The 144,179-nt window shown below is 38.4% G+C and overlaps 1 protein-coding gene across 1 annotated transcript; it reads left to right on the top strand.

Annotated features, from left to right (window-relative positions):
- Nucleotides 1–33,912: 33,912 nt before the first annotated feature.
- Nucleotides 33,913–143,033, top strand: LOC124795717 (potassium voltage-gated channel subfamily H member 8-like). The gene is made up of 9 exons (XM_047259799.1): nucleotides 33,913–33,917; nucleotides 33,980–34,012; nucleotides 35,405–35,630; nucleotides 35,713–35,825; nucleotides 38,208–38,385; nucleotides 57,087–57,251; nucleotides 104,183–104,329; nucleotides 142,673–142,882; nucleotides 142,953–143,033. The coding sequence occupies exons 1-9, from the start codon at nucleotides 33,913–33,915 to the stop codon at nucleotides 143,031–143,033; spliced, it is 1,158 nt and encodes a 385-aa protein (XP_047115755.1).
- The last annotated feature ends 1,146 nt before the right edge of the window (nucleotides 143,034–144,179 follow it).

Here is a 144,179-nt window from a genome sequence, read left to right as displayed (position 1 = left end):
CTGGTCTAATTCCTTGCAGTCTGACGATATGCTCTAAAAACTTAAGCTCTTGCCTTGCAAAGTGTGACTTGGATAGTTTTACTGTAATACCTTTTTCATTAAATCTTCTCAGGGTTTTCATTAGAGTTATACAATGTTCTTCCCATGTAGTGGATATAATAAAGATATGGTCCACTAACTGCACGAAATAATTTTCGGAGAAAGCGTTTAGGACAATCTCGGAAGATGTTGTCCCTTAACAATTCCCTTCCTAACACCTCATCCAGCACGTGTATAAAAACGGATACCGAGATATTTAGTCCAAATGGTAACACATTAAAATGATATGAATTCCCATCAAATGGAAACACTGTATACTTCTTTGAATCAGGGTGTAACCAAATTTGCCAATACCCAGCAGTTAGGCCCATTGTGCTAAAATACTGTGCTTTTTCAAATTTGGACAGTAATTCCTCAATATTAATTGGTCTGTCTCATTCTGTCTCTATGTGTTTATTCAAAGCGCATGCATCTACCACTAAACACACACCCTGTAGCCATTTTTACCACTACTAAAGGGTTATTCATAACACTATTATTATATTCTATTATTTTGCTGTCAACCATCTTATCTATTTCCTCATTAACCATTTCTTTCAAGCTCACTGGTATTGAATAAGGTTTACAAAAAAAATATGGAGTATTATCTTTGATCTTTAATTTACATACGTAGTAACTAATACTACCTGGACTGTCAGAAAATACCATTTCATATTCCAATAGAATTTTAGCCAAATCCAATTTTTGGTTGTTGGTGAATATTTTGTATGTCAGCTCAGTGTGATACATGACTTAAGTTTTCAACCTCTGGTGACAATTGCGCTGTCACTGTTAGTCATAAATGCTGATTCTCAGTTGTTTGTTTACTATTGTAGGGGTCAGTCACAAACTTTACACAATATTTATTGTTTCCTAGTCCAAAATAAAGACAAGTGTCCTCAAAATTCAATGTGACGTTAAATTCTGATAGCCAGTCTAGATCCAATAACACATCTCTATTGATGTTTTCCACTACTAAAAGTGTCTGATGAAATGGGACATTCCCAATGTTGCAGTTCACCTGAGTCTCATGTTTCACAACTTTACGTTTGGTTCCAGTAATGCCTACTGCATGAACTCCTGTTACCAGTAATAGTGGTAATTTATGTTTAGTTTGCAATATATTAAAGAAACCACTAGAAATAATTGACACTTCACTACCAGAATCAATAAATATGTTGACTTCAAAATCTTCTACCCTTCCAACTATAATTGGTTGTGGATGAACTGTAGCTAAGTTAGGTTCTTCTAGTAACAACCATTCTTTGGTCAGTACTTTATTCATAAAGCTAACATATTTATTATAAGCTAGGCCTCCTAATGTATTTCTATGGCCTGGCTTCTGGCCCTGGATCCAGATCACATAACGTTTTCCTCATTGTTTGCAATTACTGGCTGGTTACGAAATCAGGATATCTTTCCTAGCATAGATAGGTAACCTACTTATTAAGATTCTAACTAATCCCTCTTCCTCCATGGGTTTATCCAAGTACTTTGTTTATGCCAAATGCCAGTCAAAGTACCTTCTCATTGTTCCCCATGTACTGCTGTAATACTTTGGGTCCCACAAATCAGATAACAATTTTTCTCGGGCACTTGTTGACCAATACTTCTCCTTAAACTTTTCTGGAAGTCGGCTCAAGATGAGAAATTCTCAATGTTCACAGTGCCCCATTCTGAAGCCTCTCCGAAAAGGTACCCTACCGCGAATTCTGTCTTTTTTGAGTCTTCCCAGTTTTTTTGGCAAGGCTTGGTTAAACTGTTTCAGAAAATGAGTTGGGTGTACTTCTCCATCTGGCTTAAATTTTGGAAAGTGCCTGGATAGTCCGGAATTTGCTCCCCATTGTAGGTCGGTTATTGCCTCACTGGTTTTTGTCTACCTTAATCTGGATAAGTTTGAATTCTTTCTTCGTATCATTAAGTTCCAAAGCTAAATCCGAAGAAACGGTGTTAGGGGCTACTCTTTCAGCCACTATTAACTCTTCTACTTGTTCCTCCAGATTGCTTATATTTAAGGTCTCTGATATCACTAGTTTCTCTTTAAAATGCCTCTCCATAGTATCGACTCAAGCGTTGTTGCCTGCAATTTGTGATTGGACAAAACAAATTAGCTTATCTTGTTTCTCAATACTATCCTTCAGGGTGTGCAACCTCTGATTTACAACATTGAAGGAACATTGCATACACTTTGAAATGATCCTAACTTTTTGACAAGTTCCGTTTCTACATTGGTCATTTAAAGAGTCAAATTCAGTCTTTAATAGAACTATATTCGTTGCTTGATTGTTCAAGGTTTCACTCTGAGCGTTTAAACTATAATGTACTTAACCTATTTCTCTCCTTAGAGCTTCATTCTGAGCATTTAATTTTTCACTTAGAGTGGCTGTATCATTCTTCTGGTCATCCAGCTTAGCACTTTGATCATCTAATCTAGCATTTAGTTCTTGTCTCTGGTTATCTAATTTAAGGCTTAGTGCTTTAATTAAATTTGCTACCTCAGTCCGGTCTGGCATTTCCTTTGTTACAGTCATTGCCATGGCTGGCTCTGAAGTTTGTTGCTATTCTTGATCCATAATTTTATGGATCTTGGACTTTGTAATCATCTAAAGAAAATTCACCACTGAATACAATAACTACACTAACAGTTTATCATGCACAGATCCTTCAACTTTACCAAACAATTATTGTTTCTTGCTCATTTTAGCATATAGTTCAAGCTGCGTTGGTGCACAGATATACACTGCTGGCCATCGTAAATGCAACACCAAGAAAGACAAGAGGTAACACAACAAAATTTATTTTGTAGATAACATGTTGACCAAGTATCAAATGATTACGTTTACAGACATCTGTGACATGTGGTTCCTGCCAGAATCAGTAGCCAGAGTAGCCGCCATTGTTAGAGATCACCGCTGCCACACGTCTCGGCATTGAGTCAAAGAGACGTTGGATGTGTTCCTGGGGTACAGCAGCCCAAGCAGCTTCCACACGTTGCCGCAGATCATCTGGTGTGGCAGCTGGGGATGTAATCTGGGTCATTCGTTGAGCAACCATGGACCACATGTTTTCTATCGGCGAAAGATCCGGAGAACGAGCCGGCCAGGGAAGCAATTCAATCTGGTTATTGACGAAGAACCTTTGGACAATGCGTGCCACGTGTGGTTGCGCATTATCATGTTGAAATATGGCTGTGGCCGAGCCCTGAAGGTAAGGAAGGACAACTGGCTCCAGCACCTCGGATATGTAGAGCCGGCTATTTAAAGTACCGGCAATGCGTACTAGAGGCGTGCGAGAGTAATATCCAATACCGCCCCATACCATAATACCCGGTGCAAGACCAGTGTGGTGGTGCATAATGCAGCTGTCCAGCATCCTCTCTACACGGTGTCTCCACACTCGAATCCGACCATCGTGGTGCTGCAGACAGAAGCGTGCCTCGTCAGTAAAGACAACGTCATTCCATTCTGCCATCCACATCCATCTGTCATCACACCATTGGCGACGGAGACGTCTGTGGTTCTGCGTCAATGGTAGACGAAACAATGGACGTCTTGTGGACAGACCACTCTGCTGTAAACGGCGTCGAATGGTACGCACAGACACTGGATGATACGAGGGCCATTCAGAAAGTAACCTCCGGTTGATTTAAAAAAATACACCAAGTTAAATAAAAATATTTTAATATATACATCTTACAACTACATCTTTGCACTATTTTTCTACATAGTCTCCATAGCGATTGAGGCACTTATCGTATCTCTTCACAAGCTTTGAAATTCCTTCTGCATAAAAATCACCCGCTTGTGCCTGGAGCCAGCCTGTGACTGCATCTTTGAGCTCTTCGTCGTCATCAAACCGCTGTTACCCGAGCCATTTCTTCAAATGCATGAAGAGGTGATAATCACTTGGCGCCAGGTCTGGGCTGTAAGGTGGATGGTTGATAACGTCCCACTTGAAGGACTCAAGAAGGGCCGTTGTTCTGCGAGCAGAGTGAGGACGGGCGTTATCGTGCAAAAAAACGATACCGGAAGTCAGCATACCACGGCGTTTGTTCTGTATTGCCCGTCGTAACTTTTTTATTGTTTCACAGTACACGTCTTGATTAATGGTCGTACCACGTTCCATGAATTCAACCAACAACACCCCTTTGGCATCCCAAAACACCGTTGCCATCAGTTTTCTGGCAGAAAAATCTTGCGAGGCTTTTCTTGGTTTGGTAGGCGAATTTGAATGTGCCCACATCTTTGATTGTTCTTTTGTCTCAGGGTTCATGTACTTAATCCAGGTTTCGTCACCGGTCACGATTCTGTTTAACAATGATTCTCCTTCGTCCTCATAACGTGACAGAAAGTCAAATGCAGAGGCCATTCTTTGAGTTTTGTGGTGGTCGGTAAGAATTTTGGGCACCCATCATGCACAGAACTTACGGTAACCCACTCTTGCTGTCACTATCTCGTACAAGAGAGTCTTAGAAATCTGTGGAAAACCAGTAGACAGCTCCGACATTGAGAAACGTCGATTTTCACGAACTTTTGCATCAACTGTCTGAACGAGTTCGTCAGTCACCAATGATGGTCTACCACTCCTCTCTTCATCATGAACGTTTTCTCGTCCACTTTTAAATAAACGTACCCATTCACGGACAACTCCTTCACTCATAACTCTTGGTCCGTACACAGCACAAAGCTCACGATGAATAGCTGCTGCAGAATATCCTTTGGCTGTAAAAAACCTTATGACAGCACGCACTTCACATTTGGCGGGGTTTTCTATTGCAGCACACATTTCAAACTGCCACAAAAACTAAACTAGCGCAGGTACGACGTTCACTCGACCATGGCTTGATGCAGACTGACCTGTTGAGTGCGTGAATGCACAGATGGCGTCACTACTCCCCCCACAACCCGCACTGTGACCAATCGGAGGTTACTTTCTGAACCGCCCTCGTACATTACAGACGCAATGTGCTGTGCTATGGTTCAGGATGTCACTGAGCGATCCGTCACTGCCATGCGCACAATTTGCCTATCAACACGTGCAGTGGTGCACCGAGGTGAATGCAATCGACCACGTCGGTCCATTGTACCCTCCTGCATCCAACGGTCACATATCCGCATTACAGTTGTTTGGTTTCGTCCAACATGACTAGCGATTTCTCTGTACGATAATCCACAATCTCGGTAAGCCACTATCCTTCCTCTGTCGAACTCGGATACTCGATCAAAAGATGTTCGCTGTTGTCTACGAGGCATAACTGATCGTCTTGTGAAACAACCACAAGGTAAACACACGTGCTGAACGTACACTCGTCGAAATCGCCAAGCCTTAAATGGCGCTATGAGGTGGCGCCACAGGCGCGTGTGATGTGCGTCTGCGCTGAAATTCTAATCAGTTGCATATCTCATTGCTGCAAACTCATGGTGTAAATTTCACTTGATTCGGATGCTTCCTTCAGGGTGTTGCATTTACGGTGGCCAGCAGTGTATAATCAGTGCCGGTGGACAGCACTGGCGCTGGCAGTGTCAGACGATGGTTTCAGCGCCATTGGCGGCGAGTGGACATGGAGTCAGCACTGGTGAGTAGCAGCTGGTGCAAGCGGCAGCAGTGGCTGGTTACGGCGTCAGAATCAGGGCGTTGTACATGTGTGAAGACTGCTTACTCTCAACACTCGACCTTCTTAGTCAAAAAGTTGAGGTCTTCTCTCCAGTTCTCTCTGTTATTACTTTCTCATGTCTTTTACAGCGTTGTACTCACAACTTTCTTCCATTTGTTCATTGGACTCAATATGATTACTGGAAACATTTCTCATATGTTGTTAGGCTTGGTTGCTATGGCAATGCCTAATATCTTATTTCTCTTTCTGTCTTTAAATTCCCATTTTCTTCGGGTCCTGTTATGTAGGTCGCCACATTCTATCAGTTTTGGATGACAGGAGAGACAGTGTGGTACTGGGATGCAAGACTCACACGTCTCTTGCAGTTGACTCATGTATTGTGTGCAGCTGATCTTCTTCTCGGGTCAGATGGCCATGTCGATCTTCACAAACTCTTCTTCTCTGAAGACTATAGCTGGTTTAGAGAATTTCAAAATAGACTTCTTTTCTACTCTTGAAATGATTCTGTTCTCCCAGGATACTTTTGTTCAACTCTCTTATATTTTCATCTCCACAATGAACAACTTCACAAGATTCACACAAGCTTTCAACTTTCATGAATCAACCCCATCTTAGATCAGTAGAAACTAACAGATACAATTATAATGTGTTTGGTTTAATAACCACTATAAAACCAGTTCTTGCTTCTCACAAGCCCAACATCTGAAAGTCAAATGTAAAAGTCCTTTATTCAATACATTCTCCCAATACATGTACATCCTGCACACACAGAAACCAGCGGCAAGGTAGACACATCTCCACTCTCTAACCCTTGTACTTAAAATATCGGGTGTTCAAGACGATGGAAAGCTGAGTGTCTTTAGAATTCACACCAAAATTCTTAAGGCACTACGACATGCAATGTTCATTAAAGGTTGAATGTTTGAGAGTTAAATTTCAGGCAAAGGAGCGTCACATCACATAGCTGAAATGTAGGTAAATTATTTTTCTGTTAAATTTAGTGATGTGGTGCAAGATCTTTAGTGACATAAGATACATTTCCTAATCAGAACATCAGATTTTCAGAACCTTAGGTTGTAGTGGGAAAGGAGTAAGCATAGACACACCAGACTGTGTAATTGTTACAGTTAATGGAAAGAGTCTGCTTTGCACGAAAATAATGATGACTGGACTCCATTAAAATTATAAACTCTGTAACATTCCAGGCTTATGGTTACCACCCCTACATTATGTACACTCCTGGAAATGGAAAAAAGAACACATTGACACCGGTGTGTCAGACCCACCATACTTGCTCCGGACTCTGCGAGAGGGCTGTACAAGCAATGATCACACGCACGGCACAGCGGACACACCAGGAACCGCGGTGTTGGCCGTCTAATGGCGCTAGCTGTGCAGAATTTGTGCACCGCCGTCGTCAGTGTCAGCCAGTTCGCCGTGGCATACGGAGCTCCATCGCAGTCTTTAACACTGGTAGCATGCCGCGACAGCGTGGACGTGAACCGTATGTGCAGTTGACGGACTTTGAGCGAGGGCGTATAGTGGGCATGCGGGAGGCCGGGTGGACGTACCGCCAAATTGCTCAACACGTGGGGCGTGAGGTCTCCACAGTACATCGATGTTGTCGCCAGTGGTCGGCGGAAGGTGCACGTGCCCGTCGACCTGGGACCGGACCGCAGCGACGCACGGATGCACGCCAAGACTGTAGGATCCTACGCAGTGCCGTAGGGGACCGCACCGCCACTTCCCAGCAAATTAGGGACACTGTTGCTCCTGGAGTATCGGCGAGGACCATTCGCAACCGTCTCCATGAAGCTGGGCTACGGTCCCGCACACCGTTAGGCCGTCTTCCGCTCACGCCCCAACATCGTGCAGCCCGCCTCCAGTGGTGTCGTGACAGGCGTGAATGGAGGGACGAATGGAGATGTGTCGTCGTCAGCGATGAAAGTCGCTTCTGCCTTGGTGCCAATGATGGTCGTATGCGTGTTTGGCGCCGTGCAGGTGAGCGCCACAATCAGGACTGCATATGACCGAGGCACACAGGGCCAACACTCGGCATCATGGTGTGGGGAGCGATCTCCTACACTGGCCGTACACCACTGGTGATCGTCGAGGGGACACTGAATAGTGCACGGTACATCCAAACCGTCATCGAACCCATCGTTCTACCATTCCTAGACCAGCAAGGGAACTTGCTGTTCCAACAGGACAATGCACGTCCGCATGTATCCCGTGCCAGCCAACGTGCTCTAGAAGGTGTAAGTCAACTACCCTGGCCAGCAAGATCTCCGGATCTGTCCCCCATTGAGCATGTTTGGGACTGGATGAAGCGTCGTCTCACGCGGTCTACACGTCCAGCACGAACGCTGGTCCAACTGAGGTGCCAGGTGGAAATGGCATGGCAAGCCGTTCCACAGGACTACATCCAGCATCTCTACGATCGTCTCCATGGGAGAATAGCAGCCTGCATTGCTGCGAAAGGTGGATATACACTGTACTAGTGCCAACATTGTGCATGCTCTGTTGCCTGTGTCTATGTGCCTGTGGTTCTGTCAGTGTGATCATGTGATGTATCTGACCCCAGGACTGTGTCAATAAAGAATGAGATTTTCACTCTGCAGCGGAGTGTGCGCTGATATGAAACTTCCTGGCAGATTAAAACTGTGTGCCCGACCGAGACTCGAACTCGGGACCTTTGCCTTTCGCAGGCAAGTGCTCTACCATCTGAGCTACCGAAGCACGACTCACGCCCGGTACTCACAGCTTTACTTCTGCCAGTACCTCGTCTCCTACCTTCCAAACTTTACAGAAGCTCTCCTGCGAACCTTGCAGAACTAGCACTCCTGAAAGAAAGGATATTGCAGAGACATGGCTTAGCCACAGCCTGGGGGATGTTTCCAGAATGAGATTTTCACTCTGCAGCGGAGTGTGCGCTGATATGAAACTTCCTGGCAGATTAAAACTGTGTGCCCGACCGAGACTCAAACTCGGGACCTTTGCCTTTCGCGGGCAAGTGCTCTACCATCTGAGCTACCGAAGCACGACTCACGCCCGGTACTCACAGCTTTACTTCTGCCAGTACCTCGTCTCCTACCTTCCAAACTTTACAGAAGCTCTCCTGCGAACCTTGCAGAACTAGCACTCCTGAAAGAAAGGATATTGCAGAGACATGGCTTAGCCACAGCCTGGGGGATGTTTCCAGAATGAGATTTTCACTCTGCAGCGGAGTGTGCGCTGATATGAAACTTCCTGGCAGATTAAAACTGTGTGCCCGACCGAGACTCGAACTCGGGACCTTTGCCTTTCGCGGGCAAGTGCTCTACCATCTGAGCTACCGAAGCACGACTCACGCCCGGTACTCACAGCTTTACTTCTGCCAGTACCTCGTCTCCTACCTTCCAAACTTTACAGAAGCTCTCCTGTGAACCTTGCAGAACTAGCACTCCTGAAAGAAAGGATATTGCAGAGACATGGCTTAGCCACAGCCTGGGGGATGTTTCCAGAATGAGATTTTCACTCTGCAGCGGAGTGTGCGCTGATATGAAACTTCCTGGCAGATTAAAACTGTGTGCCCGACCGAGACTCGAACTCGGGACCTTTGCCTTTCGCGGGCAAGTGCTCTACCATCTGAGCTACCGAAGCACGACTCACGCCCGGTACTCACAGCTTTACTTCTGCCAGTACCTCGTCTCCTACCTTCCAAACTTTACAGAAGCTCTCCTGCGAACCTTGCAGAACTAGCACTCCTGAAAGAAAGGATATTGCAGAGACATGGCTTAGCCACAGCCTGGGGGATGTTTCCAGAATGAGATTTTCACTCTGCAGCGGAGCGTGCGCTGATATGAAACTTCCTGGCAGATTAAAACTGTGTGCCCGACCGAGACTCGAACTCGGGACCTTTGCCTTTCGCGGGCAAGTGCTCTACCATCTGAGCTACCGAAGCACGACTCACGCCCGGTACTCACAGCTTTACTTCTGCCAGTACCTCGTCTCCTACCTTCCAAACTTTACAGAAGCTCTCCTGCGAACCTTGCAGAACTAGCACTCCTGAAAGAAAGGATATTGCAGAGACATGGCTTAGCCACAGCCTGGGGGATGTTTCCAGAATGAGATTTTCACTCTGCAGCGGAGCGTGCGCTGATATGAAACTTCCTGGCAGATTAAAACTGTGTGCCCGACCGAGACTCGAACTCGGGACCTTTGCCTTTCGCGGGCAAGTGCTCTACCATCTGAGCTACCGAAGCACGACTCACGCCCGGTACTCACAGCTTTACTTCTGCCAGTACCTCGTCTCCTACCTTCCAAACTTTACAGAAGCTCTCCTGCGAACCTTGCAGAACTAGCACTCCTGAAAGAAAGGATATTGCAGAGACATGGCTTAGCCACAGCCTGGGGGATGTTTCCAGAATGAGATTTTCACTCTGCAGCGGAGTGTGCGCTGATATGAAACTTCCTGGCAATAAAGTTTCCCCTTCCTGGGACAATGAATTCACGGTGTTCTTATTTCAATTTCCAGGAGTGTATTACTAGATCAATACTCTTATATCTCCAGCTGTAATTAAATTCAATTACTTTTTGATAATAGGAAAAAGGCTTTTAGAATAATAATAGTGATACCAAACAATAGCAGTTACAATACCCTTTGAACCATAAACAATCAAAATCAGATTCAGGAAATTAATATATGGAAAATGTTTAGATAAAAGAATAACATATTTTGTACTCATCATCTGTAAATGGTAGGAATTAAATCTCGAGCCTAATTAACAAAATATAGATAATTGATCGTTTAGCATTGTTAGAATGCTTATTTCTGCAATTTCAATATAAATGTGATTTTTATGTGTTTAGAAAATGTTTTAAACTTGTTCTAGCAAAGTAGGGAATATTATAGAATGTTTGCTAATGTTGTTAAACTATTTCATATTATAAATTATGTTTTGCATTATTGTAACCAGTAGTACATTGTAGGAAGAGTATAAATACCCAGCCTTGAGTATTGTTAGGGCAGGTGGTGTTGGACCCACTAGAGGACAGATCTGTGCGCACATTTGATATAAGTTCTTGGTGCATGATTCAGGTTTGGATTTACAACAGAGCAAATCGTGTGTTGGACATTGTCTAAAACAGCATATTAGAACTGTGCAATGACATATTATTTTGGAGTGTTAAACAGTTTGATTTAATATTGCAAATGGCAGACTGATACGTGACTTTATATTTGTACTTTGTTGAGTATTAGTGTTGAACAATGCAATGGACCTCACACACACATTTCTATCAAATTACTGTATCTGGACTATTTAATATCACCAATGTAGTATGTGCTACCATCAGTTAGCTGTAGTAGTAACAACAAGGTTTATTACACTGAAAATTGATATCATGAGCTCATAAGATACAGGTTTTGAAGTGAATAAATCTATGTACTTACTTTACTTCAGTTGTGGCCTACATCATTGTAGACAAATCCATTATGATATCCTGTATTTATTGAACAAGCGTATTTTAGCTCATGTATGCAGTCATCGAGGGACAACAAAGGCAAGATATTCACAGGTATTTAAACCATTTTTAACTACTCAATAACTGGTGGGACGTTACAACTGCAGGCTTGAATAATGTTCATTGTAATTTTGAAATGATAGTGCTTATGATGTGTAATCATTATGTCATCAAACCGACCACTTCCAACTAATTTAAGAGACAAAAAAATACATAAAAATGATATCACAGTTCCTGAGTTATTAAGAATAATGGTGCAATGTTCCTTTGGACAAGCATGCATGTCCAAAGGAACAGGCACAGTTGCATCTGAAGCCATTATGAAATCATGAAAAATATTTGCAGTTGTGAATATGGGCAGCCATCAGCTGTATAAGGCAATGAGGAGGACAATGAAAATTTGTAGTGGACTGGGAGGCAAACCCAGATTTCTTGCTTTATGGGAGCTCTTGCGATGCAGGACCAACAACATATGGAAGTTTGGGTCTGGCCATGAGCTGTTCATGGGTAATCAAAGTGTTAAGGTGATCTCTTAGGTAAAGAGGGAAATGTATTTCACAATGGCTGTAGTCACTGTAGTGCCTGTTCTTTCACTTCATCATTCTTGTTAATAACACAAGCACTGCAATATCACATTTATCCACTAGTACCAGACAGTGACTTTCAATTAAAACATCCTCCCAGTATGGGAATTACGTAAAGTGTTTACAAGTACAAGTTGTGACACAGGAATGATGACTTAAGAAAGTTTGGGTCTGATGGGAAATCCAGATTTCAGTCCCAGTCTGACACAGATTTTCATTGTTATCATTATATAGCTGATGGTTGTCCATATTCGCACTATGAATACATTTCATGAGCACTGATCAGCCAGAATATTATGACCACTGATCTACTATTGATATAAATCCATCCAGGCAGCAGCAGCATCACTTGATGAGAAGTGACTGTTAGTAAGACACACGAAAGGCACATGTACCAGTGTGAGTGCTGTCAGTGTGTAGAATGGGGAAGGTGCATGATCTATCTGAGTTTGCCCAAGGATGGATTGTGGTGGCCTGGAGGCTTGACACAAGCATTTCAGAAACTACATGACTTTTTGGGTGCTTGGTGAGTCCTGTGGTCAGTGTCTTAAACACATGGCAAAAACAAGGTGAAACCGTGACCATATGTTGTTGGGTTTGGTGGGCACCCTCATTACAGATTTCAGACATGGTAGGCTGGGCAGACTGGTAAAACAGGACAGGCAGCACACTGTGGCAGAACTAACATCAGACATTAATGCTCAGCATAGTGCAAGTGTGTCGGAACACACGGTGCACAAAACATTCGTAATGATGGACCTCCACAGCCAATGACCCAAGCATGTGCCAATGTGAACATCACAACAGCCACAACTACAGCTGAAATGGGCTCATGACCACTGTCACTGGACATTGGCGAAGTGGCAGAGTGTTTCCATGGTCTGATAATCCCAATATCTTCTTCATCATGCCAGTGGATGGATGCAAATCCATCATCCTTCAGAGGAACAGCTCCTTTACACCTGTACTGAAAGGATGGAGACAAGCTGATGGTGGCACCATTATGCTCTGGGGAATATTTGCATGAATATTCATGGGTTCAATGGAGCTCATGCAAAGCATGATGATAGCCAAGGAGTATTGTTCACTTGTTGTAGATCATATACACCACTTCGTGATGATAACGTCTCCTGACAGCAGTGGCAGTTTTCAACAAGATAATGCACCATGTTACAAGGCTAGGGGTGTGATGGAGTGGTTTGAGGAACACAGTGGCAAGTTTCAGTTGATGTGCTGGTCCACCAACTCGCCATATCTGAACCTAGTTGTATACATCTGGGATCTGATTGAATGTGGCATCAGAGCTCATCACACCCTTCCCTGGAATTTGTGGGAATTAGCTGAACTGTGTGTACAGATGTGGCGTCAACTCCCTCCAGCGACCTACCAAGGCCTTATTGCTTCCATGTCATGAAGTGTTACTGCAGTTATCCATGCCAGAGGTACACACACCGGCTGTTAGGTAGGTGGTTATAATGTTCTGTCTGATCAGTGTAAATATGTAAAAGAATTTTGATTAGTGGTGTGTGATACTGAATATATCTCTACTCAGTAAAACATAATGCATTTTAAGCATTGGAAGAGACCATATATAGTCACACGAGGCACTGCAGGGTAGTGTCTGGAAGCCAGAAGCACCTTCATGGAAGGGGTGATGCAGCCTGTTGCACAGATAAAGAGGCGGTGCTGCGTAGCCTGCAAGAAAGTTTAGTACACACAGCGGTGCAAGAGGTACATCTGTGTAGGTCAGGCCTGGTGTCTGGACTTGTAGTATTTGTTCTGGCCCTGCTCAAGCTCATAATTAGCTGTGTACCTCCCCTCCATGGGATTTTGTAATCAGGAGTAGGGTACTTTCATTCAAGTCATTTTCCAATTCTTGATCAGATGAGCAATTAAAGATGTATTTATTGAGGTCTTGTCTTATATATGATTATTTCCCTACTGAGTTCCATAACTCTTTCAGTCTTGCTGCTAACCATTTTATGGACCTTCTCCAGTCTCTAGTGTCATTGATGTTTAGATCACTCCTGGACTCAGCACAGTGATTATTTTTTCCTGGTGGCAAGTGTGGGGACTTAGGTCATGAAATTAGCATGCAGTTGTCTTGCTATGAGTTACAGAAACAGGTTGCTTCTCTTTGGAATACTGAACCTGCTCAGCCTGACATCAGAATGGTTTGGCTTTGAGAACACCTTTTGCATTACTTGAATACCCAGTACGCAGGCCAGTGGCAGAGTCAGCAGCCAGGACAGAAAAGAAAGAGGGTTACTCTCTCATTTTTGAGAAGATGAAGGTGCCCACTGAAAGAAGAAGAGGCCATGACTAGCCCAGCAACAGACTGTGCCTGGAGACAAGGATGACATCATGGAAGGTGGCCAGGGCAGTGCAGCTTCAGCAGCAGCAGATGGGCAGTGCCTGGAGTCAAGGAGGACATCCCAGAAAGTGGCTAGGGGTGGCCAAAGGCAGTATGATGATGCAGGCAGTGGAGAGGGCATCTTGCAGCAATAGTAGGCAGTGCAGGATCACTGGATGGCATGCAGAGACAGTACAGTGGCAATGACAGTTGCAGATAATGACGTAGGCCACAGATAGTGCTTTCTGATGTGCCTGAGTCATAAAGTAGGCAATTTGTTAGTTTGTCAGATGTGTTAAAATTAATACTGCAGTCATTTGATGGAACTGAAAACAATGTAAATGAGATCCTCGACAATTGTGAGTTTGTGCTGGCACTTATAGACTCGGCAGCATGATACCGTTTTGGAATTTGTTAAAATTAAAGTAGTGGGCTCAGTACATAGCAAAAGTTATTAGTCAGAGATCTGAGTACCACTTGGCGAGATGTTCATGCCATATTGTTAGGAAACTGTGCTAGCACAAGGATTCTTGATTTGTATGCACATCAGGTGCTTGCAAGTTGGCAAGAATGGCGGGAAAGTAAAGGTCAGTGGGACTCCTAAGTTGGATACCATGCAGCACCATTTCAGGGAAGCACTCAGAGATACCTTGTGAGAATTGGAGCTAGAAGGTAGCCTTCCTCTCATTTGACAATTAAGCCAAGCAGTGTTTATCCAAGCACTTTACGATGTTAGGATAAGGACAGTATTTGTGTGCACATGGTGGGCAGCTAATGTTGGCATAGGCTATGGAGATAGGTCTGACAGAGGAGAGTACAATAGCCTTAGCCCAAGAAAAGGCGGTCACCCAAGATGGTGGTTCAGTGCTGCAAACTGAGAAGAAAGCCACGAAGTGTTGCATGAGTGCAAAGCCAGGTTTTACGGTCTGAGAGTGTCAAGCAGATAAAAGAATAACGTATCAAGGAAAGGCAGGGAAACAGACCAATCACAAGTAGTGAGATGCTCACAATGTAATTTGCCAAGTCATAGAGGCCCATGTATGCATCTGAAGTCTGTAACATGTTTTAAATGGGGGAAAAAAAAAAGAAAATGGTCATTACGTAAGAGACTGTCCAAAAGGCATTTACCATCCATTCAATGCACATAGGAAAATTAAAAACTAAGTAATGATGTAAGAAAGCCTTGCCTGGAAATCTATTAACAGTTGAATCCGAAAGTAAAAATGAGTGTATACAATGGGAGTATGAGGATGGCATTACCTATTGCCTGAGATTTCTCATGAATAGTGGTGGTCAGATATGCCAGCTAGGTGTAGTAGTTTGAGAAGCGGCAGAAAGTATAATTGAGCTGAATGTATTAGGATTCGAGGAATTGCTAATATGGTTGCAAGGACAGAAGGAACTGTAACTCTTGAATTATAAATGAGAAACAGAATGCAAGTGAGGCATTGTTTCCACATAATCGAGGAAGATGTGGATCTTCCATTTGATGAGCTGGTGGTCTGAGACTTTTCCAAAGGACATACAGTCATAATCACTTATGCCACTGGAAGCCTGTGGATCCATGGGGAATGGATCAGAAAGAAGATGGAGAAAGAGTGTGAGCTCTGCCTAGTGCAGATTGATGTTAGAAGTTGGAAACTTGCTAATATGGTTGCGAGGATACAAGAAACAGAAGGCTCCTTTAGAGAAATCTCACACACAGAGCAAAAGACATGTTAGGAAATTGAGACAGGGTCACAGGATGAGCTCTGCATAGTACATTCAAAGAAAATAGAAGGCTCTTGCAAGAGATGCTCAATAACAAAGTGAGAAACACATGGAAAGATGGGAATGAATAGTGACAGAAACTCATTAACTGTCAGAATGCATTGAGGCAGGCCACAGGTAATGCTGGAGAGAAGCAAAAAGAGCACAAACAAATTGTTTCAGCATTGACAGTTGGACACCAAGAGGAATGAGTATGTTGAATAAAAATAGAGCCAATTGGAATAAGAGATGCTGTCATTCCAGAATAGAAATCACCAAGGACTTGTATTTGCTTGAGACATTAGTAAAAGTAGAATAAGGAGAATGCCTAACAAGTGTGGTGAACACCATAGATGAGAGAGTGTCAGTAGACTGTGAAATATGCTCACTATTTTTATTTACTTAAATTTGGCATATTTTGTGACAGTACCTTTTCTGTTAGATGTTTACAAGACGATATTGGTCTTGGCTTCAGTTGTCTAGTGGAAGTATGATTCCACAATGCATCTTTGTCGGCTGCAGAAATGACCTGGTTCAATGCGTTTGCCTCATTTTTGGTGCTTCAAATACCATTTCTTCGAATGTAGTTTCTTCTTAAAGTTTATATAAAAAAAATAGTAACATAATTCAAAATTATTTATGACGGCGACCTGCACATTGTTCTACCGTCAACACGTACCAATTACCAAGAGTTAACTGCCGAGTGCCGACTGACTACAGTCAAAGACGACTCCAGCGTCAAAGACATTTTACACAACACACAAGCTTCCACTTGTAACCAGTCTCTTTGATATTTTTCGTCACATCCACTAATAGTAATCAATATGCTGTCACTCTCAAAAATATAAGTAAATTAACATAAGTTAAGGCAAATTACAATAAAAAAATTCTGACAAAAATATAAGAAAACGTTTACAATTTGGTATCGACAAATCCGGTAGAAATTAACACATCTCCCAGATCCATTACAACTGCTCACAGGTGGTAGCTGTAGCATTTACAGACTAAAAGAGAACATTGACATGAGTCTTTTGAGTGTGGAAGAGAAGGCAGTAATCATAGAGTGATGCACCATATACAGCAGTGCTTTCCATTTGCCTGGAGACAGATTATCTTACATGGATAGTATCAGCCATGAAATGAAACTGCTACCACAAGCAGAAGGTAGCATGGTAATGTTCACACTCCAACAGAATACCACAAGCACAAAAGAAGGTATTCCAGCAGAAAAAAAAAAAAAAAAAATGTTAGAGGATGACATTATAATACCAAGTAAAAGTGGTTGGAGTTTTTCTTGAGTTAATTATGAAAAAGATGGATGCCAGTGGAAAGCAAAAGTGCTGTAGTCACAGACTGTAGGTGACTTAATGAGATGATCCTAAATTCAGTATATCCATTGCTAAGAGCAGACAAAATTCTTGATTGTCTAGTAAAGGCAAAGTATTTCTTGACCCTCGACTTAGCAAAGGGCTATTATCAAGTCTTATTAGACCAACAGGATCAAGAAAAGACAGCTTTCAGTATGATGTATGGGCATTTTGGGTACAAATGAATGTCCATGGGTATTAAAACAGCTTGTAGTACATTGCAGAAGTTAATGAACTCCATTTTGACAGGGCTACAAGATGAAAAATTGTTCATCTATTTGGATGACGTAATATTTGGCTCCTTCTTAGAGGTACATATTGTGCTGCGGACAGAGGTAATCCAAAGGCTTAGAGTCCACACTTTAAAACTACAAGTGGACAAGTGTGAGTTTCCATGAAAGGAAGTGTGCTATTTGGGTTATATTTTATTGGCCCAGTGCTTGAGCCAGATCCATTGAGTAAGAAATCAAACAATGGAAAATCCATCATGGAATGCAACAATATTATGAAAATGATAGTAGCTACTCACCATATAGATACATCCCACAGTACAAGTTATTAGGGTTTCTTCCCATTCCACTCACATATGGAGTGCAGGAAGAATGACTGTCTGAATGCCTCTGTGGATGTGTGCTTGCTCTAATCTTGTCCCCATTATCCCTGCATGCATGATACATAGGGAGTTGTAGTATACTTCTGGAGTCATCATTTCAAGTCAGTTCTTGAAATTTTGTTAATAGTCTTTCTTGGGATAGTTTACGTCTATCATCAAGAATCTTGCAGTTCAATTCCTTCAGTATCTCTGAGCCATTATCCCATGGATCAAAGAAATCTGTGACCATTCATGCTGTCCTTCTCTGTATACATTCAATATCTTTGTAAACTGATTGCACTTCTCCACTATTCCACCAATAAACTTGTTTACCACCTGCTTTGCCAACAAATGAGGCTATGTGATCATTACATCTCATAGCCCTACAAAGGGTTACATCCAGATATTTGTAAGAGTTGGCCGATTCCAACAGTGACTCATTAATATTATAGTCATAGGATACTATGGTTTTTTTCCCTTCTTTTCTCTCTCTCTCTACCTATCTATCTATCTATCTCTATCTCTATCTCTCTCTCTTGTGAAGTGTTCAATTTTACATTTCTGAACATTTAAGGTGAGTCACAAATCTATCCACCACTTTGAGATCTCATCAAGATCTGACTGAATATTTAGGCAGTCTCTTTTCAACAGCACTTCATTATAGATAATTTCATCATCTTCTGACAGTATAAGGTTACTATTAATATTGTCCAAAAGGTCATAAATGTAAAACATGAACAACAAAGCTCCTATCAGACTTCTCTGGGGCAAACACGAAGTTACTTCTGCATCTAATGATGGCTCTCCATCCAAGATAACAGGCTGCATCCTCCCTACCAAAATATTCTCAATCCAGTCACAAATTTTGTTTCATACTCCCTATGATCAAACTTTTGACAATAAGCATAGGATGTGGTAATGAGTCAAATGCTTTTCAGAAATCAGGAATACTGCATCTACCCAACTGCCTCAATCAAAAGCATTCAGTATGTTATGTGAGAAAAGTGCGAGTTGGGTTTCCCATAGTTGATGTTTTCAAAATCCATGGTGGTTGGCATTTCATTCTGTTCAAGATACACTATTATGTTTGAGCTCAGAATATGTTCTAAGATTCTACAACAAATTGATGTCAAAGATATCGGATGGTAATTTTGTGGATAACTTCTACTGCCTTCTAGTAGACAGATGTTACTTGTTGTCATGTCCAGCGAATGGTCTAGGTGCTTATTGACAACAGAGATTGGAGAAGGTCTGTCCAGTCAGCTAACATGGAGATGGCTAGCTGCAAGTTTGAAAGAGTTGTGGACCTTGGTCAAGCAATAATCAAACAAAGACAAGATTTGAATAACTACAATCTTTAATTCCTCACCTGGGCAATAATTGGATAATGACTTGAATGAAAGCACACTTCTCCTGATTGCAAAATCCCTTGGAGGGAGGTATGTGGCTAAGTATAAACATGGGCAGAGCCATAGTGAATACTACAAGTTCGGACCCCGGGCTTGACCTAAACAGACATCACTCTTGGACTGCTATCTGTATTAACCTCTCTAGCAGGCTATTCTGTGCTGCCTTTTATCTGTGCAGCAAGCTGTGACACCCCTTCCTTGTAGTGCTTCCGAACACTGCCCTGCATGGCCTCATGTGACCATATATGGCCAACGACAATGCACTGCTGAGCCTCGTGGCTTTCCACATGAGTCTACATAACATTTCTGAACAACGCCCAAACTGACACTCTTTCTGTGATGTCTCCTTTGTACTTTGAGTACTTTCTAGAAAAGTTAATTCACTCTGATTGTTATTCTGCTGCCTTTCAGATGTTGCATTTTTTTTTAAATATATGACATCTGCCCCCCCCCCCTCCCCCTTATGGAACAATTTGTTGGACATGTTGCCAGTGACTACAAATTTTTATAAAAGGTTTTTCACAAATTTTATTCCATTAATGGGGAAACACACATTTTCTTTACAATAACGTTCAAAAGACATGCATAACTGCCCTACAACTGTCCACAACATAAATGCTTATAAATCAATCATTTCCTGTAAGGGCAAGATTTATATTTTTATGTTTCACATTTAATATCATTGTTATATGTTCCAGTACCGGGAATAAAGGTACATTTTATTTTACAATCTGAGACATTTTGTACTTCCCCACTAATTCTCTTTTCTGGCAGGATGTGTGTATAGCTATTTTACAATCAACTTTGCAATAAATTACACTTGTTACACTGATGTACACTCCCTAAACAATTATAGTTTTAATGCTTGAAAGAGAAACTGCTTTACACAAATTTTTTACACTTTCTACCAGTGTTATCATTCTTCAGTATTTGTTCATTTTTGTCTTAACACTTTGATAAACATCACTTCTAACTTCACTTCTAACATGTCTAAGAGGCACTAGAGATCTGTTAAAAAGTCCCTCTTTAGTGTCTCTAGATGTGCTTCTCATAAGATGATACCTGACTATACCCCTATCTGGGCAATGATTTACAATAATATTTTTTTATAATAATATTTTTAACACATATTTTTCCACAACAATCATTACTCATTGTTTTGCACACAAATTTTAAACAGTCTTGGCAACATTTACAAAATGTGCATAGACAAAATAATATTACTATAATTACTACAACAGAGCCCATGGATCTCCAGAAAGAGAAATGACCTACCAAGAGGTTTCTGATGGCACTTCTCTCCTGGCATTCAGACTCACTTGATAGCTCATCCACCTTATGTTCTGTAAGTGTTAGGTCACCTAAGTGCCTAATTGCAGGTTGTATTGACAGTTCCAGCTGAAGTTCACTTATACTCTTCATCTCACTATTCACTATGCAGAAATCTATTTCCATGCTTAAGTTTGCCACAACATCACTATTTGGGACATTTGTTCAAATTATATTTTCAGACTGTATTACAATCTGAGCCATATACTCATGACATCTACCTAAAAATTTTATCTTCCCTGTACCTCAGAAAATGATATCTGTGGGACTTCCATCATGACAGTTGACGGTAATGCCCTCATCTGTCAGGACAACAAACAGCCATTCATTATTACTTAATGGTGTCCACAGACTTTCATTTAACTCTGTTAGCATCTGCATGCAATCTTCCAGAATTTCTCACACTGGTTGCAGCATCTTAGCTTCACACTTTTCATGATCATACATGAATAAAAGTATAAATACTTATTTGCATATTTTGAAGCTCTGGTCTACTGTCTCACATGGTAACTGCTCTTTATTTAACTTTTCATACTGACGTTTTGTGTGATAAACTAGCAGTAGCCCTTTCTCTGGGGCAACACCCATAAATAAATGTTTCATGCCGTCCACTTCTGATGTTAATGGTAATATTTTGTAGAGATTGTACACATCGTCCTCTACTAGTGGCACATTTAACGCATAACTTAAGATTTTTCCACCAATGAAAACATCAAGATCACTGATTAATTGTTATCCTCTGTCTACCACAAGATCAACAGGGAACTTCTTCTCTTTGATTTCATCTTTTATTAGTTCTAGATACTTTGCGATCTGAACTGGACCAATCAGGTGTGGCTCCAGAATGTCTTTCTGAGACTGGCAATGACTGATATTAACATACTATATTCCCAGTCTAGCTCATTGAAAATGTCCACCAGTTGTATCAGCTATTCATTAATGGTGATCAAAATTATGGCTCTCTGTCACCATTTGTAAGTACCATTCTCAAATGCTACTATGTGATGGCTTAATTGCTTCATTCCATGCATGATAATTTCTTCACTTTTCATTATGGAGCTCACCATCTGATTAAAACTAGTCAATGTTTAACTATTGTCACTTGCTACTTTGAAAGTCAGAGCAGCTCCTTCTGTTCTCCTTCGAAGACATCTATCTTCATCTTGAAGTATGTGACATCATCTTTGTCTAGTGTTACGAACACAACCTTACTAACCTTGCCCACAAAGTTGAAGGTTCCTCATTTCTTTATGTGGGATTCATGCTGTGCCTCTTTCCCAATAAGACCCAGTGCCTTTTCTGTTTTTCCTATGTTAAAGTGGCATGAATTTTCTCCACTGCATTCTGCTGCACTCACACTACATGGCTCCAACTAGGAAAACTCCTTAGCCTGTTGGCATGAACCATAATATTTTTATTTTGGTTGCAGACAGATTACAACATTAGACTCTTTTGTTCATACCACCATGTATGGACTCCAACATTGTATATCTAACTTAATTGATCTATCTCATCATAAGCTCTCATCAAACAACTGAACCTTATCCCCACAATGGAATTCCTTTGAATGCTGGGTCCAATTTTAATATTCCTTGTTTTTTATCTTACATTGCACATTCTGTGTTCCTGCACATTGGTGCATTTATTGCATGTGCTTCTTTAGCTATGCCACATACTCATCAAAATTATATCTCACACCAGCCACATCTTTCTGCAGTATCCCTAGAATGTTACATGTTCTTCCAAAGAACAATTCGTGTGCCATATAACAAGTCATACTATGCAGTGTTGTACTGTACAAAAAAACCACAAATGGCAATCAACTATCCCAGTTTGTCTGTGCACTATTTACATCTCTGTTAATGTTTGATGTAATCTCTCTAATGCTCTCTTTGGTTGAGGGTGGTAACTTGCTGTCTGTATCTTCTTGATACACAGTAGTTTGCATACTCTTTTCATAGTCTCACTTATGAAATTACTTCCCAGATCTCTTAACAATACTGCCAGCCCTCCATACCACCATACCACAGTATAATGTTCTCAATTAGCAACCTCGTTACTGTGACAGTCATCTACCTTTCAATGGGTTCAGCTACAAAAAACTTCATCAGCACATCCTGAAACGTAAGGATATACTTGTTCCCCCTGTCTGTCTAGTTTAGTGGAACTACTATGTTAAAGTCACACCTTTCAAGAACATGCTCAGGTGTCTTTGTAATCTCTAGAGGCATCTTTATCTGTTTCCTAGTGAGCCTATTCTTTTGACAACTTTCGTATTTCCAGATATAATCGTCTATATCTTTCTCCATACTAATCCATACTCAGTACTTCTTTATTCTCTCTTAGGTTCTTCCTATGCCATGGCATCTTCCAGTGGGTTAATCATGAAACTGTTTTAATATTGCAGCTTTTTCAGTTGCATTTATTTCTTGTGTCTTTCCTGACTCAGCTGTCCCTTGTTTCTGGAAATACTTTTTTATATCCTTGATGCAGAGTTTGCATTCCTGTATAGTATCTTTTTCTGTTCTCAGAACAGCTGTTTTATGTCTTGTGCCCTTGTCAGCTGCACATGCTGCCTGCTTGTGTGGGCCAAAAGCCCGCTTAGTCGCCTGCTGGTGGGTCCCTGACCTGCACAATGACTTCCATTTCCACTGTGTCTTGACCTAGGCTGCTGCCACCTTCACGTTGTGTTCCAGTCACCTTGACCCCTCTCACTTGTGAGAGTGTGTTGGCAACTTGATTTTGTTTCCCCCTCTTGTAAAGAATCTGGTAGTCATATTCCTCTAGCTTTAACCTACATTTCATCAATCTAGATGATGGATCTGATATACTACCTATCCATGTTGGGGTTTATGCTCAAGTACATATCAGGAACCTTCTTTCAAATACATAGGGTCTAAAATATTTCACAGTCCAAAAAACAACCAACATACCCTTCTCAATCATACTGTACAATCTATAACAACGTAGTGTCTGTTTTTGCAAAAGCAAGCAGCAATCTTCATTGTTGTGTACACTGAAACGCACATGGATTTGGATGTAGTGGAACTGAAAACTCAGTGAAAGAGGTGTAGAAATGAGTATTACAAGCAATCACATCATTATGCCCAAAGAGTTTAAGTGTAACACTTTCAAATATTGACAATTGAAAGTTTTATGGGAAATAGTTACGAATAGAAACAATTACTTAAATTTCCATCACCAGACATTACATTTTAATTAGTAATAGGAAGATAAATTTATTTTCAAGCCATATTGACCCTGGGACAACAGCAAGATCAAATGGTCCACAGTATTTTGGAAAAACTTTACTAGCCTCTCTCTTTACATTTGAATTATGATGATAACTCTTAACCAGAACTAATTAATCTGTATCAAATATGGGTATATTCACATGTTCATTCCAGTTCCTTAGTTAATTTCTTATATAATTTATTGGATTTTATCTTTTATATATGTGGTCATTTAAATAATTTTAATAATGATTCTTAGTACCATTTTTATTCATAAGTTAAACATGGATAACCCTGTAGACATGTATGATCACTCATTTGTTATCATCTGAAACTCAGGAATCATCTGAGGCCAAATACTCATAATATGTCTCTTAGAACAATATATTCTATGCAGTTGCCCTATCTTGTTCATACCACATCTACAAGGATTCGATTGAGGGTGGTACACTGGTGACCAAATTAAAGCAACAAACCACTATTTCCCAGTTCTGTGTCTAATTCATGATATAATCACAAAAACTGTGGACAGATGGCTGTATGATCATGTTCTGTATGAAAGAGGGCATTCTGGTCAATGGACAACCAAGCCAATGATGATGTCAGGGCACCTACCACATGGGGTAGTGTTTGCTGTATAGTCCCACATCCACAATCACTGTGTACACAGTCACAAGTGGTGCAGTGTGGCACAAATAAGACAGCTCCCAGGCTCTCTGCTGTGGTGGGCCAAATGAAGAATGGAAGCAGGACAGCTGCAAGCTGATGTTGCCTGTTGGCTTAATATGAATCATTCTGTTGTTTATCGGATGTGGCAAAAGTTTATAGAGACTGAAATTGAATCCCAAAGACCAGGGCAGGGCTGATCATGTGAGACATCAGAGAGAGAGAGAGAGGACTCTTATTTGGCTGTAAGGGCACAATGACACCACTTCAGTACTGCACGGTATGTGCTTTCAAAACATACAAAATGTAATGATCGTGGTGTGACCCTCAACTACGCACCCTCAGACTCAGGGATGAAAAATTAAAAGTTTTGGTTGGTTTCATTGTCTAGTGGCTGGGATACATAGTTGCCGCATTACAGGCCAAATACTGCTGAGTCTACAGTATATGATAAGAATAACACATGAATCGAACGGTCAAAGGTTTCTATCACTCGGCAATTGCGAATTATGAATGTAACATATAAATTTATAGATGAAAGATTGCAATTAAATAAATTCTGCAGGTACTATCTTAACAACTTTAAATGATGAGTACAATAGTAGAAGTACTTTTGAGAATGTGGTATATTTCTGCCAAACACTTATTGGTGTTGATAGTCCAGCAATTAAATAAAATATAAGTTGAATAACAGGGAAACAATAGATTCCTACTTCACGTAATTAGTTATGAACAACAATATAGCTCATGAGATATTCACTTCTAAATGCACACTACATCTTCAAAGCAGAAGTCATGGAAGTCTCACAAGTGCATAAGTTGGCACTCCGAAGTATTTCTATCTGTCATGACCATGTGCAAGCTGCTCCACACTCTCCAAGTTTCTGCTGTGACCAAGCGTGCGTCACGCTGTCGCTTCCCGTGTTCTGTGCCGTACTCCCAAGCACTTTCTGTGTCCTGTGTGATTGTCCCTTGTAGTGCACTGTTCCAAACTCCCTGTGTCCTCTCCAGAAACCATGCTCCTCCCCAACGTCCATACGTCTCTCTTAGTATCGAGTGCTGTGATTGGCTAGAGCGCTCCATCCGTGTCTCCAAGCCAACGTATTCAAACAAACATAATGAAACACATTTGAAATACTGGTTTTACATTTAAATAACTCGAAATTAAATACATATTCCTATGGATGGACCATAAACATGATCTAACACACATTATTAGATACATAAACAAATTAAATAAACATACATCAAGGAATAGAACAAAAGATAGGCCAGTAGCGTAATGTCTCTGTGCTTTCTAAAAAACAGTAAATATTTAACCAATTTCTTCATGAATAGTATGTATCAGATATAAACAAAAACATAGATGAATAAATATATTTACAAGCACGCTGCTAGCATTTTTTTTTTTTTCATGTAACTGTGGAGTACTTATGGCCTGACACGATTGATAGTAATCGGCCACTTTGACCTCCAGTGACTCATGTACTATTCAAGTTACATGCCTGTTATTTACACCAATTTAGGTTTACCCTAATAGCTTTCTAAAGACATGTTGATTAACAAAATCAGATGTAGCATTTAAATTTTGAAAATTCGTTGTTGGGTGTTAATTGTATAATTTACCATCAGATACTAAATTTTAAACCAATAAAGATATTGAAAATCTGATTACACCATCCGAATCATCGTGCAAATAACGGTAATGTATATGTTTCTTTTTGAGATATCACGATTTATCTGGCTACTATTAATTTCTATACAAACCATGAAATGTGTGCCATTAAGGTTTCACAAAGTCCCTCGTCTTTGGCACTCCCGGCATAGACATCTTCTTCATCGACACAAAGCACCATCCTCATCACAGAAGAATTCCCAGCTGCGTGGCTGGACCATGTGCTGGGGCTACCCCTTTCATCCAGCTATCATTTGGCACCACTTGTTTGCTGCCAGGCGCCGGCTGGCAGAGCAACCCATAGTGTTTACGAGATCTTTGTAGTGATGTGGGAGCAGCATGAATTTTGAAATAATTTAAACTAACACAAATTATGAACAAAATGGCATATTAATTAAATGCCTGCATTTCAGATGCATCATCAAGTTTCTGGACAAGAAATAAAATTTTTAAATGCACTTTCACTTATGTGCGATTTTGTAAGCACTTCTTGTGCCACTTCCTCAGTGCTAAGGCTCCTTCTTGCACAAATTTTTTTTCTGTTGCAGTACACATGCTCACATGGATTTTAGCATGGAGTATTTAACTCACGTTAGTCTTTTGACCAAGTGCCTCACAGAAATTGTGTCTGCCTCTGAATTCCGAGCTCCACCGTCTATCATGACAAATCTGTCTACAACAAAAACCGAAAGTAGAAACCTGTCAACAAACCATTTCCCAAAACCAACCGGGATCCTCGCTAACAATTCCCTCCAGTGGAGAGCGATACTTTAGGAACAAAGTCACAAGGCAAATGACTGAATCACAGGAAACTCAAATTCTCATAAGTTCTATTTAATTGACTTAAATCAATCCTTCCTACCTCCACACACCAAAAATTTTGTGCACATACAATACCCTTCAAATTGACCATTACATTCTTTGTCACACTTTTATACAAAGCATAAATCAACACATATTTTACTTAAATTCACGAGGTCACTGACCTCCACGCACCCTCAGTGTCTAAACTTCCCCCTTTTTCACATGTACAATGCCACAATAAAGTAATAAATTACTAATGAATCCCCAAGAAAAGCAAAAAAATTATCCCTCCAAAATTACTACCACTAATTACAGATTTGAACAGCTTTTCACTTCTGCCCTTTCTCTATATACCCTTAGCAATTTTAAACTTGTCTTGTTTCCACATATGCGCCAGCAACGACCGTAACGGTATACCATACCAACCCCAATCTGTCTCACTTGAATCACACTCCTCCTTCATATACCAATTTGTACGAACTTCATCACACAAACTATCCCCATCTACACTATTTACTTCAGCCCCCTCTAAATTTTCTGTTAGTTCTTCCACACATTTCGTCAATTCATTACCCACAGCATGCACAACTTTACTGTTTTTCCCCTCCAAAATATCGACACTTGCAGCTTCAACAAAATTACACATCAATTCACTGTTAAACACTTTATCTTCCTGAAATAATACATCAATGCCTAAGCAATCATCACCATAAATATTCATCTCAGCAACCTTATCTGCTGATATACGATTTAAATCACTACATAAATTCACATCAGAAACCTTACTTTCCTCCATTGAACAATCAACTTTACATGAATCGTACACAACTTTATCCTCCGCCGCTACATTACACAAATTGCTGCTACCTCATTGTACAATTTTGGGACTTCCAGACTTGCTACATTCTGCTGTGATCAGACAAAAATCAGCACACAGTGCTATTTCTACACACTTTTCATCCAGATTAACACCCAATCCTACTTTACATACATTCTCACATTTACACTCTGACAAATGTTTTAGATCCACATATTCATCAATAAGTTTCATTTTGCCTTCATTTGTAACTAGAAATGTGTAAATTTTTTCCTCCAAAGTACCAATACCAGTAGCTTTTACATCATTACATAAATTACCATTACTCTGTTCCTTTAAACAGATGTGTAATTTAAACAGAAATAATCTACCTCCGTTGATACATTTTTAACTGGTGAAACCAATGCTACGCCTCCCTTAGTAACATTGATGCTTTTCGCCGAAACACAGCCTTGCAGCTGGCGAGACCAAAGCTACACTACTTTCACAAACATTGACCTTTTTGCCAACTGACAAATACTTGTTACTACAACACCTTCCTTACTGCAATTGTTACTATTTCTTAATACCTCTCCAGAACTCTCCACATGATTTACTTTCACAAAATTCATCTCTTCTTTAACTTCTTTTTGAACCACTGAATCTTTCCATTCATCACCATTCACAAACACATTCATTACACATTCATAACTTACATCATTCCCCGCAAATTTATTCTCATTACTTTTACTTAAATCTCTCACAAATCTATGCTTGTGCCATTTGTGCCTGCTTTTATCGAAAGAGCCACCTATATAGTCTCCATTTTTAACATACTCCATATTTGTTTCCTTTCTCCAAACCTATCAACATTTCTACCATTACCATTATCTCCAGTCCTTTTCATTATCTGTTCATATTGCCATCCCCGGACCTGAGATGTGGTGAACATCAGTTTCCCGACCAGTTGTTATGCGAATGCACTTTGCATGAATTTCTCCCGTCAAATCTGCGTTCCTTACTCGGATCCCGTTCATGGAATTTATCACTCCTGTTTGTTCTTCGACCATTCTGCTCATTCCAGCTACTATCTCCCTGAGAGTTTCTTTGATTTCTCTCATGATTATTATTTTTGTGGGGGTTATTTGGACTCCCATTTTGATAACTACAACCTGGTTTGCTCTGAGGTTTGAACTTCTAATTTTTCTACAAATTCCAGAAATTTGTCCATGGAATCACATGGACTATGGACAAGATCCAACTGCAAATCTTCGGGTAATTGCCTTTCTAACAAACCCCCAACGGGTTTTTCACATGCATAACTTTGCCAAGTTCGTGCTTGCAGAACTCTCTCATCGTCCCATTACCGTAACTATAACTCGACCTGTTTAAGAATTTGCCTCACATAGTTGTAGCTGCTGCCGGATACAATGTATTCCAACTGTCTCCGATTCCACTGTCCGTTAAATGTGCTAACCGTTACTGTTCCCTCCACTCAACTTATTTAGACTCTGAGCCCCCACTCAAATTACCTTTAACATAATAGATTAGGACCTCTACTGATAGCATGTGTTCATTGTGAAAATTACTGTATAATTTCACTATTTCCAGAAATCTGATTACACCATCAGAATCGTAGTGCAAATAATGGTAATGTACATGTTTCTCTTTGAGATATCACGATTTATCTGGCTACTATTAATTTCTATACAAACCATGAAATGTGTGCCATTAAGGTTTCACAAAGTCCCCCGTCTTTGGCACTCCTGGCATAGACATCTCCTTTATCGACACAAAGCACCGTCCTCATCACAGCAGAATTCCCAGCCACGTGACTGGACCATGTGCTGGGGCTATCCCTCTCATCTGGCTATCATTTGGCACCACGTGTTTGCTGCCGGGTGCCGGCTGGCCGAGCAGCCCATGCAGCTTCCATGACTCTGAACATATAATATTTCCAGGGCATCACAACTCTCCCATTACCCCACAACAGCAACTGGCATCTGAGCACGCAGCATAAACTAGATGTTTTATATCAAGGCAAACAGTGTACAGCAGACTTCAGCAGAGAGGCTTTATTATTGGAGACCTGCTGTATGTTACCTCTGATGTGTTTTCACAGAAGGGAATGTCTAGATTGGAATCATCAACATACCATCTGGGCAATTGAACACATATTTACATATGTCTGCCTGTGTCTGTATATGTGCGAATGGATATGTTTGTGTGTGTGTGTGAGTGTATATCTGTCCTTTTTTCCCCCTAAGGTAAGTCTTTCCACTCCTGGGATTGGAATGACTCCTTACCCTCTCCCTTAAAACCCACATCCTTTCGTCTTTCCCTCTCCTTCCCTCTATCCTGATGAAGCAACCTTGGGTTGCGAAAGCTTGAAATTTGTGTGTTTGTTTGTGTGTTTTTTATTGTGTCTATCTACCAGCACTTTCTCATTTGGTCTGTCACAGCATCTTTGGTTTTTATATTTATTTTTCCCACATGGAATGTTTCCCTCTATTATATTCATTTAATGTAAACATTTCTCTTTGGTTATTGTCAGATGCAGTATGTATGTCTAACATGTAACAATAAAGGTACATCATCCCAAAATTCAGTTTGGAATGAGGAAGGTAACTGAAAACAAAACACAAATTGTCTAAATTATACTAAAAATTTTTCAAATTAAACTTTAGTATTCAAATTCTCTTTCAAATTCTGAATGTGTCAGGGGTAAACTACAGAGAGCGAAAGGCTATTTACAATTTGTACAGAAACCAGATGGCAGTCATAAGAGTTGAGTGACATGAACGGAAAGAAGTGGTTGGGAAGGGAGTTAGACAGGGTTGTAGCCTATCCCTGATGTTATTCAATCTGTATATTGAGCAAGCAGTAAAGGAAACAAAAGAAAAATTCGGAGTAGGAATTAACATCCATGGAGAAGAAATAAAAGCCTTGAGGTTCGTCAATGACATTGTAATTCTGTCAGAGACAGCAAAGGACCTGAAAGAGCAGTTGAACGGAATGGACAGTGTCTTGAAAGGAGGATATAAGATGAACATCAACAAAAGCAAAATGAGGATTATGGAATGTAGTTGAATTAAATCAGGTGATGCTGAGGGAATTAGATTAGGAAATGAGACACTTAAAGTAGTAGATGAATTTTGCTATTTGGGAAGCAAAGTAACTGATGATGGTCAAAGTAGAGAGGATGGAGAAAGTAGACTGACAGTGGCAAGGAAAGCGTTTCTGAAGAAGAGAAATTTGTTAACATCGAGTATAGATTTAAGTGCCAGGAAATCGTTTCTGAAAGTATTTGTATGGAGTGTAGCCATGTATGGGAGTCACACATGGATGATAATTAGTGCGGACAAGAAGAGAATTGAAGCTTAAAAATGTGGTGCTCCAGAAGAATGCTGAAGATTAGATGGGTAGATCACATAAATAATGAGGTGGTATTGAATAGAATTGGGGAGAAGAGAAATTTGTAGCACAACTCGACTACAAGAAGGGATCGGTTGGTAGGACATATTTTGAGACATCAAGGGATTACCAATTTAGTACTGTAGGGCAGCGTGGAGGGTAAAAATCGCAGAGGGAGACCAAGAATGAATACACTACGCAGATTCAGAAGGGTATAGGTTGCAGTACGTACTGGGAGATGAAGAAGCTTGCACAGGATAGTGTAGCATGGAGAGCTGCATCAAACCAGTCCCTGGGCTGAAGACCACAACAACAACAATAATAACATTCAGTTTTAGTTATCAGTCTCCTGACTGTAGCAGTGCAGTTAGTTTTTTAAAAACATTTTGTTTAAAGACAAAATTTAACATTACAATATTCACTAACCATGTTATGCATAAAATTTCTGCACAGAAAAAAGTTAATTGTATAAGCATTGATCAATCTCAATTGAAACAATCTGTTCTCCACTTTTGAAAGAATAATTTGCTTTGCCCAAAAATATTTTGTAATATTCTTGTTACCCTTATATCCAGGTTTCTAAACACACATAATTTTGACAAAATTAGTGTACTAATTAGAAAATTATTGTAATTAAAAATTTTATGTGTTTCAAACATTCTTGTAGAAAATGTGAGGATATAAATACAGGTGTTGCATGCCAACTTCAGTTTCACCTGTGTTTTGTTTCTGAGATATAAATGTATTCTCATTCATGGTCTGTGATTTGTTGTCATGCTGTACACATCCTATACCAATATTAATTTTAAAGATACTGTGACGCATTGAAATTTCTATTTCATCTGAAGATGTTTGTGACTTTGTTTCACTGCAGAAAGTTGTTTTGATGTAAGTAAATATTGAAAAAGAGAGAGAAAAATGTTTTAATCATCATATAACATACCTGATTTTGAACAGTGAGCTGATAATAAGTCAAAGATAGCTAAAAAGTAGTTTGTTTATAATTATTTGTTTTTTAAGATTGGTGAATATTAATATGTAAAACACACATTAATTTCTTTGATGTTTAATTTTGTTGTATACTAGTGTGGGAAGGAATATTGCTGGGTGATTACTACCAAGTTATCATCCAAACTGTTGTACCACTTAGCACGTCTTTTATTGGCTGAGCGAAGTGCTCATTGCTCAAAAATCACATATAGAAATCGACAACAACTGAACACAGAGCATTACTCACAGCCACACAGTCGATTTTTGCATAAAATTGACTCCTGTACTTGAAACAGGTTGTAGTGAGGTTCTCTACCAGACAAGTTGATAACTGAAACTTCCTGGCAGATTAAAACTGTGTGCTCGACCGAGACTCGAACTAGGGACCTTTGCCTTTCGCGGGCAAGTGCTCTACCAACTGAGCTACCAAAGCAACGACTTACGCCCGGTACTCTGCAAGGTTCGCAGGAGAGCTTCTGTAAAGTTTGGAAGGTAGGAGACAAGATACTGGCAGAAGTAAAGCTGTGAGTATCGGGCGTGAGTCATGCTTCGGTAGCTGAGTTGGTAGAGCACTTGCCCGCGAAAGGCAAAGGTCCCGAGTTCAAGTCTCGGTCGGGCACACAGTTTTAATCTGCCAGGAAGTTTCATATCAGCCCACAATCCGCTGCAGAGTGAAAATCTCATTCTGGAAGTTGATAACTGTCTGAGGATTGTCACTTTTAAAGTTTCTTATCTGTTCTTTTGTAAGCTATCAATCTTTCGCTTCTGTATGTTAGTTGTCACCTCTACACTGAGTTGCATTGTCCCGAATATTAGACTGCTGACATTATTCCAGTCACAACATTGCATTTCATGACGGACACATAAAAGGAGATTGATAGCTTACCACTACTTGGTGCCACTTCTTGCTACATTTGTTGGATCTGCTCTCATAACATTGCAAATCCATGCACATATAAACATGATGAACTAGTGCTGAATGAAAAAGCCACCTTACCATCAGAAATCTTGGAAGTTTGAAGTATCCAAGCAGCATTGCAGGAAAGTGGGTACACATTTTTTGAGGTTTCTTGTGCAGTCCACCCAGTTGGCAAATTAGTGTTGACACTTCCTCCATGTAGAGGTATTTAATCATACAATGGGAAAATGTTTACTCCAGTTAAAACATCAGGGCTCATAATCTTCGGTGGATATATAAAACATTTTTATGGTGTTTCATCTTTGACTGTGGAAGATAGTTTTAGAGGTAAGGACTTCCTGTATTTTGGTATTTTGGCATGTGACAATATTCAACATAACATGTGTGCTCATTTATTGGCTTTACTCCATTGACGACCAAATGGCAACTAGCTCTTTGCAAACACATTTTGACAGTTATCCTACTTCTTCTTCTTCTTCATTTCTTTTCTTCTTCTTCTTCTCCTTCTCCTCCTCCTTCTTCTTCTTATTACTATCCATTTTTGTTTTCTTTGGTAAATTATTTAAGAAAGACAGTAATAAACTCCAGTGTCATTTTTGATTTCTATTCTAGATTTCCCTATAATTAATGAGAATGTCTTCTTTCTGGGATGTAACAGTCATTTCAGAGATACTCCCCTCCACTCACTGCAATAACAGTTTACTAGATGAGCATTGCTGTAAGGATCCCAGAAAGACAGTATTTCCATAGAACATGCAAAAACAACCAAAACATGTAAATTAGCACTTTACATTAACAGGCAACTCATATATAAATAGATGTTATTCTTTTATAAATGATGTTAGTAATATATAATTCTTTATTTTATTCCATTTTATGCTTATATTCTGAAACTTCTGTAGTCATTCACACGAAGAAAAAGATGATGATGCACTGTACATGAAACACCACTTCTCTTGCATTTGATTCCACCATAACCTGAAGGATGAGTGCATTTCCAGAGGAACTTGCATACCTTTGCACTGCAAACTTTGTGTACCTTTTTGAAAATATAATGAAATTTGATAGATAAAAAATCTACTCACCAAACAGTAGTAGGAGAAGATTCAAAAGTATTGCAGCTTGCAAGCTTTTGGAGCCTGAGGCTCTTTCTCCTGCTAGAATGGTTGAAGGGAAAGCGAGGGGGGTGAACCAAAAGGACTTGTGAGGTTTAGGAAAAGGGATAGAGTTCAGAAAAGTCATCAAGAACCCCGAATCAATGGAGACTTACCAGACAGGATGAGAAAAAAAGACTCGTCTTCTGTCCGGCAAGTCTCCCCTGACCCAGGGTTCTGGGCCACTTTTCTGAACTCTAGCCATTTTCCTGAACTTCATCAGTCCTTTTCCTTCACCCCTCTTCCTTCCACTTCAACCGTTCTGCCCGAAAAAGAAGCCACTAGCTCAGAAAACTTGCAAACTGACAACTTTTATATGTGCATTCTCCCAACGCCATTTATCTACACAAGTACATTATATTTTCAAAAGTTGCTTATTTCCATTGACATACTAGGCCTTTATAATGTAACTCCTAAAACGTAACTATTCTTGGGTTAAGCATTTATAAATTGGGGTTTTTGTGTACTCATCCTTTCTGCAGATCTGTCGCAGCTGAAGTCCTAAGTTCTCAGTGACTGTAAAGAATCCTATCTTTGGAAAAGTGAAAATTAAGAATCATCTTGTATCATGTTTTTTTAAATACATTTATTACACTTTCAAAACAGAGTTAAAGTATTATTACAAAGGCAAACAATACTTACAACACAAAAGGAGCAGCTACATGCTCGCTGTTTAAAACCCAAAACCAGACTGAATCTCTCTACCAACATGGCAGTTACTATTTATATTTTCTTAACAATCCTGAACAAAACTCAGCATTGTTTAAGATGAACATTTGATTAATTAACAATTAAAATTTTTTACAAAATAACTGAAAATACATATATAAACGTACACCTGCTGAGTGCAGTAAGTACACTATGATATTAGTACATGTCTGTTATTTCTTTCGAGGATAAACTCTCACATAAGAAAACAATAATACATTTATATTTTCTATTAATTACTGGAGACTCCCTTCACAGCAGTTATTCCCTTCATTTGCAGAGCTTCTACACTTTGAACTGAAATAGATTAAACAGTTATTTTCTCAGTTATAAGTTTTTCTAGACGAGTTACATATTTTGTTTACATGTGCGATCCTGAATTAGACTGGGAAATGTTCATTTTAAATAGGCCTTAATGGGCTGTTACGTTTCACCTTGTGTATTTTTTTTTTTTTTGCATTTCAGCATTAACTATTGTATCAGTTTCATTTTGAAAACTACATGTGCCCACTTAAGGAATAATTCAACTGATTTCAGTCCAGAGTCTTTGGAGACCTTGCTGCTGGTTCACCCCATCAAACCAGTTATTGCAAGAAGTAGTAGTTACACAACACCTGACCGCATAAGTGCATTAAACTGTCTTATGTGGATGTTACATTTAGGTATAATTTTCCCACAAAAAATAAAAGTTGTAGAAATAAATTAAACAAATTAGTTTTTGATTTAATTGTTATTTTTATCACAACAAAGTGAATTGTTTTTTGTTGGTTTAGGAAACAAGAACTTGGTTCACAGACGTTGAGAAGATTGATTTTTACCCAGATAGCCCATTTCAGCGGTATCTTATATGTACTTACTACATCAGTAGTACCATGATGGGTATAGGGTGAGTTTTTTGTTCCTTACTGTACTATAATTACTTAATGTGTCGTTAAGAATGTTACTGTTCTGAATAAAAATAAGTTGCTATAGGTATTTTCTCCTCTTTCTACCTTAAGACTGTATGCTTCATATGGGCACTTTATTAGTTAATGATATAACGTAAAATACAAAAATTAGATAGATCTGTATTTTACATTTGTAGGTATTCATTCTTTTCCTCATAACCACATTCTTAGATGTGTGTGACCCATTGTCATTTTTTACTTCCTTTTTAATTTGACAGCTGTAAAATCACTGTTTACTTTATGAGATATGCTTTTCAGAGTGACAGTCATACTCTATGCAGCAGACTGACTCATGAAATATATTAGATCACATCCAGTTGTCCATGCTGTTTCTTCATCTGTACTCTGCAATTAAACATGTTGAAAGGTACTTCATGTACTATTATCATTTCCTTCCTTCTCTGTTCCATTCATGAAAAGAACATTGGGAGATCGACTGGTGGTGAGTCTCCGTGTGATCTCTAAGCATTCTGATTTTCCAGTCATGGTCATTTTGCAAGACTGCGAGGAAATAATATGTTTGCCTGATTGTTTTTGGAAAAACACCCTTGGAGTTTTGAACAATAGATGTCTCCATGATGTGTGGTGCTGCTTCTTGCATATTGTCTGCTACTGGCATTTGATAAATGCCTCCTTAATACATTTATGCTTACTGAGTGGACTCATGATGAAACATACCACTCTTCTTTGGATCTTCTTTATCCTAATCCTAGTTGTTTTAGCAAAATTATTTGCACAGGAGAATTACCACAAAAAATTTAGAGAGCTAAAATTATTGCTATCAAAAAACCAGGGAAAAAAGGAACAGCTGCAAACACACTCATCCAGTACCTCTCCAGCCTTTACACATGACCAGACTTTCTTTGGGTTTTATGAAGGCTCTTGTTTTGTCATTATACAATCTGTCAGAAACCTCCCAGCGTTTCCATAATTCTTTTGAGAATGTTTCAATTTCACATTTGAGGTCAGATAACAACTGACAAAAGAAATCTTTTAACTTTCTGGCTGGTTAAAACTGTGTGCCAGACCGAGACTCGAACTCGGGACCTGTTGCCTTTTGAGCGACTCATGCCCCGTCCTCACAGCTTTACTTCTGCCACTATCTTGTCTCCTACCTTCCAACCTTTACAGAAGCTCTCCTGTGAAGTTTGGAAGGTAGGAGACAAGGTACTGGCAGAAATAAAGCTGTGAGGACGGGGCGTGAGTCATGCTTGGGTAGCTCAGTTGGTAGAGCACATGCCCATGAAAGGCAAAGGTCCCTCGTTCAAGTCTCGGTCTGGCACACAGTTTTAAGCTGCCAGGAAGTTTCATATCAGTGCACACTCCGATGCAAAGTGAAAATCTCATTCTGATAAGAAATCTTTTTTGTCTGATATAATTTCTCACTTGATTTTGTATTAGTTGTAAGTTTTTCTAATGCTGCACAAAAAAAAGATGTCAAATGGATCTAAACAAATAGAGCCCGCCTCCACATGGCAGGACACGGGCAACGGTGTGAGTGGGGACGGGAGCCGGTGTGGTGTTACTTTCAGTCACTCTGGACCCCAGACCCAGTCAACTTTTTGAAATATTAGTTTGAGAAATAGTTGCTGTGTTAAGTGATTTTGTTCTTCACAGTTGTCATAAGTGGTGATATTTGTATTTATTTTATTTATTTTATTTTATTTTATTTTATTTTTTTTTTTGCTTGGAGACACCAACTGGTGTCTTTTGCAAATGTCAAAGCATTTTTTTACAAGTTTAGTACAGCCATATATACATATGTGATTACATATACATGATACAAATGTACCATTGTACCTAATAAGGCACAATATTATGCCAATAATCTATTTACGTGTTAGCATGGTGCTTGAATGTAGAGTGGATTTCTATAGTTCATTATAAAAAAAATATACAAAGAATGAATTGCTGTAGATTGTTACAAAAATATATAAATAATAACAGAATACAGGAACTTAAATATCTGCATTTCATAGAGTACGAATAATGACATGAGAATTGTTGCTTTCCATTAGATCAGTAAAAATATGTTTACCTATGCCATTTTGCTCTTAAAAAATTCTAGTTGAAAAGGAATATTGTAGTCCATAACTTGTTTTCCTATTGCCAACAAGTGCATAACTGATTATGCTTGGTATTTCATATTAAAATAGCATCTAAAGTGCACTTCAAGGTCATATCTATTTCTCACCCTTAAGAAATTAATTATTATATAAAGACTCAAAAATTAATTCAGAACTACTCTTAAGAAATGAGCTACATTCAGGTAAGAGTTTTTCATTCACATTCTCATATAATTTCACATTGTGATGTTGCAGACTGGGTGACATAGTTTCAGCAAATAATGTGGAACGCTATCTCACCATAATTACCATGGCAAGTGGGCAAGTCATCATTGTTGGCCTGTTTGTGGGATCTTGGTCCACGGTTCTGGAGGGAAGAAATCGTCCATACTTTGAATTTAGATACCGAGTTGGACTGATGACTCATGAAATGGTTTGAATACTGAAATACTATGTAACTGAAATTTTTAATGTAGCCATTTTGCAGTTGTTCCTCCATAGTACTGTCAATAATTTTTTTGGTCATTCCACATCAAGTGGATCAGTTTTGGGGATGGTCCTGCACACTAGTTTCCGAATCAATGTATGTTTTTGAGTAGGTTCATCGATATCTTAGATGGAAATGTAAAAAGTTACAGCTCGGTATCTCCTTTGGTTCTATTTATATTGCTTCTTGTAGAAGTCAGGAGTCCCCAAGCTTACACCACCTACAGATGTTCTGCAGTGCCAACTTTGGATAACTTTTATGATAGGTGTTCTCTACATAGAAGCTTCTGGTGTTACATATTTAAACAACTTCTTGCACTAAATAAGAATGTGAAACTGATTTGTTTTATGTAATACTACCAGTGACAACTGTAACTCTCCAAAAAACACAAAACTCATTGTTTAATTGGACAGATAAAAAATCTGCTCACCAAGTGGTGGCAGAACACACACATAAAAGACAGTTGTAACTGGCAAACTTTTGGAGCCAGTGGCTGCTTCTTCAGGCAGAAGTGTTGAAGGGGAAGGAATAAGGGTGAAGAAAAAGATCTGGAGAGGTCTAGGAAAGTGGGCAGATTTCAGGAAAATCACCCAGAACCACGGTTCAGGGAAGACTTACCATACGGGATGAGAAGGAAAGACTGATTGTTGGGAATGGCATCGAATGAGGTTTGGAAACCTGAGAGCTTAAAGGTGGAAGACAGGGTAATATGCAGATAGAGATTACTGCTTAAATATGATGCATGAGTTAATAAGAGTGAAAAGCTAAGTCCTTTGTATGTAACAGAGGTGGGGTGGGGGTGGTGAAAAATAGATGGGAAAGACAATGAAAGATGTAGAAAACTAAAATGGAGTTAATTAAAGAGTATTTACAGTGAAGAAATGCTGAGATGGAAGAAATTAACGTAAATTAAGGCCAGGTGGGTGAGAAGAACCAAAGATAAGTTGTAGTGCTAGTTCCTACCTGTGGAGTTCTGAAAAATTGGTGACTGGGGGAAGAATCCAGATGGTGCATGTGGTGAAACAGCTGCGTTTTTTGAGGTCACAAATATGTTGTTGATGATGCTTTTCAACAGTATAGTGTGAGTTTCCAGTATACACCCTCTGCCTATGCCCATTCATCCTAATTGATAAATTGGTGGTAGTCATGCTGATGTAGAAGGCCAAACAATGTTTACCTAAAAGCTGGTATATGATGTGTCATTTCACAGTGGCTCTCCTTTTGATAGTATGTATTCTACCAGTTACGGGGCTAATATAGGGGATGGTAGGAGGATGCACAGGCTATGTCTTGCAGAGGGTATGGTCACAGGGGTTGGAGCCATATGATAGGGAGATGGGTGCAGAAGGAGCATAGGGTCTGACAAGAATACTGTGGAGATTGGGAGGGTGACAACAAGTTATTCTAGCTGTGGTGGGCAAAATTTCAGACTGAATGATTCTCATTTCAGGGCATGTGTTTAGGAAGTCAAGACCCTGTCAGAGTAGCTGGTTAACACATTACAGACCAGGATAATACTGAGTCACCAATGGTGTGCTCCAAAACTGTTTCGCATGCTCTGCAACACGATCAGTAGTACCAGGATTGGTTGTGATGGCCTGGGAAATATACTTTTTAACTAGATTGGTGGGGTAATTATGTGCAGTGAAGGGTGAGGTGAGAGTGGTGCTGTAGTACTGTAAAGAGTCTGCATCTGAACAAATATGTTTTCCTTGGCCATCTGACATGGAAAGGATGGCAGGTGTCAAAATGTAAGTACTGTTGTTTCTTGGTAGGTTTAATGTGGATGGAAGTGCGTAGCTGGCCTTCAGTGAGGGTGAGATCAGCACCAAGGAAAGAGGCATGGGATTCAGAATAGGACCATGGGAAATTTAATTGGGAGAAGGTATTGAGAGATGCCAGGAATTTTAGCAGGTCAACCTCACCATGAGTCTATATGGTAAACATGTCATCAGTGTGTCTAGACCAAACCAGGGGCTGAAGATTTATGGATCCCAAGAAAGTCCCCTTCAAGTGACCCATGAAAAGGTTGGCATAGGGAGGAGCCAGTCTGGTTCCCATGGTTTTACCCCTGATCTCTTTGTATGTCTGCCCCTCAAAGGTGAAGTAGTTGTTGGTAAGTATAAATTTGATGAAGGTGAATAGGAAGGATGTTATAGGTTTGGAATCATGTGGGCACTGACTGAGGAAATGTTCATCAGTGTTGACAGGCAAGGTGTGTGGTGGGAGTGGGATGGGCACAGATTTCAGACGATGTAGGAAATGGTTGCTGTCTTTTATGTAGGAGGGGAGTCTTTGTACTATGGGTTGCAGGTGTTGATCACCTAAGGCAGATATATATTCATTGGGTGCTTTGAAGCCAGCTGTTATAGGACAGCCAGGATGATTGGGTTTGTGGATCTTAGGAAGAAGGTGAAAGGTGGGGGTGTGTGGTTGGAGTGGAGTGAGAAGTTTCATGGGTTGATGTGTTAGTCCTTGTTAGAGGCCTGAGGTTCTAGGTGGGACTGCAGATCAGTTTGAATCACAGGGATGGGATCTTGATGGCAGACACTGTATGTAGAGGTGCTAGGCTGCTGGTGTAGACCTTCTCTAACATACCGTATTTACTCGAATCTAAGCCGCACTTTTTTTCCGGTTTTTGTAATCCAAAAAACCGCCTGCGGCTTAGAATCGAGTGCAAAGGAAGCGGAAGTTCTTAAAAATGTCGGTGGGTGCCGCCACAACTTAATTCTGCCGTCGAATATATGTAGCGCTACACAGGCATGCTTTGTAGGTACAAAGACAAATACTGGCGCCAAAACCTCTGCGTCAGTAAATAAATTTAAAAAAAAAGGTGGAAGACAAGCTTTTTTTCTCCGCGCCGAATTTCGACCACTGCATTTTCATACATTATCCAACGAAGTAAATACAAATTCCGTATTGTTCATCTTCGAATGTAGCAGCATTTCAATATACTACGAAAACCCGACTGGCAAGAATGTTTAGGATGTTTGTCAATACGGTCAACTCTCCATTCTGAATTTTTTCCTATCTGTGAGGAGAGATGGTTGCTAATAGGAACTTTTATAAATTGCGAATCACATGCAGTATTCTCATCACCATAAGAATAATACGAATATAAACATTTTGCCATGTATTGTTTCGTGTTTGCTGCTAGCTCATTTAAATCCTGTCTGCGCAATAAACCACAAAACTAGAGTGAGACAACAGCCAACGCGGAAGAATATACATATCATGTCATGTTTATATTCATATTATTCTTATGCTAAACAGTGATACAGTCAGAAATGAAGCGAGGCAATTGACTAGATTTTTAAATCTAAGATGACTCTAATTTCTGTGCAGAATGTAATGTACTAAAGAGGCGCCTGCAAAGATTTTGAAACGGAGAAAAATTTTCGCTAAACTCTCGTTCAGAACATCTTCTATCATATGCAGTCTATTATTTGGTTCTTGTTGATCATTATGAAAGGAAGCAGCAGTGTAAGTAACAAGAAGTAGCAGTCTCTTGACATTGTTTCGCTAATGAGACGATTCCTCTCTCTCTCTTTTTCTTTTTTTTTTTATTTGTAAGCGGCGGTAGCGCGCACAAAAGCAAGCCATGCCGCGAACGGCGACAGGCCGTAAATACGCAGTATCAGAGTACGACAAACAATGCATGACACAATACAGTATTGCATTTTCAGCGTAGAGTGACGTAAACACCTATAACAAAGAAAACTGCGCTTATCAGATCAAAGAAAAATAAGCAATAAATTCAAACCAGACGAAGCACGTGAAAAAGGAAGGGTACCCATATAAATACGGACGGAGCGCCTGACGCATAGCAATGGCTACCTGGTAATGCTTAACTGCTAAGCTTATGACTCGAACCAAACTACTGTAGCTGTATCGTCATTCATTCGACCTAAATTGTCTCATATTACAGTGGACCAACTTTGTTTTGATTTGGAGATGCGGCCTAAAACTTTTCTCTCCCCTTGAATTTCGAGTCTCAAATTTCAGGTGCGGCTTCGATTCGGGAAATTTTTTTTCCTTGATTTATGTTGTAAGGATCTGAGGAAGGGTTGTAAAGCAAAGCTGGATGTGAGGAATTCTTGGAAGGCTAGTAAGGTATGATTTTGAAGTAGTGGTGGTGGATCATGTTGGGAGTATGGTCGGAACTGTTCAAGGCAGATTTCAATGTCAGGTTTGCTGTTGGAAAGGTTTTGGGATTGGGTTGCAAAGTGATGTTCCCAGTGGATATTATATGTGAAGGAAAGTAGGTCCTTCACCAAAGCAGCATGATCTAATGCAGGGTTAGAGCTGAAAGTGAGGCTCTTAGGTAATGCAGATAATTCAGGAGGGGGGAATGCTTTAGATGAGAGGTTAAGGACACTGTACTGTTGTGACTGGTTCTTGGGATTGTGGATTATTCTTGATCTGGGAGGCAGTACTGAAGGCAGTTCAATTTGGGGAACCCATTTTTAACCAGCCATAAATCATTATTTTATGGACAGAATCTGCCAAGAATTTCTAATATCACAAACAACTTCGTTATTTTTTTGTGATTTTTTAAGAATAACTTCTGTCCTTCTCTGTGAAAATATATGCTCATGAAAATTTAATGACAACATTTTGGGTACCAAATTTAAGGTATTTTTGGTAGACTATATCTCAGCTGTATGTTCTTTAATCTTTTTTACCTTACTATAACTACAGAAAGTATTCTTTAAGTTTCAGAATCTATGTAGTTTGATTTTAGATCCATTCTTGCTTATGGATGAAATTCTTAGCACAGTCAGTTCCTCTATGGTGTTGAGTTTATGGTTAGTTTTTGTTCTTAGGAAGTCTTGTGACTGAATCTAATTCATGTTTCATATGTTTTGTGAAATGAGCCAAGAAATAATGACGCTATTTTTTCATGATTGAGATGGTCCTGATGTCATAAAGCCTCATCATTTTATTATAGTAAAATATCTGGACTTGACTTCACAGAATATTCCCAAATTTGTTCATACTATAACGCCCTACTGATGACAGAGTTTCAATTTCAGCAAAATACCCGCAGTAATCCATTTGTAAACAACAAACTTTAAAGTTAAGAAGGGTTTACAGCCAACTGACACATCTCAAGCAGACATGTTTAAACAGTTGACTAACAAAGTTTTCAATTCTGTGTAGTAGATTTGAACCAGATTTTGACAAGAATTTGCCCATGAGCAACTGCAGCCTGTGGATGAGCAAGAATCTATGTCTACTGATCATATGTAAGCAACTGACAAGTTGTTACACAGTGAATATTTCACTAGCATCTCTTGGAGATTTGCCTTTAAACTTTCAACAAATTAGCAAAAGGGATTCAGTGTTACATAAGTAGTCTCACTACCTAGTTTTAATTGAAACTTGTAAGAAAACCACAGTGAAGTGTTGTGTAGGTACTGCAAGCTGGGTTATGCAGCGTGGCAACATATAAATCACAATAATAGATATGCAAAATAATTGAGAGATGGGCTAGCTATGCATTGTGTAAGCTCCACTGCACAGCATTAATAGCTGGAGCAGGCATGACAATGTCACTACACCAGATCAAGACCCATGTTATGAGATACATGTCCAGAGGCTGGATAATAATGCAAAAAACGCATCTCAACACCATATAAATAGTTGCGAATTTTGAGTCAGATTACTTCTAAATGTAACAGTCTCACCATGATGTCATAGCTATGCTAGATGATGAGACAACTGGGCACTACCAATTGTAGCCACAGGTTCAAGACTGTATTAGGTCTGCCACCTCCTATACTGAGTCTTGAGGACTTGGTGTCATGTGCTGTCTGCACCTGCTATGCCCAGACTTCTGCAGGGGGCAGCAGGTTGTGTCCCATGCACAGCAGTCTTTGCTTTCCTCTGCGGTGGATGCGAGCTGAGCCTGAGTCAGAGGGTGTGGCCATTCCACAGCAGAACATAGTTACTACAGAAGAAGAATAGCACCATTGATAGCAGGATCTTGGCCCACTGTCAGACCACCAGCCATTGCTCAGCCTGATGTCAGCAACACAGAGTGCCTAAGTATGAATCTCTTTGCCACAGTGGAAGCCAGATGCCAGCTGGCCATTGCTGCCCTGAGCTACCAGACTGGAATGTATCTGCCTCACATTACTAATGACATTATGTCTATTTGAAATCTGACACCACTCTACAGAGTGGTGTCAGGAGAGCCACCAGTGGACAGCAAAAGGTGTACCATGCCTGCAGCCTCAGTGTTTTCATTAAGTGAGTGAGATTATTGTTTGTGCATTGGTGACAATCTTGGAGTCAATAGTTAAGAATCGTCATAGCTGTAAAGTTACTTTTTTGAGGTGAGAGGAAGTCTCTCAGTGTTGAAGAGTAGTAATAGGGATTAATTGTTAGAGCTCATGTGATACGCATGGTGTAATATACTTTGGGCATCCTACCCCTTGTGCTGAATCTATAGCTGTTGTTGTTTTATTTATCATCGTTTCAGCCATATGGAAAGACAATGCAGGGAGTCCTGATGGTTCATAACTATACATAAGAAATATGTGTTTTAGTGTTATTAACTAAGGAGTTTTGATTCTTTTTATTGTTGGGTTGTTATTGCTGAATTTTCAAAAATGAGTAAGGGTGACACCGTGGCATAATCAGAGGCACTGTATGTTCTCAGTGAGGAAGCTATGTAATTGTTAATTGATCTGGTAGCATGGTTAAGTGTAGATAGTATATTTGTGAATAATAAGGTTGCACAGAAGGATGAGAGCTGGGTTGTTGGAATTGCAGAGTGTGGGGGTAGATCTGGCCATTGCAAACCTTGCTTCTTCGTTTAGTGGTAAGTCGTCTGAGGATGTGTTATCACATCACTGTTGAAGGATCTGTTGTCATCAACTAACAGGTGTTGGCTGGACAAATATTTGCTGTTACAAATAGCAAGATTATGCATGTCAGTGGCTGTGAAGTCCTCTGTACGATATATAGAAAATGTAAGGGGCATACATATGAGTTGACACAGAGAGATGAGGCAAACAAGGTGTTACTACTGGGCATGTGATGCCTTCCTGAGGAGTTGAACACCTGAAATATGTAGGAGGGTGCCACACTGGTGTGCATAGGGATCTCCATGTGGCAGTTAGGCTAGCAATGGAATCTGAGTTTGAAGCACTTGGTGTTGTGACAGGGGTGTTTGCAGAGGGTGAATGTAAGATGCTTTAATTGTGGGAATGCAGGACACATGCGGATGGAGTGCCACCAGCCATGGAACAGTTGAGTTGGTCTGAACTATCAGCAGTGTTGTGGGAATGGCAATAGGGATGGTATGAATGCAGCAGTTTTATGGGAATAATGGTAGTGGTGGTCCGGCTCATTATAAGCATCTGTTAAACTCAAAAGGAAACACCAGAACTTCCAAAAGGTGTTCTCAGTGAAAGCAAATGCAGTAAATACAAATTCAGAGGCAGAATTTGCCATAGGGAGAGTATTAAGTGCTAAATAGTATAGGGTTATGGGACCTGCCACATTGTAATTTTCATAGGAACCATGGACCTTGCCGTTGGTGGGGAGGCTTGCGTGCCTTAGTGATACAGATAGCCGTATTGTAGGTGCAACCAAAATGGAGGGGTATCTGTTGACAGGCCAGACAAATGTGTGGTTTCTGAAGAGGGGGAGCAGTCTTTTCAGTAGTTGCAAGGGCAACAGTCTGAATGATTGACTGATCAGGTCTTGTAACATTAACCAAAAAGGCCTTGCTGTGCTGGTAGTGCAAAGGGCTGAAAATAAGGGGAAACTACAGCCATGATTTTTCCCAAGGGCATGCAGCTTTACTGTACGGTTAAATGATGTGTCCTCGTGGGTAAAATATTCCAAAGGTAAAATAGCCCCCATTTGGATCTGCAGGTGGGGACTACTCAGGAGGACATCGTTATCAAGAGAAAGAAAACTGGCCTTCTATGGATTGGAGCATGGAATGTCAACTCCCTTAATCAGGTGGGTAGGTTGGAAAATATAAAAAGGGAAATGTGTAGGTTAAAGTTAGACATGGTGGGAATTAGTGACATTCAGTCAGAGGAGGAACAAGACTTCTGGTCAGGTAAATACAGGGTTATAAATACAACATCAAATAATGGTAATGCAGGAGTAGGTTTAGTAATGAATAAAAAAACAGGAGCATGGGTAAGCTACTAAAAACAGCATAGTGAATGCATTATTGTAGCCAAGATAGGCAGGAAGCCCGTGCCTACCACAGTAGTACACGTTTATGTGCCAACTAGCTCTGCAGATGACAAAGAGATTGAAGAAGTGTATGATGAGATAAAAGAAATTGTTCAGATAGTGAAGGGAGACTAAAATTTAATGGTCATGGAGGACTGGAATTCCATAGTAGGAAAAGGAAGAGAGGGAAAACTAGTACATGAATATGGAAATGGGACAAGGAATGAAAGAGGAAGCCTCCTGCTAGGATTTTGCACAGAGAATAACTTGATCAAAGCTAACACATAGTTTTAAAATTATGAAATAAGGTTGAATATGTGGAAGAGGCCTGGAGACACTGGAAGGTTTCAGATAAATTATATAATGGTAAGACAGAGATGTAAGAACCAGATTTTAAATTGTAAGACATTTCCAGGGGCAGATGTGAACTCTGACCACAATCTATTGGTTATGAATTATCGATTATAACTGTAGAAACTGCAAAAAGGTGGGATTTTAAGGAAATGGGATCTGGATAAACTGAAGGAACCAGAGGTTGTAGGCAGAGGTTGTAGAAACGTTCAGAGAGAGCATTAGGGAATGAATGACAAGAACTTCTGAGCCCTTCTTACATACAGTTTAGTTAGCAGAAAGCTAAATCTCACCTTGCCATCTGCTTATATTCCTTAGCTTGTTGTGGGGTTTAGTGATCATGAACTGTAAACCCATTGGTTCCTATAAAGTAGAGTTCGTATTTGTGCTTTACATTCTGAACTCTTATTGTTAGCTAAAGGTTTTGTTTTGTACCTGCATGTGTCAGTGTACAATACTCAGTATATCAAAGGCAGAGCCACATGTGAAAGCACCCACGTGATTTACCAACTGACCTGCCTACACTGTGATGCATTCTATGTGGGAATGACCAGCAACAAAGTGTCCATTCGCATGAATGGACACAGGCAGACAGTGTTTGTTGGTAATGAGGATCACCCTGTGGCTAAACATGCCTTGGTGCACGGCCAGCACATCTTGGCACAGTGTTACACCGTTCGGGTTATCTGGATACTTCCCACCAACACCAACCTATCCGAACTCCGGAGATGGGAACTTGCTCTTCAATATATCCTCTCTTCCCGTTACCCACCAGGCCTCAATCTCCGCTAATTTCAAGTTGCTGCCACTCATACCTCACCTGTCATTCAACATCATCTTTGCCTCTGCACTTCCGCCTCGACTGACATCTCTGCCCAAACTCTTTGTCTTTAAATATGTCTGCTTGTGTCTGTATATGTGTGGATGGATATGTGTGTGTGTGCGAGTGTACACCCGTCCTTTTTTCCCCCTAAGGTAAGTCTTTCTGCTCCCGGGATTGGAATGACTCCTTACCCTCTCCCTTAAAACCCACGTCCTTTCGTCTTTCCCTCTCCTTCCCTCTTTCCTGATGAGGCAACAGTTTGTTGCAAAAGCTTGAATTTTGTGTGTATGTATGTGTCTGTTTGTGTTTCTATCGACCTGCCAGCGCTTTCGTATGGTAAGTCACATCATCTTTGTTTTTAAATATATTTTTCCCGCGTGGAATGTTTCCCTCTATTATATTGATACTCAGTATATACATTTATTAGAGTCATTTAGACTTGATATATTGAAGGTTGCAGTTTATATAGCTTTATTAGGTCATTTTTGCATGTATGTAAACGTTTGTTAACATTATAAATACGAGGGATAATCAGTAGGTGTAGCTTACCGTAGGTTACTGTTTAGTTCTTTAATAATAGTCACTAGATAGCCCCTAGTAGTTTACTGTAGGTCACTGTTTTTTTCTTTAGTATTCACTAGATAGCCCCTAGCAGGAAAATAAGCACCAGATCTAGCTTATAGCATACATTTTTATTGTTTTCCATTGTCAAGTGTCCTTTCTGCCATCTAGAGTGTAGCTGTCAATCTTGTGTGGCAGTAGGTTTCCTTAATTTTCTTATAGTAAATCACATATTAGCTAGATGGATAGGGACTGTGTCTGTTGTGTGCGCTTGCACGAGGGGTTGGCCACAGTCCAAACACAGCTGGAAGCTCTGTTGGCCACAGTCAACAGGCTCCTGAGTGCCACCTTGAGTTGCAATGGGGATGGAGTGCATGGGGCAGCCTCTGCTGTACTTGATGTGCAGGGGGGGAGGGGGGGGGGGATGTCACAGCTCTCTGTTGCTGAGCTGACCTCAGGTGTCAGGTGTGCCTGAGCCAGCTGGCAGTCTCACCTCAGTGTGGGTGGTGTACTGTGTCGAGGTCTTCAGCCTCAAGGCGAAGGCTGCATGGGGGATGCAGGCTCCTTCAAAATCCCATGTACTTTGCTAATAGATTCAGTGTGTTATCTGAAGCTGGGGGGTGGGGGGCTGAGTTGGATGAGAATGCACCTTCTGCCAGGTCCGAACAGGCATGTGGGGATAGGGTTTGTCAGTTAAGTTATTCAGAGCTCCAATGTTAGGTGGGTCATGGAGCCCCTCAGAAGCATAGCGGCTAGGGTGGGGAACAAGTCCAACGTTCACTTGGTGTGCTTGCTGGAGGTCCTTGTCCGGGATGTGAAAGAGGCTCTTCCGGTGGCTATCAAGTGTGTGGGGTGCAGTCAGCTGCAGATTGTTGCACATGTTGGCACCAACAATGCCAGTTGTTGGGGTTCTGAGGAAATACTTGGGTCCTTTCGATGGCTGGCTAAATTGGCGAAGGCAGCCTCCATCTCTTGAGGAGTGGAAACCAAGCTGACAATTTGCAGTGACATACCCAGGGTGCACAATGGTCCTCTAGTTTGGAGTCAAGTGGAGAATCTAAACCAGAGGCTATGTTAACTCTGTGATGAAAATGAGTGTGGATTCCTCAACCTACACTATGGGGTGAAGATTGTAAGATGCCCCTTGACAGATCACGGGTGCACTACACACAGGAAGCAGCTACATGGGTAGCACAATACTTGTGGCATGCACATGGGTTTTTTTAGATTAGGTTCCTCCCCATGAGAGACAAACTGTTGGCCTGAAAAATTATCAGTTCATGACATAATGTGGGTGTGCCAACTGTAAAAATTGTTAGTTCACCTAAAAAGGTCATTCCAAAGGATTTAAATATGCTAAATCTCATGTTAGTAAACTGTCAAAGTGTCTGTAGCAAAATCCCAGAGCTACTCTCCAAAATAAACAGTAGTAATGCCAATATTGTATTTGGTACTGAGAGCCGGTTGAAACCAGACATAAATTGCAGTGAAATTTTGAACTTGGATTGGACAGTGTTCAGGAAGGGTAGGACTGATGCTATGGGAGTTGATGTGTTCATTGCAGTTAAAAGCTGTTTAAATGCAGTTGAGATCGATACTGGGTTGGACTGTGGGATAGTCTGGATAAAGCTGTCAATCAGACAAGGATTGACCATTGTATTAGGATGTTTTTCTAGACCACCAGCATCTGCAACACACATCTCAGAACATTTCAGGGAAAGTCTTTAGTACATAGGAAATAAATATCCAAATTTTCCATTAGTTATAGGTGGAGACTTAAATCTGAGGTCCATTCACTGGGAAAATTACACGTTTATCACAGAAGCAAAGACTCATGTGAAGTTATTCTAGGAGCACTCTCAACATACAACATTGAGCAGTTGGTTAGAAAACCAACTCGAGGTGGGAACATATTAGATATCTTGGTGACAAACAGACCTGATCTTTTTGAGGAAGTTAATCTAGAAGAAGGTATTAGGGACCATAATGTCATTATGGATTCTATGTCAGTGGAAGCTGCAAAAAAACCAAAGAAACAGCCTAGAGTTCTCTTGTTTGGGAAAGCAAATAAAAGTGTAATTAATGAATATCTTCAGAGTCAGCTCCAAGCATTCACTGCGGGACACAAAGATATTGAGCATCTTTGGTCAAAATTTAAAGGTATTGTCCACCATGTGCTAGAGAAATACATGCCTATCAAAAATATAGGGGAGGGAAAGGATCCACCTTGATTCAACAAACATATTACGAAGTTTCTGAGAAAGCAGAGAATTTTGCACAGTCATTTTAAACATAGTCACTGCCCTGCTGACAAACAGAAATTACGCAAAACGAAAGCAGCTGTCAAAAGGTCAATGAGACATTTTTTAACAAATTTGAAAGCAGTATTTTATTTGCAGATTCTAAAAATAACCCCAAAAAATTTTGCTCGTACATAAAATCTATGAATGCTACAAATAATGCAATACCTTCTCTTGCTGACAGTATGGGTAATGTAATGGACAATGATAAAAAAGAAGGCCAAAATTTTAAACCTGGCTTTCGAAAACTTGTTTAAGTTAGAGGACTGCAGCACCATTCCCCCTCTCATTTATTGAACAAACTCAAGGATGGCTGACACAGTGTTTAGTGTATCTGGGATTCTAAAACAGTCAAGATCCTTAGACACCAGGAAGGCATCTGGCCCAGATGGTATCCTCGTAAGATTTTATGTTGACTCTGCTACAAATATAGCACCATTCTTATCCATCATCTATCAGAGATTGTTGGAACTGAAGAAAGTTCCATGGGATTGGAAGAAGGCCCAGGTCATAGCAATCTATAAAAAGGGTAGAAAATCAGATGCGCATAATTACCATCCAATTTCACTGACATCAATTTGTTGTAGAATCACGGCACATATTTTGTGTTCAGATATAATGATCTTTCTAGACTCTGAGAAGCTCATCTGCAGAAACCAGCATGGTTTTAGGAAACAGCAGTCATGTGAGACCAGCTGGCCCTCTTTGTGCATTATGTACAACTGGCTCAAGATACCGGCTCCCAGGTTGATGCCGTATTCCTCGAAAAGGCGTTTGACTCAGTTCCACACTGTTGCTTGCTCCAAAAAGTGCACACTTACAGTCTATCTGATAACATATGCAGTTGGATAGAAAGTTTTCTAACAGACAGAGTACTGTATGTTGTCCTGAATGGGGAGACTTCAACAGAAACAAGTATAACATCAGGTGTGCCCCACGGCAGCATAATAGATCTACTGTTTTTTATGATCTACATAAACGATCTGGTTGATGGTATTGACAACAGCATTAGACTGTTTGGCGATGATGCTGCAGTCTACAGGAAAGTAGAATCATACAAAAGTTGTGAACAAATCAATGACTGGCAGTTATCTCTCAAAATTAGTAAGTGTAACCTGTTTGTGTATAACAAAGTGAAAATCCCCATTAATGTACGAGTACAAAATAAATTCCCAGTCTTTGGAAGTAGTAACATCCACCAAGTGTCTGGGTGTGACTATTCGAAATGATCTCAGATAGAACAATCGGATTACATAAGTAACGGGTAAGGCAAACTCTAGGTTGTGGTTTATTGGTAGAATCCTGAAGTGATGCAGTCCTTCAACAAAGGAAATTGCTGACAATACTTTAGTTCATCCAATCTTAGAGTATTGTTCATCTGTATGGGACCCTTACCATTTGGGTCTGATTCAAGAGATTAAGTCCAAAGAAGAGCGGCAAACTTCGTGACTGATACATTTAACCATCATGAGAATGTTACAAATCTCATAGAAAGTTTGAAGTGGGACCACTTGCAGATAGAAGACACACTAAACGGAAGGGGCAGCTCACTAAATTCCAAAATCCAATCTTTGCCGAGGATGTAGAGCATATATTATTACCATCAACTTTCAAATCCTACAATGTTTACTACTCAAGGGTAAGGGAAATTAGAGCTTGTAGTGAGGCATTCAGACAGTTGTTTTTCCCTCACGCGATCTGTGAGTGGAATAGAGGGAGGGGGGAAATATGACTTTGGCGTGACTAGTGCCCTCTGCCACACACCTCTTGGTGACTAGCAGAGTATATATGTAGATGTGGAAAAAATACAGTAGAAGAAGAATGGGTAGCTTTTAGAGATGAAATAGTGGAGGCAGGGGAGAATCAAGTAGTTAAAAAGACAAGGGCTAGTAGAAATCCTTGGGCAACAGAAAAGATATTGAACTTAACTGAAGAAAGGAGAAAATATAAACATGCTGTAAATGAAGTTGGCAAAAAGGAATACAAAGGTCTAAAAAATGAGATTGATAGAAAGTGCAAAATGGCTAAGCAGGACAGATGTAAGGATTTAGCAGCATATATCACTAGGGGTATGATAGATACTACCTACAAGAAAATTAAAGAGACCCTGGGAAAAAAAAACCAGTTGTATGAATATCAGGAGCTCAGATGGAACACCAGCCCTAAGCAAAGAAGGGAAAGCAGGAAGGTGGAAGGAGTATATAGAGGGTCTATACAAGGGCTATGTACTTGAAGGCAATATTATGGAAATGGAAGGCCATCTAGATGAAAATGAGATGGCGGATAAGATACTGCATGAAGAATTTGACAGAGCACTGGAAGACTTAAGTCAAACAAGGCACTAGGAGTAGACAACATTCAGTTAGAACTACTGATAGCCTCTGGAGAGCCAGCCATGACAAAACCGTTCCATCTGGTGGGCATAGTGTATGTGACAGGCAAAATACCCTCAGATTTCAAGAAGAATTTAACAATTTCAATTCCAAAGAAAGCAGATGCTGACAGGTGTGAAAATTACCAAACTATGCATTTAATAAGTCATGGTTGTAAAATTCTAATGTGAATTCTTAACAGATGAACAGAAAAACTCAGAAATCGAGCTGGGGGAAGATCACTTTGGATTCCATTGAAATGTAGGAACACACAAGGCTATACTGACCCTATGACTTATAAAAGATGGGTTAAGGAAAGGCAAAACTACATTTATAGCATTTGTAGGTTGAGAGGAAGCTTTTGACAATGGTGAATGGAACACTCTGTTTGAAATTCTGAAAGTGGCAGAATAAAATACAGGGAGTGAAAAGCTATTTACAGTTTGCACAGAAACCAGATGGCAGTTATAAGAGTTGAGGGACACGAAAAGGAAGCAGTGGTTGAGCAGGGACTGAGACAGGGCTGTAGCCTATCCCCGATGTTATTCAATCTATATACTGAGCAGGCAGTAAAGGAAACAAAATAAAAATTTGGAGTAGAAATTACGATGCAAGGAGGAGAAGTAGGAATCCTGAGGTTTGGTGATGACACTGTAATTCTGTGAGAGAGAGCAAAGGACTTGGAAGAACAGTTGAATGGAATGGACAGTGTCTTGAAACGAGGATATAAGATGAACATCAACAAAAGCAAAACAAGGATAATGGAATGTAGTCGAATTAAATTAGGTGATGTTGAGGGAATTCAATTAGGAAAGTAGTTGATGAGTTTTGCTATTTGGGCAGCAAAATAACTGAGGATGGTTGAAGTAGAGAGAATATAAAATGTAGATTGGTGATGGCAAGGAAAGTGTTTGTGAAAAAGAGAAATTTGTTAACATTGAGCATAGATGTAAGTTTCAGGAACTCTTTTCTGAAAGTATTTGTATGGAAGTGAAACATGGGTGATAAACAGTGTAAACAAGAAGAGAATAAAAGCTTCTGAAATGTGGTGCTACAGAAGAATTCTGAAGGTTAGATGGGTAGATCATGTAACTAATGAGGAGGTACTGAACAGAATTGGGGAGAAAAGGAATTTGTGGCACAACTTGACAAGAAGAAGGGATTTGTTGGTAGGACACATTCTGAGGCATCATGGTATCACGAATTTAGTATTGTAGGGAAGCATGGAGGGTAAAAATCATAGAGGGATTCCAAGAGATGAATACACTAAGCAGGTTCAGGAGGGTGTAGGTTGCAGTAATTATTTGGAGATGATGAGGCTTGCACAGGGTACAGTAGCATGGAGAGCTGCATCACACTAGTGTGTGGGCTGAAGACCACAACAACAACAATTCACAAGCTGGACTTCTCAAAATTTTGTGATCTCGGCCAAAGTGGTGTGTTACAGTTCTGTTAGCACACACTTATTTAGTGTATGTGTAATAATTCAAAATACCAAACTGATCTTGGCCACCACACCTACTAGAGATGGTGACTGTGAAGAACTGTTCTAGTAAACTGTGTGCTGTCTGGAATTAAATGACTGCTAGCTGCAATACTACAAACAATATTCTGGAAAACTTGAGCGTAAAGCTTAGTTGATAGAACTTTTCAGAGAATATGGTCCAGAAGAAATGGTAGAATACAAATAGTGGGTACATACTGACAGAACTACAAAAGTGTCATGCAACTATAGAAGAATTTATAGAGGAAATGGCTGTAAAGATTCATGGCCTGACACACCACCATTTCCTTTCAAAACACCGAAGTTCACATCTGAGATACCTGAATGAAAATCTTTAAGAAGATGAAGTAATAATTTTGATGGATTATTTTGCTGAGAATTCTTTATTTCTCATACAAGATACTGTTCAAGGGTTTCATTGGGTGAAGAGCCAAGCCTCATTACATCCCTTTTATCATTTGCTTTGAGAACTACAGGATGTCAGCATCTGTATCATTAGTGGCTGCCTTTTCACCATGCCCTTGCACTCACAATGAGACTCATTAAGTATTTGGGAAAATCAAGCACATCATTAATTTAGTGATGTGTCTGCTCCTCAATACCAGAATTTAAAGAAATGTATCAATTTATGTCTGCATGGTAAGGACTTTTATATCTCTGCTGTGTGAAATTTCTTTAAAACCATCCATGGAAAATCTCCTTGTGTTGGAATTGGAGGAACAGATAAAAGACTAGCAGTTCATTCTAGTTTTCAGAGGCCTTTGGATAACCAAATTGAAATTCTACAGTGACAACATTTTAGCCATCATTTATTTTTCAAGATACACAAAAACAAGATGAACAAATTCAGTTTTATCAGCAGTGGAAGTTTTGCCAAAGGCCACACAATTGTTGACTCAGTGCAAAAGTAAATGGAGTTTCCAAGGATGATGCTACATTAACAATTTATGTGTTTGACTCAGATGATGAAGTTATTGCTGTTTCAAATACAACAAATACAACCTGGGCAGTATGTTGCTTGTATGTATGACAGTGCTCGTTGGATGGGGCAAATTTGTTTGAAGCTTTAGCAGAGAAAAAAGGAATAAGAAAAAAAATTCATCAGCTTTATGCATCCCCATGGTCCTGCCCATTTCTTTCACTGGCCATCTCCTAAAGTTACTTGCTGTATTCCAGAACAACCCACAACATACATTTAAAATCATAGAAGCATCATCAACAACATCAGGAAGGGAATACATTTATCCAGAATCTGAATTGGAAAAGAGTTATTCCAGTTGCATAGTGTGTGAAATTTCTAAATTTCTGAATTTTTATTTATTCTATTATTGTGTTAAGTTGATTTGTACATAACTACACTTGTATTTTTGCTGATGTAAACACACTTTTCACTGATTTTAATTTCTGTTTATTCATTGTCACATTCCAGCATGTACTTTGTGTATAAAAAGTAATAACTATGAGCAATGTTTTAATCTGTAATCAGGCATAGGTATGAGATTAAACTATATAACTTCTCAAGTGTAAAGGCTGCTCTTTACAGATACAGCAAGATAAAAAAGATTGAAGAGCATTACCTAAAATTTGGACCCAAAAGTTTTCATCAAATTTTCAGATGTTTATATTTTGATACAGAAGGTCAGAGGCTATTACACAAAAAGCCCAATAAGACAGCATAGGTGACTCTGTCTATAAATTACGATTTGTGGTTGGTTAAAATGGGCTTCCCAAGTTGCACAAAAATTTTTCTGAAATTTTTGAAGAAATACAGCTGTGCTTAGGAGTATTAAAAAAAGTATACATATTCTTATTCAGCAAAAAATTTAAGTATACAAAATTAGGAGTTTGTAAGTTAAGAGTACCCTCAATAAAAGCTATTCTAAGTTTGTGCTTTAGCATTTATGTAGGTGGTATGAACTTGGGAATCTCAATTGATGAGCTGTAGAAATGGAATCAAAGTAGATACCAAGCTTAAACTTTTCTACATAACCATCCAAGACATTGTGGAACGTTCACATAAAATTTCATCAGATCCAGAAATTAATGAGTCTGGTCCACTTGATGTGAAATAGCCCTTTATGAGTTTGAAATTTATGCTGAAGAACCAGGTGAGTCATTACTTTGTTTTTCCTCTTTCTGCTTTGTAGTTGACTAACTAAGAAGAAGCATTTCCACAACAACTACAAGAGAGAGTCTGTTTCAGTTTTAATTTAGCTCCATATTTTATAAGTTATTTAAAAAACTGAAAGTCATTGATTAATATAATGTAAAATTTTATTGCATGATGGTTGATATAATGTAACATATCTTGCTTGCACTCGGAATATGACACTCATCGAAGTTCAAACGACAAATAGCATTATTTTAGATTATTTTTACTTTTATGTTTGGATTTAAAACACAGTAAATAATTTTTGCTTCTTACTTCTCTATTAGCCACATTTTCTAAAATTAAGTAAGGTGTTACATTATTTCTCTTCTGTTTGTGATATGGGTTGTGCAACGTTCTGTCTGTAACATTGCATTTACAGAGAAGCCGGGCTGTGCCAGAAAGACTAAAAAATCGTGTGCTGGCATTTTATGAATCTTTTTGGAAAAGATGCCATGCTGTTGTAAATTCAGCTCTCTTTCAGAGGTTACCACTGGCCATGATAAGAGAAGTTAATCTAGATATCTACTGGAAAGCCACAAACAGTGTATGTACTACCAGAACAGATGTAATATTGATGACTTTTTGTCAATGAAATTGATGTGCTATTTGTATCAATTCTTTTTAAACTGTTTATTTATGCCATATAAAATGTACACAACTGTGCATTCTAAGGAAAGAAAAATATTTGTTGCTAGAACTTTTGTTGCCAATCCCACAAAAGCAAATTACATGTCTACGTGTGCATGCATAATCCATGGACAAAGCCAAGGTCACCATGTGCAGAGTATAGAATAAACTCCAGTAATGCAAGCCAGCAAGTCAATGTCCAAAGCAGGGTCCTTTTCCTTACAGCTGCTAGGTAAGAATCAAAAGAGCTCATATATGCTTGGTGCTCCTATCAGGTCAATCCACATGACCTATGATCTTGCCTCTGGTAGGGCTTCAGATCCACTACTAATATGTTCTGCTGGCAGGGATACTATATTTCTCCCAAAATTGGCACATGGGACTGAAAATGTTACGGGTGTCACTGGTGTCAGTGGGAGGGAGTGCTGGTGGAGCAGCAGAACTCTACGGCAAGGGATTGAGGACTGTTAACCCAGAGCCAGGCCACTCAGGAAGCCTGGCTGTGCTCTGTGGGGTCAGTGGTGGTGGCAGTGCATTTTCAGAAGAATGCTGTTCTGGGGCCACTGAGGGAGTGGTTCTGCCTCAATAGATTCCCAAACTGAGATCACTTCATCCATCACCGTGCAAGCAGGGGTGTGGTGCAGAGATCACAGTCCATCACAGGAGGTGCAGAGAGAGGGCAAAATAAATGCCTGGAGGTGTCCCTGCATTCTGGTCTGCAGATTGGAGGTGGAGGCAAGGATAGGAGGACTGATTGCAGCCTGTGGCCATGGTCGGAACTGGTTGTCGTGGCGGGTTAGGCGAATGTATCTGGCTGTGACACTGAATACGACTGCCCCTGTGGCCTATGATGATTGCTTTGGTTTACCCAGTATGCTGGCCAAATGTACATGCCCAGACATAAGAGCCCCAGTAATCAATGGGCATGTATGCAGGATGAGCATGCTGCATGGGATGCAGAAGGTCTAACTGGGTGTGATGCCTAGCTTTGTGCAGGATTAAGTCTGGATTGACCCCATCAATGGGTATGGACTGGACTGATACAGCACAAGGAAGCTATGCAAGCCATCCTTGATTGACATCTACAACGCCTTCCACACCTGAGTCTTGAAGTTGCAGACCATCCACTCAGCCTTCATCTTGGAGGCAGGATGAAATTGGCCAGTAGTCAGATGGTCAGTGTTGCTGCAGTGACAGAAGGCCTTGAAATGAGCTGACATAAATTGGGGCCTGTTGTCTGAATTAGGGTGTAAAGTGTTCCCTCAGTGGCAAAAATCCTGTAAAGGGTAAAGATAGCAGCAGTGGTGGTGTCAGTAGCATGCGTGTGACAAATGTAAAACTTGATAGGGCGTCAACCACCAGAAAACACATAGTATCCTGAAATGGCCCTGCAAAATCAACTTGGTCCCTCTCCCAAGGGTAGGTATGATGAGACTGCAGTGAAAAATGTTGAGCTGGTGATGCTCGATTGAGGTAACAGGCATGGCAAGCATGGCACATGTATTCATTGTTGCCACTGATGCCACTTGGCCAATGTCTTAAGCACACATCACCTAATGTGATGCTTCAAGAAGCTTGTAGCGGTTCCGCCTCCTTTAATTATTTTACATTTGTTGTCCTTGGTGTCGATGTACTGCGTTGTTACACTGGCTGAAAAATGGGTTGTGGATTGCAGCACTGACTATTGTAAATAATGCAGGTGACAGGTGCACAGTTGTGTTTCACGGTACTTTAATTTTACTGTTCACAATCCCGTAGTAATACACAGTTATATTGCCAGTGCACTATTGTTTAACTTTCATTATGCATCATTAATATTATGCAGGTAAACCTCCACATACTGCTATAGTAGTTTACTGTTGAACATCTAAGAGCAGTAAAAACCTAACCACAAGTTCACAGTTCTGGAAGAATAGAAAGGTACATATAGAGCAGACACTGTCATTGCTTTTACACATGTCCTAATTGTTTAACACTTATTCCACAGTTAAGTTGAAGCATTGTTGTTGTTCTAACCAGCACAGGTTTCTTGTCTGAGAAACTGTCTCGTGACCATAAACCGGGCCCTTATATAACATCACAATAATAGGTACCAAAACTAGACATAGTTCAAAGTTAAATTTACAGAAAGTACAATTAAAACTTAACTCATTAAATTAACTGCATACTATGAAAAATTTGTCCCTTTTAACAGTTTCTTCTACTACAAGGTTTAGGCCAAATTATTTGTTTAAATCATGAAATTAACAAATATAGTTATGCAAACAATACTTCTGATAGAACTGTTATTTACTTTGGAATTAATTAAGGGCTGGTTTTGCTAACATGTTTCTGACTAGAGCCAGATAAATACTTTAAGAATACTAGCATTTTGTCTTCCAAATGTTTATAATTGATTTGATTTTAACAGCAAAGCTAAAACAGTTTATGTCTAACCCGCAACTACCTGCACCGAAACTAAGTTTATTGTGCAGTATTGCTCCCTGTATATCTAGTGAAACCAATGCCCTTAAATAGTGCAAGGAGCCCATATACCAGTTTTTTGTTGGGCACAATTTCTTCAGGTCTAGTTGTCCCGAAGATTCTGTATTTTTTACTCTTCAGTGCCATGCATTCGAAGATTAGGTGTTATGCAGTTTCTTCACCCTCACAACAGATCCTACATTTAGGGTCCTCTTCCATTATACCCATCGTGTGTAGGTGTTTTTTGAAATTCCCATGGCCGTTCATCAGTCCAGTCATGAGTTTGATCTCTTTCCTGTCCAGTCCCAGGATTACAGAGCTTCTTTTACAACATGGCTTGGGAATCATTACCTTACAATGTTTTTGTTTATGGACCTTGGTCCAAAATTCTACGTGCTGTTTCCTAAGCCAGTTCCATAGTTCTAATTTAATCATAGCCTTGGTGATTGTCAGGACAGGTTCCGGTACAATAAATGGAGTTGTTGCCCCTGTCCTAGCCAATTTGTCAGCTTGTTCATTGCCACAAATCCCTGAGTGGCCAGGGACCCACACTAGGTTTACCCTATTGCTTCCCCATAGCTCCACCAGAGTCCTGTGTCATTCTGCAATAAACTTAGATCTTGTTGCTGGAGCTGCCAATGATTTCAGGGCTGCCTGGCTGTCTGAATAGATGTAGATGCTATGGTCCTTGTAGCACCTACGCAAATTCTCCTCCACACATGCCCTGATTGCAGTAATTTCAGCTTGGAATGCAGAGATCAGTTTTCCTAGAGAGATGATGCCCTCCAGTCTTGGCTTAACCCCGTACACCCCTGCCCCAATGCCTTGGTCTATTTTCGACTCATCAGTGAACCAAACAATGTCCCTGTATGGTGTCGAACTGTTTTTCCCACTGCTCCCTATTTGCCATTATGATATATTGTAAGGCTTGTCGAAGCAGTTGGGAGTTATTATTTAGTCAGCAGGCGTTTCCCCAGCCATTTATGTATTTACCTCACTCACTATGTTTGTGTGTGATTATGGATATCTGAATTAGACCCAGTTTTTGCCAGTATTAAGTCTGTGTGCCCCAGCTACTGCCTCCATCTTGACCCAAAGGTGTAGTGGAGGCATGTCCAGCATGGTTTCCATTCCAGCAGTTGGTGTGCTGCTAATTCTGCCTATTATGGCTAAGCAGGCCAATCTCTGCACCTTAGCAAGCTCCTTAGCTGCAACCTGCTGTTCTATGTTCTTCCACCACACTACGGCCCCGTAGGAAGTCCTATGTCTGACCACTGTGGTTCATATCCAGTGCATACCTTTGGAGCTTAGGCCCCAGTTTTAACCACAAGCCCTTCTAGTACTCACTAGAGTACTTTTTGCCTTGGAGCAGATACTCTTAATGTGAGGGTCTCATCTAAGGTTACCACTAGATATTTCACTATTCCCTTCACAGGTAGAGTTTCATCAAAGAGCTTTAGATTACAGCTTGAGTGTTGAATATGTCTCTTCGTAAATGGCACCACAACAGTCTTCCTAGGATTAACCCTCAGATCCTGTTGGATGCACCAATTGTGCACAATATTCAAACTTCCTTGTGCTATATTTCTAACTGTGTCAGTAAATTTGCCAAGTATTACTTTGACAAGGTCATCTGAGTATTCTTGGTGGAAGCATTGTCTGGAATTTAATTCCTCAATGAGTTCATTCACTTCAGATTCCACAACAGAGGGGACAAAACTCCTCCTTGTGGGCAGGCTCTAGTGGTGTTAATTGCCATTTTTTCATTCATCATGTTAGCCTCTGCTTTCCTTCCACTAAGCATGGCCCTGGTCTACCTCCATGTAGTGGTCCCCAGGTCATGCACCTCTGCTGCCCTTACCATGGAATCACAGGTCATGTTACTGAAGGCCCCCTCGATATCCAGGAAAACACAGAGGGCTATTTCTTGGAAGTAAAGTGCTTTCTCCACCTTCCCAATGATTTGGTGGAGAGCTGACTCGCATGATATGTGTGTTGGTTTGCATGTAGAGGTGCCCCTACTTAGCCTCCTCTCCCCAACATATACATTAACTTCCTTTTCCAATGTTTTGAGAATGAAGGAGTACAGACTGATTGGTCTCATATCCTTAGACTTGGTATGATCATTTCTCTCTGGCTTTGGAATGAAGATAACCTTCACTGCCGTCCAAGCATTGGGAATGGTTCCTACTGCTAAGCTAACCCTGAATAGCCTGCATAGGACTCTTATGAGCTTCTCTCCTGCCTGTTGCAGGAGAGCTGGAAAAATTCTGACTGAGCCAGATGACTTGAATGGTTGGAATGTTCCCACTGCCCATTGGATTTTATTAAAGTTCACACATTCCATGGCTGATTCCCAGTCCTGTCTTCAAGTGCCTGAGAACCATCATCTCTCTGGGATCACATTTTGGACTGTGTTGTCTGGCAGAGTATATTGAGTCAAGTGAGGTTTGAGGAACAGTTCCAGTGTCTCATGTGCTGTCTTTGTATATTCCCCATCCTCCTTCTTCAACTTACCTCCTGGATTGGTTGGCACTCTAGTGAGAATCTTGTGAAGTCTTGTTTGTTCAGCTATGCTCTCCACTTCCTCACAGAATGCCCTCCAGGATGCCTTCTTTGCTTGTCTGATTGCAAGATTGTAGTTGACAAGGGCCTCACGATATTTAGCTCATTGTCCTTTACATCTCACAATATTGAACAGTCTCCATACTTGCTTCCTTTGCATTTCTAAGTTGTTATTCCACCAAGGCACACTTGTATTTCTGCGCTTCTTCACGATTGTGCAGTTGTCCTGATATGAAATTAACAAATGTAGTTATGCAAATAATGCTTTTGACAGAACTGTTATTTACTTTGGAATTAATTAAGGCCTGGTTTTGCTAACATGTTTCTGATTAGAGCCAAATAGATATTTTAAGAATACTAGCATTTCATCTTCCAAATGTTTATAATTAGTACAGAAGTTATATTTGCTTATGCATCAACAACAGAATTTAAGTTACAGAACAATTACTGATTTCACCCTATAGCAAAAAGATACTAACTAAGCACAAAAATAGATCTGGTGTTATATTCTTTAAAAGTGAGGGCAATCTTTCTCTTTTATGTAAATGCAGATAATATTCACATATGTGAATGATAAATAGTTAAAAGTAACAAAACTAATTTAAGGAGACAGATGGCAAAACAAGAGTGGAATTAAAGTTATCCCAGCTTGCTCCGTCACATCACCTCTCATTGGATTGACCAGCTGGGCTCACACACGCAACGAAAGTATCGCCACAAGTCAAGTCATTCTGGAGTGGCGCTGTGAGCTACCGTTCACACAGGACGTCACAAATTCTTAGTAATTGCGCAGTTTGCAAAATGGCGTCACCTGTCTCAGCTGATTAAACGGCTGTACATATTACTAAATAAGATGTTTAGGAAACATAATAAATGTAAAATATTACTTACTAAAGTGTTTCTGGTCTCTCTTGTCTCGACTGCATGTTTTAAGAACCGGTCTGCAGCTTCAAACCAAGCAAGGCTGGGTTTGTAAATAACATCTGTATCCGCACCACTCTTAAGTGATTTCAGTACTTTTTTATGTTCATTTATGTAAGCATTTCGAATGCTTCGAATTTTTAATTTTGTTGTAGCTACATGAATTCCAGGTATATATTCACGCATGCTGTTTACTATTTCAATTAACGCAGCATCTCTCAAATTTCTGTCTTTGTATGATTCGTTTTGGTGGTTCCAAAGGCATTCTCGTTCTTGATACACCTCCAAGAATCTCATAATTGTCGCTTTTGAGCACTTTTTCGACGTATTAGTAGCAAACGCAAAAACAAAAACACTATCTGCGAAGGAATACGCACTAGAAAGGTTTGAATCCAGCTGCGAGGTAGCAATCGAATGACGTTACTCGATTGTGGAGAAGGCAAAATGGCGCAACAAAGTAGAACCAAGTTCAACTTTTTGTGGCGTGACAAAAGTTGCGCTTCTTAAATGGCGCCACCGAAAACTAGGAGTTCACACATGCAACTACAAAGCAACTGCAGTTCGCCATTAGCAGTGGCGATACTTTTGTTGCCTGTGTGAACCCGGCTTAATAGCTAAATGGGCAATTCAATGCAAGATGGCACCAAATGAGAAGTGTAATGACACGTCTGTCTCTACCAAAAAGGAAAAAAATCAGCGGTTCTGCATGTAAGCAATGCAGAAAATGTGTGATAGAAGGAATCTTATGCGTAAAGTGCAAGTTTTGGCTTCATGAGAAGTGCGCAAAAGTGAACCAGAAATTCATTAGTGACGAAGTTCCGTGGACATGCACCGACTGTTTGCAGTGGGAAACATCAGAACTTGTAAGTACCATAAAGTCAAAAGAAGAAATAATTAAAGTGCTACAAAGTGATATCGGAACTCTCAAAAAAGAGATTCAGTCTCTGAAAGAAGAAAACGCAAAGCTAAGAAGTGAATCGGCAAGCTGCGTATGTGGAAACCCATTACAGAACAAAACAAACAAATGTGAGGACTCTTTGTGTGCAAACTCCGTTCCCGAGCAAAAAACAAAACCGTGAAAACTTACATGTGCATATTCCGGCAAAAACAGTGGCAGAAAGCGAAAGATGTGGAAATTCAATAAACTCCCGCGTGCAAACTCCGTTACTGGGAAGTAAACAAAACTGTGTAAACTCGCATATGCAAATCCCAGTGAAAACAGTGGCGGAAAACGATTCGTGCGGTAAATCTGTAAGCAAATATAAGTGGTAAACTGTGACGTATAAGAAAAAAGAAATGTGAAAGCAATCCAGCAAACCAGATCGACAAAAGTGATTTCTTTGTTATCGACGATTCCATGTTAAAAAATGTAGTGGTTCCGAATTGTAAAGTCGATGTCCGCCATCAATCCGACCACAGAAGATTGTGAAACATTTTCAACAACATTATAAACACGGAAAAATCCAACCAAAACAACAATGATTCCAACACAAATTTTAAAGGCGTGATAATTCACGTAGGGACAAACTATTAGAAGCAGCAGACAAGGAGAAATCATAACTGATATTCGTAATGTAATTCGGTCAGCCAAAGGTTTGTTTACAAGCTCCAGAATTGTTATCAACGGAATTCTACAAAGAAGATCGGTGAGTAACGCGTATACAAACAAAATAAACACTGGCATCAGGGAACAGTGCGACGAACTTGGTGTTGTATTTGTTGACCCAAATAAATTTCTCGACGACAAATGTCTGGGTAGGGATGGCCTGCACCTAAACAGACTAGGTGCAATGACTTTCAGCAAAATGCTCCTGGACTTATGTAAAATTATAAAAAATAAGGGAAACTAATACGGTCTGCAGGGGGTGACTATCTAAGAATACCATATGCAAACAAAATACGTGAGTGTAATCGTAATATGGAAGCAGTTGAACCAAAACAGAACAACATTAAAACGAAAGAAAGTGGGAATGCAAATAGTGTTGGAAAAAATTACTTTACAGTTGTTTTTCAAAATATATGTTCCCTAGCAAATAAGACCCAACAGCTAGAAGTGGAGCTGGAGTCTACAGAGTGCTCAGTTGTTTGTCTCACTGAGCATTGGTGCAATGAGGCTGAAATTAATCAATTAGTCTTGCGGTCTTATAATTTAGCGTGTGCATACTGTAGGACTTCTATGAAGTGTGGAGGGTGTTGTATTTATGTAAAAATAAATTATCAGTATAAGACCAGAAGCGATTTATGTGTAATCAGTGAAGAGCAACATTTTGAACTGGCAGCAGTTGAAATCAGGGACCAATACAGGTGTAGGAATTTGATTATCTTATGTATATACAGATCTCCTAGTGGAGACTTCAGCATCTTTTTCTCCAAACTTAATCATGTTCTTGACAAGATATCCACTCCAAAGAACCACATTCTCATATGTGGAGACCTAAATGTGGATAAACTGCATCCTGATTCTACATGGGACTCATTACAAAGTCTTGCTCAAAGTTTCAATCTAGTTCCAATGGTTAACAGTGCAACCAGAATAAGAAAATACTCAAAGACAGCTGTTGATCAGGTATTAACAGATTTAGGCAAAGAAAACTGTGAGGTGGTGGTAGCAGAGCTATGATTATCTGATCACTCAGGTCAAATCATTAATATAAAAGTGGCTTCAGAAGAAACAAAGAAAATGCATATTTACAGACGAATTTTTTGTAAACAAAATAGACATGAGTTTGCCAAACAGATAGCAGGACAAACATGGGACTCAGTATACTCAGCGGTAGATGCAAATGAAAAATTCAAAAATTTCATGACATTGTTTAAATTAAATTTTGAAGAAACATTTCCTAAAGTATTATGTCCATTATTAACAGCAGGAAAAAAAAAAACAAGTGGGTCACAAAAGGAATCAAAAAATCGTGTACCTGAGCTCCATTAAACACAGCCAAACTAATCCTGCTTTCTCACTCTTTTATAAAAGACATAGTAAAACATATAGGAAAATATTGCTTGCAGCAAAGAGAGCTCATAACTCCAAACTGATGCTCTCTGCAGAAAACAAAAATAAGGCAGTATGGAAGATTGTGAAGTAGGAAACTGGTACCAGGAAAATGAATCTGTCAAACTTGAAAATCAAAGAGGAAGGGACTCTAATAAAAGACCCAATATATTTGGCAAACTATATAAATGATTATTTTAGTAGCATAGGAATAAAATTACCGGAAAATTTTCTAACAGCCCCTCAGGTCAAAAAGCCAAATAGTGGTGTATCACACTCAATGGTGTTATTCGCTACAACACAGGAAGAAGTCTATAAAGCAGTCAGCAAACTGAAAAACAAAAACTCAGCTGGTCTGGATGAAGTCCCCATTTTTATAATTAAGGACTGTATCAAGAGCCTACTTCCACCTTTAGTTGATATTATAAATCAATCTTTCAAGCAGGGCTACTTTCCAAACTATTTAAAATATGCGAAATTACTACCTCTCTTCAAAAAAGGTGATGCAGGAAAAATTGAAACTTATAGGCCAATTTCTCTACTATCATGCTTTGCAAAAATACTAGAAACTATTATGAAAGATAGACTAATGATTTATTTAAATAAATACAACTTACTGTCTGTTGACCAGTTTGGATTTCAATCAGTGAAAAGCACAGAATCAGCAACAGCACACCTCACAAAACACATTCTAGAAGCATTAGATAAAGGGAACTACACAACAGGTATATTTCTTGATCTAACTAAAGCATTAGATACAGTAGACCACAACATATTGTTATATAAGTTAAATGGACTGGGAATAAGGGGACTTGTGAAAAAGTGGTTCCAGTCATATCTGAAAAATAGAAGACAGATAACTGAAATCTCACATATTTCAAGTTGTTCAAACTATATTGTAAAGTGTACTTCAAACCCAAATTATGTAAATATTGGTGTCCCACAGGGTAGTGTCCTTGGCCCAATGCTATTCCTCATTTACATAAATGACTTCCCACAGAGCATCAAGCATGGACAAACAATATTGTCTGCAGATCACTCAAATGTTCTAATCAGTGACAAATCACCAGATGCAGTGAAAGAAAAAGCCAAACAAACACTAAACAGTGTATGTGAGTGGGCATCCAATAATAAACTAACACTAAATTAAAAAAAAAAAAAAAAAAAAACAAATGCTGTTAACTTCTATCTCTGCAAAAAACCACACTATAACAACTTTTAAGTTAAATGATGAAACTATAGAACGTGTAGACTACACAAAATTTCTTGGTATGCATGTTGAAAGTCAGTTAAAGTGGGAAGAACATATTAAAATACTTAGTAACAGAATCGCTACAGCATGCTATGCTCTTAAGAATTCTGACTGCAGTGTGTGAAACTACATGTGTCAGATCTGTATATTTTTCTTATATCCACTCTGTTATTACCTATGGGATAATATTTTGGGGAGTCAACAGTAAAAATATTCAAATAGTTTTCAAATTACCAAAAAGAGCAATTCGTATAATAACAAAGAGTGGCAGTAGGGCTCACTGCCTTGGACATTTCCAAAAGCTGGAAATCCTAACTGTCCCCTGTGAATACATTTTTCAAAGTATTATGTATGTAAAAAAAAAAAAAAAAAAATATTGACTGCTATATGAAAAATTCTTTAGTACACAGCTATGAAACTAGAAACCAATACAATCTGCATCTAGAGAGGAAAAGTAAAGTTAAAACTCAGCAGAGCTTGTTGTACAATGCCATTAAATGATATAATAAATTACCCCAAAAAATAAAAGATATTGACACAATCGGACAGTTCAAAACAACACTAAAAATTTTTTTATTAAATAAAAGTTATTACGCAGTAATGGACTATCTGAATTAAAACATGTAGTGTAATTAAAGTAGCCTATATTCTAATACACGAGGAAATAATTATAATATTAAATCCAGAATTACAAATTACATAAGAATATAAAAGTAATTTAAGATACCTCAAAAATGTGTGTAAATACTAATTTTATGTGTACAATTGTAGGTATATTGGTATGTATATGATTTTGCTGATGAAATCCACACAATGTAAATTGTTACATGGATTAATAAAGAAATCAATCAATCAATCAAACAAGTGACGCCAGATATTAGGTTTGAAATCTATACGCAAAAAATATTACATAAGAAATGCTATCAAAAAGTACAGTACATATATTTTTCAAATTCCTACTTATACAAACTGGCCATATCAAAATCCCCATACACAATATTTACACACAGTGTATTGTACACACACAAAATATACACAAGTTATACATTTAATAAAAATTAGGCATCTTCATCATAAGTGATGTCCTTCTTGGGTAAATAAGATTACATTTAAAGATACATATCATTTTATACAAGTCCTATCTTGCTAAACAAAATAAATCCTCATGAGTTGGGGGAAAAAAACTACATTATACTGCACGTTGTAGTTCATGTTTGGACAAAAATTTCACCTGTTCAATGTTTAGTATGTTTTGCAACCACTTCACAATTTTAATGAACTTTTACGCACTTTCTCATCAAGCTGTCCATGCTTTCAACAGGTCCAAATGACAGTTAGCAAGGGAATGCACTGTGATTAGTTCCCTCTGAGGTGGTTCTCCTCCACCACAGTACATGAAAAATGAGACAGAATACCCTACTTTACTACACTTACTTTTACTTCTAAAGAAGTATAAGGAAAAAATGTTTAATACTAAGGGCAGATGATAGTCACATCATAAATACATAGTTCTCATAACATTACAGTAATTAGTACTAAAATCGACTATAGTATGAAAGGTTTTGACTAGAAAAAATTTTAAAATCAATTGCACATTATACGGCAAAAAACTTTACTTTAAGTTGTAGCTGTCTGATACAGGTTAAATGTGAAATATTTGGGTCTTTTTCCCATTTACAAAATAGCACATTAGTGTTTAAAATATGCACACTGCCTCTTGTAAAAACTCAAGATGTGCAGTAGCATAGATTTACTAGTCATTATGTTATCACAAAGGAATAGTGTCACCACCACATAACTCAAATCAAAATTAAGGGCATGGAAGTTTTACCAAATCATTCACCTATTTCTCCACTCTACTCTAAGCACTACTCTCATTCAAACAGAAAATTAAATCCTCACATCAGTCTATTACCACAGTTATCAGTTAATCAGCAAACTTATTGTTCTTCATTCCAGTATTACCACCTCAAGTTCATCATTCCACAAAACACAAACAGAAGGTTTCAGACAACCTATAGATTCAATGGTGCAGCATTTTATGACTTGTACCCCCTTAAAATATTGCTCTTTTTTTTAAAGCTCTAAAACATTACTATTTGTTAATTTACTCATTGTAGCTGGCAATCTGTGGCAGCAGAAGTCCTGGAAAACAGCAACTGTAGGTTTTTACTGTAAAGTAAAAACAATATTTAATCCAGTATAGTGTTTCATCTGAATATTTATTACAGTCTCAAAGTAAATAAATGCATCTTGACAAATCTGAAACAAGTTGTATCATACTTACAATAATGAACTGAATTATGCTCAACAAGCTACATGTTTTCCGTCCAAATACACACAAAGTTCTGACCCCCTTTACCAACATGGCTGTACTATTTATACTTTTTTAACAATCCTGAACAATCCTACACATTGTTTAGAATCATTTTTTGAATAATTAACCATTAAAATTGACATAGAAAAATTGAAAATACATGTATAAACGTATGTTTACTCCAGAACAGCTAGTACAGTACGATATTAGTACATGTCTGTTATTTTACTCGAGAATAACATCTCGAATATGTAATTACAATAATACATTTACATTTTTTATTAATTACTAGAGACTCCCTTCATGGGACTTGTTACCTTCATTTACAGAGCTTCTACACTTTGAAGTGAATGAGATTAAACAGTTATTTTTTCAGTTATAATTTTTTCATGATGAGTTACATATTTTGTTTACATGTGTGATCCTCAAGTAGACTGGAAAATGTTCGTTTTAAGTGGGTGTTAGTGGGCTGTTATGTTTCAACACCCCGAAAAGGACTTGTGAAACTGAAAGTTGAACAAAACCTCTTCTGACAGATCTATGTAACAGTACTCATTTCACAGTCAATTGGATGAACAAACAATATGTGAAAGATATGGCCAACCAAATATGTAAAATAATCATAAATTATTTTGTATCAGATTCAACTAGATTGAACAAAATATTAACTAACAGTACAAAGAAACAACAAGTTAATTCACAGAATTTGTGTGCAGCTTGTATTACAACATGAATATGAGGTAAATCTATTTCAATCAGAAAATTATCTATTGGAAATTAGCTGAATTGGCCTTGTTTCTGTATATATATGTCTGTCGTTAGAGCCTCCAGGTTCTCCTGAGAGCAATGGAGACACTGGTGTGTAAAACTGTTTCTCAATATTGACTATGCAATGTGGAACAAGTAATAGTATCGGATACTACAATACTCAAAATCCATATTAGTTTGTATTTAGCCACTTCCTATCTCTGGCAAGTACACATAGTATTAGATCATAGTATAACAAAGTGTTCAGTCTCCTCTATGTGCAATGAAGAGCACTGTATATATATGTCTGTCATTAGAGCCTCCAGGTTCTCCTGAGAGCAATGGAGACACCGGTGTGTAAAACTGTTTCTCAATATTGACTATGCAATGTGGAACAAGTAATAGTATCGGATACTACAATACTCAAAATCCATATTAGTTTGTATTTAGCCACTTCCTATCTCTGGCAAGTACACATAGTATTAGATCATAGTATAACAAAGTGTTCAGTCTCCTCTATGTGCAATGAAGAGCACTGAACTTAAGTACACTGTAGATCTCTGCTCGTCGGAAGTTCTTTGTTGCAAAAACCTGAAATGTGGCTCATACTCCACTCCTTATGGCCATCATATATTGTGAAATTGATTGTTTCGAATAGAATGGTTCAATATAGCAAAGTTCCAACTGTTCATACTTCAACATTTCCTGTCTTAAATCTCATATTGCAATTTTAACTTGTTCTTTGCTAACATATCACTCATACTAGTACAAAAATTTTCATGTGTTATGGTACTATTCTCTGTAGTTTAAATTGAAATTTACATATGTTATTGAATAACTTAAATATATTATTAGCATATAGTACAATTAAATTCCTGGAGGATAGTTCCTCAACAGTTAGCATAATTCATCCTACATGCATAGAATGGAATGTCTGACCAATGTCCAATCTTTCCATTTTTCATTCGTCAAGACATTTCTGATGCTTCATTTCCACCTTTACAAAACATATAATGATTATTTTATTATGAGTATTTAAGCAATTACAATCATTCCCTCTTCCTCCACAGTATGTGCAAACATACACTCCTGGAAATGGAAAAAAGAACACATTGACACCGGTGTGTCAGACCCACCATACTTGCTCTGGACACTGCGAGAGGGCTGTACAAGCAATGATCACACGCACGGCACAGCGGACACACCGTCAGTGTCAGCCAGTTTGCCGTGGCATACGGAGCTCCATCGCAGTCTTTAACACTGGTAGCATGCCGCGACAGTGTGGACGTGAACCGTATGTGCAGTTGACGGACTTTGAGCGAGGGCGTATAGTGGGCATGCGGGAGGCCGGGTGGACGTACCGCCGAATTGCTCAACACGTGGGGTGTGAGGTCTCCACAGTACATCGATGTTGTCGCCAGTGGTCGGCGGAAGGTGCACGTGCCCGTCGACCTGGGACCGGACCGCAGCGATGCACGGATGCACGCCAAGACCGTAGGATCCTACGCAGTGCCGTAGGGGCCGCACCGCCACTTCCCAGCAAATTAGGGACACTGTTGCTCCTGGGGTATCGGCGAGGACCATTTGCAACCGTCTCCATGAAGCTGGGCTACGGTCCCGCACACTGTTAGGCCGTTTCCGCTCACGCCCCAACATCGTGCAGCCCGCCTCCAGTGGTGTCGCGACAGGCGTGAATGGAGGGACGAATGGAGACGTGTCGTCTTCAGCGATGAGAGTCGCTTCTGCCTTGGTGCCAATGATGGTCGTATGCGTGTTTGGCGCCGTGCAGGTGAGCGCCACAATCAGGACTGCATACGACCGAGGGTCACAGGGCCAACACCCGGCATCATGGTGTGGGGAGCGATCTCCTACACTGGCCGTACACCACTGGTGATCGACGAGGGGACACTGAATAGTGCACGGTACATCCAAACCGTCATCGAACCCATCGTTCTACCATTCCTAGACCGGCAAGGGAACTTGCTGTTCCAACAGGACAATGCACGTCCGCATGTATCCCGTGCCACCCAACGTGCTCTAGAAGGTGTAAGTCAACTACCCTGGCCAGCAAGATCTCCGGATATGTCCCCCATTGAGCATGTTTGGGACTGGATGAAGCGTCGTCTCACGCGGTATGCACGTCCAGCACGAACGCTGGTCCAACTGAGGCGCCAGGTGGAAATGGCATGGCAAGCCGTTCCACAGGACTACATCCAGCATCTCTACGATCGTCTCCATGGGAGAATAGCAGCCTGCATTGCTGCGAAAGGTGGATATACACTGTACTAGTGCCGACATTGTGCATGCTCTGTTGCCTGTGTCTATGTGCCTGTGGTTCTGTCAGTGTGATCATGTGATGTATCTGACCCCAGGAATGTGTCAATAAAGTTTCCCCTTCCTGGGACAATGAATTCACGGTGTTCTTATTTCAATTTCCAGGAGTGTATGATGGTATCCTACCCCACAACAGTCATGGAATATAGTTATGTGCTAGAGAATAGTGTAAGTGGGATATATATATATATATAATAGAGGGAAACATTCCACGTGGGAAAAATTATATATAAAAACAAAGATGAGGTGACTTACCGAACGAAAGCGCTGGCAGGTCGATAGACATACAAACATACACACAAAATTCTAGCTTTCGCAACAAACTGTTGCCTCATCAGGAAAGAGGGAAGGAGAGGGAAAGACGAAAGGAAGTGGGTTTTAAGGGAGAGGGTAAGGAGTCATTCCAATCCCGGGAGCGGAAAGACTTAACCTTAGGGGGAAAAAAGGATGGGTATACACTCGCACACACACACACACACATATCCATCCACACATATACAGACACAAGCAGACATATTTAAAGACAAAGAGTTTGCGCAGAGATGTCAGTCGAGGCGGAAGTGCAGAGGCAAAGATGATGTTGAATGACATAAATATGTCTGCTTGTGTCTGTATGTGTGAATGGATATGTGTGTGTGTGTGTGCGAGTGTATACCTGTCCTTTTTTCCCCCTAAGGTAAGTCTTTCTGCTCCCGGGATTGGAATGACTCCTTACCCTCTCCCTTAAAACCCACATCCTTTCATCTTTCCCTCTCCTTCGCTCTTTCCTGATGAGGCAACCGTTGATTGCGAAAGCTAGAATTTTGTGTGTATGTTTGTGTGTCTATCGACCTCCTGCCAGCGCTTTCGTTCGGTAAGTCACCTCATCTTTGTTTCATATAATTTTTCCCACGTGGAATGTTATGTTTCCCTCTAATATATATATATATATGGGAAAAATTATATAAAACAAAGATGAGGTGACTTACCGAACGAAAGCGCTGGCAGGTCGATAGACACACAAACATACACACAAAATTCTAGCTTTCGCAACCAACGGTTGCCTCATATATATATATATATATATATATATATATATATATATATATATATATATATATATATATATATATATATATATATATATATATATATATATATATATATATATATATATATATATATATATATATATATCGCAACTTTGAGTGCTGGTATATAACAAAGTAAATACGTAAGTAAATGTTTACCATTTGTGTGACAACATACAACAAAGTCAGACATAGATAAATAATGTAGTATGTCAGAGTATAGTTACATCTAATAACACCAAAATGTTAGCTTTATTTCTGGTTCCTCCTATAATATAGGCTTTAGTCATTTAATAGACTGACACGGTAAATGAGAAGAATCTCAGTGATAAGGACATATCATGTGGACAGAGGCAAGGATAGCTTGGTACTCTAATGAGAAGTAAAATGAAATAGAAGATTTGGAGTTGAAGAAGAAAAGATGACAGACCCCACAGACAGGAAAACCGGCTACCCTCCTACCCAGGACCCCCACTGTTCCAGTACTTCACTGTGACGCCAGAGGGAGAAGAGTGTTTGGCATTCCCTGCAGAATGGACTTGCCACAGCTTCACCTTCACAGTCACCGAAAATTAACCCCAACACTCCCTACTGACTGATCAGCAAAGGGTGAACAATTAGAATTCTGCAGGACAGAGTAATTGAGATATGTAATGATATATTGATTAACTCAAGTAACAAATGCTAGATGCTACCAGCTGATTTACAAGCAGTCGCTCTAGCGTCTGGGTTTGATCAAACATAATTAATTACATAAACACGAAATGTTGAAACCAGTGATGTGTCTGAGACATAAGCATTAAAATACTAAAGTGAGGTACAGAATTATTGTGTTTCTCTGGTATCTGTTGCTGCTCAAACATAAATTATTATATACAACATGAAAATATAGAAATAAGGTAGCCAAATGTATCGAATTACAGCGTATCTCATATCAAAAAAATAAACAAAGTCAGTTGCCTCATTGGGCAGATCGTCCATGTGTTGTTCACATTATGTGAAGTATTTTATTATGCATCAATATATTTGCTAAACACCACAGAGTCATTTCTTTGCAAAGGAATAGAGCACTGATAATGAGTGGTTACTGAGAACCATGTTGCATGTAACAGCATATCATTGTATTAAATATAGGCAGAAAATATTACAAGCAGCAGCACATACAGATAAACTCTCATAAGCTTGAGAATACATTGACATTGCATGTAACAATATCGTTATATCAAGTCTAGATAGATCAAATTGATCAAAAGGAGTATAGTGTGAATCATATCAAGTGAAAGTGGTTGTCAAGCAACGTAAAAGAAATATTAATGGTTAGTCCTTTAGACATCTAGTTTCATTGAAGGATTATGTTAGTTTTCAATTGTTGAAATGTACTTAGACATAATAACTGTACCACTTGTAGGACCAAACGTCTTTATTTCTTTACAAGTCAAACTGAGACTTTAGAGCAACTGAACTGACACGAACATATTAGGTCAGGAAACAACAAGGATGGAGAGAGGAATTTGCCCAAAATAATTGTCAAAGGTACCTTGTTCTCATAGCATAGATGTAGTCATTCCAAATTTTCATCCATTTTCAGTGGTAACTGCAAGTCAACATGGTCGCATGTAACTGTAAAGTTCAATTTACACTGGTAAATTGAGTATGGCAAATTGAGTATCAGCAGGTTACTTCCAGAATACATACTGCTGAACAACTAGTTGACAGGTTTCTCATTGATCATCACCATATTTGACATAATACAAGATCATCAGATCCGACAGATCAGTAAACTGGGCACAGGTAAAGTAAATTCCAACATAGGGTAAGGCAAAGGATAAAGTACCAGTGGTTACATATGAATGGGTTAATATCAGTAGTAAAAGGGTTAGTTCAGCCACAGCCATTCTAAAGGTATGATAAATATATATTTCCTCATCTGTTATGTATTAATGAATCAACAAGACTTCAACTGAAAGTAGACGTCTGCAAGAAACATAACTATACCACGAATGCAAATCCTCAATCTTTAGTTTTTCCTTTGCTACTCATATCATATGAATCGTTAGTGGTCATGAGAGTATTGTCAATAAGATATTGGAGAAATTTAACCAGTTTTGATTAAGAATCAGATTGTAAACTAACATTTGTATATGTTGAAAAGCATTGACTTGCTGTAACACACAGCAGTATTGAACAGTACCTAACTCAAACTTTTTGTATCACATGAAGTTGATAGTTGAGGTGTTTTTTCAGATTTATGTCAACATTGTGACAAAGAACACCTTGTATCTATACTAAGGATATAGCATGACTTATACAGATACCAGACATGCAGCAAACATCATCCCTATCTTATAGTACTAAGATGGCAAAAAATAATTAAATAAGACTACTAATGGTTTGGCCATTGAAGAGGTAGAAGTAACATGAAAATAAAACTGTGTGAATCTTAAATCCTGGGAATCAGAACACTTCTGTTCCAATAACTATCTCCAACATAAAATTCCATTTTCTTCATGCTCCACAGATCGAACCATTCAAGTAATACTAACATAATAAATTTATTTCTGAGAAATGTTCCTTTGCCAATTACACAGTATATCTAATACATGTTAAGAACAAGATCATGACACAGAATATTTTCATACTTGACAGTAAATCAACGTCTATCCAGTGACTTCCACATAATAGGTATAGTAACAGGTCAAACCAAATGAGATTACATATATAAGACCACAAACAGTCTAACTTAACTGTAATCACATCTCAGTTGTAAAGTGATAGAATGTCACTATAACTGCACAGATATCTTAAGTAAATTTCGCACCAATTCTAAATATTTTCTCAACTTTTCACAAAATCATCAGCACAATGAGAGTACAACATTATCAGCACAGCGAGAGTATCATATCCAAAATGTAAAGTAATAGAACCTCAATATAACTGTACTGACATCATAAGTAAATATAACACAAAATCTCCTCAAAATTCATCCTCTGGTTGTATTATTAAATCACACATTATTAGACCCGCCCAAAGTTTGTACTCATATCCAGATAACCAGAAAAAGGCAGCTGGCTTAGTATGAAATATGTGCACCAGTTCCTTTTGGCATCCAGTCTCTAACTATTTGTCCAAATCATAAAGTGGAAGAGGGTGAGTTTGTACAAAAAAGTGAGAGGGAATGTGACTTGAAAAGGAAAGGAGTCACACCAGCTCAGAGCCTTGGGTTCGCCGCCTCCAAATTGCAAAAACAGCTTGCAAATTCCTGAGGAAAGACAATTCTTGTGGTGTTAGATGAGTGATGAAGGCTGTTTGTATAATTCCTGAGTCCAAATAATCTTTTGGACTTAGGCTATGCAAGTCTATAAGCATTTGAGTGTGGGTTTTCAACAATTTCAAATGGTCCTATATAAATATCAAACAACCCCCAATCTATGCCAGGCAAAAGCATACACAAATGTTCAAATATATCCTTTTCAACCCCCACTCTGATTAGACAAAATATAGATATAAATATGCAAATATTCAAACATAAAAGAAATATGCATATAAACTACAAAAAATATTTTACAGTATTAACTTCAAATATGTTAAGTTAACCGATTTCTCACTTCTCAATATTTGAATTTGCAAAAAGCAGTGGACATTAACTGAGTTTTTTATGAGTTGTAATTTTCTTTCAATTAGTATTTTCATGACTACTGGATCAAAATACTTATAGTGTGGCATGATAAGGTGTATATCACGGATTTTTCTGAGTGGCAATGGGTATAACTTCCCTAGCACAAGTTTACTATTTGCTGCATGTTCATTCAGTTTTGCGGTGCTTTCAATAACTGGGTAATTGTTTTTGCAGAGGTCCCTCAAGTCTATCTGCAAGCTACTGATTTCAAAACGCACACTCCCTTCCTTTACTGCTTGTACACATTCACTAATCATATTACTTCCAGGAGACTGTTCCATATTTTTCATGGCAGTATTATCATCTGAGTACACACTTTGACAAATTTCACTTAAGACCTTACACTTTTGGTCACCATACTGACATCTGCTACTATAGTCATTGACACTTAGTACTCTATCACTAATTAGATCTTCTTTTCCATTTTCACAAACACATTCGGACACAACATCACTAACATCAACTGGTAATGTTAATCTATCAGGCACTGCTCTACTGGTTTCTAGTTCATTACTTGAACACACACCAGAATTTCCAGAATCATTCAGCATCAAATCATAAACTTTAACTTCTACATATACCATCACATCTAATTCTGTAAGTAACATATCATCATCAACATCATTATCATCATCATCTGAAACATTATCATCACACTTAATATTATTTTCAACACCAAACTCATTTCTCTCTTCACACACTTCTTCAACAACGTCAACACTGTGACTACTCTGTTTTACCACATCCTCATTTTCCTGTCTATTATCTACTGCAATTTCATCTGGAATTGCTCTGTCATTCTCATTTCCATTGCCAAGCACATGAAAATCTGCTTCCACACATACAGCACCAGTATCAGCTTTTTCCCTACCCCCATGAACCATGGACCTTGCCGTTGGTGGGGAGGCTTGCGTGCCTCAGCGATACAGATGGCCGTACCGTAGGTGCAACCACAATGGAGGGGTATCTGTTGAGAGGCCAGACAAACATGTGGTTCCTGAAGAGGGGCAGCAGCCTTTTCAGTATTTGCAGGGGCAAGAGTCTGGATGATTGACTGATCTGGCCTTGCAACACTAACCAAAACGGCCTCGCTGTGCTGATACTGCGAATGGCTGAAAGCAAGGGGAAACTACAGCCGTAATTTTTCCCGAGGGCATGCAGCTTTACTGTATGGTTAAATGATGATGGCATCCTCTTTGGTAAAATATTCCGGAGGTAAAATAGTCCCCCATTTGGATCTCCGGGCAGGGACTACTCAAGAGGACGTCGTTATCAGGAGAAAGAAAACTGGCATTCTATGGATCAGAGTGTGGAATGTCAGATCCCTTAATAGGGCAGGTAGGTTAGAAAATTTAAAAAGCGTAATGGATAGGTTAAAGTTAGATATAGTGGGACTTAGTGAAGTGCGGTGGCAGGAGGAACAAGACTTTTGGTCAGGTGAATACAGGGTTATAAGTACAAAATCAAATAGGGGTAATGCAGGAGTAGGTTTAATAATAAATAAAAAAATAGGAGTGCGGGTAAGCTACTACCAACAGCATAGTGAATGCATTATTGTGGCCAAGATAGACATGAAGCCCATGCCTACTACAGTAGTACAAGTCTATATGCCAACTAGCTCTGCAGATGATGAAGAAATTGATGAAATGTATGATGAGATAAAAGAAATTATTCAGGTAGTGAAGGGAGATGAAAATTTAATAGTCATGGGTGACCAGAATTCAAGAGTAGGAAAAGGGAGAGAAGGAAACATAGCGGGTGAATATGGATTGGGGGAGAGAAATGAAAGAGGAAGCCGCCTGGTAGAATTTTGCACAGAGCATAACTTAATTATAGCTAACACTTGGTTCAAGAATCATAAAGGAAGGTTGTATACATGGAAGAATCCTGGAGATACTAGAAGGTATCAGATAGATTATATAATGGTAAGACAGAGATTTAGGAACCAGGTTTTAAATTGTAAGACATTTCCAAGGGGCAGATATGGACTCTGACCACAGTCTATTGGTTATGAACTGTAGATTAAAACTGAAGAAACTGCAAAAAGGTGGGAATTTAAGGAGATGGGACCTGGGTAAACTGACTAAACCAGAGGTTGTACAGAGTTTCAGGGAGAGCATAAGGGAACAATTGACAAGAATGGGTGAAAGAAATACAGTAGAAGGAGAATGGGTAGCTTTGAGGGATGAAGTAGTGAAGGGAGCAGAGGACCAAGTAGGTAAAAAGACGAGGGCTAGTTGAAATCCTTGGGTGACGGAAGAAATATTGAACTTAGCTGACAAAAGGAGAAAATATAAAAATGCAGTAAATGAAGCAGGCAAGAAGGAATACAAATGTCTCAAAAATGAGATCGACAGGAAGTGCAAAATGGCTAAGCAGGGACGGCTAGAGGACAAATGTAAGGATGTAAAGGCTTATCTCACAAGGGGTAAGATAGGTATTGCCTACAGGAAAATTTAAGAGACCTTTGGAGAAAAGAGAACCACTTGCATGAATATCAAGAGATCAGATGGAAACCCAGTTCTAAGCAAAGAAGGGAAAGCAGAAAGGTGGAAGGAGTATGTAGAGGGTCTATACAGGGTCAATGTTCTTGAGGACAATATTATGGAAATGGAAGAGGAGGCAGATGAAGATGAAATGGGAGATATGATACTGCATGAAGAGTTTGACAGAGCACTGAAAGACCTGAGTCGAAACAAGGTCTCGGGAGTAGACAACATTCCATTAGAACTACTGACAGCTTTGGGAGAGCCAGTCCTGACAAAACTCTACCATCTGGTGAGCAAGATGTATGAGACAGGCGAAATACGCTCAGACTTCACGAAGAATATAATAATTCCAATCCCAAAGAAAGCAGGCGTTGACAGATGTGAAAATTACCGAACAATCAGTTTAATAAGTCACAGCTGCAAAATACTAACGTGGATTCTTTACAGATGAATGGAAAAACTGATAGAAGCCGACCTCGGCAAAGAGCAGTTTGTATTCCGCAGAAATGTTGGAACACGTGAGGCAATACTGACCCTACGACTTATCTTAGAAAATAGATTAAGGAATGGCAAACCTACGTTTCTAGCATTTGCAGACTTAGAGAAAGGTTTTGACAATGTTGACTGGAATACTCTATTTCAAATTCTAAAGGTGGCAGGGGTAAAATACAGGGAGTGAAAGCCTATTTACAATTTGTACAGAAACCAGATGGCAGTTATAAGAGTCGAGGTGCATGAAAGGGAAGCAGCGTTTGGGAAGGGAGTGAGACAGGGTTGTAGCCTGTCCCCGATGTCATTCAATCTGTATATTGAGCAAGCAGTAACGGAAACAAAAGAAAAATCGGAGTAAGTATTAAAGTCCATGGAGAAGAAATAAAAACATTGAGGTTTGCCGATGACATTGTAGTCCTGTCAGAGACAGCAAAGGACTTGGAAGAGCAGTTGAATCGAATGGACAGTGTCTTGAAAGGAGGATATAAGATGAACATCAACAAAAGCAAAACGGGGACAATGGAATGTAGTTGAATTAAGTCGGGTGTTACTGAGGGAATTAGATTAGGAAACGAGACACTTAAAGCAGTAAAGAAGTTTTGCTATTTGGGGAGCAAAATTACTGATGATGGTTGAAGTAGAGAGGATATAAAATGTAGGCTGGCAATGGCAAGGAAAGCGTTTCTGAAGAAGAGAAATTTGCTAACACCGAGTATAGATTTAAGTGTCAGGAAGTCGTTTCTGAAAGTATTTGTATGGAGTGTCGCCATGTATGGATGTGAAACATGGACGATAAATAGTTTGGAGAAGAAGAGAATAGAAGTTTTCGAAATGTGGTGCTACAGAAGAATGCTGAAGATTAGATGGGTAGATCAGATAACTAATGAGGAGGTATTGAATAGAATGGGGGGGGAAAGGAGTTTGTGGCACAACTTGACAAGAAGAAGGGACCGGTTGGTAGGACATGTTCTGAAGCATCAAGGGATCACAAATATAGTATTGGATGGCAGTGTGGAGGGTAAAAATCATAGAGGGAAACCAAGAGATGAATACACTAAGCAGATTCAGAAGGATGTAGGTTGCAGTAAGTACTGGGAGATGAAGAAGCTTGCACAGGATAGAGTAGCATGGAGAGCTGTATCAAACCAGTCTCAGGACTGAAGACAACAACAACAACAACAACAACAACAACAACGTTAGCTTTTTGACTCATTTCACAGTCACTCAACATTCTCAGTAAACCATACTCATCAGATCTGTTCTCATTACTATCAACAACTACTACTGCATTACTATTGTTAAAGAAATTTGTCAAAGTGTTTTCTTCTAATTCAAATTCAGATTCTTTACCTTTTTGTTCATCGTTGCTTTCAGATAAAAAATTTCCCAAAATTCCCTATCAAACTTCATTCTATTCACTTCCGGTTGTTTTCTGGGTACAAAATTTTGCTATGTCCTATTTGTTCTGCCCCTTCCCCTTCTGAAATTACTGCAATGTGCCTGATTGTTATTCCCAAGTCTATTTGCCCCATTTTGCCAGGCTCTGAAAGAGGCAGATCTTAGTTTACTGGTCCATTTCTTCTGTTTTCAAAATTGTTGCTGTTGTTTCCCTGATTTTGCCCCCACTGCCTATTTCTTGGTTCAAAATTCCTGTTCTCTCATCTCTGCCTATCATTCCTCTCCCCATTTCTTCTGTTGTCATTTCTGAATCTACTATTAAAATGATCATTGAAAGCTCTGTTACTGTTATTCCTGCTATCATCAGGTCTGTCATTACATCTGTCATTTTTCTCCCATGCTAAGTCCAGTTTATCTATATATCTAAGAAATTGTTAAATTGTATCATCAGGTCTGTAGACAAGACTCCACTGTACCCTGTTCAGCAATCTACATTTTAATGTAGATGTAGATGTAATGCATCTATCTGGATCATCTTGTCCAGTGGTTTGTCAACATGCACCAAAGTTCGTAATTGTTGTACACAAAATATTTTCATGCATGCAGTACCCAGTTTGAAATTGGGCCCATTCAAAAATTCTGACTTAATATTGGCTTGTTTAGTTTCTGACCAGAATTTGTTCATGAAAGCTCATTCTACCTCATTAAACATCATTTCGAGTTTGATTGATTGGTTCATCCATGACAAAGCCTCCCCATCCAAAAACTTTTAAAAAAATTTAATTTTCAAATTATCGCCCATTTTATCAATGAAATTGTCTTTTATCTGGTACGTGAAATCAACTGGATGTATATTGCCCTTCCCTGAAAATGTTTTTATATTGACATTGTTCCACAATGGACTATAACTACAGGACGATTTCACAGCAAGGGAATCTTTGATTTCTTGGAATTTAGTCTGAAGTTCAAAAATTTGCCTAAACAAGTGCCCACATCGCCTTTTAATTCTGCAAAATTCTCATTTGCAGTTCTAGTGAAATTTCATATATTTTGGTCTGTTTCTGTGAATTTCTTTATGAAATTTTTGTTGAGCTTTTCCATTTGTAACACTTTTACAGTAGCAACTTTTTGAAATTTTACACAGAATCTAGCCTCTCTTCGAATTTTTGGTATTCCTGTTTTAAGGTAACAATTTCCCCTTCTATAGTCGACACATTTTTGGTATTCTCGTCTACTTTTTCCCAGCATGTATCTAAACTCTCCTTTGTCTTGCGAATTTGGGTTCCATGGTTGTCTAATTTTTTATCGACAGAATCCTGAAAAGTTTTCTGTTCATCAAATGATCTTTTTTGTTCTTCCATTAACTGAACTAATCTCTCTAAGACTGATACATTTGATTCAAATCCATCGAAGGGTGATCATACACTACTGTGATTACCATCCTCTTCGATTTCATTGTCTTGATTGACTAAATTATTATCAGTAATACCTATGCTATTTTGGATGTTTCCATTAATGTCCCCATTATGGTCAACTTCCCTATTGTTGTTAACCTCCCTATTATCCTCCACAACAACAATGCAGATAAAAAAACAATTTCCAAAAGTAAAAATTCAAACAAGTTTTGTATTTACATTTAGTTCTCCAAGTTGCATTGTCACATAAGTATCATTAAGTCATATGTGGTGTTATTCACTTTCTTCATTGTTCAGTTCTCAAAAACATGGTATAATATTTCAACAAGTGAACTAACTCTGAAACAAAATACAATATTAGTTTACAGAATTACACTGCATCCCAGCTCCATACACCAAATAAAACATTACTATGCATTAATTTACTCTTCATAGCTGGCAATCTGTCACAGCAGAAGTCCTGGAAAACAGCAACTGTAGGTTTTTACTATGAAGTAAAAACAATATTTAATCCAGTATAGTGTTCCATCTGAATATTTATCACAGTCTCAAAGTAAATAAAAGTATCTTGACAAATCTGAAATAAGTTGTATCATACTTACAATAATGAAATGAATTATTTTCAATAAGCTACATGTTTTCTGTCCAAATACACACAAAGTTTGGACCCCCTTTGCCAACATGGTTGTAACGATTTATACTTTCTTAACAATCCCAAACAATTCTCGTCATTGTTTAAAATCATTTTTTGGTTAATTAACAATTAAAATTAACATATAAAAACTGAAAACACGTATATAAAAATATGTTTACTCCAGAACAGCTAGTACATTATGATATTAGTACATGTCTGTTATTTTATTCGAGAATAATTTTTTGAATATGTAATTACAATAATACATTTACATTTTTTATTAATTACTAGAGACTCCCTTCATGGGACTTGTTACCTTCATTTACAGAGCTTCTACACTTTGAAGTGAATGAGATTAAACAGTTATTTTTTCAGTTATAATTTTTTCATGACGAGTTACACATTTTGTTTACATGTGCAATCCTGAATTAGACTGGAAAATGTTCATTTTAAGTTAGTATTAATGGGCTGTTATGATACAGCTCTCATTCCCAACTGCAGTGTCATGAAATGCACTATATACACCTTAGCCAATGCTGCCGAGTTCAAAAATAGATGATCAATACAGTTACATCACATTTGTTTGTATACAGTTATCTTTTGCATTAATCATGTCTGTCAGCACCATTACTTCACTTACATATTTATTTATTTATTTGTCCATATAAATATCTTTTTCAGTACATATACTGCACACAGGATATTGGACAGAAAACCTTTTTAGCTATAGTTTTTTCAAATGTCAAACATACATTTTATAAATTTTTATGACAAATTGGATCAATACAGTTAATAATTACAAATTTTTTAAATACTGTATATTTATAACTTATTTCTGCAATTAAAGATACAAATTACATTTTTATTTCTGCAATTAAAGATACAAATTACATTTTTTCTTTCATAGGATACTGTGCGATTGAATAGTAGCAGTTTTTCAGTAGGTAGGATGTAACAGACTTTTTAAAGCTTTTTAGTTCAGGAAGAGATTTTATATGTCTTGGTAATCTGTTATAAAGTTTTGTTGCTGCATGATATACACATTTTTGGCGTAATGTGGTGTTACAATGATTAACATGTATGTCACTATCTGACCTGGTACTGTAATCAGGGACACTTTCGTTTTGAGGAGAAAGGTTTTCTTTTCTCAGTATGCTTTTTTTGACATGCATGACTACTTCCAGTATATAAATACAGGCAAGGGGTAGGATCTTTAGATCTTTAAAGAAAGGTTTGCATTATTTTTTGCTGCTCACTTGTCTCATTGTTCTTATAATTGCCTTTTGTTTCCTGAAAACTGTTATGGCCTGTGTACATTTCCCCAGAAAATGATACTGTACTTCAGTATTGAACGTACAAAAGCAAAGTATACAGCCCTAACTGTGTCTGCACTAGTACTGTTGCAGAGAATTCTAACTACATAGCTCATTTTTGCTAGTTTTGAATTTAGGGCCGTCATATGAGTGCTCCACTTAAGATTTTCGTGGATATGAATCCCAAGAAATTTAGTTTCATTGACAGCACTAATATTTTGGTTATCTATACATATCACAGGTTGTGCCAGATTTTTGTTTTGATCAGTGTGGAAATTCATGAGTACCGTTTTTTGGGGATTAAGTATTAGCCTGCTTCTGGTAAACCATTGAGACACTCCTTTTGTAATATGTTTTGCAGATGCAGTAAGATTTTCTTCTTTATTCCCTTCAATCAATAGACTGGTGTGATCTGCAAACAGTACAGGTTAAGAGGCCATAACGTGTGATTGGAAATCATTAATGTAGACCAAAAAAAGAAAGGGACCTAAAATGGAGCCGTGTGGAACACCATGACTTAGTCCACATGGTTCTGAAAGGTGTACCTGGAGTTCATTTCCTTCCATGTACTTAATTTCAGTTACCTTAGAGCAATATTCCAAATATGATTTAATCCACTGATTTGGCACACCGCTTACACCATACCTTTCAAGCTTCCTCAGGAGTATAGAATGATCAATCACATCAAAAGCTTGGTAGGCCCAAGAATAAACCTGCGATATTTCTGTGGTTGTCCACTACATTTAAGACATTGTTTATCAGATTGAAAGTGGCTGTTTCAATTGATCTCTGTGGTCTGAAGCCATGTTGACATCCAGAAATAATATTATTCTTGTCGAAGAATGTAATTAGTTTTGAAAGGAACACTTTTTCAATAATTTTCGAAAATCCTGACAATAGAGACACAGGCCTACAGTTACCCATAAATTGATGATCAGCTTTTTTATGTAGGGGTATTACGTTTACCATTTTCAGTTGCTGAGGGAAGACACCGCATGATAACGATGAACTGCATATGTCCAATAAAGGCGAAAGTACTTGTCTTGCTGTTATTTTTATAATATAATCTGGAATATTATCAATACCAGTTGAATAATTACTCTTCAGTGAGTTAATGTTATTTAGGAGCTCTGTTGGGCTTATTGGACTGAGGAACATGGATATATTATTTATTTCAATAGATGAAAGTTCTTTCCATGTTGTATTAGGTGGATTTCCAAATTCTTCTGTCACTAATTTTCCAGCATCAGTTGCAGAATTAGAATTGGAACTGTTTGCAACTCCCCTAGGGTCAATGACATTCTTTCGTTCATGTGATATCACAATATTTTTGTGAGTTCTCTTCTTCCCCATAAGATCCTGCAAAGCTTTCCATATGGACTTGGTTTTATTGGATGACTTCATAATATATTTGTCATTTCCTTAATTTTTGCCTCTTTTATGACACGTTTCAAAACTAGCTTGTATTTTTTGAAGTAATTAATAAATTCTTGACACACACACACACACACACACACACACTCCAAAATTGTTTGCTGATTTGGTACAGGAAGTATTCGATATTTTTCCTACTATAAATCCTTTTATGGATAACATTTTCTATATTGGTCGAAATGTAATTTACGGGTATGATCAGTAATTGCGATAGGTTGTCACTATAGCCGGTATCAAAGTTCTCTGATGAACACTTGTCCATGTTTACACATACCTGATCAAGGATAGTGACACTTGTTTTTGTTACATGTGTTGGAGAGCTAACAGTCAGACAAAGATTGTAGGCTTGTATAATATTTAAAAACATTTCCCTGTTAGGGCTATGGCTCAGAAAGTCAATATTAAAATCACCACATAGTACCACTGTTTTCCCAGTTGTCTTAAATTTACCTAAAGCAAGGTCCAATTTTTTGAAAAAAAGAAAAAAAAATACTTCTGTTGCTAACAGGAGATGTGTACACACATAAAATAATAGTTTTTTCAGACATTAACTCAACAGCTGTGATTTCAAAGTCTCTTTCACAACCGAGTTTGCAAACAGGTGCTATACTCTTATAATCTACATTTTCTTTTACATATATACAAGTTCCTCCCATGTTTTGATTCCATTCTACAAAAGCAGTTTGCAAGGTTAATATGCAATATTTTTAAGTACTGAAAATACTTATTTTGTATTCAATACTCACAAAAACATAACACTGAAACATCTTTCCATTCACTATTGAGGAGTATATTTATTTCATCAACTTTGTTTGTTAATGACTGTACATTCTGGTGTTAATCTTCAGTCTATATTTACAATTTAATTCTGCATCACATTTTTTTGTGATACAGTCTACTACCCTAAAAAATGCCTTTCGCCCCTTTTATAAGACATCGCATCTTTCTTTATGACCCATTTGTCCAAAGTACTTTGGCCTGCTTCTATATTATGATTATTGTGACTCAAATTTGCTAGATGACAGATTTCTTCAACCAAAAATTGTTTCCCACTGTGATTTAAATGAAGGCCATGGCTGGTGTGCATGGACCTGTCTAACATGCTTACATTTATTAAGCTCACATACAGAAACTTTTTGCATGCAGCACCTATCTCTTTGTTTACTCTTTCTATTAATTTATTTACACATGACAAAGGAGGTAGGTCGTATCTGTCTGGTTGATTTACAACAGCTACATTTGTGTTGTCTGATTTAGGTAGCACACTTTCAAGAACAGTGATGAGTTCACTACCTTTATCTCTGGCAACATCATTCACACCTGCACAAATTATGACACATTTCTTACCTTGTTAACTAGTGGAGTGCATTCTCAAAAAATATCCATACTGCAGAGACAGGCTCCCTAACCATTAAGACCCTAACATTATTCATTATTTTATTATTTCATTACTGTTTCATTATCTAATAAATAAACACTTACTCTGCTTATCTAATGCACAATTGACTCAACAGAAAAATGCTCCACAGTAACACATCCTTGTGCTAAGGCAAACTTAACTTTCATTAGTGATTAGACAAATTTATCACTTAGAAAAACTATCATTTCACTGTATTTCATCAGATTGCTTGATATTGCCTGGAGGGTGATATACATACAAACTTTCCGTATTCTTTCCACATACATTACTCCAGGCAATCCTGTTTAAAGTTGTAATTCCTTAATGTTAGAAAAGACTGTGCCATGATACACCTTTATGGGTAGTAAGTTATCTCAATATATAGATGGCATTGAACACAAACACTTCTATTAGACCCCAGTTAATATTAATACTTTCATCCAAGATGGATTATACTGCATATTGCCCCTGTTGCTCCACCAAAATGTACTAACTTCACACATGAGCTGTTTACTTCAGATGTTAATTATCCTCCACACATGCTGACACCTATTATTTTCTGTTTACCTTACCTCATTGTTTGACATAAATTCTTTACTCATGGTACCACTTTACTTTCTTCCATCTTCTTACGATTCCTTTACTTATAACCAACACAACATTAATAGAGGGAAACATTCCACGTGGGAAAAATATATCTAAAAACAAAGATGATGTAACTTACCAAACGAAAGGATAGGTATGTTGATAGACACACACAAAAGCTTGAATTTTGTGTGTATGTTCGTGTTTGTTTGTGTGTCTATCAACATGCTAGCACTTTTGTTTGGTAAGTCACATCATCTTTGTTTTTAGATATATTTTTCCCATGTGGAATGTTTCCCTCTGTAACTTACCAAACGAAAGCGTTGGTATGTTGATAGAGACAATAAACACACAAACACACACACAAGTTTCAGGCTTTCACAACCCAAGGTTGCTTCATCAGGAAAGAGGGAAGGAGAGGGGAAAGGCAAAAGGATGTGGGTTTTAAGGGAGAGGGTAAGGAGTCATTCTCATCTCGGTGTGTAAGATGGCGGCTAGTGTAAAAATTCGTTGTGCGTGTCCGAGAAAAAGTGTGAATTTTGCCGTGAAAAAGAAAAATTGTGACAGTTGTAAGGATGAAATTACAAAGCTCAGCGAACGGGTGTCTAGTTTACAATTTATTATCAGTTCCTTGAAGATGGATATCAAGAAACTTAAAGAAGAAAAAAGTGAACGGAACATGAAAAACTCGCGCCATGAAAGTACGAATATGTCGGAGAATTGGACGGAAGTGAAGTACAAAAGACGCAAACAGATAATACAAGATACAGAAAACGGCGAAAGAAACAGAAATATAGTGAACGAAAATTACTTTCAAGCTCTTTCGACTACGGATTGTGAAAGTGAAGTTAACAATGCGAGTGTACCATGTGGAAAATCAAACGACTTTGTGAATAAGGTAAAACATGGAATATTTCAGCAGCAGTTAAGTAAAAGATCATATGCGAAAGTGCTCACGAAAAATCTTCCACCGCTAAGCTGCTCTACTGAGACAATATCGACATGTGTTAGCAAGAAAGACATAATAAATAGTGCCAAACAAGACTTCGCTTACTGCAAAGATAGGCAGGAAACAGGCAATCTCGGAACAGCAAGTACCGGTAAAATTGAACTGTATGCCGACAGCCAAGGATGAAATACAGCCGCTGAATTTCGGCGTACAAGTAGTCAGAATTTTAGTTTTAACTGTACAATAAAACCAGGAGCAAAATTCAGTGCTGCTACGTCAATGAGTCAAGAAAAAATTTCCTCATTGAGCAAAAAGGACTTTTCCATCTTCCTGGCGGGATCAAATGATATAGCTAGGAACGAAAAAAACGATCTCTTAATCTCGCTAAAAAGAAAACTGTATGAGCTGAGAGGAACAAATGTTATTGTTTTTTCAGTGCCACACCGTTACGACTTGATAGAATGGTCTTGTGTAAATAAAGAAATTGAAACTGCAAATAAAGAGATGCAAAATATTTGCAAGCGGTTTGAAAATGTAACATTTGTGAACATCAGCAACTTAGGGAAAAGATTTCACACAACACATGGTTCCCATCTAAATGTACTGGGAAAAAGCGTAATAGTAACCAAAATTTTAGAACTTGTAAATAAAATCTCAAATGTGCAGTGTGATGATAGAAAAGTCATACCTCTCATGGACAGGAAGTGTGTGTATCCTGTAGAATCCAATGTGAAATCTGCTATCAGTGAAGCTACACCTCTCCAAGACAAATGTGAAATTTTATTAATGCAAGTGAACACTCCAAATGTTAATAATTCACAGAAAGGCACAGTAGTTATGGAACAACAAACACCAGAAATAAGTGAAACAGCAGCAGCACCATCATTATCAGCAGAAGCAGCAGCAGTAACAGAACCAACAACGACTGGAGCAGCAACACAGCAATGCTTAAGGAGGAGCCAAAGGAAAAATACATCTGTGTCATTCAGTGATAATTTTTTATGGTTTCAAGCCAAGAAGAAAATAAAAATGTGAAAAACCAGCCTGCTAACTCACAGATAAGTCACAACAACATCCTATTTTTAAACATTCAGGGTCTTGAAAATAAAGTTGAAATTCTGGATGAGTCATTGCCACAGAATAAGTATTCTTTCTTATGTATATCAGAACATTGGCTTAAACCAGAACAAATACAATACTATGTACCAGAAGGTTATAAATATGGAAACAGTTTTTGCAGATCTCAGTACCGTAATGGTGGTACTGTTATCTATGTTTCAAATGAAATAGAGTGTAGAGAACTAGATCTTGGTTGGGCATGTGTAGAGAAACACTTTGAAATTACCGGGATCATATGTGATATAATGAAACTTATCATAGTATGTGTCTACCATTCCCCTGACTCAGATGATAAAACTTTTTTAGATAATTTAGACAGTGTACTCTGCTACATAACGAAATGGAAACAGTATGTAACTGTAATTGGGGGAGACTTTAATTCAAGCTTTGATGTAACATGTAACAAACCCAGTGTAAATAAGTTACTGAATATGCTGAGGCAGCACAACTTCCATCATGTAAATTCAGAACCAACAAGACTACAAGCGTGCTTGGATAATGCTTTTGTCAACTGTGCTCGTGATATGTACTCCACCAAGGTAAAGGAGTTTGTTTTCTCAGACCACTCCATGTTAACAGTAAAGTTAAGACATTTTATAAAAGGAGATGAGAGCAAGGCTGGACAAAAGTTAACAAAATCTAATACCTTAATATTAACAAAACACAATCTCATAAAACTAACAAACCAGTTGAGCATAACAAACTGGGACAAATTATTTCAAAACTGTGATTCCAGTGCCCAAACAGTTTATGAAACATTCCACAATTACTTAACAGGTATTTTAAAAGCCCATCTTGTTCAAAAGAAATACCATAAAACAAGAAAAGGTAAATTTTGGTACACCAAAGAACTGGAGAATCTAAAAAATAAGCTACTGCTGTTGAAGCGCCTTGCCAAAGTAAACAATTCTAATGAAATTAAGGATCTTGAAAAAATCACTAAGAAACTGTATAAGAAAGAGTTGCAATTAGCGAAACTAAGATACAACACAAATTTCATAAAAAATAGTAAAAACCAATGCAAAACAGCCTGGTCAGTAATTAATACTGTTAAAGGTGAAGTCAGAAACTTCGACAAGACAGTCCCAATACCAGCAGATACATTCAATAAATATTTTGTAAGCTGTGCTGATGATATCAAAAAGCTGATCAGTAAACCGAATGTAACATATATAGATTATCTGAAGAGAGCAAACCCAAATCATAATAGGGCCGGATCATCATTGAAACACTTCAGAGAGGTATGCCAACATGAAGTTCTTAAAATAGTCAAAGAAATGAAAAATTCATACAGTACAGATATTTTTAATATGTCAAACAATCTATTGAAAGAAATCATACATTACATTGCAGCACCATTAACGTATTCTATAAACCTGTGTCTCATAGAAGGGTTTTTTCCTGATCCTCTCAAACTATCCAAGGTAACTCCAGTCTTTAAGAAGGGTGTCAAATCAGATCCTGCAAACTACAGACCAATTTCACTAATTCCAGTACTAGGAAAAGTCTTTGAAGGCATAATATATAAGCAGATGTATGAGTACCTAGAACTAAATGGTATGTTAAGTGCATCACAGTTTGGTTACAGAAAAGGAAGGTCAGCTATACATGCCATAGAGCTCTTAGTCAGAGACATTCTAGCAGCATTTGAGGACCATGCGCACGCACAGGTAACCTTATGTGATCTGAGCAAAGCTTTTGACTGTGTTGACCACTCACTTCTGCTCTCTAAACTTGAGTACTATGGAATACGTGATAAAAGTTTAAAACTCATCAAATCATACCCCAATAAAAGGAACCAGGTGGTGAGTTCAGGAAGTCATCTGTCAAACATACTCGAGGTTCAACATGGAGTGCCACAGGGATCTAAATTGGGACCACTTCTTTTCCTTGTACACATAAATGACTTACCAGGAAATATAGATGTAAAGACATATATGTATGCAGATGACACAACTTTTCTATCTGTAAACCATGTACTTGATAACCTTGTAAGTGATATGAAATTGGCAAAAGAAAATGCAACATCATGGTTTAATGCCAATGGTCTGCTATTAAATGAGGAAAAGACCCAGAATATGTGGTTCAGTCTATCAAAGTCTACAAAAATAGAAAAACAAAAGGCAAAGTTTTTAGGTATTGTACTTGACAACAGTCTAACATGGAACTCTCATGTAGATCACATAGTGGTTAGGTTGTCAAGAGTTATATATTTGTTGAAGAGACTGATGTGTTGTGTGACATTTGAGTATGTAAGGACAGCATACTTTGCCTTTTTTCAATCTGTTTTAAGGTATGGGTTAATACTCTGGGGAAACAGCAGAAAAATAAATGAAATTATGGTGATCCAGAAGAAAGCAATCAGAGTAATGGCTAAGGTAGATAATAGAACACATTGTAAACCATTGTTCACTAAATATAGAATTTTAACAGTAATTAATTTATATATTCTTGACAGTGTTAACTACATACTTGCTGAACTACCTAATTTAAATGTAACAAATGAAAGACATGGCTACTATACAAGAACGTGTACTTCTCTGCTGTTGCCACAAAATAGATTAGCCAAAACTAACAATAGTCATAAGTATATGGCAATTAAAATATATAACAAATTGTCTAAAATGGGTCAATCAAACCTGACAAATTATTTAAAGACAATGTTCATAACTTCTTGTTAACCAAGCCATTCTATTCATTAGAAGAATTTTTAGAAATGCCTAATATCAACTTAAATGTGTAAAAAATTTTTTTTGTAAAATTAATAAGTTAAGTGAACTGACGAAGTCTATTGCATGTAACAATGCTGAATGACTAATAAAGAATCTGAATCTGAATCTGAATTGGAAAGACTTAGCTTAGGGGGAAAGAGGACAGGTATACACTCATACACACACACATATCCATCCACACATATACAGAGACAGGCACATATAGTGTAGGTATGTTGATAGACACAAACAAACACAAACACACACACAAAATTCAAGCTTTCGCAACCAACGGTTGCTTCATCAGGAAAGAGGGAAGGAGAGGGAAAGACGAAAGGATGTGGGTTTTAAGGGAGAGGGTAAGGATTCATTCCAATCCCAGAAGCGGAAAGACTTACCTTAGGGGGAAAAAAGGACAGGTATACACTCGCGCACACACACATATCCATCTGCACATATACAGACACAAGCAGACATATATATGTGTATATGTGTGGATGGATGTGTGTGTGTGCGCGAGTGTATACCTGTCCTTTTTTCCCCCTAAGGTAAGTCTTTCCACTCCCGGGATTGGAATTACTCCTTACCCTCTCCCTTGAAACCCACATCCTTTTGTCTTTCCCTCTCCCTCCCTCTTTCCTGATGAAGCAACCGTTGGTTGTGAAAGTTTGAATTTTGTGTGTGTGTTTGTGTTTGTTTATGTGTCTATCAAGATACCTATGCTTTCATTTGGTAAGTTACATCATCTTTGTTTTTAGATATATTGTGTGTGTGAGTGTATACCTGTCCTTTTTTACCCCTAGGGTAAGTCTTTCCGCTCCTGGGATTGGAATGACTCCTTACCCTCTCCCTTAAAATCCACACCACACCCTTTTGTCTTTCCCTCTCCTTCCCTCTTTCCTGATGAAGCAACCGTTGGTTGTGAAAGCTTGAATTTTGTGCGTATGTTCATGTTTGTTTGTGTGTCTATCAACATGCCAGTGCTTTTGTTTGGTGAGTCACATCATCTTTCTTTATAACACTAGCGAAACCTTTTCTACAATATTTCTATACTAAAGTATGCCACTGTACAAAATTACATGTAGCTGAAGATAGAATGCCTAGTGAAACATGAAAAATGAGACAGACAGCTGGGGTAAGCATTATCGCCACATAATTAATCCAACACAGAATGTTGAGCTCCCTACTTGCTATTTACACAAGAAATTGGTCCCAAATATTACATCAATGCTGAGATTTTGGATCACCAACAAATTGTATTTCAACAACTGCCCTACCAATTCCACATTTAATAGTACCTCTTGTTTCACACTCTTTGACAGCTTACCAGTAGCATCAATAATTTTTATTCCAGAAACATGCATCACTACTATACCCTCTGTGTTTTTAATAAATTCAAAAAATAGCTGTGAAATGCCATTTAGATCACTACCACTGTCTAGTAAACACTTAACATGTATCCCTTGTACATTTGCTGTTATTACAGAGTGCCACACTTCCTTTTTACTTACTATAATGCCATCATTTTTACTACTGGATTCATCATTGCTATCATCACTACAACTACTGTCAGAGAAAGACCCACTGTGACGCTCTCTATGGTTTGGGTTTTCTACCTCTTCCACATTTTTCTCCATTTCTGTCAATTTTGAATCTACATTTTCATTTACTTTTACATTTATACCTCAGTTTCTGTATAATTTTTAATCTGATCAATTTGGTTCTCAAGTTTAAACCTGCTTTCAGCACAAAATTTCCTGGCAGCTTTGACTTCATCCTTACACTGTTTTTCGGAAGCCTCCACCATCCTACTATAGTCATCACAAAGTTGTTCTCTCTGTTGTACATATTTACTGCTCATCAATGTTAATTTCTTGTCAGTATTCTGCTCTACTTTCTTTATCTTTTCATCACAGCCCTTAGCTACTGCCTCAGTCCTGTTATTTAATTTTGAAAGATTAGAGCTGACCATTTGAATCTCTTTTTTAATTTCTTTCTTCATTTCATCCTTTAAGCTAACCATGTTAATTTTAATGCTATCAGTTTTCTTCTCCACCCTACTAATGTTATTTTCCACCATATTCATGTCTTCTTTCATACTCGTATTACTCAAACAACTCGTCGTTTGCCTTAACATTGCTTTAGAGTTTTTGTCTGCCATACACTTTTGTCCTTGATGACTTTCAGTAATAGGTTCCTCCTCCTTAACCTTAATGGTCTCATGCACTTCAGTACTGTTTTTGTCCATTACTCTTACCTCACTATACACTGTAGATGATGCTTTTATCATTTCATCTACAATAGGACTTTGTCTTCATCATTCAGTGTTACATTCACGTTTGATTTATAACTACTAGCATCTACAGAACCAGGCTACTGCTGTCCCTTGACACTATTCACACTGTCTTGTTTGTTAAGGTCACTCATGATGTATCACTTAATTACCTTGTTTTTAATCACTTGTCTGCTGCTGCTCTGCTGTGTTTCTCGCAGTTGTCTTCTGGAACTGCATGCCTGCGGCAAGTTGTAATTCTCTTGGCAAGGCATCTTGTTTACCTCTGGTCAGTTGTGTCCATCTGCATGCTGATTGGCTGCTCCTGTACTCAATGGCTGCTTCCATAGAACCCGCTCATTGATTGGCTGCTGTCAACCCCAGTGCTGATTGGCTGTATCACTTCTCCATTTAAAACTGTACTGTAAACCACTCGAGTTCTCACTTCCCTGTCAATGTTCGTGAGTTCTAGTTTATTGTGCCCACATACAATATTCATCACCCAGCACTACATATGTAGTGGTTCCGCCTGCTTTATTTATTCTTTATTTGTTGTCCTCGGTATCGACGTGTACACTGGCTGAAAAATGGGTTGTGGGTTCCGAAACTGACTACTGTAAATAATGTAGCCAACAGGTGCATAGTTGTGTTTCACAGTAATTCAATTTCATTGTTCATGACCTCCTAGTAATACACAGTTATATGGCCAGTGCACTATTGTTTAACTTTCGTTAAGCCTCATTAATAGTGTGCAGGGAAACCTCCACATATTGCTACAGTAGTTTACTATGGAACATCTACACTCCTGGAAATGGAAAAAAGAACACATTGACACCGGTGTGTCAGACCCACCATACTTGCTCTGGACACTGCGAGAGGGCTGTACAAGCAATGATCACACGCACGGCACAGCGGACACACTAGGAACCGCGGTGTTGGCCGTCAAATGGCGCTAGCTGCGCAGCATTTGTGCACCGCCGCCGTCAGTGTCAGCCAGTTTGCTGTGGCATACGGAGCTCCATCGCAGTCTTTAACACTGGTAGCATGCCGCGACAGCGTGGACGTGAACCGTATGTGCAGTTGACGGACTTTGAGCGAGGGCGTATAGTGGGCATGCGGGAGGCCGGGTGGACGTACCGCCGAATTGCTCAACACGTGGGGCGTGAGGTCTCCACAGTACATCGATGTTGTCGCCAGTGGTTGGTGGAAGGTGCACGTGCCCGTCGACTTGGGACCGGACCGCAGCGACGCACGGATGCACGCCAAGACCGTAGGATCCTACGCAGTGCCGTAGGGGACCGCACCGCCACTTCCCAGCAAATTAGGGACACTGTTGCTCCTGGGGTATCGGCAAGGACCATTCGCAACCGTCTCCATGAAGCTGGGCTACGGTCCCACACACCGTTAGGCCGTCTTCCACTCACGCCCCAACATCGTGCAGCCCGCCTCCAGTGGTGTCGCGACAGGCGTGAATGGAGGGACGAATGGAGACGTGTCATCTTCAGCGATGAGAGTCGCTTCTGCCTTGGTGCCAATGATGGTCGTATGCGTGTTTGGCACCGTGCAGGTGAGCGCCACAATCAGGACTGCATACGACCGAGGCACACAGGGCCAACACCCGGCATCATGGTGTGGGGAGCGATCTCCTACACTGGCCGTACACCACTGGTGATCGTCGAGGGGACACTGAATAGTGCACGGTACATCCAAACTGTCATCGAACCCATCGTTCTACCATTCCTAGACCAGCAAGGGAACTTGCTGTTCCAACAGGACAATGCACGTCCGCATGTATCTCGTGTCACCCAACGTGCTCTAGAAGGTGTAAGTCAACTACCCTGGCCAGCAAGATCTCCGGATCTGTCCCCCATTGAGCATGTTTGGGACTGGATGAAGCGTCGTCTCACGTGGTCTGCACGTCCAGCACGAACGCTGGTCCAACTGAGGCGCCAGGTGGAAATGGCATGGCAAGCCGTTACACAGGACTACATCCAGCATCTCTACGATCGTCTCCATGGGAGAATAGCAGCCTGCATTGCTGCGAAAGGTGGATATACACTGTACTAGTGCCGACATTGTGCATGCTCTGTTGCCTGTGTCTATGTGCCTGTGGTTCTGTCAGTGTGATAATGTGATGTATCTGACCCCAGGAATGTGTCAATAAAGTTTCCCCTTCCTGGGACAATGAATTCACGGTGTTCTTATTTCAATTTCCAGGAGTGTACAAGCAGTAAATTCTAACCACAAAGTTCATGGTTCTTGAAGAATAGAAAGGTTGATATGGAGCAGACACTGTCATTGTTTTTAAACATGGCCTAATTGTTTAACATTTATTCCACAGTTAAGTTCAAGCATTGTTATTGCTTTAACCAACACAGGTTCCTCATCTGAAACTTGTCCATGTACTGGCTGTCTCATGACCAAAAATCAGGCCCTTATATATCACCACAATAATAGATGCCAAAACTACACACAGTTCGAAGTTAAATTCACAGAAAGTACAATTAAAACTTAACCCATTAAATTAACTGCATACATCTAAAAATTCGTCCCTTTTAACAGTTTCTTTTACTGCAGGGTTTAGGCTGAATTATTTGTTTAAATCATGAAATTAACAAATATAGTCATGCAAACAATACTTTTGACAGAACTGTTAGTTACTTTGGACTTAATTAAGGGCTGGTTTTGCTAACATGTTTCTGACTAGAGCCAAATAGATACTTTAAGAATGCTAGCATTTCGTCCTCCAAATATTTATAATTAGTACAGAATTTATATTTGTTTATACAGCAACAATAGAATTTAAGTTACAGAACAACTACTGATTTCACCTTGTAACAAAAGATACTAACTGGGAGTAGTCAAAATAAATTAGGAAATCAATTACATACATAAAACTAAGCACAAAATTAGATCTGGTTTAATATTCTTTAAAACCGAGGGCTACCTTTCTCTTTTATGTAAATGCAGATGATATTCACATAAGTTAATGGTAAATAGTTAAAAGTAACAAAACCAATTTAAGGAGGCAGATGGCAAAACAAGAGTGGAATTAAAATTATCCCAGCTTGCTTTGTCACAAGCTGGAAGATGCATGATTGGAGCAGACGTGGAAAGATGACCAGACAGTCAGACTCATCCTTGGCCAATGCTAAGATGCACTGTGTGGCATTGAGCCCATAGTACAGTGCAAAATAATTGGGAAGAACTGGTTCAGCATTGTGGGAAACACGCTCTGGCCACCCTTTCTGGACCACCAATGAAAGCTGGTACAGAACTGAGTTGTGGGGCAATCCTGAAGTGGATTTGCATGTGGCCAGTGGGAAGTCATCCAAGATTGTTTGTAGCTGTCAATACAAGGCTAAACAGACAGTTCTCTGGTGACTGAATTCCCTGTTGGGGTTGTAGGACAGGGTGCCCACATTGTCATGTTTGGTGGTGGTACCAAAGTGGTTTTTATAATTGTACCAACTTAAAAACAACAACCAGTACTACAGATGACTGCACCATCTTATTCAGTAGCTTTGACCAATGCAGAAAGGGGAAATTGAGGGTTTGTGGTCAGTCAACAGGTGAAATTTGCTGCTACGCAAATGTATGTGAATCTTCTTGACTTCGTAAATGATTACTGAAGGCTCTTCCTCAAGCTGAGCTGAGCTGCACAGTGTTTAAAGTTTTGGAGCTGAAGGCAGTTCAGCACTATGAATCATCTGACAACTTGTGTAACAAAACTGCCACAGTTCATACTGGAACATGTCCATTGCCAGTGTCAGTGGCAGACTAGGCATGTAAGGCATCAGACATGAAGTCATCTTGGGACTATTCTTAAGGCACTGAAAATCCTATTGAGAGGCAGCCAGTCACATGAATTTGATGCACTTCTTGCACAGCTGATTTAGAGGGTGTGTAACCTGCAACAATTGGGGAATAAACTTGGTGCAATACATTATTTTCTCTAGAAACAAATGCAATAGTTTAAGGCTGCTTGCCATTGATATCTTTATGATTCCATCAACACTGCTGCACAGGTGCATGATACCTTTCTAAGAATGTGCCCCAGATAAGTGATGCTGGATGCAAAAAAAACTATACATTTCCAATTGGCAATGTAAACCATTTTTCTCAAAATGTTTAAAAAGGAATTCAACTTCTTGTGATGCTTGGCATGCATTGCAAATGTAATTATAATATTGTCCAAATAGTTGACATAGTGCATAATATCTTGAATAATGTGTTCCAAATACTTTTGGAAAATGGCAGATGCACTTGCAACCCTAAATGGCAAAAGATTATACCTTTATAAGCCAAAGAGCACATGTAGAAATAGCAACTGCCATGAAACCTCACCAAGTGGCAGTTGGAGGTGCAGATTAATTTTCAAAATGTAGTGCCCCCCCTTCCCCCTCCCCTTTCTCTGGTAGTTTAGACAATAACAGCTCTTGGCCAAACAGTTGGCATAGATCAATGAAAGACTGTGAGCTAATGATAGACATAAATTCACCACAAATATATAATGACCTGTTCTTTTTTTTATGACTACCATAGGCATAGCTCAATTACTGATGAAAACTAGTGAGATAACTACTGGTGGAAACTAGGGAGATGACAACTGGGTCATGAAGCCATGTGAGTTCCATCTGAACAGCTTTATGAACCCCGAGTGGAAGCAGATGAGCCTAGAAAAAATTTAGGCATTGGCAAAGGCTTCACAGAAATATGAACCATAAAGTTACAGGCATGTCTCAGTGTCTGTTCATAAATCTCCTTATTCGACACACTAAGGGCGGCATCTAGATTGGCAAAAGGCACTGTGGCTGACACTAAATTAACTTGGTCCTGTACTATGTCCCCAAAGATCTTAAAGGTGTTTAAGCTGAAAATGTTAGTAGCAGTAGGGGAGCACATAAATAAAAATCTTAGTCTACATTGAACATTTTTGAACTTAGCTGTCAGTAACAGTTCTCTCAGGGAGAGGAATAGACATGTGGTAGTAAGGCAGGACATGGTGCTGGGTCTGTCACAACAGATGCAAACTGATCCAGCCATGTGGGTTCTCACTGATGAAACACTCAGTTATATGTTAGGAGAGGTTCCCATTCATAACGAACAACTATAAAATAGTAATGAATAATGGATAAATAAGAAAACAGTGTGAGCAACGTCAGTGCAATAAAAACTCTGATGAATTGAAGGGTAGTGGGACATAAATAGTATATACAGACATAATATCTAATGAATATATAGAAGTTGATAAGTAGAGGAGGGCTCTAGGGAGTGAATGATATATTAAAGAATGAATGTGAAGTTTAAGATAGATTTATATCTTTAGCAGAAGATACTTAATTATGGTATACATAGAAATGTATATTAGGGTAATGAACTGTGAGGCCTACTCCAAAAGGATAAGGGGGGCGTACCCAGAAATCAGTAAGTATAAAGGGCAGACGTACCTACGTGGAGGTAGGATGATCTGTGGCTTAAAAAATAGAGATGTTTTGTAAGGGGTGTACCTACCAGAATGGAAAGAGGAAGTGCTCTCATAAGGTCAACCCAAAAGCAAGTAATAGGTGCTGATCCTAGGAGAAGGGGGACAGTAAGTCACAAATGTTATAGGAATTATTCTGCAAGGTGTAAATTCTATGAACAACTAGCATTATTATGTTTCATGGAAGTAAATGAGTGTCAAAAGGACACTTTCATTTTGCCCAGAGTTCCTCCAAGCTATAACTAATGAAAACGGTACATACTAGGAAAAAGGTAATACAAAAAGATAAGAATAGGAAATGGATTACTCATGTGTCATAAACAACTGAAGTTTACTATTGAAAAAGAAAAGAAAAAAAAGAAAAAGAGTCCTCACAATTCCTAAATATTAGTAAAGCTGACTAAAACAACAAGTAAATGCTCATGTCTTGATAACAAAGTAAAATAAGAAAAGAATAGAGAAACAATAAGCGAAAGATTCGAAAGATTGTTCCAGACAGGACAGAGAATTGTTATGGAAAGGAGAGATATGTGTATAAACATATGTAAGGAATGTATACTCTTAAGATATGAAATGTTATTATGAGTGATATTACCTTTATTATTATTATAACCTTTATTATTATTATAACCTTTATTACCATTGCATACTTGCATTATTTGCATAATGATTATGTATAAAATATTGCGTGTTCGGTCTGAGGGGGGGGGGGGGGGGGGGTATATGTAGTGATTCGAGAATTTCTGTGTAGATTCTAGAACCACTCAGCCTTCTACCATCTTGAAGATGTGATATTCTAGAGACGAGTTTGGGATGGTAGAACCCTACCTACTGCGCATCATGTGTTTGGGTGTGCAGGTTTAAAATCAGTCATGGGAAGAAAGAACATGCGGCGGTTGAACGGCACCAACAACCTATTGGACAATCCATAGGTGTGTTACTGTGTGTGTAAGGAAGAACCATGGAATCTATATTCAGCTCTGTGCTTATTGCGTCATTGACTGTTGTTATGTGAAACAAGAAAAGTTAAAAAAATACTCTGGTAGACTCTTGACTCAGCCATGTGAGAGGCAAGACAGTTTTTCAGTCTCCTTTGCTGAAAGTCATGGTGTCTAAGCAGACTTTATTTGGGATGTAAATCAATTTGTTTCTGACATACAACTGTATGAGAGACTTACTGAAGTTACATATTATGTTGAAAGTGAGAATTTTTATTGTGCTTGAAAGTCAAATACATTGTTGATTGGCAAAACGTAAAGTTTGTATGGGTACTTATTTCATTAGTAGAAAGAAGCTTGAAAGGTCCCGTACCCAGCATTATTTGACAGAGAAGAAGTCAAGAGAGTTTCAGCAGCCGGCTAATCTCGTAAAGAAGTGGAATGTTGTTTGGTGAAATAAATCAGTAAAACCCTAACCCACACTCACACTTTAAGTCATAAAAGCATTAGAACTTTCAATGTTTGTTATAGGTTCCAGGAATTGAGCAGGAGAATTTTGTGGCTGGAGAGAATGTACTACAAGGAGATCTGGGCTGGTTGATGTGGTTTTGCAGGACTATGTACATGAGGACTAGGGATTGGTGGAATCTGAACAGGTGGAGGTCATTGTGGAAAGAAGGGTGGCAGCCAGGGATGGGTAGTTTGATGGTAATCCCATTAGGGGGGATTGCATGAGCCAAGCAACAATGCAGGAACAGTATGCAGGACTGGGGCCTGGCTGGGGATAAGGAAACTTTTCTGGCCAAGAAACAAGTGGGACCACCCTGTTGCTGAACACACTGCCAAACATGATTTCCTTCACTTCAACTACTGCTTCACAGCCTATGCCTTATGGATCCTTCCCACCAACAACAGCTTTTCTGAATTGCATGGGTGGGAACTTTCCCTGCAATACATCCTATGTTCCCGTAACCCTGCTGGCATCAGCCTTCATTAGTCACTGTACTGAGCCATCCAGCCCCTTCCCTGTTCCCATTCCAGCACTACACAGCTGTTATTCCACCACCACATACAGTCTTTTTATTTATCTCCTTTTCTGCTATTCCGTCCACCTCCCCACCTCTCCCCTGTCCTCCATCTAACCTGCAGCACTTCACTCTCCACCACCCCACCATACTATCCCTACCCCTCCAATCCCCAGCCTCGTCTTTAGCCCCATCCACTGTGTGTGTGTGTGTGTGTGTGTGTGTGTTTTGTCTATTGTTGATGAAGGCATTAATGGCCAAAAGCTTTAATTGTGAGAGTCTTTTTGTTGTGCCTATCTGCTATTCAACATCTCCACTATATGGTGAGTAGCAACTTTCCAATATTGTTACAACCAACCTTAATGTATGCACTCTGACAATGAACACCGTTTCTGAAACTGAGCTACAGAATTCAGCAAATTATTTTATATGACTGCATACTATAAATTACTTCCTATTGGTTGTATTTTCTCATATTATCTGATGCACTCCATCCATAGTTTCCCATTAAAATACAAAATTCAGAGAAAATAGTAACAAAAAGGAAAAGAATTTAAAAGTTATGCTTGAAGTAGATACATACCTGAATATATTTTTTCTTATTGTGGACATATATAAAATATATTCATAAGTATATTGTGCAAAATGTGTCTTCAAACACATCAAAGTACTCATTTTAGTCTTTGTTGGCATTTTTTTCTCTTTCTTGAACCAGTACATTTTCTCCATTACTGATTTTCCCTTTCAAGTTTCTGTTTGGCATTTTCTTGTGGGATCCTAGATAATAATGCATTTGATGTAGTATCACTTATCTGTAAACAGATGTTTCTTTTAATAAAAACGTATCTTACAGCTGAGTCTGTTGCAAGATTTACACATAAGTGAAAAAAGAGAAATTTCTTCTGTGATGACAACACAGCACTTCATGCCTGGTGATTTTATTTCACGCGAGGGTGATTTGACGCACTCAATGTTATACATTGCTGAAGGTGTTGTCCAGGTATGATACCAGAGATATGAATGTAATTTCCTATAGTTTATATGTATAATTGGTGTAAATAATTCAAGATAATTATTTATTTTATTTGTACATGAACCAGTAAATTCTTTAATTTTTGTATACCAGAGAATGTTTGTGACATGTTAATAGCAGGTAAATGAGTGACCAAGAAGAGAATTTATGTTACTCTAGAAAACACATTTTTGTGCATGTTACTTTAATTTTGATTGTTCAGAAAGGAAAACTCTCTTGTGAAAACTGGAAAGTGGGCTACAAGAAGACAGACTGTCTGGTCAGTCCTTACCATCAGGGGGCAAGATTCGAAGTACTGCCAGTAGACACACAAAAGTAGCAAAAAAATCTATCCTTGCATGCAGAACTATTAGTACTTTCCCTAGGATTGGTTGGCAATGAGAAGCAGATCACTCAGACACCAGGATGAGAAGGACCTTCCCTTTGTGATGATGATGATGATGGGTCAAAAAGGTGAAGAGAGAGAGTAGGAGATCAAAAATAGTACTTGAGTATTATCATGCCAGTTTCAGTGCAGATATGGTAGGAGGATAGAGTGAGATATAAAGATGAATTAAGAGGAAGTACAGAGAAAAGAAGGAAAGTCTTTTAATTAAGAGGTTTGTTTTCACTTTAACAATTTGAATATGAATGAATGTACAATGTTCTATCAGTATGCCCTTTTTTTGTGCAATTGTCAGTAAATAGCAAATATGCCCCTTGATGTGAGCAGAAGCTTTGGTGTCTGCTGGAAAACACAACCTGCCTTTCATGTTGCTGGGTCAATACTTGTGCTGTATTGTACTCTGCCACTCTCCTTCATCTACAAGGCCTTGCGACATCAGTATAAGTACAAATCACATAATGAATCTCTGAAACAACAAGAAGAAGAGAAAAATGGAGAGAGATGAAACAAGTAATAGAGTAGATAACTGAGAAGACAAATAAATAATTGCTATCAATAGAATACTACCATGAAAGAGGGGTAGTGTAGGGGACTGGGTTTGTTAATGGAAGTAAGTCAAGGAGAATGATGCAATGCAAGGATATGTTAGAGAGAAAGTTCCTGTCTCCAGAATTCATGAAATCTAGTACTGATTAGGAGGATCCAAATGGCCACTGTGGTTTATTAGGCACTCTTTCCATGGAGTCACACTGTACAGACTTACTAGGACCAGGACCACAAAACCCTCACTGTTATTATTTTGCAAATCCCTGACAATGACTATTTAAGTGTTACAAAAAAAGGATTATTCATGATGAGTTCACATAGTTTGTTTCACAAATATTCATTTTAACTGAGAAGTACAATTACAACAATGTATTTTACAGGAACACTATTTACACAGTTTAATTTCATACATGATTGCCACTTCATGTCCTGTAATTAGCACTTCCTTGGTCCTGCTTTATCAGATGCACATTTAATTTTAGGCTTTCTCCAAGTGATGGCAGTCAGTGTTCACAATAATGCCTAAGAAAAATAAAAACAGAAATGCTTATGCGAAGTGATACTTAATTCCACTATTTTTTCCACAACTCATTGTTCTATATCAGCAAAATAAAATAAATGTAATTTTTACAAAATTTAAAATTACTGTTACATGGTGTGTAAAATGTTTCATGTTAAAAGAATGCTAAGTTGCTGCTGACACTTCAGATCGAAGACTCTAGATTTCCAGTTTTTCTCCCACCTCCCTATTATTCCATTATTTGTCCTAATTAATGTCAAACCTAAGACATTTATTTTGAAAACCCACAATTTGTGGCAAAGTTCAGAAGTTATTTACTTGTTAGTCATTTTTAACCCCCAAGCAGGTGCACCTGTATATAATGTGCACCATTTACAGATAACATTGTTTTGTTCTTTTCCACTATTGTTTTGCTATTGCAAGCTAACATAGTAATAAGCTGAGTTGTCATACATGCAAATGAGCAGCAGTAATATAAAATAAACAGCAACCTAGGCAAGAAAAAATTTACAATCCGTCAAGAAAATGCCAAGATTCCAAGCTAGCAGCATGATCCCACCATCAGGCAACTAGCAGGGATCTGATCCAACTGCACTGTTTAGTGATTTAAGTGGGATAATTACTGTGTGGTAACAGTTTTATGTTACAACAACAGCGATTTAGCTTATATAATGTAAGTTTATTTGTCATTGTTTACTTGAACTAACATTAAACTGTCATTTTGGTCATACATATTTACTTTGGTGACAGATAGATCATAATTCTTTACATGTTTGCAAAGTGTGCCATGCACCTGCTAGTGTTATAAAAAACAATGTGCCCGGTCGAGGGTTAATCAATATACATATGGTAGCTTCCAGAAATCAAGACTTGCCTGTCACCTGTTTATTGATTGTCGTTTTTGGAGTTCTGTACCTCAATAGGTGAAAACAGAACCATTATAGAGTCACTATGTCTGTCTGTCTGACTGACTCACTCCCTCCCTATTGAGATCCCTTTTTCTCATGAATGGATAGAGATATCAAGCTGACTGTATGTCATGTTCTAAGGGCTATGGTCCCTTGGTGGTGTGAAGAATTTAAGCTAATAAAATCAAAGAGTGCAGCCATATGTCACATATTTTGATACTTGTAAGCTCACTCATCAAAATCTATAGGTAGACTATCTATATGGAAATATACAAATGTTCAGCCTGGTGGTCTAGCAGTAAAGCACTTTCTTGGAGATTGAGAGGTTGTAGGATTATATCTTGGTTGGGCCACAGATTTTTCACTCTTCATTTTAACCTAGCCTTCAGCTTTCAGTGATGTAAGAAGTCACCAGAAACAGCATGTTGCAGATTCCATGTTAACTGTAAGTCCCCTTTTCCTGGCTGGATACCAGGGGTAGGTTACGGACACTAAAGTCACTCAAGTGGCTCCAATAAAAAGACTTGCGCCAGGCCACTGAGCTGCACAAAATCATTATTAGTGTTATAGTTATTATTATTATTATTATTATTATTATTATTATTATCTAAGTAAATAATTAAGTTTGTATGGAACCCTCAGAGTGCCAGTCTTACTCGCACTTGTCTGCTTCTCCTCCTTCCCATGCATTTTCTAGAATGTATACTTGTATTGTACAGTATTGGGCTCTGTTTGGACTTATGCTTGTGTACTATCACTGTTTTTAAGTGAAGCTGCTTATTATTCAATGTTTTCATAATCAGTATAAATCTTTAGAGTGGATGGTTATGAGTGTTTGAGTGTTATTTTGTTAGCTGAATCCTTGAAAGGCTTTATTTTTTGTGAAAATGGACTTTGCTACTGATAAGATTAGATTAGTTATTTATTTATTTGTCCAAGAATCATTTTAGTGCATTGTTTGTACATGTGATATAGAACAGTGGTAAACCTAGTTAATTTACAATACAGTAGTCATTTTGACTACATTGTTGACATAATCAAAATGCATAATTTTGTAGGTTTGTGTACTACATTACTTCTACATGTGATAATTGCATTAAGTGACATGACATGATAAGCACAATGTAAACTATATTATGAATTGACAGATAATAAAATTTCTTAAATGAGATTCACTTATTACTGTGTTCCATAAATTCAGGCAAAGAGTAGAAGTGGTGTTCAAGCAAGAACTGTTTTAACTTTATTTTAAATGCATTTAATGTTGGTATGCATTTTAGGTAAGAAGGCAAATGGTTATATAGCATAGCTCCAGTATGATACACTCCTCTTTTGCGTAGGTCTGTATTTACTGTGTTCATGTGTAGGTTCATCTTCTGCCTAGTTTCATATGTGTGTATGTGACAGTTGTGACTGAAGAGATTTTCCTTTGTAAGATGCTCCCTTTGTGAAAATAAGTATTTCGTATATATACAAGCAAGGCAGTGGCAATATTTTGAGAGTTTTAAAAAGGGGTCTGCAGGAATCCTTGCATTTAGCTTTTTTGTAACCTTGATAATCTTTTTCTGTAGTTTAAATGTTTTTGTAGAAAATGTGAAATTCCCCCAAAAATTATTATGTGCATAAGTAGCGACAGTATACTACTGTGGTACATTGTCAGCACTGATGAGCAGTTTGTATTCTGAGTGAGGATCCTAACAGCATATGCTAGTGAATTCAGTCTCTTATTTAACAATGGAAAGCCCAGGATGGGATGTAACAGTATTGAGAAAAGGAAAGTTGTCACTCACCACATAGCAGAGATGCAGAGTTGCAGGTACGCACAACAAAAAGACTGCCACAAATAATAGATTTTGGCTAGTAAGGCCTTTGTTGTAATTAGATGGCAAACACACACATACACACACACATGAACGCAATCCACACACATGACTGCAGTCTCAGGCAACTGACGCCACAGTGTGTATGTGTGTGTTTGCCGTCTAACTCCGATGATGGCCTTACTGGCCAGAGGCTATTATTTGTGACAATCTTTTTGTTGTGCATGTCTGTGACTCAGCATCTCCGCTATATGGTGAGTGGCAACATTCCTTTCCACAATACAGTCTCTTATTTAAATTGTCTAGGTGCACCTCCCACTTCAGATCTGCCTGAGCATGTCTGCCTAGAAATTTTGTATGGCCAACCTGCAACACATTTTTTCCTTTGATAGTGTAAACAGGGTTTGCAGGATGGAGGTTTTGTGTGGTGTGGAAGTTAACTGCAACGGTTTTTTCAGAATTTATGATGAGGCTATTGGTCCTGAACAAATGCATTAAGGTAAGCATAACTGATATTGCAGCCTCCTGCACATTTTCCTCATTCTGTGATTTATTAGAATATTAGCTGCCCTTTTTGTTCCAATTGGTAAGGAGATCCTCTGGAATATGGAACATGTCAGAAAACAAGAATACACAATAAATATTAGCAAAATAAGAACAGATAGGCTAATGTACCTTTCACAGATCCCAAATGAAATTGCCCATGTGGATGTGGAATTGGTAAAATTTACATTTAAATTACATTTACATTTAAAAGGGCATAAAAGTTATCAACAAATATTAAAGGTCCCATACACTTATGAGCAAGGAGTATTTTGGGTAGTTTGTGTTTTTGTGGGTGTTATCTTTGTGGCATTATGGGCAAAACTAATCTCAGTTATCTTCGGACGATACTGAAAACAAGTGGCAGTTTTGATCATTCATAGCTCCTGATTTTTAAAAAAAAAGGATCTGCTAGTTTTTGATTTCTGAAAGTTAGCAGGTATAAATTTATGTGTTGATTCCAAAACTGTTGTTAGAGTTTCCTAGTCTGTAATATTTAAGAAGTTATGAAATGTTAATATTATAATTGATATTTCATTAGTATTAATTTAGCTGATGTGTTTGTTTGTTTGAAAACAAATGACCATTCAGTTCAGCCTAGCTAGCCAATTAGTATATGTATTTAAGAGGTTTAATCTTTCATTATGTAATTGTGGATTCGGGCAGTCTGTATCTCAATTGATATTTCTTCTTAACAGCCAGCTACACAGTTCATTAAGGTATCAGTGTACAGTGGTGACATGTCAGGAGGGCAACAGGTTGCATGTTTAGGCATCAGTCAGCTTTTGTAGTTTACTTCTGTAGCTAGTCTTTCTAGCATGGGTAGTATGTGTGTATGCTGTGTGTGGACACAGGAGGAGCTGGCTGCAGTTTGCAGAGAGTTGAAAGTGGTTTTGGCTACAGTCAGCTGTCTTCAGGCTACTACCTGCCAGCCTTCAGGCTGCTGGTGAGAATCTGGCCCTTCAAAAGGGACACCTCAGGTGTTAGTTGTTTCACCCATGGGCTCTGTATCCATGGTGCCTCCTAGTGTACCTGATATGGTGGATCCGCCCACACTGTAGGATGAGTGGCGAGCTGTAAGATGTACGCATCACTCGAGGCAAGGGCTATTGTGGATACTGGGCATTTGGCCTCACCTATTTTCCCTGTGAGTGAACAGGTGGCTGTTTCTTCAGCAGGGTCTGAACAGGGAGATATAGGAAGGAGCTGGCTACTTATTGGGAGCTCCAGTGCTTTGCATGTTATGCAGTCCCTTAGAAATATAGTGTTCAGGACTGGAAAAAAATCTAATCTGTGCTTGGTACATCTGCAGGGATGCCTCATCCGAGATGTGAAGGAGGCCTTCCCTGTGGTTACGAAGCACGCAGGGTAGAAATGACTGCAAGCTGTGGCTCATGTCAGCACCAGCAACATCTGTCAGGTGGGTTTGGGCAGACAGGCACAGTGGAAATATCTTGTATCTACAAACAGGACAACCCTTATTGATAGTTTCAGCATAGAGACAGGGATTAATAATCACAATTTCATCTTACTGACTATGGTTATGAACATTAATAAATCAGTCAAGAAGGCTAGGAGAACGTTTCTACTAGGATGAGCAGATAAGCATTTGTTAGCATATCACCTAGACAGTGGATTGGAAACATTTAGTTCCAGTGTGATGGACATAGAGGAACTATGAACGAAGTTTAAAAAGATTTAAATTGTCCTCAGGACATGTATGTTCCTAGTAAGTAGAGTACTGATGGAAAAGAACCACCACGATTTAGAACAAAATTCAGAAAATGATGAGGAAGCAAGGGCTGTCACATTCTCAGTTCAAAAGTGAATGCGTAACTGATGATAGGCAAAGGCTAGTAGAGATCTGTGTGCTTGTGAAAAGCTCTACGTGTGAAGCATACAACTACTACCACTGTCACAACTTAGCAAAAGATCTGACTGAGAACCTGAGAAAATTCAGGTCCTATGTAAAATTTCTAAGCACATCAATGGCTTCCGTCCAGTCACTCATTGAACAGTGTGGTGTGGCAGTTGAAGGAAGCAAAATGAAAGCTGTCGTTTTAAATTCTGCATTTAAGGAATTGTTCATGCAGAATAATTGTACAAACATGCCATCATTTGATCATGATCCATAGTCCCATAAGGATAACCTAGTAATAAGCGTCCTTGATGTAGAGGAGCAACTGGAAGAGTTGAAAACAAATAAGTTGCCAGATCTAGATGGGATCCCAGTTCAGTTTTACAAAGAGTACTCTAGGGCATTGTCCCCTTAGTTAGCTTGCGTTTATCATGAATCTCTCACCCAACACAAAGTCCCAAGGGACTGGAAAAAGTGCAGGTGACTCCTAGTGACTCCTACATGTAAGAAGGGTAAAAGAACAGACCCACAGTATTAGAGATTGATATTGTTAACATTGCTTTGTTGCTGAATTATCGACTATAATTCGAGTATAATAAATTTCCTAGAGTGTGAAAAGGATATATGCATGAATCGGCATTGTTTTAGATAGTGTTACTTGTGTGTAACTTAATTTGCCCTTTTTCTACATGATGTACTGTAAACTGTGGATGGAGGGCAACAGGTAGGATCCACATTTCTAGATTTACAAAAAGCATTTGTCACAGTTCTCCACTGCAGAAAGTTAACAAAGATTCCCAAATATTACTTCTTAAGTAATAGAACCAAATACATTGTCTTCGATGGTGAGTGTTCACCAGTGGAAATGGTATCATTGGGAATGCCTCAGGCAAGTGTGATAGGGCCACTATCATTTTCTGTATACATGAATGATCTGGTGGACAGGTTGAGCAGCAATCTGTTGTTGTTTGCTGGTAATGCTGTGGTGTACAGGAAGATTTGAAGATGAGTGACTGTAGGACAATACAAGATGACTTACACAATATTTCTGGTTGGTGTGATGAATGACAACTGACTCTGAATGTAGAAAAGTGTAAGTTAATGTGGATGAGTATGAAAGCAACACCACAATGTTCAGATGCAGCATTAATTGTCTCCTGCTTGACCCAATCACACTGTTTAAATATCTGGACATAACATTGCAAAGTGATATGAAACAGAATGAGCATGTGAGGATTATGGCAGGGAAGGCAAATGATCAGGTTTTGTTTACTATGAGAAGTTTAGGACATTGTGATTCACCTGTAAGAGAGACTGCATATAGGATACTAGTCATCTACAGTTGAGTGCTGCTCGAGTGTTTAGGATCTGTACCAGGTCAGATTAAAGGAAGACATCAAAGCAATTCTGAAGTGGGCTTCTAGATTCATTACCAATAGGTTGGAACAACAGGCAAACGTTATAGAGATGATTTGGAGGATAAGTGATGTTCTTTTCGAGTAATACTATTGAGAAGATTTAGAGAACTGACATTTGAAGCTGACTGCAGAACCATTGTACTGCTGCCAACATACATTTCACGTAAGGAACAAGAAGATAAGATATGGAAAACTAGTGCTCATATGGAGGTTAGACAGTTGCTTTCCCTTCACTCTATCTGCGAGTGGAACAGGAAAGGAAATGATAATTTGTGGTACAGGGTACCCTCTACCACACAGTGTACAGTAGCGTGTGGATTACATATTTATATAAATGTAAATGTAATATAAGTACACCTACATTGTGTACTTCTATAGCAGTGACATGCATGCCATGAGAATGAAAGAGTCTGATATCCATCCTATAACATAGTACACAATTTGCCATGTATCTAATTGCTGTCAGATCTGAGGCAGAGACATTTCTTTATAATGTTTGCCTAAGATCTGACTGCAGTAACATTTATGACAAACTGTGTACTATGTTATAGGACAGATTTCAGATCCTATAATATTAACTAACATGCTTGCCATTATTAAAGAAGTACATAATTGAAGTTGACTTATGTTACTGCTACTGTATGTATAGCTATCATTTTGTAGAAATTGATGTACATACTGTTGTTTGTTCCTCTACATCAGATAGGTTATAAACTCAAAAACTGGATCTAGTCACCTCTCTTCTAGAATTTGGAATACAGAGGGGTTGTCTGTCAAGTAGTATGCCTGTTTGAATTCTACAAATGTGCGTATTAGAGGCTTTTGTCTGAGGGGCTCACATTTTGAGTATGGATTTGAGATTAAAAATTTATTCTGAGCACGAGCTGTTTGGTCTGAATCCTGCTTGATGTTGTGTTAATTTCAGTTCTAATTGCTTTTGTGCCCCATTCAAGAGAGAAGCTAATAGGGCTTTTTAAGTGACTGTTGAGAGGGAGACCCCTTTGTAGTTATTCGCATCTGATTTGTTGCTTTTTTTAGGTAATGAATGTATTAGAGCAATCTTCCAGCTATCCAAGATTTTTTTGGATTAATTTCTTTGAGTGAGTTTGGGCCTAAATTTTTCAAGACTTCAGCTACAATTCCATCCTCTCATGATGCTGTTTTTGTTTCTTGATGTGTGAATAAAGCTCCTCTTGTGTTTGTGGTGACAAACTGTCTGATTTGATTTCTGGATGTATTTTCAGTAATTTCTCTTTGGTTTCCAGATGATTTAAAAGTGAAAAATATGTGGCTAGTTTTTGACAATTATCTATATTTGTCAAAGCTAATTTACAATCTTGTTTTTGAAAACAGAGGTTCTGTGGTGAGTACCATTTGATTTGGTTTGCAAAGATGTTGTAGAAACTGTGTGTGTTGTAAGTTTTGAAATTGTATTTCAGTTAACTTCAGTTGGTTACTAACTTATTTTCGTTTATTTGGTTTTAAAATCTTTGATGTTTGTTTGTGAACTTTGAGAAAATTCTTCTCTGTTTCTTTTGATTACTTGCAGTTTTAATTTTGAAATGCCTTTCTTGTTTCTTTCAATGCATTCTCATGTCCTCGATTCCACCAAGGGTGTTTGGTTTTTTGTGGAAAGGGATCAGATTGTTCACTGTTTTGATGATTTTTGTTTTAAATTTTCTCTATCTTCTGTAGATGGTTCTTCCAATTATTCTGTTATTTTATAGTCTTTGATTTTGTATAGATAAAATTTTCTGATCACATTTGTTATCCTATTGAATTGTCTTTTGGCTATGAATTTAATTTTGATTCTGGTTAAATAATGATTCAAATCAATGCTTATACCTGTGCATACTTGCACATTGCAAATTTCTTTTTGGTCTTTGTATGATATTGCCACATGATCAATATTAAATTCTCCTAAATCATGTATAGGTCCTCACTATGTTACTTGTTTTTTTTTTTTTCCAGAATGAGACTGACATATTTTTTAAATCATTTTGTTGGCATAACTCAATGGCTCATGCACCATTCTCATTGGTTAATTTGTGTGTGCAGGATAGTCTCCCACTGTCATTGTGTATTTGCGTCCTCTGCCAGTTTATGCATTAAAATTACTGAGTAGAATTTTCATATCATCTTTCATAATTTTGACCATGTCCTTTATAAATATATTACAGGATTTCTGAAGTAGCCAAATAAGCAGGTCCTCCAGGAAACCTGTTATCTTGTTATTATCTTTAGTTGTTATAGATATACACCTCATGGTAACAAAATGTGGGGTGATTTATTTGAAAAATGGATTTCCTATAGGAAAATTGAAATATGGTTTCAGAAGGCTTATATGGTATCTGTGAAATTTGCAAGCAATCACAATATTCTTCTCTTCTTATAAATGTGTCTTATGTTTAAAAAATATAATTTATATGATAGCGACTTTGGTTAATGACAAAGAGTTTGTTGCTAGGTGTCACCATTGACGTTGTTTCAATAATCAGTAAATGATTATGAAATTATGTCTCAGACTGGAATACCTCCAGTGCTTTGACTGTTTTTCCTCTTGCCTTAAATGAGGAATGTCCTCTCCATAATCTTTCTCACACCTCTCAAATTGGTTTCCCTCCATCAGCACAACTGGCACAGCTTCTGTGTTCATTACTATGTGCATCTATCTCCTAACCACATATCACATGGGTCACAATCCTGTAGAACATCCAGGTACAAGACCTGCCCATACAGCCATTCACTGCCTCCTATCCCATTCTTGTTGCTGGGATTTCTTAGCTCATTAAATCCAAAGCCACATTTGTAGGCAGCCAGGTCATGCACTAAATTTGCTGCGACCAGTGCACAGCATTCTACGTAGATGTCATTCAGAACCATATGAGTACAGATAATAATTACGAACAACAACAGCCATACACTGTAAATTTTCCACACGTGTCACATCATAAACAAAGAAATGTGATTAAAAAATCAGTCAACTGGCCTCTGCTGACATCAGATAGCAGAAAAGATAGTAGATACACAAACTAATGCAAGTGTCCCAGCCTTTGTCAAACCAGGAGCAGGCATTGCAGAAGTGAGTTAATGTCTGAAAAAACTGTTATTTCATGTGTGTATAGATCTCCTGTTAAGTAGGACCTTGCTTTAGGCAAACTTAAGACTACTGGGAAAACAATGATACTATGTGGTGATTTTTATACTGACTTTCTGAGCCACAGCCCTCACAGGAAAACCTTTTTAAATATTATAAAAGCCTACAATCTTTGTCTGACTGTTAGCTCTCCAACACATGTAACAAAAACTAGTGCCACTATCCTTGATCAGGTATGTGTAAACATGGACAAGTGTATATCAGTAAAGTTTGACACCAGCTATAGTGACCACCTTTCGCAATTACTGACCATACCTGTAAATCACATTTTAAGCAGTATACAAAATATCATCCATAAAAGGATTTACAGTAGGAAAAATATTGAATATTTCCAGTATCTAATCAGCATACAATGTTGGAGAGAAGTATATGATACCTCTATTACCAATGAAAAGGTGGAAAATTTTTTGAACATTTTCAAGCATAAGTTTGACATAGCTTTTCCACAAGGAAAAGTGATTTCCAAAAGCACAGATAGATTCAAAAACTGGATTACATCAGGCATTAGAGTATCTTATAAAAGGAAGTGGGAACTTTTTTTGCAATCAAAACCTCACAGCAATCAAGAATTTAATAATTATTTCAAAAAATACAAGCTAGTTTTGAAATGTATCATAAAAGAGGCAAAAATTAAGGAAAATGACAAATATATTATGAAGTCATCCAATAAAACTAAGTCCATATGGAAAGCTTTGCAGGATCTTATGGGGAAGAAGACAACTCACAAAAATATTGTGATATCACATGATGGAAAGAATGTCACTGACCCTAGGGGAGTTGCAAACAGTTTCTATTCTTATTCTGCAACTGTTGCTGGAAAATTAGTGACAGAAAAATTTGGATATCCACCTAATACAACATGGAAAGAACTTTCATCTATTGAAATAAATAATATATCCATGTTCCTCAGTCCAATAAGCCCAACAGAGCTCCTAAATAACATTAACTCACTGAAGAGTAATTATTCAACTGGTATTGATAATATTCCAGATTATATTATAAAAATAACAGCAAGACAAGTGCTTTCGCCTTTATTAGACATATGCAACTCATCCTTATCATGTGGTGTCTTCCCTCAGCAACTGAAAATGGCAAAAGGAATACCCCTATATAAAAATGGTGATCATCAATGTATGGGTAACTATAAGCCTGTGTATCTACTGTCAGGTTTTTTGAAAATCACTGAAAAAGTGTTCCTTTCAAAACTAACTACATTCTTCGACAAGAATAATATTGGTTCAAATGGCTCTGAGTGCTATGGGACTTAACTTCTGTGGTCATAAGTCCCCTAGGACTTAGAACTACTTAAACCTAACTAACCTAAGGACATCACACACATCCATCCCCGAGGCAGGATTCAAACCTGCGACCGTATCAGTCGCGTGGTTCCGGACTGAGCGCCTTAACCGCGAGACCACCACGGCCGGCAAGAATAATATTATTTCGGGATGTCAACATGGCTTCAGACCACGGCAATCAATTTAAACAGCCACTTTCAATCTGATAAACCATGTCTTAAATTCAGTGGACAACCACAGAAATATCTCAGGTTTATTCTTGGACCTAACCAAAGTTTTTGATGTGATTGATCTTTCTGTACTCCGGAGGAAGCTTGAATGGTGTGGTGTAAGAGGTACGCCAAATTCTTGGATTAAATCATATTTGGAATATTGCTCTCAGGTAACTGAAATTAAGTACATGGAAGGAAATGAGCTCCAGGTACACCTTTCAGAACCATGTGGACTAAGTTATGGTGTTCCACAGGGCTCCATTTTACGTCCCTTTCTTTTATTGGTCTACATTAATAATCTCCCATCACACATTAGGGACTCTTAACCTGTACTGTTTGCAGATCACACCAGTCTATTGACTGAAGACAATAAAGAAGAAAATCTTAATGCATCTGCAAAAGATATTACAAAAGGAGTGTCTGAATGGTTTACCAGAAACAGGCTAATACTTAATCCCCAAAAAATCGTGCTCATGAATTTCCATACAGATCAACATAAAAATCTGGCACAACCTGTAATATGTGTAGATAACCAAAGCATTAGTGCTGTCAATTAAACTAAATTTCTTGGATTCATATCCAGGCAAATCTTAAATGGAGCAATCATATCACATCCCTAAATTCAAAACTAGCAAAAATGAGCTATGTAGTAAGAATTCTTTCAACAATACTAGTGAAGAAACAGTTAGGGCTGTATACTTTGCTCACGTACATTCAATACTGAAGTACGGTATCATTTTCTGGGGGAATGTACACTAGAACATAACAGTTTTGAGGAAAGAAAGGCAATTATAAGAATAATGAAACAAGTGAGCAGCAGAAGACCATGCAAACCTTTCTTTAAAGATCTAAAGATCCTACCCCTTCCCTTCATTTGTATACTGGAAGTTGTCATGCATGTCATAAAAAGCATACTGAGAAAAGAAAACCTTTTTCCTCAAAACAAAAGTGTCCATGATTACAGTACCAGGTCCGACAGTGACATACATGTTAATCATTGTAACACCACATTATGCCAAAAAGATGTATAAAATCTCTTCCTGAACTACAAAGCTTTAAAAAGTCTGTGACAGCCGACCTTCTGAAAAACTGCTACTATTCAGTCTCACAGTATCTTATGCAAGAAGAAACGTAATTTGTATCTTTAATTGTAGAAATAAGCTATAAATATACAGTATTTCAAAAAAATTTGTAATTATTAACTGCATTTATCCAATTTGTTATAAAAATTTAAATAATGAATGCTTGACATTTGAAATACCAATAGCTAAAAAGGTTTCTGTCCAATATCCTGTGAACAATATATGTACTGAAAAAAAGATATATGTGGACAAATAAACAAATTTATATGGCTAAATAGATATGGCACTGACAAATTATTCATTCTTGTGAATGTCTTATGTAAACCATGGGCTGAAAATGACATAGACCATCCTGATGTTAAGCATGCTGCACAGTACACTCTGACAAATGCTGCATCACGCATCCATGCCTTTCTGATTTCTCCTCTCTTTAACCCTTGCAGACCTGAATTGTTTGTGGAGAAAGGAAAATTTTTCTTTATGCCATAATGCTCTTTGGTGATTTTTTAATGATTTTAGGTGCAAGATTTCTACAAAAATATGTACCCATTTTCAAAATATACTTTGTACACTTGGCTTCTTTTTGTGAACTAAGATAATTATTTTTGAAATATTCATTGTTATAATAAATAAATTTATCATTCAACAATTACCATACAAAATAACAATAATAGTATTAATTTATACAGTCAAATATAACTAACCAACAATTTCCAAGTGTTCCGGTGTCCCCAAGCTCCTGTCACTGCTACATTGACTTGCTGATATTTTTATATAGAACTGAACATTTGATAGAACTTGTACATGATAAAAAGACTGAACATTCACAAATGTCTACAGAAGATTTCCACTGTGGTAAAATATTTGTGTTGTAACTAAAAGATGGTAAAATTTAATGTACACTATTGTAGGCAGTGGTTCTGAAAGAAACACCATAGTTTCAGATTTCCAAACATGAACGCTTCTCTCTTGATAGTGTGGCAACTCCTTCCCTCACCTCCATTTGTAGCAGCAGATGACAAGCTGCATAGACTGGAAGCCAGCCCTACAACACCCTTGCTGGTCACTTCTGCTGTGGGAGAATTTAGACAGCCATGCTTTCCGGATGCTAGGCATGCTGAACCATCACTTGACCAGTCTTTTGTTCTGCTCTAAGAAGACAACATCCCCTGCCACACTCTCAGCAGTTTGTCTGCACAATACCACATGGTCCACATCATAGTCTGCTGAATTTTGCTGGAGTATGTGCAAACCGCATAACTCTTATCCACACTTTTTGCCATTGTCCGGTTGTGATCTGCTTAATGAGAGGAGTACTACCATGTTTTTTCCATGCTGCATTCCCGAGCTGCATCTTCTCAAGGTAGTTCTATTGACTACAGGAGTACGAAGCGTGATGCTGGATGCCCAGTTTATTCCCCTGGTATCAGCAGTTGAAGTACTGCATGCAATGTAGTGCAAATAGTGCAGTGAAATGTAATGGAGGGCAAGGTTACCAGATGAATTTATTACTATCCTATCCCTGGCCATTTTGGTGCTGCTTTGCCACCAAGTGTGCCATTGTAGCAGCTTTTCCCTCACTGCCAAACTCTGCTGAACAAAGGCTGCAAGTCACCCATGGTCTGTCTGGTCCAGGCCCTCCTCAATTAAGAGATATTAGCACATTTAGAATGTCTCTGTAGTCTTTAGCTTTTGGGTTAGTATGTCAAAATCAGTTCCCTCAGCTTTTCCACCGTGCCCCATTGTGTACTGCCATTTTCTTAACCAGCACACCTAGTAGGCATGTGCGTCCCTTAGGTGTATAGAAGAGAACATAGTTTATTCCTCAATCTCAGTCTCTAATACTTTGGACAACTTAAAGTGGCTAAGTATGTGTGTAAATTCCCACTCCTTTAACAATGTGACTTACTTGAGATGCTCAGCCAACTTCCCTTGCTGGTTAGCTTGCTGCTGCAACCTCCTTTTCTCTTCTTCTCTGAAGTATATTTGTTAGGAACAGGGATTTCTCAAGACTCTCTCTGTTTATAAAATAAGCAGACGTATGCATTTCTTTTTCTCCACTTAACGACATATATTTAAACATCAAACTTTTACAAATATTGTTCTCCACATAAACAAATACTTTCAGGTAAGTCTCCTCGCATCACCAAAGGTTATAAACAAAGTAGATTTACATATAAGGTAGGTTGACTTGAAAACCATGTCCTTTCTCAATACCCGTTTTATTTTCTCCATGTCCAAAATGAATATTAATTAACATCTTTTTCCAACTCCATTGTTCTTTTGTCACTACATCATCAAAGTAACAGAACAGCACTGAATACATAAACATTCCTTGTTCTTTCACTATATCTTCCATGGCGTGACTGGCAAACACTTGTCAGTGCAGCTCGACTGCCGTGTCTACAGTTGTCTCACGATAAACTTCAAGTGATATTTTATATACCATCATTATGTAAATTTATACCACAGATAATAAGAATTCATATTTCAACAGTATACCTTGTTCCTTTAATAACAGTGAATACCCTTTTTCTTATTATTTAGCTATTCCTTATTTTTTTACTTTTACTTTAATTATAAAATGCGAATATTTCAATACTGGAGTTAGCTCTTTCAATATCTGAAAATTGTGAGGACCAGTTTTTTTTCTTGTTTCTACTCTTCATCCAATTATAAATTCCAGGTTCATGACACTTGAGTTCTTTATTTTTGTTCTAATTCCTAATACTATTTCTTCCTTAGTACATACTAGAATAATTATTTATAGTAGTTTGTAGCCTGGAGGAACTCTGGGCAAATGGAAGTATTTTTTTCGACCATTGTAAACTCACATAAAACAACATAATGTAGCTAGTGGTATATAGAATTCAAACTTACCAGAATTATTCTTATTAAATGTGTGACTTCTGTCATGATACTGTCCTTTTTCACTAGGATCAGTACCTATACCTTACATGTGTGTTGACCCTATGAGTGCACTTCCTCCTTCTGTTCTGGTATGTACGCCCCTTTATAAAACATCACTATTCATCAGGCCACAGGTCATCCTGTCTCTATGTAGGTATGCCTGCCCTATATCCTTAGCAAATGCTGGGTACATCCCCCTTATACTTTATGAGTAGGCCTCATGGTTTATTGCCCTAGTATACATCTTTATGTAGACTATAATTAAATATTTCCTGGTAAAAATAAAATCTATTTTACACTTCACTCTCACTTCTTAGTACCTCCTCTAATACCCTAGAGTCTTCTTCCACTTCTCAATGTCTGTAATCTAAGTAGATACTATGTATACACATATTATTCACCTCATGGTAGATACTATGTCTGCCTGTATTAATCAACTCTTAGTAGATACTGTGTCTACACATAATGATCAAGTCCCACTACTCTATGACTCATCACTTCATCAGAGTGTTTGCTCCCCGACTTTTCTTAATGATTATCATGATTATCTCCAACCTTGCTTATCACTGTTTTATAATTATTACACAAGCTCTCCAGAGCATTGGTATGCTGATAGATACACAAATAAACACAAACACATACACAAAACTCAAGCCCCCGCAACCCACGGCTGCTTCATCAAGAAAGAGGGAAGGAGAGGGAAAGACGACAGGATGTGGGTTTTAAGGGAGAGGGTAAGGAGTCATTCCAATCCCGGGAGTGGAAAGACTTACCTTAGGGGGAAAAAAGGACAGGTATACACTCGCACACACACACATATCCATCCGCACATACACAGACACAAGCAGACATTTGTAAAGGCAAAGAGTTTGGGGCTCCAAACTCTTTGCCTTTACAAATGTCTGCTTGTGTCTGTGTATGTGCGGATGGATATGTGTGTGTGTGCAAGTGTATACCTGTCCTTTTTTCCCCCTAAGGTAAGTCTTTCCACTCCCGGGATTGGAATGACTCCTTACCCTCTCCCTTAAAACCCACATCCTTTCGTCTTTCCCTCTCCTTCCCTTTTTCCTGATGAGGCAACAGTTTGTTGCAAAAGCTTGAATTTCGTGTGTATGTTTGTGTGTCTATCAACCTGCCAGCACTTTCGTTCGGTAAGTCACATCATCTGTGTTTTTAGATATATTTTTCCCACGTGGAATGTGTGTGTGTGTGTGTGTGTGTGTGTGTGTGTGTGTGTGTGTGTGTGCGGATGGATATGTGTGTGTGTGTGTGTGTGTGTGCGAGTGTATACCTGTCCTATTTTCCCCCTAAGGTAAGTCTTTCTGCTCCCGGGATTGGAATGACTCCTTACCCTCTCCCTTAAAACCCACATCCTTTCGTCTTTCCCTCTCCTTCCCTCTTACCTGATGAAGCAGCCGTGGGTTGCGGGGGCTTGAGTTTTGTGTATGTGTTTGTGTTTATTTGTGTATCTATCAGCATACCAACGCTCTGGAGAGCTTGTGTAGTAATTATAAAACAGTGATAAGCAAGGTTGGAGTTAATCATGATAATCATTAAGAAAAGTCGGGGAGCAAACACTTATATATATATATGTATGTCTGTGTGTGTGTGTGTGTGTGTCTGTGTGTGTGTGTGTGTGTGTGTGTGTGTGTGTGTGTGTGTGTGTGTGCCAACCGGCTTGCACTGCATTCGAATGTAACACAGGTAACATGTCACACTGATGCTTACTAAAGTGAGAGTTAGCGTTTCCTTCAGCCAACCTCTTCATTTGTACATCTCTGAAATATTGTGAAAGCTAGAGCATATGATATGAGAGTTTTCTACTTTCAGAGCGATTTTGTGAGTGTTACTCATCATTTTAATAGGTTCCAAACTTATCTGTCAGATACAATCTGAGATCTCAGGTCTACTATTTGATATGCAACACCTTGTGAGATGAGGTTTGTCTTGAAAGAGCAGCCCTCATGTATGAAGAAGAACTTGCTGCTTTTGAGCATTACTAACTTCTGGGCACTGCTGTTATTTAAACAGAGGGTGTAGGCAAAATATGCTGCTGTTGCTTATTAATGAGTATGGATGGTGTTTCTCTAAAAAGAGGAATGGACTGAAAAAGAATGTTACTGGAAAGTGGATCCATACATTAGTAGTTCTTTTAATATGTTTGACTGCTGTTATGAAATTTACAGTCATTTAACAGGCTGTGGAAACCATCATAAGGGGCAGCATCCAGTGTATTGAACAGATATAGTTTTCTAGACATCACCAGATGAAATCAACTATTCTAGGAATCAGGTGGTAATCAAAACACCTTTGTAGTACTTAAGAATGCCTTAACTCTGGCAATTCTAATGTATTTTCAATAATGTGTATTATCAGGTAGGGGAAGACACATTTTGCTCACACCCAAAAACAGTTAATTGTTGTTGACATACTTTTCAAAGAGGTACTGGTGAGTAAGTAGGCTCCAGAACCTGAAAATATCTTTTAGTAGTATGTTAGCAATATAAATGCACTTTCAGTAACAAGTATTACACTTTGTGGGGGAGGGATTAACCATTTAGTGGTGTGCTGATTTTCATTACACTGGTGTGTACACATGTAAAGAATAGCTGCTTTTATAGTACCAAGATAAAAATGTATGAGCACAATCACAGTTTAATTTTAGTTTAACTAATGAATAGTTGCTGAAGGGAATAGGAAAATGGGGGGTGGGGTGGGGGGGTGCATAAAATATAATATATAATGGAAACTGTTAAAAATTGCTGCTTAAGTAAGTAAAAAAGAAATTTTGAAAGAATAATTGAAAAAGTTGGAAAGTACTCATATCCTGAGTGAACTTTAGCTGGCATTAATATCAACAGACTTTCAATATTCAGTACATTATTAGATTAACATTCGTAAATTTACATACATCCATTTCTTGTTACTGCTATTGTTCATGGAGATTGGTATGACAATACTGGTTCTGGATCGCCCCTCGTCTGCTCACGCAAATTATTCTTATTATTATCTTTGATCCTCTTGATGCAGGATTCTCAGCATGTCATGGAATAATGAACAGAATATGACTCTGCGAATAAACATTCTTATCCTGATAACTTTCTATAGAACTTTTTAATGTACGATTGGAATACAAATTTTTAACACTATTAAAAATTCATTAGTTGAATGCATATCTCTGCTCGTTTTGTTTCTATGCTAATTTTATCTATGGTACAAAAATTATTATATGTAACGAAAAGAATGAGGGTGAAAAGAAAAGAAAAAAATAATAATATGATACATTACCATTGGCCCCTCACTGTGCACTGATGTCATTTGGAGGTGCGCAGTGTCTGAGCTTATTTCTCTTTTTATGGGTTTATAACTCTGGCTGGTGTGGATATAGCCTTTATTTTTTGGCCATTGGAGCTATCCTATATGGTTACCAATTTATATAGGCGTTCAGCTCCCTTAACACATACATACATGTTTTCCTTCATAAGAAAATGCTTATTGTAACCACGTAGTCCCATTATTGTTAGTCAGTATCTTCCCAGTGTTTAGCTCACAAAGCATGTGCATGCAGTTCAACATCCATTACTGTCCCTGCTCGCTTTCACCTGTTTAATACAAACTCAGAGTGCCAGTGTTGTGTGTTCACATAGCCTTCATTGCACAAATTTGTGAAGCTCATGTTCAGCGCGTGATCCTTTGTGAAATCTTCAATCCAGAGACTGCTGGTTTCCGTACCAGTGGCTCAAGAAATGTATTTCACCTTGTCGCTTGCTCTTATTCAGTGGGGACAACAGCTGTACATCCAACATCCTCCAACAATGTTAGTTTCTTGCCACTTCTACAACGTTGTTGAACACAGAAAATTCATGGTTTTATGATGTTGTTGAGCACAGAAAATTCATGCTACACCAAGTATTGTCATTTTTAGTTCATCACGGGCACTCCCACATATCTCACACACATTCTTAACACTTTTCAGGCAGGTTTCATATATTTTTGTGCTTTGTTTTTGAGTGTATTTCATACCATTGCATTTTACAAAATCCTATTCATTTAGTTATTTTGCTCCCCAAATAGCAAAACTCCTTTACTACTTTAAGTGCCTCATTTCCTAATCTAATTCCCTCAGCATCACCCGACTTAATTAGACTACATTCCATTATCCTTGTTTTGCTTTTGTTGATGTTCATCTTATATCCTCCTTTCAAGACACTGTCCATTCCATTCAACTGCTCTTCCAAGTCCTTTGCTGTCTCTGACAGAATTACAATGTCATCGGCGAACCTCAAAGTTTTTATTTCTTCTCCATGAATTTTAATACCTACTCCAAATTTTTCTTTTGTTTCCTTTACTGCTTGCTCAATATACAGATTGAACAACATCGGGGAGAGGCTACAACCCTGTCTTACTCCCTTCCCAACCACTGCTTCCCTTTCATGTCCCTCGACTCTTATAACTGCCATCTGGTTTCTGTACAAATTGTAAATAGCCTTTCGCTCCCTGTATTTTACCCCTGCCATCTTTAGAATTTGAAAGAGAGTATTCCAGTCAACATTGTATCGAATGCTTATTCAGTGTTTAAAGTGCAGCTCAATATTTACTTGTTGTGTTCCTTTTAAAAGGATAACCATTTCATATGCTGAGGTATACAGAGTTGTATCATCAATACTATACGTTGTGTACAATGAGCATAAAAATAGTGTATACATAGGTAACAAATGTGTATAAAAATTTCAATTCAAATCAAGTGTTGGACACTTTCATGAGTAGTAGATGCTCACAGCAGTTAGGTTTCCACCCCTTGATTATTTGGTAGTGCTGGACCTTAGTTCAACATTGTGATATGTGACATACTGCAACTATATTCTTCTAAACATATTCTCACATTATCACATTCATACATATCATGAACTTACAACTATATTTACTTGCGGTATGGTCCTTTCTTGTGTTTATATGGTACCTAACACTAGACAAGCATTTATCTTTCTTCACTTTAGCACATGTTGTTGCATTGTTCCCTGGAAGAAAAAACTTAATACTAACTTAAAACTAAATCTTCATAGATAAGTTTACAGTGGCTCGATGGTCACTAATACCGCTTTCATATATTCAACCATGTATTCATTTACTTTAGTGTGCAGTCATGCTTTCACAAACTCATTTAATGTCATGTGTGCATCTCTACTTACTTTGTAAATCTAAAAGATAAACTGTATCACAAGTGTGGTGCGGCCTCTTATTCAGTTTGCCACTTATATTGTACTCACTTGTTTACCTGTAGCAAGAGTTTTCTGGTGCCTCAGTTATACTTAGTGAGTGTACTTTCAATACTTAAATTTGTAACTATATAGATATAATGTACATAATAGCATAGCTTTAGTAATTATTTTGTAGTTTAGGATCCCTTTCGATTTATATAATCCCTTACTCTTATCTTTGTTTGTGTGTATTTTGTAGGTACTCATAGCTGTAGTATAGACTCTCCATTAATTTTCTATGTCCCTGTTTATGCAATAGGCTTTAAAAATGCTAGTGCAGGCTGTAGCTCATAGGGTTTATTTGTTTTGGGTGCTCCAACACTTCTAGCTGTGTCTATCTGGCATGCACATGCTTGCAGTTGGTTGACTAGCTTTCTCCCCAATACACATACACTGCCTGGCTCTGTTACCACTAATGTCGCGGCGAGTTAAGTAGTGCATTGCACACTACTGTGCATTTCACAAGTTTGTTTATTCATTTATAACTGGGCTACACACAAGGTGAAATGCTGTGTGTAAGTATCATCATATCTAGACACATAAAAATAAAATTCTTCCTTGTTATGTCCACTTACCTTATCATTTACACATTTGATATATAAGAAAGAACATAAGCAAAAAGTTTTCTTATCAACTAACAACATAAATTCTGGAATGTGATTTTGCAGCATCTTAAATCTAATGTTATTATTCATATATATAACTTAGAGGGTATACAGCCCTTCTTCAGTATACAAATAAACATTCTCAAGTCTGTGTGGGTAAAGACCCTTGTCTCTACCCGTGTTGTGTGTGCCAATCTGTATGTTGACAGGTGGGGGATTTTGTATGGTCCGGTATATAGTAATTGCCACTTACACTTCAGTTTTTCAATTTTTGTGAGTTTGGGGTGTGTTTTAAGTAACTCCTTAGGTCCTATTTAAAACTGTGTTGTACATTTCAGCTTTCTGCGGTAAATTCCTTTTCTGTATTTAGCCAAAGTTGATTACTACTTGTTGTATTATATCATCCAGTGATAATTCCAGTATTGGTATCTGGGGCAAAGGTTTTTCCCATTTGTCTACTTGTTTGCAACTGAACATCAGCTCGTTTGGTGTAAATCCAGTTGATGTACGGAGAAGGCTGTTTACAATTTGTAAGAAAGGAGTGATGTGTTCAATCCACTTGGTATGTTTATGAGGTATATACGTTCTCACAAACTTGTTGAATTCCTTAAACACCTTTTCTATGGGATGAAATTTGAATACTAAAATGTGTTTGATTCAGTTGGAATCTACAAACTCTTTCCACTTACATCCAACAAAATATGAGGCATTAGCTATTATAATGACTTCTGGTTTTCCTGCTTTTGCAAAATAATCCTCTATAATTTATCTTATAATTGAACTGGCTGTAACTTTCTGTACAGCATACAGTTTTATATATTTAGTGAAAATATCATACAGGTCTACTATACATTTTACTACCCCTTTACCTCTGGAATTGGATCTAGCCACATCTAATGATACCTTTTCTAGAGGTTTCTTAGCCACAACAGGATGTCGTTCTATCTGTTTGGAGATGTTAGAATGTTTTGCTTTCTGGCAAACAATACACTTTTTTACCACCTGTAGTTCTATTTGTCTAAGGTTGGGGAAATAACAATATTTACTTATTTTATCAGTGTATATTGCAGTGCCATAATGGCCCAAAGTATTGTGTGTATGTAAGATAAAATCATTCACATATCCCTCTGGCAAACACAGGTGCCACTGTTCCAGTTTCTTGGGATTTGCTGTTACTCCAGTACTTGTTCAATTAATATTAAATGTTCTGCCCAAGTGGGTGTAGTGACTAAAAGGTTTTCCACATATACTGTTACATTAATCAAAAGTTCAATCCCTAGCACTCTATCAAGTGCAGAAGTACATACACCTGCACTTTTGTTCAATGCAAACGGAAATACTTGAAATTTTAAACTCCTGCCTCCACATACAAAGGCGGTATACTTCCAAGTTTCTTCATTTATTTTTATTTGCCAATATGAAGACCAGAGGTCAATAATACTAAGAAATGTAGCATTATGGAATTTCATAAGCTGTTGCTCTAAATTGATTGGATGTGTTCAGACTAGTAGAATAATCTTATTTATATTATGTGCATCGAGGATCAAGTGCACCTTGCCATCAGGCTTACTAACAGCCAAGATCGGAGTACAGTAAGGGGAAAATGATAGTTGTATTATGCCCCATTCAAGTATCCTGTTAATCTCTTTTCTTACTGCTTCCCTCTTTGGTAGAACAAAAGGTTTTGTAAGGATACACTTCCATTTTGCACATGAAATCCTTAATAATACCTGGTCTTTTTTCAAACACATGTATATAAGCAAGTATCAGTTCCCTAAGTTCTACTTGCTGTTCTTGAGACAAGAACTTAGATTCACTTACCTTTGAGCTTGTCGTGTTGATGTGTATTTCTTCTGCTGAGAGACCTTTGTGTATCCAACGTCAAACATAATTTTCTGGGCTTTGGTCCATGTACGAGGTAAAACATTTCGAAATGATCTGATAAAGACCACAGAGTGTGTTCTTTTCCCTTCAGAAGTAAGTATCGGAAATTGTGAATGCCTAAGTAATTCCTCACTGCAAGTATGTTGACAAACGTGCCCTGCTGTGAGTGACAGGCTTGTTTATGTTTGCTTGTGGCATAGCACATGGCAACTGTGATTGCTCGACAGGTGCAACTGCCAGCAAGTGTTGTTGCATTGTGTGAACTTCACTATTTCCCTTCGATGGGCTGACCCCATATTGTGGGTAACCAGTGAAGGTATCTAACATCTCTAAAAGGATAGGTTTGATTTCTGTCATATGTTGTTTTGGAATAGCAGTAGTTTTGGTAACACTGCCTCATAAACTTTCCTCTGCTTCCTTGAAAACCGAGTCTATTTTAGCTAGAAAATTACTCTCTTTCTCTTTTAGAGCTTCTTCTACAGTATATACATAAATTTTGCATTCTGACACTACCCTTTCAGCAAGGGTGCTGCCCTGATCCAGCATCCCAGCTTCAGCTTTTTCAGTTATTTCCTTTACCTCTGCATATAGCTTATCTCTCTGTTTTTTTTTTTTTTTGACAAATTCTAACTCTAAATTTAACTGATCTACTCTTAGACTCAACTTGTGTATTTCTGTAGGTAGATTTTTCCATATGTCTTGTGGCTCGCTGACTGTTTTTGTCACATTTTTTACCGATGCATCCTTAATTTGAGAATATGCTTCACTAAGGTTTCAGAACTCACCTGCTAGTTGCTCCTGTTTACAATCTATGGATGTTACCTTTTCTATTAATGTATTTATATTGTGGGACATGTCGGTAATTATTTCATGTTTTAGTCTTTTACCAAGCTCTGTGAACTTACCGCAAAATTTGTCAGATAATTCGATGCATATAGTTTTGCCCACCTCACTGCACTGTTGTCTAATATTATTCTTGAATTGTTAAATGCATGATTTTGCTGGGCAAATTGTTGTCGTACATTTTTCTGATGTCTTGTGAACTGCTGAGTAAACTGTTGTGTTATTAGTAGCATGAGTCGTGACAAATTGTGGACGTCACAAGTATCTACATTGCTATTTTGAACTGTTTCCTACTCTTGCGTTCACAATGTAAGGTTAAGGCACCGGTAGTTGACAGAACACCAGTAGTTGACAGAACACCAGTAGTTGACTCTTTCAAATAAAAGTCCTTAAAATAAGAAAATCACTTTATTCAGAGATAGGGTTTTGACTGTTGTTGTATGGTGGTGCCATCTACAGTGTAATTTGATAACTATCATATTTTTCTAGCAGCCATCTTGAAGTGGGTGCTTCTGTTTGTAACAGTGTGTTTGTGTTTCTCTGCTTTTGTTGATTTTCTTCTCGAAATCGATAAGGATGTAAGTTTTTTGGTGTGGCAAAACAAACATAAGATATTATTATTTTTTGTGTATAGTTTTTTAGATGGTTCCAGTACAAAGCAAAGTAAGCAGATTTGTGAAATATTTGTCAATTTAGGTTATGGTATGGTCAGGGATCAGGTGTAAAGTACTGGTGCTAATATATTCCTTATTTTTAGTAGTTGAGGGTCAATGTGGAGGCTGGCCATGTCGCATCGCCCGCTTTGCCTGTGAGTGGACATGTGGCTGCTCCTTCAGCAAGGTCTGAGCAGGCACACGGGGGAACGGGTTTATTAGTGATTGGGAGCTCCAAGGTTAAGCGGCTGATGGAGCCCCTTAGGGAAATAGCGGAAAGGTCAGGGAAGAAGGCCAGTGTTCACTCTGTCTGATTGCTGGGGATCTCATCCGAGATGTGGAGGAGGCCCTGCCGGCGCCGATAGAGAGCACTGGGTGCACCCGACTGCAAATTGTTGCTCATGTTGGCACCAATGACTACTGCCGTCTGGGTTCAGAGGTCATCCTCAGTTCATACAGGTGGTTGACGGAGTTGGTGAAGGCAGAAAGCCTTGCTCGCTGGATGGAATCTGAGCTAATTATTTGGAGTATCATTCCCAGAACCGATCGCAGTCTTCTGGTTTGGAGCCGAGTGGAAGGCCTAAACCAGAGGCTCAGACAATTCTGCGGAGATCTGCGGTGCAAATTTCTCGACCTCCGCTATCGGGTGGAGAAATTTAGGGTCCCCCTGAATAGGTCAGGCATGCACTACACGCAGGAAGTGGCTACAAGGGTAGCGGAGTACGTGTGGAGTGCACATGTGGGTTTTTAGGTTAGAGAATGCCCTCCCTAGGTCTGACAAGATGCCTCCTGAGACACGGCAAGGTAGGAGTAGGCAAAATGCTACAGGGAATAACAATATTAATTTGCTAATAGTAACCTGCAGGAGCGTCTATAGAAAGGTCCCAGAACTGCTCTCATTAATAAACGGTCACAATGCCCACATAGTACTAGGAACAGAAAGTTGGCTGAAACCAGATGTAAACAGTAATGAAATTCTAAACTCAGACTGGAATGTATACCGCAGAGACAGGCTGGACAGTGTAGGGGGAGGTGTGTTTATAGTGATAAGAAATGCAATAGTATCGGAGCAAATTGATGGAGATCCGAAATGTGAAATAATTTGGGTGAAGGTCACGGTTAAAGCAGGCTCAGACATGGTAATTGGATGTCTCTCTAGGTCCCCTGGCTCAGCAGCTGTTGTGGCTGAGCACGTGAAGGATAATTTGGAAAATATTTCGAGTAGATTTTCCCACCATGTTATAGTTCCGGGTGGAGATTTTAATTTGCCGGATATAGACTAGGAAACTCAAACGTTCATAATGGGTGGCAGGGACAAAGAATCCAGTGAAATTTTTTAAGTGCTTTATCTGAAGACCACCTTGAGCCATTAAACAGAGAACCGACTCGTGGTGATAACATATTAGACCTTCTGGTGACAAACAGACCCGAACTATTTGAAACAGTTAATGCAGAACAGGGAATCAGCGATCTTAAAGTGGTTACTGCATCGATGATTTCAGCCATAAATAGAAATATTAAAAAAGGTAGGAAGATTTTTCTGTTTAGCAAAAGTGACAAAAAGCAGATTTCAGAGTACCTGATGGCTCAACGCAAAAGTTTAGTCTCAAGTACAGATAATGTTGAGGATCAGTGGACAAAATTCAAAACCATTGTACAATATGCGTTAGATGAGTATGTGCCAAGCAAGATCATAAGAGATGGAAAACAGCCACCATGATACATCAACCGTGTTAGAAAACTGCTGCAGAAGCAAAGGGAACTTCACGGCAAACATAAACATAGCCAAAGCCTTGCAGGCAAACAAAACTTATGCGAAGTGAAATGTAGTGTGTGGAGGGCTATGCGAGAGGTGTTCAATGAATTCAAAAGTAAAGTTCTATGTACTGACTTGGCAGAAAATCCTAAGAAATTTTGGTCTTAAGTCAAAGCGGTAGGTGGATCAAAACAAAATGTCCAGACACTCTGTGACCAAAATGGTACTGAAACAGAGGATGACAGACTAAAGGCTGAAATATGAAATGTCTTTTTCCAAAGCTGTTTCACAGAGGAAGGCTGCACTGTAGATCCTTCTCTAGATTGTTGCACAGGTGACAAAATGGTAGATATCGAAATAGACAACAGAGGGATAGAGAAACAATTAAGATCGCTCAAAAGAGGAAAGGCCTCTGGACCTGATGGGATACCAGTTCGGTTTTACACAGAGCACGCGAAGGAACTTGCCCTCGTTCTTGCAGCGGTGTACCAAAGGTCTCTAGAAGAGTGTAGCATTCCAAAGGATTGGAAAGGGCACAGGTCATCTCCGTTTTCAAGAAGGGATGTTGAACAGATGTGCAGAACTATAGACCTATATCTCTAACGTCGATCAGTTGTAGAATTTAGGAACACGTACTATGTTCAAATATAATGACTTATCTGACGACTAGAAATCTACTCTGTATGAATCAGCATGGGTTTCAAAAAAGACGATCGTGTGAAACCCAGCTTGCGCTATTCATCCACGAGACTCAGAGGGCCATAGACACGGGTTGCCAGGTAGACGCTGTGTTTCTTGACTTCTGCAAGGCATTCGATACAGTTCCTCACAGTCGTTTAATGAACAAAGTAAGAGCATATGGACTATCAGACCAATTGTGTGATTGGATTGAAGAGTTCCTAGATAACAGAATGCAGCATGTCATTCTCAATGGAGAGAAGTCTTCCGAAGTAAGAGTGATTTCAGATGTGCCGCAGGGGAGTTTTGTAGGACCGTTGCTATTCACAATATACATAAATGACCTTGTGGATGACATTGGAAGTTCACTGAGGCTTTTGGCGGATGATGCTGTGGTACATCGAGAGGTTGTAACAATGGACAATTGTACTGAAATGCAGGAGGATCTGCAGCGAATTGACGCATGGTGCAGGGAATGGCAAGTGAATCTCAATGTAGACAAGTGTAATGTGCTGCGAATACATAGAAAGAAAGATCCCTTATCATTTAGATGCAATATAGCACATCAGCAACTGGAAGCAGTTAATTCCATAAATTATCTGGGAGTATGCATTAGGAGTGATTTAAAATGGAATAATCATATAAAGTTGATCGTCGGTAAAGCAGATGCCAGACTGAGATTCATTGGAAGAATCCTAAGGAAACGCAATCCAAAAACAAAGGAAGTAGGTTACAGTGTGCTTGTTCGCCCACTGCTTGAATACTGCTCAGCAGTGTGGGATCCGTACCAGATAGGGTTGATAGGAGAGATAAAGAAGATCCAACGGAGAGCAGCTCGCTTCATAACAGGATCATTTAGTAATCGTGAAAGCATTACGGAGATGATAGATAAACTCCATTGGAAGACTCTGCAGGAGAGATGCTCAGTAGCTCGGTACGTGCTTTTGTTGAAGTTTTGAGAACATACCTTCACCGAGGAGTCAAGCAGTATATTGCTCCCTCCTACGTATATCTCGCGAAGAGACCATGAGGATAAAATCAGAGAGATTAGAGCCCACACGGAGGCATACTGACAATCCTTCTTTCCACAAACAATACAAGACTGGAATAGAAGGGAGAACTGATAGAGGTACTCAAGATACCCTCCGCCACACACCGTCAGGTGGCTTGCGGAGTATGGATGTAGATGTAGATGTAGATGACACATCTATCAACTACTGAGTCCAACAACTTTTTTAATACCTTTTACATTCCCTGTATCCTCATAAACTTAGCTCTGTGGAGTTTTTGTTAAATCTATCGTTGCATGTATAGATCCGGTAGTTGACACCCTATGTCAACCATTCGCTCATACCATGTCATCTACTGGCATTCAAGTAATGTGAATTTCTGAAATTATGTTTTATATTATTTAGGTCATTATAATGCCACCAGTAAAATGGAAGATGCTCAGTTATCCAGAGGAACAAATGCAGCTTGCCATCGAAGCGGTACTTTATGGAATGCCTGTTTCTACAACAGCAAAAAGTTTCTCGGTTTCTCGAATTACTTTAATGTACAAAGCCAGAGGGAAGATGCCTAGAAATCGTCACATGGGTCCTGACACAGTTCTTACCAAAGAAGAGGAGGATTTATTAGTACACTGGATTTGTACTATGGATAAGGCGAGATTCCCCGTAACAAAACTTGAACTTCTGGACAGTGTGCAGCACCTGACTGGACAACTGAAACATAAGAATCCCTTCGTTTGTAACTGCCCAGGGAAAACTTGGTACAATGCTTTTCTGAAGAGCCATCCCAGTATTGGGATCAAAATGTCTTAAAGTCTGACATCAAGCAGGGCAGGAGTAAAGCCGGAAGCTATAAGAAACTGGTTTGATGAGGTAGATAAATATTTAACAGAGAACAATTTTAAGTCAATTCTTCAGTCCCCCAAAAGAGTTTTAAATGTAGATGAAACTGCTTTCTTTTTGAATCCCAAAAGAAACAAAGTGTTGGCTGTGAAAGGAGAAAAAAATGTGCACCAGCAAGTGAATAGTGATGAGAAAGAATGTCTAATGGTTTTGTTGGCTGGCAATGCAAATGGTGATTTAGCTTCTCCATTGACAGTTTTTAAATACATTACAATACCACAGGAACTAGCAGAGAGTGTACCAAAACATTGGAGAATAGGTAAATCTGAAACACGTTGCATGACAGGTCCATTATTCTTTGAATTTATAATGAATGTTTTCCATCATTACCTTGTAGAAAAGAAAATACCACTGCCAGTCATTGTGTTTATTGATGGCCATGCGTCACATCTCACCTTACACACTAATACTCGTAGCTTTGCTTCCAAATTCTACACATCTTCTTCAACCTATGGATGTTGCTGTCTTTCATTTGTTTAAGGAAAGTTGGAAAAACAAGGTACATCAGTGGAGATCCATTTTGCACCCTTACTGGAACAAACTTTGGATGAGTTCATTAAACCATCTGTCCTGCAGAATGGATTCAGGAGAACTGGACTTGTTCCATGGATTCCAGAGTCTGTAGACTACTCAAAAATCCCATTAGTGTGTGATGATGGTATACTTACTACTCACAGAACTGCCGCTTCTGAAAAATTAAACTTAAGATTTGGATTAGAGGTTCTAGAAACATACATTGGGAAAGATAAACTTTCATGTTTCTAGTCTTCAAGTGATGTGTGGGAAGGAAATATAAATGACCAGTCTTTGTTTTTGCTTTGGAAGGAAATGAAAAATGATTGTCATAATTATGTCCTTTCCCAGTCTGTTGATGACACAAACAACTGTGTGGCAAATCAAAATGGAAAAGTGGAGGAAGGAAATGTCCATCCAGATGAAAAACAAAATAAGGAAGGAACTGAAAATAAAAAACAAAACAAAACAGGAAGACATGAAAAGCTTGGAAGGCAACAACCCAAATAAAGAAAGAGAGGAGACTAATGTAATAGACCAATGTGTTACACCCAAGAATTCAATGAAAAATTATGATTTTCCTCTGTGTGCTTCTAGTGGAAATATTAATAGGAAATCAGGGGATCAACTAATCCCCTCCCCATTCAAACGTGTATTATTTTGGCCACAGAATACAGGAAAACAAGGAAAGAGAAGTTTAAGAGAAAAACTTCCTGTGTTGTGACATCCAACCAGTGGCAGGAATATCATCATAAGAAGGGACAACTGAAGCTACAAAGAGAAAGACTAAAAACTGAGAAAGCAGAAGCACAAAAACTGAAGAAAGAACGGTCTGAGATTGCTAAGAAACTCAAGAAGCAAACTAAAGCAGAGAATCATAGAAAGCCAAAAGTGCACAAGAGAAGAACAATTTCAGTGTCCTCAGATTCTGAAGATGAAGAATGGAATGAGTCAGGCAGCAGTATGGATTACAGTAGTATGCTCCCTGATAGTGATTTGCAAACATCTGATGGCAAGGAAGATGACAATTCTGATTAAACAATTATGGCAGAAAAAGAAACAGCAAACAAAGAAGAAAATACGAATAAATTTTATAAAAATGGCGAATTTCTTCTTGTTTCTTTTTGTGGAAAGAAGAGAGATTTCAAATATGTTTGTATTGTTCAGCATATGTTTGAGAATGGTGAAATAGAAGTAATGGCTCTAAAATCTTGCAACTGTCAGAAAAAAGTTTTTTATGTTGATGAAAATCATGTTAGTGTTGTTAGTCCTTCACAGGTTATTGACAAGCTTCCTTTACCACTCTCAAATATCACTAATGAACACTTGAAATATGAATTCAAAAACAATATTGACTGTGATGTGTAGACTGAAGTTATTTATTTAGTGTCAACTACTGTATGTTTTACCTGTCAACTACTGAAACTTTCGGGTCTCACTACTGATGACTGCACTTATACTTTTGTTATAATTATTATTTACCATTTAATGTACCTTAACATAGTGAATTATAAAAAATATCAAATCATAAAAGATCAAAGAACCTGAAGATTAATTGTGTTTGTGCCCAACATCCACTTGTATTCATAAATATCAATTTAAAGTAGTTTCATTTTTTAAGGTGTCAACTACTGGTAAAACTTAGTGGGAAAATAGTCAGTGGAACTTTCACTGTTGTGTGCTTTAGTTTCACTATTTGGAAAAAGTTTCCCTGTGAGAACTGGAGAATTCACTCATCAAGTGTCATAAAAGTGACATCATGATTAGTTATGTCGCCAGTGTCATCAATTTTTAACAGTGGGACATCAACCTGGTTGTTTTGGTAGCCATCGACCAGTTCCCAAGTTGGCGCGTTACATTCAACTGTTGCCAAGCTTGGATTTCTGCCATCTTGGCATATTGCACTTTGTAATGAGTTTTTAAACAATGGCCATTTCAGTTGACTCCCTTTTGGACCTCGTTTAAAAAAAATTATGAAAACAAAAAAAAAAAAATTTATACATAAAATTTTGTTTGTATTAGTACTTTTCAATTAAAGCAGATTTATATGCATATTCAGTAATGAACCTGATTATTCTCTGATACAGTCTTACAGGATGTGAATGAATTATTTTGCCCATTAATGATGAGTTTACACAAATTTTCATCTTTCTTTTGAAATGCACTTTCTGTAAAAAATATTAACTGGAAGGAAAAGAGATTATTTACTGCGAGAGAGATTAGGCCAAATGCGGCCATATAAGCATACAGCGTAGCAGCTTCCTACCTTTAGCACTGAAATCTGCATTCCGTCACGTCTTGTTTGTAGGCAGTATTTAATTTTACTTTGATCTTCAAGTCATTAATAGTTCCAATCTGATGGACATGTAACAAATGCAGCAAAGGCCTCATTAGTTTCTTGTAATGATAAAATGGATCATTTATCTCAAAAAATTTTTATCTCAACAATTGAAAGGTCTGTTCATATTCCGCTCGGCACCGTCCTTTGAATGGTCACCATTGAATAGTTGCTGAGGGAAATAGGAGATTGGAGGAGCATGCATAAAATATAGTATACAATGGAAACTGATTAAAAATTGCTGCTTAAATAATTAAAAAAGAAATTTTGAAAAAAAAAATAATTGAAAAAATTGGAAAGTACTCATATCCTGAGTGAGCTTTAGCTGGTATTAATATCAGAAGACCTTCAGTATTCAATACATTGTTAGGTTAACATTTCTTTTCTTGTTTCCACTATTGTAGATGGAGACCGGTATGACAACACTGGTTCCAGATTGCCCCTCCTCTACTCACACAAATTCTTCTTGTTAGCTTCAATCCTCATGATGCACGATTTTTGGTGCATCACGGAATAGTGAACAGAATATGACTGTGTGATTAACTTTCCTATCCTGATAATTTTCTATAATACTTTTTAATGTTTGATTGGGACACAAATTTTTTACAACATTAACTTGGCAGGACTCGTAATAAAACTGCCTGCTATCGCTTATTGAGCTAAAGCGGTGAACATACAAAAATTCATCAGTTGAAGAGTGTATCTCTACTTGTTTTGTTTCGACCCTAATATTATCTGTGTATGAGCTAAATCTCTGTTTAATTACACAATAATAAAATATACTTTCATTGCCTCAATCTGTTGCCTCTACAGCTGTTACCACACAGAAATGAACTACTCAAAGCATGAAATGGTGAATTTGCTTAAGATCCCAGCCAAGCACTTATTTGAATACTAATTCAACTGCCTCGTTGTGGGATTGTGCTGCAAGCTCAGAATTAGGGGTATTTTCTTCTATGATTCAGCCGTTGGAAGTACGACAACACAACTTATCACTGTGTTAGGTGAAGTAACAATGAAGGAATAGATATGGGCTGACAATTAGAAAATAACAATGGGACAGTACAAGACAATGTTGTTTGTGGTGTGTGCACTTTATACATAGGTTTGCCCTCTTGGGAGTTGATGAACACCACAATAATTGTAGAGAATAAAAATTTTCTTAATTTTTGTTGACTTTTTCCCATGATGGACTTTCTAAAGAGGCACTGATATTTAAATAGTGTCCTGAATCTGAAGATATTGATGTAACTTGTGTAAGACTTAGATGTTTTGGTTATGTTTAACTGAAAAATTTAAAATACATATGGCACCTGGTAGAAGAGTTAATTAAAAACAAAGATTCAGATCAGACTTTTAAAATATAAAGTACCTGACTAGATAACAGTATTTTTAAAAGGGAGTCATAAGGCAACAACTTCCCTCCCCTCCTCCCCTTGGTATTAAGAGGGTTAAGTAGCATAAATGACTAAAATTTTCTTTTAGTTCAATAAGGTAACAACTTTCCTCCCCTCATCCCCCTGGCATTAAGAAGGTTAAGTAGCATAAATGACTAAAATTTTCTTTTAGTTCATATACTTCATGGATTTTGAACACTTTTGAAAATGGTATGGTATAACAATGTAGCGTCCTATTGTTAATATCTACTAAAAATAAGGTGTTAAGAGGGAGTGGCATTATGAAGGCGATCTTGGAATATGCCTTATCTATGATTTTTTGCTTGCACTCAGTAGTCTGTGACTGGATTTCTGCCATATTGCTGAAACTGAACTTTATGGTCAATTTTCAAATAATATATTCAACACAGTATCAATTTAATTGGGCTTGTATTGACGTTCATTAACACTTTTGCAACATAAAGAACAGTCTCAGATCTTACACAACATGTTAATTACAAACATACTAATACAATAATTGTAAAATTTGAAATTTTCCCAGTGAATCAACTGTTCAAAAAGATTTTGGGCTTGCAGCTGGTCATTGTAAACTTCATTGCATGGTATTTTGGCTGGACAACTTCCAGCCATCTTCAGGTGAATGGAATGGCGACTGATGAAGACACTCTCTGCTCCGTCTTATATACTGCACTGATAGTACTGCTGCGCATGCGTTGCACGCACTATATAAGACAGAGTGGAGAGCGTCTTCATCAGACCTCATTCAGCTCACATGAAGATGGCTGGAAGTTGTCCAGCTGGAATATCATGCAATGAAGTTTACGATGACTGGCCGCAAGCCCAAAATCTTTTTGAATCATACAATAATCTACTAATCAATATGACTGTGGCAAAATGTTTACAGGGCACTTTTACACATAAATTATGACAGAAGAATATCACAAAATTGGTGTACAATTACACTGTCAGGGGATTTGGTAGGTTTTGTGAAAACTAATAATATTGCACAGAAATGTGTGTAATTGACACGGAAAAATTAACAGTGTTACTGCAGCAGACAGTAACCTTGCTGTACTACACAGTTGGCATTCACATGTGAACTACACTTTTACCAAAGAATTTCACAAAGATATAACATAAGTGACTAAATATTTTTAACATACTGAATGCTAGCATTTGATTATTTTTGAATGTGGGTGAAATATGTATGGAGACTGATGTAATGATATTCTCTATTTTGAAAATCACATATTCATCTTAAAAAACTGTAGAGCAAAAATTTACTAAGTTTTAACAAGAACTTGATTTAACTAAATTTGGTTAGTTAACTAAGTAAACATGATTAAAAACTATTTTATCTCTCTCCATTATAAATTACCATTTTACAAGTAAGACTGCCATATTTAAATAAGTTAATTTATACAAATTCTTAATCATTTAATTTAGTACTGGATGGAGTCATGTGGTTCTGGGAAAATGAAGGAAGTGAAAGTGTAATATGGGCTTTGAGAATTAAATGAGTGCAATTGCTCAAATGGCAAAAGTAAAGTTGGGTGTTGTTGAGTAATGTATGATTTATGGCCAGACTGAGTCTCATTCATTGTAATTTATGCGCAAATAAACAGCTAGCTGCACATTACACTTTACTGATGTCCTATAATGTGATTGTTCAAGAGCAGTAACCTAACACTGAAGTGACCCAAAAGTTCATGTGTGGCAAGTAAATCACAACACATTGCCTTGTGTCCTTCCAAACAGGTAGTCATATTGAATCATAAATGCTGTGTGCAGTAAGCATTATCTCGAAATAACACTATGCACATTCAGATCCTGTTGCCACAGTAAGCATTATTTAAAATTAACAGTTCATGAAGCCAGTTGAGATTTCACAGTCAAACTTTAAAAAACAGTCACTGTGTAAACTCTTGAACGTGGAATTTAGGCAAAACTCTGCACATTGCATAAGTTGTAATTTGTGCTGACTCATCTGTGGTACATTTATAAACACAGATCTTGCTCACAATATACTCTTTGGCAGATTGACTAAAATGGTTCCCAGAGGCCTCCCTCTTATAAGATTACAACAACTAAGACTACTTTCAGCTATTATTGTTTGCTATCTTTTTACAAATTGGACAGTTAGGTAAAACAATAATTGCTATTAAATTTTGCTTTCTTATTTGCCAAAATATGGTATTCTCTCCCAGTAACAGTGTTTTAACTATAAATGTTAATTACTCTGAAACTAAATGAGTGCAAAAGTTGCTAACAGTTTTCAGCAGTAGCTCTATAAATGCTATATTTATTTACCTCTGTTTTTCCTCCTCTCTATCCAAAAGTTAGTAAATGGGTATAAGTTTACGTGCCAACAACGATAACAAAGTTTTATATTAATGGTATCTTGCAGTTAACATAGTTTTTAGGTAAACTAATTACACCAATGGCTTCTAATTAACTAAATGATTGTACTGGGTAATAAAGTCAAGTTAGCTAAGTCCTGAGTTAATATTCAAGATTACTGGTACTGTGTACCTGCCATACAAGTGATAATTTCAAAGACATTAGAAAAAAAGAATGGAGGGAGAAAAACACTGTAACAGGGGGAAAGAATCCACCAGCTTTGTTACAGAGGTCATTACTCTCAACTCTACTGATCAACTCATACTACACACTGTAGCAATAGTTGCAATAATCAGTTACTCTCCATTAATGCGGGCTTTGAGCAAAATAAATACATCACTATAATCAGCATATTTAAAATTCCCACCTAAATAGTAAATTAATGAGAAATATTGTATGTATAATAATGTGGTCATTTAAAACATATGTAATTAACACAGAGTTTGTTAGTCAGGCACAGTTGAAATACAAAAGGAAAACATCAATCAAGTTATTGAAAAGAGTAAAACAGTAAAAGGAGAGGTTCCAGCTTACTGTGTTTCAGTCTCACTGCCTCTTAAATGTTCATGGCAAACTGTTCATGTTAAACCTCTACTGGTGAGATCTAACGGCAATCACATGTGAGTTCTCATCATCTCTACTGTTAATATTCTTGCTATTAAAAGAACTGACAAAAAAGGCTTCATGTGGAGATGTGTGTATGAAAGACAGAATCATTAACATTTTTGTGAAGAAATCACCACGTAAATTCCCAAGGGGAGAAACTGGATGATCCTAATACATGTGTCTCCTGGAGGTTGTTGATGTGTAGGTTGTACAACAGCAATGCAAGTCCAGCAAATGGTCATACGTCCTTTACCTAAAGGGCATGCTGTTGGATGCATACTGACTGAAGTTGTACAATGAACTTCACCCCTGTTGCATCCTGTAAATCTGATATTCAGTTGATACCTCCCAAAACCAACATACTCAGGAAGAAGATCTCCTTTACCTTTGATGGATCAGTTAAATACATTAAAATGATGCAGTGTGGAACCAGTATTCATATATATTATCAGTGTCTATTCAGTTGCCCCCCCCCCCACTTTAACATAACACAAAATCATGTCTGTGAGCTCAGTTGATTCTTCATGGTGGAGGCAGGACCTCATGTGTAAATAACTACTCTTAGGGCACACTGTAGACTTAGGGGCAGAAAAGAAAAATTAAATTTTAGATGACTTCAGTGTGTTGCCTACCACAACCATTATGCCTTATTCAGGCAAGTAACATGTAAAACTGTGTCAAAAATTAATGGCTATCTTTGCCCTATCATCACACTGATCTTCATCACCTTGTATGTCATGTTCTAATGATATTAATCACTAGTTCCTTTAGCAAATATTTATATAAATAATATTATGTAAATTTTTCAGGTGTATGTGAAAGGGATTGATTATCCAGCTGCCAGCTTGTCTGCTGGATCTTGTATTGGTGGTGGTGTTGGCCTCTTCCTTGGTGGCCGTAGATCAACATCATTACGAGCTCTGACATGTTGTAGTCTACATGTTCTTTCTCGCTCGGACTTCTTCCGTGTTGCTTCAAAATTTCCAATAATTGCACAGAAGATGAGACGAAAATTTGAGGTGCAGATTTTTACTGTGATATTTATAATTAAATTTAACACTTAATTAACAAAGATAAGTTTTCATTCAGATAGTGTTTGTTTACAAAGACAAAATCATAATTAAGAGATCCATAGTTTTGTCTTATATGCAGTCAGCAGAACGCATATAGCCTTTAACTGGCTTACTGAACTTGTAGGAGATTTCATGTTGTGAACCATAACTATTTTCAGCAGCCTATTTAATAAGAAAGAGGCGTAAATTTTGGATGTGAAATTTTTGTCTTCAAACATCTTGCTAAATAACACATGTGGTAGTAGTAGCAGTAATACTAATAGTAGTAATTGTTTTATTCACAAGTGGATCACTTTTACAAGGATAATCGACATATCATGAGATTACTATTTAAATATATTATTTGATTCCTACTCTCGAGCCTTAATGAGTACCATTAATTCCTCCACTTTCCTTGTCCAAACTGTCATACAACTTTAATCAAAAACTAATATTTAGATTTAAAAGTACTTCAATAATGTCGATTCTTATTTAATCAAACAATGGAAAATCCAGTATAGAATGTAACAATATTATGAAAAGGAAAGTTGCTACTCTCCATCTATCGGAGACTGAATAATGGCAGAATAGTGGATGGGCATAAAATATAATATATAATGGAAACTGATTAACAATTGCTGCTTGAATAATTAAAAACATTGGAAAGAATAATTGAAAGTAATTGGAATGTACACATATCATGTGAGATCTTTAACTGTCACTAATATCAACATACCTACAATATTCAACACATTTAAGATCAATATTTATCATTACATACTTCTCATTATTACCATTGTGCATAGAGCTGGTTATTACAATGCTGTCACAGGATTGCCCCTCCTCTGCTCATGCAAATTTTTGAAAAGTTATGATACAACCCCTTGATTATTTTATTGTGCTCAGCCTGAGTTCAGCATTGTGATTTATGATGTACTGCAACTGTGTACCTCTTCACATACTTTCACACTATCACATTCATACATATCATTAATTTACTTGCGGTGTGGTCCTTTCTTATGTTTATATGGTACCTAAAACCCTACATGCATTTATCTTTCTTCGCTTTAGGATGTGTTGATGCAACATTCCCTGGAAGAAAAACTTAATACAACTTAAAACTAAATCTTCGTAGATAAGTGTACAGTGGCTCAATGGCTACTAATACCTCTTTCATATATTCAACCATGTATTCATTTACTTCAGTGTGCATTTGTGCTATCACAAAATCATTTAATGTCATGTGTACTTCTCTACTTACCTT

This window comes from Schistocerca piceifrons, chromosome 4 (assembly GCF_021461385.2).
Source record: "Schistocerca piceifrons isolate TAMUIC-IGC-003096 chromosome 4, iqSchPice1.1, whole genome shotgun sequence".
NCBI lineage: Eukaryota > Metazoa > Arthropoda > Insecta > Orthoptera > Acrididae > Schistocerca > Schistocerca piceifrons.
Note: the sequence above shows the minus strand (reverse complement) of the source record. Positions and strands in the feature narration are given on the sequence as shown.

Bases quoted from the DNA above. Each gene is read 5' to 3' on its own strand.
- LOC124795717 (XM_047259799.1), top strand. The intron at 38,386-57,086 runs GTTTGAATACTG...TTGCATTTACAG, and splicing joins GACTGATGACTCATGAAATG to AGAAGCCGGGCTGTGCCAGA. The intron at 57,252-104,182 runs GTATGTACTACC...CGTATCTTACAG, and splicing joins ACTGGAAAGCCACAAACAGT to CTGAGTCTGTTGCAAGATTT.